At 36.3% G+C, this 144,179-nt stretch overlaps 1 protein-coding gene and 1 long non-coding RNA gene across 2 annotated transcripts; one reads left to right on the top strand and one right to left on the bottom strand.

The window, feature by feature from the left end:
• Positions 1-52,910: 52,910 nt before the first annotated feature.
• LOC122145352 (chemokine-like protein TAFA-2) lies at positions 52,911-137,763 on the bottom strand. The gene is made up of 5 exons (XM_042758856.1): positions 137,288-137,763; positions 80,357-80,469; positions 62,516-62,665; positions 58,710-58,834; positions 52,911-53,622 (listed from the first exon to the last, which is right to left on the bottom strand). The coding sequence occupies exons 2-5, from the start codon at positions 80,466-80,468 to the stop codon at positions 53,611-53,613; spliced, it is 399 nt and encodes a 132-aa protein (XP_042614790.1). The 5' UTR covers position 80,469; positions 137,288-137,763; the 3' UTR covers positions 52,911-53,610.
• LOC122145353 lies at positions 85,508-86,634 on the top strand. Its single transcript, XR_006160296.1, has 3 exons — positions 85,508-85,626; positions 85,937-86,144; positions 86,221-86,634. It is a non-coding gene; the product is annotated as an uncharacterized LOC122145353 (long non-coding RNA).
• Positions 137,764-144,179: the final 6,416 nt, after the last annotated feature.

The raw sequence follows: 144,179 nt of genomic DNA, 5'->3' as shown, positions 1-144,179 counted from the left end.
CAGAGTAAATATGGCTAAAAAAACAAAACAAAAAGAAAAACTCACAGAGATCTCAGCTCTGTACGAGCAGCAAAGGGAGAGACAGACAAGGAGAGCAAGTAAAAGAAGAACCTGCTCTCCAGGAACTCACTGTGGGGAATTTTCTCTCCGCTTCGTTTCTCCTCCCTTCCTGCTATGACTTCTCTGCCGTGTAATTCCAGGCTTTGATCACTGTTTGTACTGTGTGTATGATATTTAATGTAATTACAGTGAGGATTTGCAGGCCACGTCCTCCCCTGCAGGTTTGTAATATTAATGATCCGCGGTGGGTGGCATGATTGCGGGTGGGAGGGTAATCGCAGAATGCGCTGCTGTGAAAGCCTCCTCTCACCGGAGACAGTGACCTCGCTCATTGCGTCTTAGATTTTGTTAATGGCAGGGCACAATGATAAGGCCAACGCTTGAGAATATCGATGCTGTATTTGCACATCCAATAATAGGCAATGGAACTGACTGACAGAGAATATTTGTTATGAGTCAAATGATTAACTGGTTGAATAAATGGAATGGAGGGGGAAGTTTAAATAAAAGTAGTCATGTTAGTATCTTAAGTACATTTTCGGAAGCTTGGTGTCAGTTCAGCTGTTTTTTAAATAGTGCAACTTCTCCAGTAACAAGCAATTTTTTTCTAATAAAGTAGAAACTGCTACCTATTTTTATCACATTGCATGAACTGAAGTAATAATCAAAATAAGAGTTGGAGTGACATGAGGGTAAATAATGACAGCAAATAATTGTATATAAAAAATAATATTCTAAAATAATAAATATATATATACTTAAATATTTTTTACTATTCTTTAAATTGTTTTACTATTAATAAAAAAAAAAAAAAACCACAAAAAAAATAAAAAATAATAATACTTATAAAATATCTCAAGTATTCATATTTGTCATTCCTGGACTGCTGACTTGGCAAGAATCCAAAATATGTATTTCTAAACTGTCGAAATCTGATTTTAGTGAATAAAAAAGAAAAAAAAAAGAATGAATAAGCTCACTAAAATGAACTGGTTCACTAAAATTAATTTTGATGAGTAGATTCATTTTAGTGAGGTGATTAAGTGATTTGAATCAATGAAGTGAATCAAATCAATTTTGGCAAATCCATAATTTGATTTACAGTCATTCACATTTACAGCATAGTGCAGCTAACAACTGCAACTCCATATTTACCAGTCAGCATCCTGAACAAGAATAATCTGTTGTATGATTCACAGCACAAAGCTTATTTCAGCTCCACATATGTGTCCACATATGTGCATTTAACACATAAAAGCAGATGAAGCAAATGTTATTACATCTCACACAAAGAACAAATTAAAGAGAACTATTTCAGAGCATTTAGACAGTGATGGGTTTGTATCGTCCTCAGAAAGGATGTATGACATGATGTGGGCAACGTGCCAACACGGCCAGGTTGCTCCAGCTGGACTCACCTGACAGAGATGGAGGTCAAGCCCTTTGTCAAAAAGGACAAAAATAGAATAAAAATATATTTGGGGGACACTGGGTCTAGTTGTCACACTGCTTACTTACTGCTTACTAGAGGGAAGTCGTGGCCTAATGGTTAGAGAGTCGGACTTGCAATCCAAGGGTTGTGAGTTCAAGTCTCGGGCTGGCAGGAATTGTAGGTGGGGGGAGTGAATGTACAGCGCTCTCTCCACCCTCAATACCACGACTGAGGTGCCCTTGAGCAAGGCACCAAACCCCCAACTGCTCCCCGGGCGCTGCAGCATAAATGGCTGCCCACTGCTCCGGGTGTGTGTTCACAGTGCGTGTGTGTGTGTTCACTGCTGTGTGTGTGCACTTTGGATGGGTTAAAAGCAGAGCATGAATTCTGAGTATGGGTTACCATACTTGGCTGTATGTCACATCACTTTCACTTTTACTTCAGTTAATACTTGTTTTTTTTTTTTGTTTTTTTTTAACCAATTTCTGTATATACTGTACACATACTTTGCTAAAAAGGTTTTAAACATTTCCACCATTATTCCATTTTAATATAATTTTACACTGATCTTTGCTGTCATCCTAATAGCGGGGCACGTTGTCTCACTGTAAAAGGGATGTTTTTGACAAAGGGGGGAAAAACACTAAATAATGCATTTCAAAACAATTAAATCAATTCAAATCATTTAAACAATTTTAAAGACAATTTCTGTATAAACATTCTGTACTTTAAAGTCTTGACTAAAAAGGTTTTGAACATTTACACCATGAATATTTAGTGAAAGTTACAAATAATTTAAAGGGTTAGTTCACCTACAAATGAAAATAAGGCTGAGTTTTACTCACCCCCGAGGCATCGTATATGACTTTCTTCTTTCAGACGAATCCAGTCGGAGTTATATTAAAAATTGTCTTTGATATTTCAATCTCTATCATTGCAGTCAGCGGGTGTTGCATTGCTTCAGTCCAAAAGACGTGAAATAAAAAGCGCCCTTCCATAAAAAAAAATGTCTCACATGGCTCCGGGGGATGAACAAAGGCCTCTTGTAGTGAATCGATGTGTTTTTAATATACATTAATAATAATAATAATAATAAATCTTCAAAACACAGTTCAACTTTTGAGTTATTATGGTATCTATCTGCATTGCATAGTTGACTGTTTAATTTATGCCAGTGTGGTTTCATTATGTTGACTTGCTGTTACCCAACAGAACATGGATATCTAATGCTTTGCATTCTTCATATACAAACCATTCAGAACAGAATGTTTTTTGAAGCACATCATAAATCACTATGAATGCTTTTATGGTTTCCTAATCATGGTCGTAATTATGATAATGCCGCTATAAGCAAGTTACATTATTTCACTTTGTTGAATCACTAATGTTTGCATTCATCAGCGTATCGTGCTTTAGATTCTTTAGAGTTTGGCAGAGACATGTGGCAGTATCTAATTATTCAGTCTAAGAGTGTGTCGGAGACCCTGGAATGCCAAATCAGTCATGTTGGTGTCACTCCGGGGACATCTGCACTACTCTGTCTTTATTTTACTCCATTCAGTGTGGTGGATGATGGATTTATGAGCTGTGTGTGCTCTCTCTCTCTCTCTCTCTCTCTCTCTCTCTCTCTCTCTCTCTCTGCTGAGCAGATTGCCTGAGAGACTTCAGGGTCTGTGTCAGCCGTGTTCTCCATTCCTCCTTATGCCACCTTGATCAACATTCACTGACAATCTGTGCACTACTCATGTAGCATCACACTGTGCTTTTCTTGAATTAAATAAGACAGGTGACCTTAGGGGTCAAACAGTCAAACATGGAATTCCTGGCCAAAAAGACTACTTATTAGTGGTGCAAGCAAAGGCAAACATAACTGCTGCTCATATTTACGAATTCAAACATTCCTTAACCTCGGTATTAAAATTTTTGCACATAACTCATCCCATATTAATAGGGATTGCTTTAAATTATAGCCCTGGGGTTACTTGTTTGTGCACACATGAATGATAGCTCAATTCATGCATATTTTTATGATTGATTTTTGGCATGGGAAATTTGAATAACATAAAGGCTTTTTTTCCCCTTTCTACAAAAACCTTCCTTTATTTTTAAAGGTGTCACATTTTCTTCAGAAAATGTATAAATCTCTACTCTCTAACAATTATTGTGAACATGAAAGTGTATTTCATGCACTTGAATTTTTTTTTTTGGACTGATGTGATGTCAAGGAAATCAGATATCCCACAATAAACATATCAGCTCACAGTGTGAACTATTTGTAGCTATTTTGCATTCAGCTAAACATGATCAGCGCTGACACAGAAACATAATCAAAGGACCAAAATGCCTCTGCGTATATTATTTCTGTCTGTATTTGAAAAATGATGGCAATTATCACATTTCATCTTCTAGACAAACTGCGGCTTGAAACACACACAGAGTAGGCAGATATAAGCTATGATATCTCAAAAAAATAAATTATTTTAGCCAGCACTGCATTTACCTCTGTTCACACAGTTAGCTGTAATTAATCTCCATGACAGTATGAGCAAAACACACTAAACCTTCACTTGCCAAGAGCACAATCATTTGTCAGTCTATTAAAGAACATGATGTTGACTGTATGCATCAATGCACAAAACAATATACAGACAGTTAGCTACAACTAAACTAAAATAAAAAAAATATGTATGCACACACAAAATCATAATTGGATTCAGACACACTAAAACACAAACGTGATGAAACAAATCAGAATTTAAAGTTCAATTCAAACACCACTTTGTGTTTATTTAGGCTATTTAAATACCTCCAAGTCCTTTAGCACTCTCCTGCGCAGACAAATTAGCAGTTAGCATATTTAGCAGAGTGCTAATTTCCTCATAATTCTCTATCTGTAATGCTTCAAATTTATAAAACCACAGTCAAGGGCTGTAGATCGTCAGATTATTTAAATGAACAATGCATAATGCTCCATAATCAAATAATAAAGTTATTGTCCTGGCATCAGATACAACCACAAACAATATAAGTGAAACTAGCGACTAGTTTTAATATTCTATGTTGCCAAAGGCTGAATACAATCGTGCACAGAGCTATATTTAGACACATAAACAGAAAGGAAAACATACTTTATGAAAAGCACTAGCAGGAATTACGCATGAGAGGACTGAGATGTTTCTAGTCTTTTAGCTTCTCAATCAAAGCTAATGTGAGGATGCCTATGCTAATCATGCTCCATTACCTAACATGCAAGTCATCTTGCTTCAAGTTTCCATACAGATTTCTGTTCATTTATGTATACTATACAATAACCAAACATGTCTATCATCATTAATTTATGCTAACATGCTAAACCTATATCTTTTTCTAAGGAGCTGCATATCAATTTGAGCAAGGTAATACAGTGAAGCAGGATACACCTGATAGGATCTGTTACAGATGTTTTTAACATCTTTAACCAACAGAGCATTATTATTAGCATAAGTATTATTGATATTAAGCAGGAATTAAGTTAATTTAGGGTGATTAATAACAATTTCTGGAAGAAGTCATTTTCCTACAGTCGGTGTAATTTAAGCTTGCAGTTTCAACTAAATGTTAGGCTTATAGGAAAAATGTGCAAAATGATGCACACTGCCTCTTTAATGTTTCTTAACACTTTCAAAGCTAAAAGTGTCTTCAATTTTTCCTGAAAAGATGAATGTAAATGTGGCAATAGGTTTTTTTTTTTTTTTGTTTTTTTTTTGTATATCTATGTATCTATATCTATATATATCTCAGCAGTTCAGGAATGAAATGTCTGGTGAGTGGTGCTAAAAGATTAATGCTCTATCATGTCTAAAAATAAAGTACCACCTACACTAAACCCGACCTTAAACCTAACCAATAGTGTTAACAAAAGCAAACACATTTGCTGAAGCAGCCATGCCTTTTTGGCTTGCTTCTATGAGTCTTTGTGCTCTTTTATCGTGACTCATGTTTCATGGGACTCGTACCCGAATGGTTCGCATTGCAAGTGAAAATTTATTAGTTTACAAATCATCCCTGCTAAAAAAAAACATCCAGCATTTCTGGTCACCAGCATAAGGTTTGTTTAAAATGCTGGGACCAGTATGGGATGCTGGTGTGCTGATGGTCCAGCATGTTATCTTTTGAAAGTGAAAGTGACATATAGCCAAGTATGGTGACCCATTCTCAGAATTTGTGCTCTGCATTTAACCCATCCAAAATGCACACACACAGCACTGAAAACACACACACCATGAACACACACCCGGAGCAGTGGGCAGCCATTTATGCTGCGGCACCCGGGGACCAGTTGGGGGTTCGGTACCTTGCTCAAGGGCATCTCAGTCGTGGTATTGCCGGCCCGAGACTCGAACCCACAACCTTAGGATTAGGAGTCAAACTCTCTAACCACTAGGCCACGACTTCTTTTGGGTGCTTGTATGATCCCAGCAAAACTACATCAGAACTCACATATGTATTACATATCACATTTCTTAGTTTGTGTTCATAGTAATAAAGACTAACTGTTACTAATAAAGACTAATTGCCCAATTAATTGTAATAAATGATTTACACACCGAAATTCTCAGTGTTAAATGAACACTGTTCAATTTTCATATTGTCCAAATCTATGGAGAGTAAAAGTAAGACTGACGCAGTGTTGCAGTTAGTGGAATAAAGCAGATTCACTCTACATTTGATGACTGAAATCAATGATATCTCAGCATGCTTAAACAACACCTAAAACATCAGCACAATGTTTACTTATTATAAACTATTTTGGCTTTATTTATTTTGTATCATCCCATACATGTTTACAAGTTGTTAAAGTTTAATAAATCATCACTATATTTATTAGTGTTGGTGATTAACGTATTTTAGGTTCACTTGGTTTTTGACTTTGGTTGAATTCATTTTCTTTCAGCAATTGATGAAAGTGCATATAATCACTATTGTCAGACTCCTGACATACCTTTTACTTTGTACACTTTTTGGAATCAGTGACTGACAGATGGATTTTGACATACAAATTCTATAATTAGCATTAAAGTCTTTAAAAACAGCAGCTGTCAATTCTGAAATCTCATTATCAAGAACTTCTCATATCCTTGTTACTGAACAAACTGCTTATGATTATCTTATTTGGCATTTTTCTTTCTTTTCATACAGTATCTCTAACTGTTTTTGTTTTGCAATGTACACAAACTCTTTTTAAATGATTTGTGTACAGATCCTTTGAAATTAAAAGGGTCACTAGTTTCACTAGTTAGATTTTTTTCTGTTTTTAAAACTTCAAGTAACACTGATTAATAATATAATATATCTAAAACAACTAAAATTCTCAATTCTGCTGTCAACAGAGGGAGCAAAATAAATAAATTAAATTAATTATAATAAATCATGTTTAAAATGCAATGTAAATAATCTTATATGTATTTTACATCATTAATGTGTTAATTATTTAAATATGCAAATAAAAACAATGCTTTTTCCCAAACACACTGCTTGCATACAGACACTTGGCCTACTCAGCCCTACTCAACCCTGCTTGTAAACCAGCTCCACCAGCTCCATTTTGCTTGAGAACAGCATGACTGTACTGGTCTACCATCTAAACCAGCACCATATCAGCACTAACCAGCACTGTGCCAGTACGAGCCTAGGTTGCTAAATGTAGGCCTGTAATGTCTTGCCTTAGCAAATATTGATATTTGCAATTAATTTGATTAATCAGTCAGAATATCAATTAATTTGTTTTTGAAATTTTTAATCTATTGATGGTCCCTAATACCAACATTTAGAATACTGTAGATAAATGGTGCAATAACATGGCCTCAACCTTTTCCAATGCAATTATTATTTTCCAGTCCTCACTATTATTATTGTATGTTACTTTATTGGACAAGCCTATAGTAGCACAGATTAATCTTATTTTGTGCATGGCCACCACACAGTGCTTTATGCCAAGCTGAAACAAATTCATTGGGAAAGAGAAACCTTTGAATGGAAAGCCCTGGAAGCTCTTTTCTTTATCTCATTCAAATGTACGGCACAAACGTGTCTCTAGGGACCCTGGCAGTCCTAAGGCTTCGAACACAACAACAGCGTTATCACAACATCTGTAGAGAGGGGCAGAGAGGGGAAACAGGAGCCATACTATTATGAAAAAGGGCATAGTAACCTCTTTAGGGCATGTTTTGCATTTGCCATTGCAGTTTTCACTGTAAAACATGACCCCTGATTTCACCAAATTTTAATGATACACTTGCATATAGCAGGGATCTTGTCTTTCTCAAATGGTTTCCTTCCATCTCATGTAGATCATATGGTTTATCATACTCAGAGCTCCATATATTTGACAACCGGGTTGGGAGATTGAGCATTTGAAAGGGTTATTGATCTTAAATGAATGTCACACTGGGCTTTCATTATATATGGATAGAAGAACTGTTACTGTTAAATCTTCATGCTGTTCATTAGATACAAGCTAGAGATGTAAAAAAAAAGAAAAAAAAAAGATGCATCATATTGAGATATGACAATGACTTACTTTACCAATTACAGAATCTAATAAAAAAAAAAAAACTCTCAAGTGGCCTAAAACAACTGAAGTGGTTTATTGCTTTTATGAAACGGCGACAAAGACACCAATGCTTAATAAAAGGTTTATTATTAACAATTCTAAGAATGATTATAAGCAGTTTATTATCACTGACATACAACATAGTAAATTTAATCATTAAAAGGATATTTTCTAGATGACTTTCTTTCTTCTATGAAACACTAAGATAATTTAAACTGCAAGAAATGAAAGTCACAAAACAGCATTAAAAATGCACTGAAAGAAAAGAAGAAGAAGGTCTAGAGCAAAACTTGTTTTAAAAATGCTTATCTCTCCACAAAGACAATGATATCACTCTCAAAAATGAAAGTTCTTTATTGGCATCTGAAGAACATTTAGCGTTCTTGAAACCTTTCTATTGGACAAAAGATTCTTTATCATTGAAAAAGGTTCTTTAGATTATTAAAGTGCTGTTTACACAAAGGAGTAATGGTCTTCTCAAGAACTGTTCACTGAAAGGTTCGTTGAGGAGCCCAAAGTATGCCAAAAAGAGCCCTTCTATGGCACCGCTTTTGGAACTTTACACTCTCAAACTGCATACTACTTATACTATTTTAACTATATCTTTTCTATGGCAGGAAGAGTTTAAGTAGTATATGCTGGTATGCAAACGCCATCAGTAAGTAATCATCAGTGCAGTTTAAGACAATAACCTGTAGACAAACAGCATCTGTCCAGTCAAAGGTGAATTAGTCTTCCTTTGACATTGTTCATCATGTCCAAATATTACTGTATTTCCCCTTTCTTTTTACCTGCATTACATTAATTGCATTTTGAATCTGCTGTGGTTTGCCATGAACTTTTTGCTCTTCATTGAACTCTGTTGTGATGTATTTTAATGTGCTTACCGTCTGGGGGATACACATGTAAATTAGTTATCTGCATAACTCCTGTGCAACTGCCGAATTGGTCACGGTCCCTATTAAACAAATTGATTAACAAAAATAAAACTACAACGCAGCAAGGGTTTCAGACACAGTTTATGGTGCTTGTGGTAGAGTATGCAGGGCCTTAAGCTCACATTTCAGAAAATATTCTGAAACCATATTATAGATGCATAGTAATCTTTATGTGGGTCATTCTAATGAAACTCAGGGTTCTTCCTTTAAATAATTTTATTTGAATGGGTTACTGCTGAACTCAGGCCAAAACACCAAGATCACAGCCACCATAGACATTAATGATAGATTTGTTTCTTATAAACATGCAGCTTTTTACTTAATTGTGAGGTTATTAGCTCAGTTCAGCTATTTGAATTCTCATTCTCACGGCACCCATTCACTGCAGAGGATCCATTGGTGAACAAGTGATGTAATGCTACATTTCTCCAAATCTGTTCTGAAGAAGAAACAACCTCATCAACATCTTGTATGGCCCAAGGTTAAGTACAATTTCAGCCAATTTAATTTTTTGCATGAACTATTACTTGAAGAGGCCACCACAGAGACATGCCTTCCCACTATTCAAATTAGTGTTACATATTTATATATGCATGAAACATGAACTTTTCAATGGACAATTCTTAAACTCTTACTTACAGTCTCAAATATGTGGCATTGCAGTAACAACAGTAATATAACGCTACAAATCCAAGCCTAAATCTTGATATTAGTTCAACCTCAGCACAGTAAAGGTAAGGTTGGAATTCATGTACACTTGTAATTGCATCATTGCAATTATATTTATGAATAAACTTTAGTAGTATTACTAGGATTTGATGTGGCATTTAATAAATTACACACAAGTATTGAAAAAACATTTGCATGTTGTTGTTTTCAGTGCAGGGCTTAAAATAATATCATTGCACCACATTAAAGTATTTATTATTTATTCTTATGCATTTGTTTCTGTAAAAAAAAATGTCTGTATTACACTAATGCTTCATAATAGAGTTAAAGTATAGGTCAATTACAAGTGCAAAAAAAAAACCCTCTGAAGTGTGTGATCAAAAAAGTATATATATATATATATGATTAACTTAATTTATTTATTATTATTATTATTATTTTGCATTTTTTCAAATGTCACTATTTCCTGAGAATGACCCATCAATACCCATAAGCCAACAGGTGCACAGTAATGGTACTAGGATCTGTATTTTTACTCAGGTAATGCTAGACACATCACTGGCAGTGAGACAAGGGGAAATCCATTTCCAAAATGGCACCTGTCATTTATAGACCCTCTCTACTTCGCTGTCTCTCTCTCTCTCTCTCTCTCTCTCTCTCTCTCTCTCTCTCTCTCTCTCTCTCTCTCTCTCTCTCTCTCTCTCTCTCTCTCTCTCTCTCTCTCTCTCTCTCTCTCTCTCTCTCTCTCTCTCTCTCTCTCTCTCTCTCTGTCTCTCTCTCTCTCTCTCTCACACACACACACAAACACACTGACAGTCACTTTCTCCTCAGATGAATTATAGATAGATCCACGGACACTGCAATAATGCTTTTGTCACATATATATAACATCTACCACTCTAACGATTTATCTGCTGTTATATACAGCCCCAGCTCAAAGGTTCCCTCTTGACATTTATGTGGAGTGTTATGACTGTGCAGTGCTGAGGGACGTCTCAATCGCAGTGACACTGACTGGAGAGCCAAAGAGCCAAGGTCCCGAGGCATGCAGAGTTGCATGAGATCTTTCCCATGTCACAGAATGATCAGTCTGGCTGCAAACTGTGCCAAGAACCATGTGTGTTTGTGTAAGTTTTGGGTGCTTAAGCTACACTTAAAAATGTATGAATTTATTTCACTGAGAATAACCTAAACAAGCGGTATCTGCAAATGCTGCTAGAATCTTTCTTAAAACTAACTTGACTTTTCTAAACCATTTGGATGTTTTTTAAAGAAGTAATTTTTTGCTCACCAAGAATGCATTTTTTTTAAATGAAAAATAAAAACAGTGATATTGTGAAATATTTTTACAATTTAAAATAACTGTTTTCTACTTGAATACATTTTTAAATGTAATTTATTCCTGTAATGCAGAAGCTGAATTTTCAGCAGCCATTACATATACAATATTTTTTGGTATTACCCAAGGTGAAGTATAATTATTTTTGCTGGACTGTTATTTCTTGTTCTTGCACAAAAAATGCCATTTAGTTTAATATTTTGATAACTAATTTCATGACCTTAATACATTTGTAAGCTTGGCTTCCTAATGCCTTTTGGAGGGCATTGTATACCAGCTCCAGGGTCTCCCTAATATTACTTTTCAAACCCTAAACATGATTAAGTCCAGTTAGCATTGGAAAATTAACAACCAAAAGCAATTACAAAAATCACACATTTTTGCCCCACTTTTGAATTTCAAGGCGGTTGGCATTCTATCCGCAAAATGCATAATTCATAAAGTGCACCTGCTTTTTTGTTGCTCTCTATCTCTCTGTCTCCTCCTCTGAGCATATTTGTTTCTATCGTTTCCATAAAAATGTATTACAATCACTCTCCATCCTTAGTGACAGCATGTTTTATTTTGAAGTTGTTTTGTGTTTGGGGTCAGGTGGAACCACTCTCTGCTGGCTGCATCCATACATACACACACACACACACACACACACACAGATGTGTTCACTGTATGTAATAATAAATGCTACTGTTTTATATAAAGTCAAGCATTCTACTTACAAAGAGAACACAAAGTGAGACACTAGTACATGGGTCATAGCATTCTGATGAAATTATGGTTTAGTTTGTGTGTCTGTCTTAGGCCCTGTTTACACTAGTGCACTTTCATTCCGAGACTTTAGAATAAAACATGCTTCCCTGTCATTTAGGTGATCGTATTTTATTGGTCCAAAAGTCAATATTACAACAAAACTGACCAAATGTTTTTTTAAACTCAAATCACAAAATTCCCTGACCCAAATATAATGTAATATAATTCAATAATATGAGCAAATTAAATTATGAGTAATCACAGCATGCCAGTATACAGCCATATATCACGGCTATGAGTGTGATATTGCATTCATACAACAGTTCGACGGAGTGTGTAGATACATACAGACAACAACAGAGTGTCTTTAAAAACCCTCTATTGATAGTTTTCAGCCACGTGACTGGTTCGAAGACCTGGTGGGCAAAACATAGAACTGCAGCACAAGACAGTCAATTTTCTATATGGTCCAACCCAAAAGTATTTAGATCATCTCTCGAAAGAATAAAACAAAGATATTCGAACAAAATTCAAGTTTTGACCATTAGCAATCCATATAAAGCACCTGTCGCAATATTTCATTCACTAAAAATATCATTACAGTACCATTTACATTGTACATGCTGATTTGGTGCTTAAGAAACATTTCTTATTATTAAACTATCTAAATTATCAAAACAGTTGTGCTGCCTGAATTTTTTTTTTTTTTTTTTTTTTTTTTTTTTTTTTGTGGAAACCATGATATATATATACAGTATATTATAACATTTCTTTGAACAGTAGTGTAATACAATTCTATACTGTTAAATCTTTACCCTTCAACTGCCTGACATAAAAATATGTCCCATTTACCATAGTAAAATGGGTTACAAACACTGTTTCATGGTGAATTTAAATGTCAGACTCCAAAAAAAAAGAAAGAAACTATCAAAAGGCTAAATTGCCCAAAATAACATCACTGATAACATCACTGTTTCCATCAGCATTGAATAAATCAGACAAGTGGAAAACAAATACTGCCTGACAAAAATATATAATTCAATTCATATTCAATTAGGACCAATAAAATGGGTATACAAAATGTATAATAGTACTAGTATTTATTATCTGTTTCATTACATAATCTTAACATTTCCTCTTTGTACATATCATATTGAATGTAATGTAGAATGTAATACCATTTTTTCCCGTTATGTGTGGATACATACACATACAGCTAGCAGAAGGTGGTTCCACTTGATGCCAAACACAGAAAAACTTATGAAAATATGCTGTACCATGGTTTGACAGTGATTGTAATCTATTTTCATGGAAATGATAGCAGTCAGAGAGAGATAGAGAGCGAAAAACAAAGCAGGTGAATGAGAACATTGCAACATGTCTCAAGCCAGAGTGAGAATGTCTGGTTTTGTATTTGTAGACAGGCCCTGGATTCATGACGGTTTGATCTGTATTCACCTCAGAGGAAGTGTTAGTCTCCTTCCTGCAGTAGGCAAGTGCTCTGGGGTCAGTGAGATCACTCCATTCCTTCCACCACTGCATAACAAAACCTTGTGTATGGGATCTTTGTGTTGGAGCGAGATCCCCATTTCAAAGCTCTAGGCCTGTCTTAATTTGAGCAGTACTGTGAACCACTGTTGTAAGAACTCAAGCGCACTTGTTATGAACACTCAATTGAATCTTATTCACAAGCTCAGCTGTCATTTCAGAGTCATTAGAGTTTTTATACACTTCATTCTGATTGTCATTGCAGGACTTCTCATACTTTAATAAGCTTGCCCCGAGCTTTGACAGACAGAGCTGTTTGTCAGTGTAGCTCTAATGAAGTGTGCGGTTCAAACCCTGTCTGACTGGAAGTCGCTCTGGGTGCATTGGTCTAATGTAACTCTTTCTTTACATGTATGGACAGTTCAAATGAGATCTCAAATTGTGCTGCTTATTGAGGAGAGGTGTGTGTAATTATCAGAGATTAGACGACAATATGAGTAAAAAGGGAAAAAAATACTTATATTAAAGATGGAACCAAGTCATATCTAGGAAATCTAGCAATATCTAAAGTATTTAGATAGGGCCAGAAAGCAAACACCCAAGCAACTACTCAGAACAACCTAACAATTTCTCAGAACATCATAGAAGCAACATAGAACATGCTAGAAACACCCTAGCAACCATTTATAACTATTTATAACAACCTAGCAACACCTTAGCAGCCACTTACATAACCCTTGCGACCTCTAAGAGCACCCCACACACTTAGTACAGCCTAGTAACCATTTAGAACAAACTAGCACCCATTTAGAACATTTAAACAGCCTAGCAACACCTTGGCATCCACTTACAACACCGTAGTTCCACTTACAGCACCCTAGAAAACACTCAGAACACACTTGCAAATACTTTGGACACCCTAGCAAACACGTAGTACACCCTAATGATCAATTAGAACTTCCTAAAAACCTTAGCAACCATTTATAACTTTTTAGAACAACACCTTAGCAGCCACTTACATCACCCAAGCAACCATTTAGAACACCATAGTGACCATTTAGAACAACCTAGCAATACCTTGGCAACCACTTAGAACATCCTAGTAACACTCTTGTGGGGGGGGTTGTTTTTTGCTTTAAATAATGCAGTTTTTAATGTGGATATCATGCATATTTTTAAGTGGACAAATAATTTTTTTAAAGTACAAATATTCCATGTAATCTCTCAATTAATATATGTTCATAAAGCAGCATGCATAATAAGTGCTGTTAAAGAAGCTTGAGAAGTTTAGTACATCTCACGACAGGAAACTGCTGTCACTGTGGCAACTTGGCATGTCTAATGGCCATATGTTGATGTGTGCGTATATTCATACACGTATATAAAGCCAGGTCTGTGTGTGTGCAGGCTTTGAGAGACAGGCAAAAACAGGAAAGACAGGATTATTCATGAAACTGATTCCATCGCTGCAGGGGTGAGCATATGTTATGATAAATAAATTAAATGAAATGAGCTAAATAAATAATGCTGATTGGGGAGATGTCCAGAGAGAGAAAGAGAGAGAGGACAAAAAAGGGAGTTAGACTATAGGCTAATGAGAGCTTTCTAGAGAAGCCTCCACACCCCTGAGGCCTGCAGTATTAGTCCCCTGTGTACTGTCATTAAGAGTGATTAGACCTCCGCAAAACCTCCATCAAATAAACGGAGAAAAGAACCAATAAAGTCTCATAATATAAGACTAATTGAAGGAGACTTCAAAGAGCTAAAGTCTTTCTTGACAGAGAGTAAAACATAAAAGAAAGAAGGCCGCCATTGCAAGTTCTCTTTAACTTTCTTTACACCAAGTTCCCACAGCTTTTCAACAATGAATTTACATGTCTTTTTCAGCTGGTTTTGTTTACTAGAAAAGGTTTTAAAAAATCAGTTTATAGACTTTCTATCCACAAAGAGCAATTAAGTATTTAAGCAGTTAAATGAAATACAAAGAAAAACAAGAAAAAAATTAGATTTTTTCAGGGTGGGGGAAAAACTATTAGGTTAGGTGCCGAGGCATCATTTCTCATTTTCATTTAAATTAAGTGTACATTTTCAAGTAATATTTATATTTTATTTTAGCTTGATTTCACTGGTATCATGCATTAAAGATTATTCTAATATTTTATTACCATAATGTTTTTTTATTGTTATTTTATTTTTCTGAATGTTAACTTGAATACTTGATATTTCTGTCGACTGAAAACATGCACTGTTTATATAATTTTCTTCATTTTCCATTTCATTATTGACTTTTCGACTAATTCTTAACTTACTTGAAGCAATATTTAGCAACACTCATGGAAAAAAATATATAAAACACAAGGTTGAAGTAAATAAAAGATGGAATTTTCATTTTTTGGCTGAACCATTACTTTAAAAGCCCTCTAGGTAGCTTAGGCTTTGGAAGAGAGCGATAAACGCAGACAGGGAACACCTCAGTCATTCTACACTAGCAGTCCAAGGTGTAAAGCATATTTTGCTGATCTCTGCCTCCACTGAATATTTGATATCCCATGCACTCTTGCTGAGGAAGAAATAAGACATAGCAGCATTCAAATAACTTTTGAGATAAAAGAAAAATTGATTTAAAAAAGATAAGTAAAATTAAAAAGGGGAGACAGAAGCCCTGGGGAACACACTTAGCATATAAATGAACAGGAGAAAAGAAAACTTCTCTCCAACATGCAGATCCTACTGCCTGACTGTATTTCCTCTGGCCTGTGTGACCAGACGTCATTGTTCACTTATCACCAGCACCCACATTCACATCAAAGTCTAATCATCTCTTATCTAGAACATACACTCTATTTTCTTTTCTTATCTGTAATATTCTCTTTTTTTCTGGTGTTTGAATGAGGTTTAGAAAAGTTACGATTTAAAATCACGCACAGACAGATAGACTTGGCTAGAAAATGTCTTCTGACGTTTGTGATTGTAAAAAATGGTATGGTTTGATAAGATCATATTTAAAAACTTTTTTTACTAGTTTCTAGATCTAGATCTTTATGTCTTTCCCTTTCCTATAGGACTATCAACTCAATACGATTAAAATAATAAGGTGTTGTATGTAGGATTAACACCAAGTGGTTGAACTAGGTATTGCAGTCCAAATTCAAAATATTGGAGAGGGTTTTTTCACCCGGCCCCTCCTCCTCAGACTTGACACACACGCAGGTTGCCAGATTGATGACACCAACAGGAATGAGTGCACTTGACGATGAATGAAATTAAATATGCTGTATTTTCCACCAACTGGCAACCAGGGGTGCTGAAATACAATTGGGTAAACTGGCAGTGGGTGGGTTTCACAAACCAAAACAGAGACCGACACTCCGGCCCAGAACGCACATTTTCAAAGGAGAATAATTGACTGTAGCATTGTTTTTCAGATAAACAAGTATTTTAACTTAGCGTGTTTGTTAAATAGCTGCATATTATGGTATTTTTATGCTTTAGTAAAGTCAAAAACTTACATACAGCACATTTAGATAAAAAAAAATATGGGTATTCAATAACGGTCAATTTGTTAATTTTTTTTTTTTTTTTTTAATGCATTAGATTATGTTATTTCAGCAATTAACAAAGAGCAGATTTTGAGAAATTGAGCATTACATCACTTTCACATTAATACATCCTCTGCAGTGAATGGGTGCCGTCAGAATGAGTCCAAACAGCTGAAAAAACATCACAATAGTCCACAGTGATCTTCTCAGGCAAAAATCTGTGTGTTTGTAATAAACAAATTAATCAAGACATTTTTCATTTCAAACCATTGTTTGCATGTCCTCTATCCGTATTCCTTTCTCCATCTGAATCAGGAGAAAAATATGCACAGATCAAGCACCGTTTACAAGTGAAAACAGTTCAAAACCGCTCTAAACAAATAGGTTTTTTATTGATTTTAATGTGAGTAGACAACAGGGGATGGACTTTTTCATTGGAGGAAGTGTTATTATGGATTATGGACCGGTATTTCGGCTAGAAGTAACAGTCTGGGGGCAAAAACATTTTATTGATCAGTTTATTTCTTACAAACATGCAGCTTTTCACTTCACAAGACATTAATTGGTGGACTGAGATCGTATGAATTACATGAGGATTACTGTGATGTTTTTATCATCTGTTTGGATTCTCCTTCTGACGGCACCCATTCACTGCAGAGGATCCATTGCGGAGCAAGTGATGGAATGCTAAACTACTCCAAATCTGTTCCAATGACAAAACAAACTCATTTACATCTCAGATTGCCTGAGGGTGGGTGGGTAAACATTTCAGTAAATTTTCAATATCAGTGTTCATTATTAGTTCATGATACCTAATGCATGAATGTTAACAAATAGAATATGATTTTAAATTTACTATTTTTTTTTATTTCTGACAGCCCTAGTCATAATCGTTATCTTCAAGTGACTTCAACAGTATATCCTGGGAGAAATCAGCCCTCTTTAGGCATTCTCAAACACTTAAGAAGTTTTTCAGGTTGACTAAACTCTGAACAGACACCTCAACAATAATACACAAATCAGTCTTTGTGCAGCATTTGTTTTTGAATTCCTCATTAACCATAAGTAATGTTCACCTTGTTCACAGTGGCTACGTTAGATCATTGTTCAGCACTGAATTGGCAAGTCAGATGATCCCCAGCATACAATCCGCTGCCAAAGACTTCCGCCAAGACTTCAGCTCTCATCAGCTCTGCTTCCAATTGCCAAGACTGCAGCAAACAAGGAGCTCTGATCAAGAAGAGGAAAACAGCAAAGAATGATCCTGTTGAAGCCCACACAACAGTCCACACAAGCGCAACCAAACACTTCATCTGTAGACAGAATACAGTAGATGTGAGGGTTCAGCTGTGAAATCAAACTAACACATTCTTGAGGGCAACACTGAGGGATTTTGATCTTTTTCTCTGCCAAAGTTCCCTCTGGTATAAGTTTCAATTTCTGATATATACAGACTGCCATTCAACATTCAGGTCAAGAAGTTTTTTTAAGAAATGTGTCAAAAGTTAAAAGTACAGCCTTTTATAGCGTTATTCATTTATTATAAATTTATAACACAAATTATTTATATTTCAAATTAAAAGCTGTTCTTTTGAACTTTCCATTCATCAAAGAATGTTTTACGGTTTCCAAAATATTAAGCAGCACAACCGTTGAAAATTTAGCTTTGCCATCATAGGAATAAATTAAATTTTAAAATATATTAAAATAGAAACAGAAATAATATTTCACAATATTACTGTTTTTGCTGTTTTGTTTTTATCAACTACATAAATGTGCCATTGATTAGCATAAAAAACTACTTTCAAAAACATTTAAAAAGCTTACTAACCCAAAACATTGAAACAGTAGTGTATATATTAACAGGCTTAAATCAGATTTCAATGGCCATTTTTTATCATATTAGAATGAGTTATGAAGGATCATGAGATGCTTTGTCATCACAGGAATAAATTACTTTAAATTACATTTTCAATTATCATTGTAAATATATTAAAATAGAAAAAGTTAATTTTAAATTAAATAATATTTCAAAATGCTAGTGTTTTTGTTAGATTTTTTTATAAAATAAAAGCAAACCTTTACTGTTACTAAATGATTATAAATTATTAAATGATTATAAATTACTAAATTAGATTTATATACATTCTACAGTGGTGTCCAAAAGTCTGAGATTATAAATACATACATACATACAAGACCATAACTGTCTTTACTATAAGACTGGAAACAAACAGTAAGTTTCAGGATTTTGAAAAGAGAAGTTATAAAACAAAATGGACATATATTCTGCCCTTTTGTTCTAGATCACTATTTAAAGAAACACATTTGCACCACCCTGCTCTCTAGACGTCAGCATCAACCATCGACAAACCCATACCTGTCGACTGTTCTACACAACTCTGGTAATTCCCTTCTCCCTCATCGCTCAAACATCCCTTAAAAGACATCTAAGGAAGTGAAAGCTCAAGGGCTTGAGTTCTTGACTTCATGCCACAGTTTTTCACATCCCTGCTCCCTATCCTGAACCTGCTTCTCCTAAAACTCCAGAGACAGGTTGTTGAGGAAAGCAACAAACAATAACAACCAGAGGCTGATGAATGGGTCTTGGCATAGGAGCTGGGATCGAAGCGATTGATCCGAACCTGGCTATCTCAATGGCGTTTTTACCCTATGTCAAACCCCTGCTAGAGGGAGATGGATTTTGTCGGCAGGAGCAGTGGATTAATGGTGGAGAGGTGACAGCTGGGTCCAGCGCTGTGGCCATCCCCTTGGGCAGGCTGCGTCTGGGCATGTGTGCGTGATGTATTGACAGTTCTTCAGGAGGTAGATGCTTTCTGTGACTTTATTGTGCGCTGCTGCGTTGACAGCTTGAAGACTTGTAGATCGGCTCATCCCTTGGCTGAGCCAGTAGCATCCTGCGGTGGGACTGCTTTTGTGTGGGCTGGTCAGATGGTTAAATGGTGAAGGGATGCAATCATTTACTCACCCTCGCATTGTTCCAAATCCATGTGACGTTAATTCTTGTTTGGAAGGTTAAAGAATCCAGTAGTCACTGTTTTCTATATAATAAAAAAGTATGTCAAGCAAAGAAAAGACAAAGAAAAGAACAGTAAAATTTATCCACTTGAATTTGTACTATATTCCAAGTGCTCTGAAGACATTAGCATTCAAACGTTTGGTATATATATATATATATATATATATATATATATATATATATATATAATATATATATATATATATATATATATATATATATATATTATATATATATATATATATATATATATCAAATCAATGTAGCCTTGGTGAGTATATGGAGACTTCTTTCAAAAATAGTTTCAAAACTTTTTTAAGCCTAGATTTTTTATGTGATGTCAGACTTTTGATATATGATGAAATATAAATCAAATGGAGGCAAAATATAGTTTAGAAATTAGTAAATATTTTACACAGTATTACCCCCAGAAATTGAAAACATGCATTATCCACTGAAATATGGCACCACTGATATTTAGTCATGAGATACAAACGTCTTTGGCATTAAATGCTTTCAACATGCAATTGTTATAGTCAGAATAACCTAAATACATGACTTCAGAAAACTTGGACTATAGTTGAGTTGAATTAACTATGATTATATTATTTATGGAGTTTTTATAATCTTTTTGGAGCTCGACAGCCATGGTCACAATTAACTGTCACTAGAGAGAGAGAGAGAGAGAAAGAGAGAGATTGAATGATCTGTCTATCATTCAAAATTATAAAAGAGCATTAGGGTAAGTATTTTTATGTGTAGGATCAGCATTACTATGTTTTTGGATACAGCATCCTGCAACAAAGATTATAGAATCTACACTAGTTTTCGGAAATGCCTTTTCATCGAGAACAATATGGTCAGACAACCTCTTAAAAAATAAATAAATAAAAATTAAATAAATCATCCGCTCCAGAATTTTTTCCCCATCCTAATTTTTATTCAGAGAGCGCAATTCTTTATTCTCAAATATTAGAATTCAAAAGCCCATCTCGTGAAAAGTACATGACAGAACACTGAAGGTCACAAGCTTAAGAGCTCTGGGGCAAACCATTCATTTCAATTCCTTTGCAAGTGTTTGAAAGTGCCGCATACTCCTCTTTTTTGTTTTGAAACATTCTTTCAGAGGGTGAGGCGAGTCGTCGTTAGCATTCCAGGAGCGTGGCGCTCTCCTCTCTTCTCCTCTCTCTCCTCCACTTTTGCGTTCTCTCACCCACCACCACAGCATCTGCAATTTCTGCAGTGCCACACAAACCATTGCGTTCTCACCCGAAACATTCCCTGTCAGCTCGTGAACACAACAGGGTGCACGCTCACGTATTCTCACACAGAGTAATGAGGATAAAAATGTAAGCAGACAGCGATGGAATTAACAAAACCTCCTTTTTTCACCCCTCTACACGAACGCCAGCCCCCATCTTTCGTCCTCTTCAGACTCGCGTATTGTGCCTTCCTGATACCTAATTAAAACAAAAACACTGTATGGTGTGTTTCACTCTTTCCTGCGTTACTTACAATCGCTAATGGTGAGGACACTGCTCTATGTCATACAAATGAAAACACTACATAAAAAAAAAATCACACAAGATTGTACAAATAGAATGTTATTACTTTTGGAATTATGATTCTTTAGGTCCTGAAACTGACATTTGTTTTAATACAGTCCTCTTCAGTAGGGGTTTTCAGCTGGTTTTGTCATAAAGCCAACAATATCAATCTGGTATTCATGTATACTGTTTGAAAGTAAAAAAATAAAATAAATATATCCAAAAAAATCAAATGTTGCAACTGCACAAGCCCAGTGTTTGGTTCCTAAATGTCTCATTTCACACTCTCGAAAGCTAATAACTTATCGGATAAACACATTTCTGTCTGCTTTTTATTTTTCATTCATGGATTAAGGATATTATGCAACCTGTTCATGTTGCCATCTACCTAAATTGGCCAGCTTTTACAAAATGACAGATGAATTTGCAAAGAAATATTTGGAATGGATACAAGGACGCATTTGACATTAACAGCTAAACATATGGAAAGTAGTTTTTCCCTTTTTGTAGGAGAAAAATCCAGCTGAAAAAAAAAAGTAATTCTGGTATATGGTTAGTTGCATCATTTTAGTAATTAATAATAATAGTACTTAATGTATGTACACTCCCGCTCAAAGGTTTTGGGTCTGTAAGATTTTTTTACTATTTAAGATAACTGATTTTTATTTTAATATATATTAAAATGTAATTTTTTCCTGTGCTGTAAAAGCTGCATTTTCATCTGCTATTATTCCAGTCTTCAGTATCACACAGTTTAATTCTATTATGCTAATTTGGTGCTCAAGAAAGTTTATTATCATCAATGTTTATTATCAATTCAATGTCAAAACAGCTGTGCTGCTAAATATTTTTGTGCAAACTGTGATACATTTTTTAGGATTCCATAATGAACATAAAGTTCTAATGAACAGTATTTATATGGTATACAAATTATTTGTAACAATGTAAAAGACATTACTCTGACTTTTGATCAATTTAATGTATAAAAGTATTAAATAAATAAAAAAATTAAAAAAAAACTTTTGCACGGTAAGATATGTTTCCATTACCAGTAAAATTCATTTATATTGAAGTGAAGTGAAGTGAAGTGAAGTGAAGTGAAGTGAAGTGACGTGAAGTGTAGCCAAGTGTGGTTACTCGGAATTTGTGCTCTGCATTTCACCTATCCAAGTGCACACACACAGCAGTGAGTTGTGAAATTCCCTCAGAATTCCCTTTTTTCCCTCATAGTGCATAGTATGCAAATTGGGATGCGGCCATACACATTAATCATTAATAAAAGGTCATTCGCATTGACACTGATCTGGTATAGTGTCACATCACTGCACAATCACAATAGAAAGTTCTAAAAGTTGCTTCCACTGCACGAGTGTCCTAAGGGCAACTAGAAAATAGAGGAATCAAGTGGTTGTCTGAGCAAAGGGGACGGTGGGAGTGGGAACGGAGACGGATTGTTTTCTGTTCTCCGGGGCTGCATGAGAACTAAGGGAGACTTTTTTCCCCTGTCCTCAACTGGCCTATTCATCTGTGTCACAGCCCAACGCAGATGTGAGAGGGGAAAGGAGAGAGAAGAGTTCATTTTAAAGCGGCTCTCAGCGAGGAAACTCTGTATCTCAGTGGTCATCAATCTAATCTATTATCCCGCTTACTCCGAGCCGGTTATCGGAGAAATACAATCTCCTGATGAAATAAAAAAAAATGTCTTTTTCACCCACTCAACCTTTTCCTTGTCACACATGAAGGCCATGTTGCTGTACAAGTCCCTTTTATCTCTTTTATGTTCTCTCATTTTTGTTATCGCCTTCTTGGTGAAAATTTTAAGGATATATATTTTTTTTAATTTAAAGGAACAGTTCACCCAAAAATGAACATTGACTAAATATTTAATCACCCACAGGGCATCCAAGATGTAGTTCCTTTTGTAGTTTAGTTTGATTCTTCATCTGAACAGATTTGAAAAATGTAGCATTACATCACTTGCTCACCAATAGATCTATTGCAGTGAATGGGTGCCGTCAGAATGAGAGTCCAAAGAGCTGATAAAAACATCACAATAATCCACAAGTAATCCACATAACTAGTCCATCCATTAATATCTTGTGAAGCAAAAACTTGTGTTTGCAGAAACAAATCCATCAAGACATTTTTAACTTCAAATTATTGCTTCTGGCAAAAATTTGACTCTTCTATCCATAATTTTGCTTTCTCCAGTGAAAAACTGTCTTGTCTTAATCAGGAGTGAAATATGCACATATCAAGCACCATGTACAATCAAAAACAGACCAAAACAGTCCTAAATAAATATGTTGGTGGATTTTAATGTGAAAGGAAAACAGGGTTTTTTCAATGGAGGGAGCATTATTATGGGTTATGGAATGGTATTTTGGCCAGAAGTGATGCTTTAAAGTTAAAACATCTAAATGATGGATTTGTTTCTTACAACCACCCAGTTCAGGATGTTAATTGGTGGACTGCAGTCATGTGGATTCCTTGTGGATTATTGTGATGTTTTAACAGCTGTTTGAACTAGCATTCCATCACTTGCTCATCAATGGATTCCCTGCAGTGAATGAGTGCTATCAGAATGAGAGTCCAGAGAGCTGATAAAAACATCACAATAAGTCATCCACACAACTATTAACATCTTGTGAAGTGAAAGGCTGCAGGTTTAAATAAATCCATCAAGACATTTGTACCTCCTAATTGTTGCTTCTGGCCAAAATACGAGTCCATAATCCATAATGCTTCCTCCATTAAAAAAAGTCCATTCTCTGTTGTCCTCTGACATTGAAATCCACCAGCTTATTTGTTTAGAACAGTTTTAGACTGTTTCCACTTGTAACAGTGCTTAATCTATGTATATTTCTCTTATGATTCAGACAAGGTTTCACTGGTGAAAGCAATAATTGTGACGGCTCGTAAAAGAGGAGGAAGCAATTGCAGGCAATCAGAAGAAGTTTATTGAAATCAGAGTCCAGAATGTAGGCAATGGAAACGAAGGTCTACGGTGGCGTGAGAAGAGCTGGATGGTGAAGTCGCAGGTGAAGGTGAAGACGGTCAATGGATGAAACCAGGAACAGACCGGAACACTGACACGAAGACGACAACACCAACACAATCCAGCACACGAACACGGAAGACGGTAAACCAACTAGGAAGTGGAGACATGAATGAGGATCTGACAACGGACAGAGAGATGAGTGAGTATATGTAGCTGAGTGGAGATGAGGATCAGCTGGAGCGAGACAATCAACACACAGGTGACAACAATCAACCAAACGAGCCCATGGAGACTACGTGAGTACAAAAACAAACAGAAAAAACATGACACGGGGGAACCAATGGATTTCCTACCGTGACAGTACCCCCTCCCCTAGGACGTCACCTGACGTTCCCAGCCTGCTTTACCTGTAGATTGTAATCATCAATAAGGCGGTGATCCAGTATGTCCCGAGCAGGAACCCACCTTCTCTCCTCCGGACCGTAACCTTCACAATCCACCAAGTACTGAAATCCGCGTCCCCTCCGTCTAGAGTCCAGAATACGATTAACCAAATATGTGGTTTCCCCATTAACGATACGAGGCGGGGGGGGAACCGTGGCAGGCGGGTTAAGACGGGAAAAAAATCACCGGTTTAATTTTGGACACATGGAACACGGGATGAACCCTCCTGTACGCCGGAGGAAGGCTAAGACGCACTGTTACCGGATTAATGATTTTGGTAACAGAAAACGGGCCAATAAATTTGGGAGCAAGCTTATTCGAAACGGAACGCATAGGAATATTATGGGTAGAAAGCCACACTCTTTGACCGACGACGTAACGGGGAGGCTTCGACCGGTGGCGATCGGCCTTAGCCTTGGTGCGCGACCTAGCCTGGAGCAGAGCTCTGCGAGCTCTGGTCCAGGTGCGGTGACACCTCTGGACTAGTGCGTGTGCGGAGGGGACCGAAACCTCGGATTCCGTACTGACAAAATTAGGTGGTTGGTACCCTAAACTACACTTAAATGGAGACATGCCCGTAGATGACACTGGTAAAGAATTGTGTGCGTACTCCACAATTGAGAGTTGCTGACACCAGGACGAAGGATTATTGGAAGCCAAACATCGCAAAACCCTTTCGACATCCTGATTGGCTCGCTCGGTTTGACCATTGCTCTGGGGATGGAACCCGGAAGAAAGACTAACAGTCGCTCCTAACAATTTACAAAATTCTCGCCAAAATTTGGACACAAATTGGGGACCCCTGTCAGAAACCACGTCTGTCGGAAGGCCATGTATACGGAAGACGTGGTCAATGACAGCTACCGCTGTTTCCTTGGCTGATGGTAATTTGGGCAAGGGAATAAAATGAGTCGCCTTCGAGAACCGGTCCACTACGGTTAAAATCACCGTATTGCCCTTAGAGGGCGGGAGGGCGGTAATGAAATCTAGCGAAATGTGGGACCAGGGTCTCGAAGGGACAGACAGCGGTAAGAGTAACCCATCTGGAGGTCGATTGGAAGTCTTACCAATAGCGCAAACTGAACAAGCCAAGACGAAGTCGTGGACGTCACGAGCCATACCAGGCCACCAAAATCGTTGCTTGACTAGAAACCTAGTTCTACTAACCCCTGGGTGACAAGCAACACTGGAACAATGACCCCACTGGAGAACGTCTGACCGTAACTCCTCCGGCACAAACAATCGGTTCGGTGAGAATAATACGCGCAAGGATGCACCTTTCCGTCTGAGGATGCGCGTTGGGACAACACTGCTCCTACCCCCACCTCTGACGCGTCGACCTCCACTATGAATTGACGTGAGCGATCAGGGGTGACGAGAATGGGAGCTGAAACAAAGCAGCTTTTCAGTTTGGCAAACGCAGCCTCGGCTGCGTTTGACCACCTGAACGTCAAACTAGGGGAGGTCAAGGCGGTCAGAGGAGCGGCTAGTTGGCTGAAATTGCGAATGAAACGCCGGTAAAAATTGGCGAACCCCAGAAATCTCTGCAGGGCCTTGCGAGACTCTGGGGATGGCCAATTTACCACAGCCTTAACCTTCTCAGGATCCATGCGAACACCCTCAGTCGAAATGATGTGTCCTAAAAAAGAAACAGACTGTGCATGAAAAACGCATTTCTCCGCCTTGACAAACAATCCATTCTCTAGCAACCGCAGAAGCACTCGTCGTACGTGTTGCACGTGTTCCTGGAGAGACGAAGAAAAAATCAATATGTCATCCAGGTAAACATATATGAACAGATCGACCATGTCTCGCAACACGTCATTAACGAGTGCTTGGAAGACTGCCGGCGAGTTCGTTAGCCCGAAAGGCATCACGCAGTACTCAAAATGGCCTCTAGGGGTGTTAAAGGCAGTCTTCCACTCATCCCCCTCCCTGATGCGGAACAAATGATAAGCATTACGTAAGTCCAATTTAGTGAAAACGGACGCTCCCTGCAACCTCTCAAAAGCTGAAGACATAAGCGGCAAAGGATAGGTATTCTTTACCGTTATGTTGTTCAGCCCTCGGTAGTCAATGCAAGGTCGCAAGGATCCGTCCTTCTTTCCCACAAAAAGAGAACCCCGCCCCCGCTGGAGAAGAATAAGGGCGGATGAACCCCGTTGCTAGAGAACTGGATATATATTTCTCCATGGCCGCCGTCTCTGGAATAGACAAAGAATATAACTTGCCCTTAGGCGGAGAAGTTCCTGGCAATAACTATCGCACAGTCATAGGGACGATGAGGAGGAAGAGAATCAGCACGAGACTTACTGAACACCTCCTTCAGGTCGTGGTACTCCGCGGGCACGTTAGCCAAATCCACTGCTTCCCCCTGAAACACAGACTCAGAAACATTAACACCAGCAGACAAAAGACAAGACAAATGACACTCCTCGCTCCAGCTAACCACAGATCCGAGGCGCCAATCGATCCTGGGGTTGTGTTTCTGGAGCCAGGTGTGACCGAGAACAAAGGAGGATTGAGGTGAGTCCGTGATGTAAAATGAAATCTCCTCCGAATGGTTGCCAGATGTGATGAGAGAAACCGGTGAAGTGGTCTGTGTGATGACTGGCAGTCTGTGTCCGTTGAGTGCAAAAGGTGCAATGGGGTGTTTGAGGGAGGTGAGAGGAATGTTGAGTTTAGTCGCAAACTTAAAGTCCATGAAACTACCCTCTGCCCCAGAATCCAACAAAGCGTGATGATCGAGTGCGTGGGTGGACCACCGTAGACTCACCGGAAGGAGTGTCGATGTAGATGAGGTCTTCCTGGCAGAGATCCCACCCGATAGTAGCCTCTGTTTTACTATCGGGCTTGGTCTTTTACCGGACAGCGCTGGATGTGATGTTCCTGGCTGCCGCAGTATAAACAAAGTCCCAGGGATCTCCGCCTGATCCTCTCCTCCCGGGAGAGCCGAGCTCGCCCCACCTGCATGGGTTCAAGATCTCCAGGTGGGCTGACCGCAACCTCTGAGCGCTGACGCTGAGCCTCCGGTCTGGTCGCGAGAACTGCTCTCCCCCTCCGTCTGGCGGCTTGGTCGAGTCGGTTGTCTACTCTGATGGTGAGGTCGATCAGGCCATTGAGAGAAGTGGGGAGCTCGACGGCGCGGATCTCCTGTTGGATGCGGTCAGCCAACCCATGCAGGAAGTGATCCCACTGCGCCTCTTCGTTCCACTTACACTCCGCCGCCAGGGTGCGGAACTCAATGGAATAGTCGGCTACGGACCTGTCTTCCTGACGTAGGTCCGTGAGAAGTCTAGCCGCCTCCCTCCCGGCGACGGAGCGGTCGAAGACCCATCTCATCTCCTCCGAAAGGGCGTGGAACGAGGCACAGCAGTGGTCTTGGTTCTCCCACACCGCCGTCCCCCAGAGGGCAGCCCTCCCCGTCAGAAGTGACAAGACGAATGCCACCCTCATTTCCTCGGTGTTAAACGTGCGGGGCTGCAGGGCGAAGTGCAGCGAACAATGAGACAGAAATGATCGACAAAACTTTGGCTCACCCGCATATTTCTCAGGGATGGGGAGGCGTGGTTCGGACTGGGAAATCCCTCCGGAGACGATCGGCGGTGTGGGTGGCGTGGGAGGCGCAGCGGGTGGCGGTTGTTGTTGTCGTTGAGCCTGGAGAGCGAGCTCGGACACCTTCGTCACCATTGCTTGGAAAGCTCGACCCATCTCATCTATCGCCTTGTCTTGGCGATCCATGCGATCAATGGCTCTCTGCAAAAACTCCTCTAGATGAGATGGGGAGCGATCGCCTGCTGCTTCCATGATGGTCAGATCCTACTGTGACGGCTCGTAAAAGAGGAGGAAGCAATTGCAGGCAATCAGAAGAAGTTTATTGAAATCAGAGTCCAGAATGTAGGCAATGGAAACGAAGGTCTACGGTGGCGTGAGAAGAGCTGGATGGTGAAGTCGCAGGTGAAGGTGAAGACGGTCAATGGATGAAACCAGGAACAGACCGGAACACTGACACGAAGACGACAACACGAACACAATCCAGCACACGAACACGGAAGACGGTAAACCAACTAGGAAGTGGAGACATGAATGAGGATCTGACAACGGACAGAGAGATGAGTGAGTATATGTAGCTGAGTGGAGATGAGGATCAGCTGGAGCGAGACAATCAACACACAGGTGACAACAATCAACCAAACGAGCACATGGAGACTACGTGAGTACAAAAACAAACACAAAACATGACACGGAGGAAACAATGGATTTCCTACCGTGACAATAATATGAATAGAGAATGTACAAACAATGGTTATAAGTTAATACAATCTTAATGATAAATTCATTTATTACAAACATGGCTTTTTGTGATTCTGACAGCGCCCATTCACTGCAGTGGATCCATTGGTAAGCAAGTGATGTAATGCTAAATTTCTCCAAAAAACAAACATCTACGTCTTGGACGAAGGAGAGCAAATACTAATTTTGGCGTGAACTATTCCTTTAAAGTTTAAGGTGCATATATATTTTGAAATGCATTATTTTTTTCTAGAATCAATTATAGAAATACACAAAAATAACATGTTAAATTGACGTCCAAAATAATGTATATATGGGTTTCAAAGCATTTTGCTTTTTGAACGACAATTAAAAAGTGATGCTTTCATACTGCTCTTGTGGTGCAGTGCCAGACTGTCCATTCACACAGATATGTGAATAGTCCTTCGTTTAATGGCTGTGCTATGAAGAGCATACTTCAGCAAGTCAATCAGAAGAAGTAATTGCGTCTAATAGGTAAGCCTCGTCGCTTGGCCCGAGAGATTTCTCTGTTCTCTGATCGCTGCCAAACCTCTGACGACCTGTCGTCTCTCATGAGTCCTCTGTCACCAAAAATAAATTGCCTGCTCACTGAACGGGTCACAACAACAAGCGATGTCATTACTTTCACGACAATTGATCACACCTTCGGAGAGAAAAGCCAATAGTCAACATAATTGTTAGTGGTGTTGAGCCTCACATTGAAGAGGTCTGGTTTGTAATGCATGCAGCTCATTTTACTACCCTCCATTCAGGTGAAGTTGTGCTAGGTTTTAAAACAAAACTGTGTGAAGGGTCCTGTATATGCGCAAGGTGGGTCCAAAATTAACAAGTAGGTGCTAAAAGTGAGAAAAAAATTATTAAAAACTGCATATTATAACATTGCGCAGGTATGAAGGTATATTTCAGGTACACTTTTCTTGAACATAAATCTGAATTTTTGTCCTAACCAGCTGTAAACACACCCAACGATGATGACATTTCATCACATGGATTCTATCTCAGCAGCAGCTATTTACACTTGTAACATTTGGTGGTAGATACTGTTTGCACCAAGCATAACAGCATCAAATAGCATCTTGTTTACACTAAGTGTAAACACTGATAGATGCTAGTAATCACACAAAATGTAAATAGAAATAATATTCTATTTATACCAAATTGAAACATCTGAGTTACAGTGGGCGGAGTTATTGTAAATAGCCTTTACCAACAAGGTTGGTTATTTGCACTCAGTGCTTTCAGTTTCGGTGTAGCCCCGCCCAAAGTGAAATCTCATTGGTTCAAAATTCTGCTCCTGATAACTGTATAAAAACATCAGTTTCTGATTGGCTATGATTTTGTTTAATCATTCTGCTTTTTTGGTTTCAGTGTGGACAAATGAATTGCTTTACAAATAGATACAGTTAATAATATAATATGATATATTATATTACATGACAGTATATGATATATAATAATATACTAATTTATACTTATACTATAGTCTTTATATATATATATATATATATATATATATATATATATATATATATATAGATAGATATATATATATATATATAGATAGATAGATATATATATATATATATATAATATATATAATATATATATATATATATATATATATATATATACTGTATGTGTATATATATATATAATCTGATTCTCATATAAAATATATTAAATGATATAGTATGTTACATGATTATTATAATAATATACTAATTTGAATATTTTCAAGTGAAAGAGAGTTTAGAGGTGGTTTAGATGTGTTGTGACAGGTGGCGTTTTAATGACTATTTTATGCCAAGAGTCTGGTCAGTAGCTTTATGACACAGTGAGTGATCACCTGCACCATTGCTTTAAATATGCAAATATATTAGGCATAGGCATAGACATGCAAGGAGTTATTTATTTATTTTATTATAGTTTATTCAGATATACTGATTAGGTCAAAATATTGCTAATATAAAAACATATATGACAATTTATTTTTTTATTTTTTTATTTTACAAAACGTATAAAATGTGAATTACACTGTTGTAACTGATTCCTTTGCATAGATTTAGTCTTGATTCTGCATAATATGATGCAAGTCGTACCACAGTGTCCTGGTCACCAAAGACATACACATATCCACTCTTCCTCTAATAAAAAAATTAAAAAAGTGTCTTTTTTTTTTTTTTTTTTCGTGTGACCATCTGTTCTGCTGTGAATATACATACATTTGAGCAAACCACCATTTGGCCTTTCCTCATAGTCACAAATGCATCACAGCTAATTAATGAGTTACGTAGTGAGCACAAATCGATCTCCACAAAGGGTCTAATGGGAAATTAAAAATGGTTACCAATACTGTGCCAAGCAAGAGTGAGGCTGCTGCCACAGTCATTTTGAGAAAATCTCAAAGACACACAAACACACCCACATACTGACACAAACAGTAAAAAAACCCTCACTCTTCCTCCCTCTATCACTTTACACACACACATATACACACTTACTCTTTTCTTCTGTCTATGTTGTCCCACAGGATGTGATTAGATACAGCAGCAGCCATTCGGCAGTGTGGGATCCCAGTCTGGTCACATAGATTTGAGACTTTGAAGGCACATATATCATTTTTCCTGCAGGCCTCCACAGCCCTGGCCTCCACTCATTATAGAGCTCCTGTCATATGTTTCAGCCTGATAAACTGAATGTCACACGTGTACCGTGAAAACACAGTCTATATATACTAGTAATCGTCATTTGGATCACGTTGATATTTGACATTATGATCAAATATATGATTTAATGAGTGATTGGGTCATTATAGAAAAGAAAAGAAGGATGAGGGGTCTTCTAGGAGTCCAGGCGGTCATGAATAAGAAGAATAGCACATTTGAAAATTGACTTTTTGTAATAGGTGTTCTACAAATGGCAACCAGCCAGATGTTGCTATGTCATGCAACATGTTTACCTGCAATTTTACATTGTGAATTACAGGACATCCTGTCTGTGCTGGATTCCTCACCAACAACTGACAGTACAGGGACACTGTCATGCTGAATGTGTTCGAGGCTAATTTAAGGCAGTGTGAGCTGAGTCAAAAATAAGGCAGCTGTTCTGTTTCTGCTGCTTCTCTCTTTCTCTCTCTCTCTCACACACACAGAGAAAAAGGCACTTTCTACAAAGAGGGTACACAATGATTATACAACATAACATTTTAAAACATGCTACTTTTAAACACATCAAATTTCAGAGCATCCCTGAATTTTCCCCCCGGATTTTTCAAAGTTGTAAATTATAAGAAAACTATTTCTGTTTTTCTATTTCAAAATTTTAACTATAACATAAAATCACAAATTTTATATTTGTTTGTGCATTTTTTAAAGGGTGAAAAGCTGAATTTTCAGCATTATTAAGATAAACAATCTTCAGAGTCACATTCTCCAGAAATCATTCTAATATGCTGATTTGCTTTGATTTTCATTTTTGTGAAAACCATGAATACATTCTTCAGGATTCTTTGATGAATAGAACATTTAAAATAACAGCATTTATTTTGAAATTGAAAGTGATTTTAACATCATAAATTCCTTTACTGTCACTTTTAATAAAATGTATTTTTGTCCTCGATGAATAATTAATTTCTTTAAAACAAAAAAAAACCTTACTTACTCCAAACTTTTTTTTTTTTGTCTCTTGACAAAATAACAAAGACTAGAAAAATTGCAAACTGCACAAGAAATAGAAAAAGACTAGAAAATAGAAAGAAGCAGGTCTTGTAATATTTAATTTGACCTCCAAAAGTGGTCAAACAACATTTTCTCAAGGTTAAAACATCTTCTTTCACTAAACGACTGCTAAAAATGACAAAAGTATTCAAAACTGTACCCCGTTTGTCGAAAAGTGCTAAATACACTCTCTCTCTTACACACAGACAGACACAAACCACAGACACTAGACATCTACAAGATCCAACATTTCCCTTAATGTCATCACAAAAGCGTGTCATCTGGCTCTCTCACCTCCTCTGACTGCTAAATTACTGCTTCATACTGAAAAGGAGAACATCTGACATTGTGTCCACTGAGTTTTCACTGCCATTTTACAGTAAGCAGCTTTAGGTCTGGCATTGTGAATTCCTCCCACCCTTATTTAACCCGTGCCTTCAGAGGTCTTGGATAGCATGTGTATTAGCTTTAGGCTTGCACACATACATAAACACACAGACTGACGAACACATAGTCCACAGTTTTTCCATATTGACCTCCTCTCCCCCCCTGCTTTCTCTTATTATTTTTTTCAGTTAAACACATGTATGCATATGAGCCCACTAGCTGCTGGGGATGTACAGTAAATGCTTTTTTTCTTGAATTATCCACATCCCTAAATGAGCTAACAACCTCAGCAGAGAACGCAGTGTTAAACCTAACACAAGCTTTCTCTGCACTTAAATTCACATGTCTATTCTTAGAGAGCTCTGGGACCACACTACACGTTTAGTTCCTTTAATTCTGCAGGCAGCTATGAACTGACAAAGCCATGTCAGTGGTGTCTACGGTTGTCATTGTGATGCTAGCGTGTGACTTTTGCTTTGTTGCCAAATTGGAATCTTGTGCTTCTGTTTACATAATTGTGTATAAATATCTTTCTGTAAGTAAAGACATAGAAGGAGATCTGTCAAAACAAAATGCATTTTCTTCCTGACAGCAGTGGCACCTAATAACATAAAATTGCTGGGTATATAACTACTAATCTACAAAATACTGTAATAAACAGCCCAGTTTTGTAGGATATAGCAGCAACACTAAGTATTCTCACGTCAACAGGTTTGATTATTTTCATTTATATTTACAGAAATGCAATCCGCTGTCTCTAAAATAAAACAGCTTAGTTTAGGGCACTGATCTGATTTTAAACTATAAGCAGAAGTACTCAACTCTGTCAAACAATTTATTCATAACATGAAATTGCTAGTTGATGGGGAACAGAAACATGCAAGTTTTGTAGGATTTTTTTATTTATTTACATTTACAGTTTTATTTACATAGCAGTAGTGGCCTGCTGTATTTTTTTTTTTTTTTTTTTTTTTTTTGTAAATTAAAAAAATATATATTTATTGAACATGTTTAACAAGAAAATACTGAAACAACTCTCAGCTGAATTTCATGTTTAATTCAACGTAACTTGCCATTTCTTTGTAATAATTTGTGAAATTTACCAGCAATTACTAATCTGATTACTAATAATAAAAAGTTTATGCTAAGACAACGTATTGTGATTTTCTGTCACACTGTGTATTTGTGGAGTAGATGGAAGAGGAAAAATTCTGTAATGACACTAACCCAATGTCACAACAAGTAAAACGTTGTTGAAAAGGAGGAGGTGCCAGCAGTGTTTGCCGCTCCAGGGATGGGAATCTCATCTGCTAATTACCCATGAATGTTAACAGCCATCCCCTTCCCTGCACAGAGGGCCCTGGGCTTAAAGAGAAACCCAGACTGCACTCGTTGGGCTGGGCTCGGTACCTTCGCTGGCACTTGTCTGGTCCCACACAGATGGAGGGGAGTGCCCTCCAGTAACTAGAGACAGCATATGAGACATGGATGACCAGGTCTCTCACAAGAAGGCAGCAGTGGGCATTTGGGTACTGCACTACAACACATAATTAGTGAGGAGCATCTGTTCTAGAAGGTTCCTCCAAACTCAGAGGGCTCAGAGAGCTTGAATAAGCCTCTGGCCTTCGGTGGGTGCCGTACCCTTTATTGCTTTGGATGATGAATTGCGCTATGTTGCCTGTTGAGGGACTTGATGGTGATTATGGTAGCGAATACAGATCAAGTACGTTCTGCAGTATGTTGCGACGCTTGCATTATGCAGAGCAGAAGTAGGGCACGAGTGGAAGGAGGTGTGATTAGGTGTCCTTTTTGGGTCTATTATGCTTCTCAGCAGATCTAACAATACAACTTTAGATATTATTGAGCCGGAGTGAGTACCACTTGAAGTCATTATTGGTGAAGATCTAAAAATAATATAATATAATTTCACTTTTAAAGGTTGTATGATAGATTGGAGTTGTGTGTGTGTGTGTGTGTGTGTGTGTGTGTGTGTGTGTGTGTGTGTGTGTGTGTGTGTGTGTGTATATATATTTTTTTTTTATTTTAAATAATATAAAATTAAATATAAAAAATGTTGCACATTAATATAAATTGACCAATTTATATATTAAAGCTGAAATATCTTAAAAGTAGTATTTCTTTATGTATACAAACAATAGCTTATAGCTTTTTAAGGTTTAAATGTTAATAATGCATACATACACACACACACACACACACACACACACATATATATATATATATATAGATATATATATAGTTAATAATAATGTTATTGTTGTTAAATCTAAAAAAAAAATTCCATATCTCTATATGTAAGTCTTTATCTCTCTTTCTATTTCTCTCTCTGTGTAGTATCTCTCTGTCTCTCTCTGTACAGCCTATAATCTTTCAGTGTTCAAGGCTTTTCAAACTAGCCTTCTTCAAGCCAACATTCAAAGTTTGTCTTTCTGAATCTACTTATTTTAATTTTATTCTCTTGCATTCAAAATTCAAATTGCAGTCCTGCATCATGTTTGCTACCGCAATTCAAATCCAAAACCTGATCTGGAATTTAAAAAGGCAATTTCAGTTGAATTCTAAATGCTGCACAATCCTCCACTCCCTTTGTATTCCACAAAAGAAAATAATGCATTCCCCGAGGGTCGTACCATTGGTATAGCTTATTGTGATGACAAAGCAGAAGCTCGAAGACACATCAATCACAACACATATATATCTTGACAAATAAGATGCAGAGACGAGTGTCATTAAGGATAATGTAAACTTTGACAGTCATCAAAAAGTACTCTCATCCCAACGTTTCGTCCTTCCTCGCAAGAAGCATCAACATCCTCTCTTGAGGGAGCCTTGTAATGAGAGGCTTGTCGAATGAGAGCACTCACCTTTCCTGCCAACTCATCAGCCTTGCTATCAATGTTCTGACCCACCTTATGGAAACTTGCCCATTAGGCAAAATTGGCTCTCTCCCCAAGAAGCTATTTACCACAGCAGAAGAAATAAATAAATAAATAAATGCGCACGCATCGAGAAATGGGGCCAAGGAGAAAGAAGCTGTTCGGAAGCCATTAAATAGTCATTCTGTGTGTATCTCTCTCTCTTTTTTGGAGTAGATAGGTATCAACTCATTCCAGCACTAGCTCCCATTAACCTGTTCACAGGTTGCAAAAGAAAGAGGCGTTTTCTCTCCAACCCCCCCTCCCCCTTCGCTCCGTCTCTCCTCCTCAATCGCGTTCCCGTTCTCCATCTCTTTTGGTAAGAATCACAAAAGATAATTTCCTTTTCAAATGACTGCAGCCCCCTCAGCTGACCCTTGGGCATTGAGGCAATGCAGAGAGAATGAGGTTCTGAGGATAACTTCCTCAGGCACGGCGGCTGGCGGAAACCTCACAAAACACTGCATTCATTACCCACGGAAATAAGGCTGATATGAAAAAATCGAGGAGGAAGAGTATTTGGAGGCATGTGAGGGTAATGTTCTCAAACAATATGTGACAGCTGGTGTGGTGTGTGCATAAATGGGGCAAAAATGTACAAAAATGTACACTGGCTACTGGCTCGAAGGACACTAAACCCGCACACCTGATGGGAACCAATGCACAGTTGTTTGCCAAAATACAAGCTGCTACTCATTTAAAGCAGGGTGTCTAAAATGCCTAAGACCCATTTCATAAACCCAAAACTGATTGTGGACTAATTCATGTAAGAGTTGAGTTGAGTCTTAGAGTTGAGTTCTAAATACTATCACTGTATTCTTGATTTTATAGATGTTGTTGGCGTTTAAAGGTATAGTTCACACACACCAAATAAATTCTATCATCATTAGCTCACATTTATGTTATTCCAAACATTCCAAACTTATGTTTTTTTTTTTATTTTGAAATATCCCTCATTGTGTTTGTTCATACAATGAGGTTCAATGCTCTTTTACAGTCCATTGACTTTCATTGTAAGGATAAAAACAGTTCACAAACACTGAAAATATCTTCTTTTGTGTTCCTCTGAACAAAGAAAGTCATACAGGTTTGGAACAACATGGGAGTGAGTAAATTATTTTAATAAATGAGAGAATTTGTATCACTTTAGGACCGATAGAATGAAGCTGCAGTAATGCATTTAAATGCACCAATAATCAAACATTTAAACACATAAAAACACTACAAATAATTAAATAATGGTTATTGCCATAAAAAATGCTTAAACCACATCTAGACACATTGGGGAAACTCTGATTTAAATAGTTAAACTTTACACAGCCTACTCTACAAGCCAACTAAAACACTTTGAAACTATTGCAAAGCTACAGTTGTATTATAAGGATACACTAAATATAGTGATAATTAATACTATGCAGGTATTTCTCAACAAAAACAAACTAAATGAACTGCAAAGAATTGTGAACAAGTAAGCTAACAAAACAAAACAAAAAAAAAAAAAATCATAAATAAGTATGATTAATGAAGTATGTGGTACAATGCTAAAATATATAGTAAAAATAAAACTTAAAAAAAAAAAACATTAAAAAAGAATGAAAAAAATGGAACATCTTCTGTATAAATATTGAATGACAACATAGTTAACCTTTAGAGCTTTTATCAGTTGCTCCCCAAGGCTGACCTGAGCAACCTCATATCACATCACAAAAAGAAGAGGAGTGACAAAACCTTTTCTGCACTTAGTTTAAAAGACTTAAGAGAATTCTGGAAGAAAAAAGTTTTATTATATTCTAAAACACCTCTCTGAGTCACTGCCAAATAACATGCAGAGGAGTCGGATTAGTTTTCAGGTGGAGACCAAAACTTTAAATAAAGTTCTTTCTCTCTCTAGAGAATCCCATTGCTCGAAGTCAATACAAAGTAGCCCTTGAAACAGCCCTCTTCATGATGAAAACAGCACATAGGCAGAGACATGCAACCAAAAAACAAACACACTCAAAAATAAATTCACCCTTAACCAAGTTACAACATACAATCTGAAGATGAAAGCTATCCGGATATTGAGCAATTAGATCAACCTATCGCCAAAGTTCTCCAGTCTGACTTTTTTACCCAATTTGACTGGAGCATTCTCTGGATCCAATGCTTTTTTATTAAGCTCTGTCAGGTTTCATTACTAACTAGAAAACCTAATTTGGTTCTGTATATCTGACAGTATTTCAAACTAATTCATCTTGTCAAGGTGCAGACTTTGACAAGCCCACCAGATGGTGTTTGTGTAAGACGAAACCCTGCTACTCGCCCACCAGGTTCTTAAAAGGCGCCATTACCTACTACTACTACTACAAAAAAAAATGGTCTTTGAGATTGCCATTGCTCTTCGTTACAGACATCTTTCAGTCTCATTTCATGCCTCAAAACAAATCTTCTTTGCTTCACTGAAGCCAGAAGAACAAAATCAAACATAACTGTAGGATTGTTCTAGATATGTCATAATACACCATGTACCATTTTTGTGTGATCCACTGGTACAGCGGTAAAGCTAAGATGGCAGCAAAGGTGAATGGATCATGTTTCCAGTCACAGGTAAAGTGTCGTTAGTAGTTGCTAAGGTGTTTTAGATGGTTGCTATGTGATTACCTGGGTGTTTTAGATTTTTAGGTGTTTTACTTACTGGCTCAGGTCAGAAGAGCTCACTCAAATTTCTATGAAGATCCCAAAATATGACCCAGTTCCCTTCTTCAAGGGCAGTCTATGGGATTTTTTTCACCTGTTTTATTTTCCACGTTTGTTATAACTTTCTTCTCCATTCATTGATCATCATTTGATGAATTACGGCACCCATGATCACTAGAAAAATGACATGAACCAGTGTTGTTAATGTTAACAGATAATACAAACAAATGGGTAATTGAAATAAAATAAAATAAAATAAAATAAAATAAAATAAAATAAAATTAAATTAAATTAAATTAAATTAAATTAAATTAAATATGAAAACCTAAAAAATAAAGCTTTATAAAATTAAAATAACCAAAATTAATAAAAAAAAATTATAAAAAGTGAATATAAATAATATTAGTTTAATAAACTAAATTAACAAATAAAATATGAAAAAAAAAACTAATTAAAATGAAAAACTGAAAATATAAAAAATGCAAATTTAAAATATTAATAAATACTATATAATAGTACATAAATAATACTAAAATAATAGTGACTCAAACTTTCATTGTAAATACCAATGAGCACATAATAAGCCACACAAAGTCTAGTTAGTTAAGGTCTTTGTGCTAAAATACCATATAAAAAATCCATCATTCAGCAGTCAAATATAGACCAAAAAAGGTCATGTTCAACAATCAACTTAACTGATGAGACAATGTCAAATATCAAATCAAACAGATGTCTAATACATTTTTACACAGTATGGTCTTCATTTTACTTCTTTTAACTACAAAGAACATACTGTAAGAGAACACTCTGAGGATTCATATGAATAAAGTGTTTAATATTAATGCATTATTATAGACGTAAAACGTGAACCACAAAAGGTTTTGTTTCAGTACTAATGGGGTTAGAAGGTGCAGTGAGAGTTTAATTTCCAGTATCCAAGCCTAGATTTACATCATTGTTTTGTAGATTAAAGAGGGCCTTTCCCAGGGAAATGGTCCTCTCATGTTTGCCCTCTCCACCACGAAGCAGCTGAATGTATTGGGGTCTGATTAATCTTAATGAATTATGCAAATGTACTTTATCTCAAGAGATTTCAGAATGTTTCTGTATTGTTTTATTAATGTGCTTTTGAATTACTTCGCACAATTACAAAAGCTCCCTCTCCTTCTCTCTCTCTCTCTCACACGCAGTGCAATGTTTCTCATTCAGTCGCATTCCTTTATTAAAAAAACTCACGGCACTCTCTGGTGAGATGCATGCATGAATAAGAAATTAGTCATTACTGTAATTTAATGACTTTAAACCAAACAAGACTGCAGTCTAGATTACTAAACGTAACCTGAACCCACCCACCTCCTGGCGTCCTCAAGGGTCTGATCTTTGGGAGTGTGTCTCCTTAATTTCTACTAATTATGTTCATTATCACGACTTCTACCCTGTGGTGAGAGCGCGTTTTCAATTACGATGGGAAAACTGACAACATACAATACAAAAAAGGCCTTGACAAAAAACTGCTCTGCTAGTAGATTCTGGAAGTTTGCTATTGACCGAGTGAGCTCAAGTAGCTTATCTATTTATTAACTCTGTGAAGAACTCTTCTGCACATTGGACTGTTTCAGCACAGGACCTAATTGAGAGAGCTGTTGCTTTACTGAGAGCGGCAAGTCATTCCATGATAAGAGAAACATCTATCAAACGCTTTTACATATAATTGCATACAGGATTCACTTCAAAGCACCCATTAAAAGGCGCCAGCAACACTGCGATTATCTCCCATAAATGTGATATAAATTGCACAAATCTAAAGGTGATTGTGAGAGGATTTTGGATAACAAAGTTGCATGTGGGCCAGAAAAATTCTTATAAATGAGGACCAGTTCATTGTAGAACTATAAAACTACACCGAGATGACAGTTCCACTAGAATAATATTATGCTCCCTCTTCATGTATCCTTCAAATGACAGCTTTGTGCATTTCAAATCAAGGGATGTCCAAGGGATTATGAAAAACATCCAGCGTCTAGCAATTTCATTCTAATGCTTGGTTTTCGTATTCAACGCAGCAAATAATGCCAATATGCTTTCTGCAATGCGCTGGTCATGCTCAGAAGGAAATGCCAACGGATAGCGTTTCATATTAAAGTCAAAAAATGCAACACTCCCTGCCAACTACAGACTCAATGAGTCTAAATGACTTTTTTGGAGAACCTATCCGGTGGGCCCTGGGGATTTATCTCCATATGTGTGACCACTCGAGATGCAGATGGACGTGCACATTGTTTGCTTTTTTTCAACCCTTGGATAAATCGCCTACCAATGTGCCAAAACTGACACCAATAAGATTTATAAAATGATGCACATTAGGTAGACTAAACAAAATGACAACACCCATACACCCACATTTGTTTACTATCTTTAGTGAGGGACATGCATAAGACTTGTTACTGATTTAGATCAGGGTTAATGATACTTTATTTCACTCTAACCCAAACTTCTACCCCTAAACGTACCCAATCACAAACGTGCAAGAACACCAGATTTAAAAATAAAATCATCTTTTGGCTGATTTATAAGACTTTTTAACTAGTGGAGGACTAGTCAAATGTCCTCCACTAGTGGGGTGTCAAAGTATTTCAAAAATGTAAGTGAAAAAAAACATTTTGGTCCTCCCAAAGTATAGTCAAAACAAGTACAACACACAAAACAAACAAATAATTTGCAACTTGGTGGGGACCCCTAAAACTGAACACACCAGTTTTTTTCAGTGGCACTAAAAAAAAACTTCCTGAAATACGTGAACATCTGGTTTGATGTCCTCGAGCCAAAAAATCCAATTTGTTTTAATTGCCTGATGACTTCATTGTTTTTTTTGGTCGGATGTAAATCAATATGACGGGGGGGGGACCATTGCTGGGCAAAGGAAGCTGTGTGGAAAGTTATTTCGGGCTTCACAGAGAAAATCAAAGTCATACAAGTTTTATAATGACATGAGAGTGAGTAAATAATAATGGTATAGTAATTTTTGGGAGGATTAATCTCCTTTAAAATCTTCCACGTACCATCTGGCCATCAGTTTGATATGAACAATAGGCCTTGATTGCATACCACATACCCAAAAATCCATGTGCAGTAAGTGCGAAACCTTTCCAAACCAATCCTTTGCCAGGATTTCGGAACTGATGGGAAGGTCTGGATGTTACTTTATAAACATAGAATATGATAATCTTCATTTACATAAATCTCTTTCTCTCCAGTTTCGCACTCATCCCTCTCATCTGGCATCATACAGAAGGGTCGAGAGAAAAAATACAGCAAGGCAAGTGTCCTTACATATCTGCCCTTTCCACACCATCCATAACCTCATTGAGGTTGTTGAACATTATGCAAATCCTCATCTAAAAATACTAGGAAACCCTCAGAATGGCAATATTTAAAAAATCAATGCAAAATAAAACCCAGCATTTTTTGAAAAACCAGCAACACACTCTGTAATTCCGGCCAGTCTCACGAGACACCTTTTTGTATTGTGACTGTATTCCTAATGTCCCCATTACCATTCAGATGCAGGTGATGCTGATGAAAGCAGTGGTATGTGTTGGGTAATGTGACATGAGGCAAACAAACTGACTCCTACCTGTGTCTTCCCTGCACCCTAATGAGCCCGGACACCCGTGGACTCAATCCCCCTCACAGCTTCTTCTATAGAGGCCCGAGTGCGCTCTGCATGTAGATAAGGATGCTAGGCATGATAATTCATAAGGGTTCATTCAGGATCTTCTGGAAAGCCTTGTGAATGTTTTGTATTTGCTGCGACTGCCTTGGCCTGATCGGAGTAAACGGTAGCCGCAGAGACCCAGGCATGGAGGAAAGGTCTGGTTAAAAAATCCTTGGTGTTGCCTCTTACGAGGGATCATTCATCCGCTGTCCCATACTCTGGCATTTTGAGCTCAGGTTCTGATCACAACTCATTAAGGACTTCACACAGCTGGGTTTTTAATTAGAAATCTTTGGATCGCCGCTCTCCACAGTGCATTACTATTAATTGCAAACTTTGTAATCTTTGGGATAATAAGCCCCCCAAAAAAAAAACGCACCTAACAGTTTTTCTAAATGGCACAAGGGGAGGTGTTTTGAGATTTAAAGTTTGATGTTTTTGCCAGATACACGAGTCCAAGGCAGCCCTGAAACATCTCCATTTAACACTGCTGCAAACCATACAGCAAAACAAATGCAAATAATTGTTAAAAAATACTAAACTTTAAGGAACACTGAAAGCTTCACAAACAGTTCATAATTCCCCGTAAGGAGGGGGGAAATTATAGTCATGGGAATCCTTTTCAGAACGTTAGCTATAACTTCTACTCAACCAAAGACGATTTAAGCACAGTTATCACTGTGAGGATTTCATAGATTTTTAAAAATCCAGGTACATCCAAGGAAGACAAAAACAACAGTAGTTGTGATCTCCAACTCATGAACAAATAACCTTTTGAGTTGATTCATTTAATAATCAATCCCGCTGATTTCCTTCACAAGTTGACGAAGGCCTCAAAACGTCTAAATATTATCATTGACAGAAAATATTAAGTTTACAACCAGTGTATATCAGATACAAAAACAGTAGATTCCAATTCATGAACGAACTGTACTTTGGATTTTTAATCATCTCAATGAACCAGGACTGAATGATTCATTCACAAATTGAACTGAATCATCCAGACGGTTCTGAATCAGCAACTCACTGACCTGTGCTAATAATTCCAGAAAGTGACAAAATACACATGTTTGTGCAGTCCGTTTTGTAAACCATCATTCCGTCTGATTCACCCTAGAAAAAAAATGCTTCAACCAGAATTTTGTGAACTATAAATATTGTTAAATTACTAAATAGAACCAAAATAAAAACATTGTGACAAACGCTGATCAATTAGCTAATGCCAACATTTATAAATCAACTGATCAAAAATGAGCTGATTCACTAAAAAGAATCATACGTCTCAATCATTTGATAGTTTGCCATCAGCTGTAAGGCTAATATTTGTTTCGGAAAATTACTTTATTAATGTCACACTGCTAAAACATGGTTTGTTTCAGTGTCACTATATCTGTTATGAATATGTCAAATACCACCAGATTCAAGGCAAGAAGAGGATCTTTGAGTTTTCTCTGTTCAGAGACTGACCCCTTTGTCCAAATGCCTGACTCTGTAGTCACAATGTCCTGAAAACACCAGCAAGCACTCAAAACTTCCTCAACACACCACAGCCTAAGGCTTTTCTCTCCAAATCATGGCTAATGACACATGCTTTCAGTGAAAGCTTGCTCACTGTCTGCATTTAGCTACATTTAGGACATTAGTCCATCATTATGACGCTCCGTGTCGAACATTATGTTTTATTACATGTTCGTAGCAAGCCTTTGTGTGACTTACTTTCTCGAAGTAAATGGACATCTTGAACTAACTCTCCATGCACCCTCCTTGTTCTGCGTTGATATTGCTAATAGGTAAATTAGTCCAAACAAATGGCTGGCAATGGGTATGGCGAATACTTCCGCCCTGCCCTATGCAAGGCAGTCTGAAGTGTTCTGTTGATGCTGCAAAAGCACTCGTGACTCATGACTGAATCTAATAATGTAGCTCTGCACATAAATCGTTGTATATCAAGAAAGAGGCTACATGTCAGTTTCAGTGTGAACATTATCATAGTCATTGACTCTTAAGCTCTTGGAGATTTATCCAGCTTGGCGAATGCATCGTGACATATAGGCCTAATGAACATGATTATCTTATCGTTTATTCTTTTGTTCCTGCCGGCGTATATACGCTAAATGCTTTTTCTTTTAAGGATTGCAAAGTAATCATGCTTCAGAGTTTAAATAGTCATTCTGTGTGTACTCGCTCTCTTTTTTGGAGTAGATAGGTATCAACTCTTCCAGCACTACTCGTCCCATTAACCTGTTTCACAGGTTTGCAAAAGAAAGAGGCGTTTTCCTCTCCAACCCCCCCTCCCCCTTCGCTCCGTCTCTCCTCCTCAATCGCGTTCCCGTTCTCCCATCTCTTTTGGTAAGAATCACAAAAGATAATTTCCTTTTCAATGACTGCAGCCCCCCTCAGCTGACCCTTGGGCATTGAGGCAATGCGAGAGAATGAGGTTCTGAGGAAACTTCCTCAGGCACGGCGGCTGGCGGAAACCTCACAAAACACTGCATTCATGGTACCCACGGAAAATAGGCTGATATGAAAAATCGAGGAGGAAGAGTATTTGGAGGCATGTTGAGGGAATGTTCTCAAAACAATTGATGTGAAAGCCTTGTGTGGTGTGTGCATAAATGGGGCAAAAATGTACAAAAATGTACACTGGCTACTGGCTCGAAGGACACTAAACCCGCACACCTGATGGGAACCAATGCACAGTTGTTTTGCCAAAATACAAGCGCTAATCATTTAAAGCCGGGTGTCTAAAATGCCTAAGACCCATTTCATAAACCCAAAAACTGATTGTGGACTAATTCATGTAAGAGTTGAGTTGAGTCTTAGAGTTGAGTTCTAAATACTATCACTGTATTCTTGATTTTATAGATGTTGTTGGCGTTTAAAGGTATCTTAGTTCACACACACCAAATAAATTCTATCATCATTAGCTCACATTTATGTTATTCCAAACATTCCAAACTTATGTTTTTTTTTTTATTTTGAAATATCCCTCATTGTGTTTGTTCATACAATGAGGTTTCATGCTCTTTTACAGTCCATTGACTTTCATTGTAAGGATAAAAACAGTTTTCACAAACACTGAAAATATCTTCTTTTGTTTTCCTCTGAACAAAGAAAGTCATACAGGTTTGGAACAACATGGGAGTGAGTAAATTATTTTAATAAATGAGAGAATTTGTATCACTTTAGGACCGATAGAATGAAGCTGCAGTAATGCATTTAAATGCACCAATAATCAAACATTTAAACACATAAAAACACTACAAATAATTAAATAATGGTTATTGCCATAAAAAATGCTTAAACCCACATCTAGACACATTGGGGAAACTCTGATTTAAATAGTTAAAACTTTACACAGCCTACTCTACAAGCCAACTAAAACACTTTGAAACTATTGCAAAGCTACAGTTGTATTATAAGGATACACTAAATATAGTGATAATTAATACTATGCAGGTATTTCTCAACAAAACAAACTAAATTAACTGCAAAGAATTGTGAACAAGTAAGCTAACAAAACAAAACAAAAAAAAAAAAAATCATAAATAAGTATGATTAATGAAAGTATGTGGTACAATGCTAAAATATATAGTAAAAATAAAACTTAAAAAAAAAAAACATTAAAAAAGAATGAAAAAATGGAACATCTTCTGTAATTAATATTGAATGACAACATAGTTAACCTTTAGAGCTTTTATCAGTTGCTCCCCAAGGCTGACCTGAGCACCTCATATCACATCACAAAAAAGAAGAGGAGTGACACAACACTTTTCTGCACTTAGTTTTAAAAGACTTAAGAGAATTTCTGGAAGAAAAAAGTTTTATTATATTCTCTAAAAAAACACCTCTCTGAGTCACTGCCAAATAACATGCAGAGGAGTCGGATTAGTTTTCAGGTGGAGACCAAAACTTTAAATAAAGTTCTTTCTCTCTCTAGAGAATCCCATTGCTCGAAGTCAATACAAAGTAGCCCTTGAAACAGCCCTCTTCATGATGAACAGCACATAGGCAGAGACATGCAACCAAAAACAACACTCAAAAATAAATTCACCCTTAACCAAGTTACAACATACAATCTGAAGATGAAAGCTATCCGGATATTGAGCAATTAGATCAACCTATCGCCAAAGTTCTCCAGTCTGACTTTTTTACCCAATTTGACTGGAGCATTCTCTGGATCCAATGCTTTTTTATTAAGCTCTGTCAGGTTTCATTACTAACTAGAAAACCTAATTTGGTTCTGTATATCTGACAGTATTTCAAACTAATTCATCTTGTCAAGGTGCAGACTTTGACAAGCCCACCAGATGGTGTTTGTGTAAGACGAAACCCTGCTACTCGCCCACCAGGTTCTTAAAAGGCGCCATTACCTACTACTACTACTACAAAAAAAAAATGGTCTTTGAGATTGCCATTGCTCTTCGTTACAGACATCTTTCAGTCTCATTTCATGCCTCAAAACAAATCTTCTTTGCTTCACTGAAGCCAGAAGAACAAAATCAAACATAACTGTAGGATTGTTCTAGATATGTCATAATACACCATGTACCATTTTTGTGTGATCCACCTGGTACAGCGGTAAAGCTAAGATGGCAGCAAAGGTGAATGGATCATGTTTCCCAGTCACAGGTAAAGTGTCGTTAGTAGTTGCTAAGGTGTTTTTAGATGGTTGCTATGTGATTACCTGGGTGTTTTTTAGATTTTTAGGGGTTTTTACTTACTGGCTCAGGTCAGAAGAGCTCACTCAAATTTCTATGAAGATCCCAAAATATGACCCAGTTTCCCTTCTTCAAGGGCAGTCTATGGGATTTTTTTCACCTGTTTTATTTTTCCACGTTTGTTATAACTTTCTTCTCCATTCATTGATCATCATTTGATGAATTACGGCACCCATAATAAATATAAAAATCACACAAACCAGTTTAGCATAATAAAAACATAAAATAAAAAAAAATAAAAAAAAAAAAAAAAAAAAAATAAAAATAAAATAAAATATAAATAAAATTAAATTAAATAAAATAAAAAAAAAAAAAAAAAAATAAAAAAACAAAAAAAAAAAATCTATAAAAAATAAAAAAAACAAAAATAAAAAAAAAAAAATAAAAAAAATTAAATATAAATAATATTAGTTTAATAAACTAAATTAACAAATAAAATATGAAAAAAAACTAATTAAAATGAAAACTGAAAATATAAAAAATGCAAATTTAAAATATTAATAAATACTATAATAGTACATAAATAATACTAAAATAATAGTGACTCAAACTTTCATTGTAAATACCAATGAGCACATAATAAGCCACACAAAGTCTAGTTAGTTAAGGTCTTTGTGCTAAAATACCATATAAAAAATCCATCATTCAGCAGTCAAATATAGACCAAAAAGGTCATGTTCAACAATCAACTTAACTGATGAGACAATGTCAAATATCCAATCAACAGATGTCTAATACATTTTACACAGTATGGTCTTCATTTACTTCTTTTAACTACAAAGAACATACTGTAAGAGAACACTCTGAGGATTCATATGAATAAAGTGTTTAATATTAATGCATTATTATAGACGTAAAGTGAACCACAAAAGGTTTGTTTCAGTACTAATGGGGTTAGAAGGTGCAGAGAGGTTAATTCCAGTATCCAAGCCTAGATTTACATCATTGTTTGTAGATTAAAGAGGGCTTTCCAGGGAATGGTCCTCTCATGTTTGCCCTCTCCACCACGAAGCAGCTGAATGTATTGGGGTCTGATTAATCTTAATGAATTATGCAAATGTACTTTATCTCAAGAGATTTCAGAATGTTTCTGTATTGTTTTATTAATGTGCTTTTGAATTACTTCGCACAATTACAAAGCTCCCTCTCCTTCTCTCTCTCTCTCTCACACGCAGTGCAATGTTTCTCATTCAGTCGCATTCCTTTATTAAAAACTCACGGCACTCTCTGGTGAGATGCATGCATGAATAAGAAATTAGTCATTACTGTAATTTAATGACTTTAAACCAAACAAGACTGCAGTCTAGATTACTAAACGTAACCTGAACCCACCTTCCTGGCGTCTCAAGGGTCTGATCTTTGGGAGTGTGTCTCCTTAATTTCTACTTAATTATGTTCATTATCACGACTACCCTGTGGTGAGAGCGCGTTTTCAATTACGATGGGAAAACTGACATAACAATACAAAAAAGGCCTTGACAAATGCTCTGCTAGAGATTCTGGAAGTTTGCTATTGACCGAGTGAGCTCAAGTAGCTTATCTATTTATTACTCTGTGAAGAACTCTTCTGCACATTGGACTGTTTCAGCACAGGACCTAATTGAGAGCTGTGCTTTACTGAGAGCGCAAGTCATTCCATTGATAAGAGAAACATTATCAACGCTTTTACATATAATTGCATACAGGATTCACTTCAAAGCACCCATTAAAAGGCGCCAGCAACACTGCTTATCTCCATAAATGTGATATAATGCACAAATCTAAGGATTGTGAGAGGATTTGGATAACAAGTTGCATGTGGGCAGAAATTCTATAAATGAGGACCAGTTCATTTGAACTATAAAACTACACCGAGATGACAGTTCCAATAGATTATATTAGCTCCCTCTTCATGTATCCTTCAAATGACAGCTTGTGCATTTCAATCAGGATGTCCAAGGATTATGAAACATCCAGCGTCTAGCATTCATTCTAATGCTTGGTTTCGTATTCAAAGCATAATGCCAATATGCTTATCAATGCGCTGTCATGCTCAGAAGGAAATGCCAACGGATAGCGTTCATATTAAAGTCAAATTGCAACACTCCTGCCACTACAGACTCATGATCTAATGACTTTTTGGAGAACCTTCCTGTGGCCCTTATGCTCCATATGTGTGACCACTCGAGATGCAGATGACGTGCACATTGTTTGCTTTTTTTCACCCTTTGATAATCGTCCTACCAATGTGCCAACTGACACCAATAAGATTATATGATGCACATTAGGTAGACTAAACAAAATGACACACCCATACACACACATTTGTTTTACTATCTTAGTGAGGACATTGCATAGACTTGTACTGATTTTATATCAGGTTAATGATACTTTATTTCACCTAACCCAACTTCTACCCCTAAACTTACCAATCACAAACGTGCAGAACACCAGATTTAAATAAAATCATCTTTTGGCTGATTTATAAGACTTTTTAACTAGTGAGGACTAGTCAAATGTCCTCACTAGTGGGGGTGTCAAAGTATTTCAAAATGTAAGTGAAAACATTTGGTCCTCACAAGTATAGTCAAAACAAGTACACACAACAACAAAATAATTTTGCAACTTGGTGGACCCCTAAAACTGAACACCATTTTTTTTCAGTGCACTAAAATTCTGAAATACTTGGAACATCTGGTTTGATGTCCTCGAGCCAAAAATCCATTTGTTTTAATTGCATGAATGACTTCAGTGTTTTTTTGGTCGGATGTAATCAATATGAACGACCATTGCTGGCAAGGAGCTGTGTGAAAGTTATTTCGGGCTTCACAGAGAAAACAAAGTCATACAAGTTTATAATGACATGAGAGTGAGTAAATAATAATGGTATATTAATTTTTGGGAGGATTACTCCTTTAAAATCTTCCACGTACCATCTGGCCATCATGTTTGATGAACAATAGGCATTGATGCATACAACATACCAAATCCATGTGCAGTAAGTGCGAAACCTTTCCAAACCAATCCTTTGCCAGGATTTCGGAACTGATGGGACAGTCCGGATGCTACTTTATAAACATGGAATATGATAATCTTAATTTACATAAATCTTCTTCTCTCCAGTTTCACATTCATCCCTCTCATCTGGCATCATACAGAAGGGTCAAGAGAAAAAAATACAGCAAGTGTCCTTACATATCTGCCCTTTCCACACCATCCATTAACCTCATTGAGGTTGTTGAACATTATGCAAATCCTCATCTAAATTACTAGAAACCCTCAGAATGGCAAATATTTAAAATCAATGCAAATAAAACCCAGCATTTTTGAACCCAGCGCACACTCTGTAATTCCGCCAGTCTCACCACCTTTTGTATTGTGACTGTATTCCTAATGTCCCCATTACCATTCAGATGCAGGTGATGCTGATGAAAGCAGTGGTAAGTGTTGGGCGATGCGACATGAGGCAAACAAACCGATTCCTACCTGTGTCTTTCCTGCACCCTAATGAGCCCAGACGCTGTGGACTCAATCCCCCTCACAGCTTCCTCTACAGAGGCCGGAGCGCACTCCGCATGTAGATAAGAATGCTAGGCGTGATAATTCATAAGGGTTCATTCGGGATACTTCTGGAAAGCCTTGTGAATGTTGTAGCTGCTGCGACTGCCCTTGGCCTGACGGATTAACGGCCGAGAGACCCAGCATGGAGAAGTCTGGTTAATCCTGGTTGCTCTACGAGGCATCATCGCTGTCCCATATCTGGCATTGAGCTCAGTCTGATACCACTCATTAGACTCCACAGCTGGGTTTATAGAACATGCCGCTCTCTGCATACTATTAATGCAAACTTTGTATCTTTGAAATAAGCAAACGCACCTACAGTTTTCTAAATGCAAGAGTTTTGAGATAAAGTTTATTGTTTTGAGATAAAGAGTCAAGGCAGCCTGAAACATCTCCAAACATGCTGCACACATACAGCAACAAATGCAAAATTGTTAAAAATACTAACTTTAGAACTGAAGCTTCACAAACAGTTCATAATTCACGTAAGAGAAATTATAGTCATGGAATCCTTTTCAGAACGTTAGCTATAAACTTCTAACAAAGACGATTTATCAGTTTATCACTGTGAGGATTCATATATTTTTTAAAATCAGTGTACATCAAGAACAAAAAAAAAGTAGTTGTGATCTCCAACTCATGAACAAATTACACTTTTGATTTGGATCATTTAAATGAATCAATCCCCTGATTTATTCACAAGTTGGACTGAATGGCCCAAACGTCTAAATATTATCATTGACAGAAAATATTAAGTTTTACAATCAGTGTATATCAGATACAAAAAATAGTAGATCTCCAATTCATGAACGAACTGTACTTTTGATTTTAATCATCTCAATGAACCAGGACTGAATGATTCATTCACAAATTGAACTGAATCATCCAGACGGTTCTGAATCAGCAACTCACTGACTCAGCACACCCAGAAAGTGACAAAATACACATATTTGTGCAGTCCGTTTTGTAAACGAATCATTCCGTTCTGATTCACCTAGAAAAAAAAATGCTTCAAAAGAATTTGTGAACTATAAATATTGTTAAATTACTAAATAGAACCAAAATAAAAAACATTGTGACAAACAGCTGATCAATTCAGCTAATGCCAACATTTATAAATCAACTGATCAAATGAGCTGATTCACTAAAAAGAATCATACTTCTCAATCATTTGATTATTGCCTCAGCTGTAAGGCTAATATTTGTTTAGGAAAATTACTTTATTAATGTCACACTTCTAAAAACATGGTTATGTTTCTAGTGTCACTATAATACTGTTATGAATATTTCAAATACCTACCATGATTCAAGGGCAAGAAAGGTCTTTGAGTTCTCTGTTCCAGAAGACTGACCCTTTGTCCAATGCCATGACCTGTAGCACAATGTCCTGAAAACACAGTCAAAGCACTCAAAACTTCCTCAACACACACACAAGCCTAAAGGCTTTTATCTCCAAATCATGGCTAATGACACATTCTTTCAGTTGAAAGCTTGCTCACTGTCTGCAATTAGCTAAACATATTAGTACATTAGTCCATCATTATGAACGCTCCAGTGTCTGAACATTATGTTTATGACATGTTCGTAGCAAGCCTTTGTGTGACTTACTTCTCGAAGTAAATGACATCTTGACTAACCTCGCCATGCCCCTCCTTGTTCTGCTGTTGATATTGCTAATGGTAAATTAGCCAAACAAAATCGCTGGCAAATGGTGTTATGCTAATAGCATTAGCCCTGCCCTATGCAAGGCAGTCTGAAGTGTTCTGTGACAGCTGCAAAAGCACTACGTGACTCACTGACTGAATGCTAATAATGTAGCATCTGCACATAAATCTGTATATCAAAGAAAGAGGCTACATGTCAGTTTCAGTGTGAACATTAGCATAGTCATGTGACATCTTATAGCTCTTGAAGATTTTATCAAAGCTGGCGAATGCATCGTGACAGATGGATAATGAAAGATGTCTGATTGTTTATTCTTTTTGTTCTGTTGGTGGGTGGATGTTACGTTTAAATGCGCTTTTTCTTTTATGATTGCAAAGTAATCATGCTTCAGAGTTACAACTGGACGAGATTTCCCATAGAGATACTTTTATTTTGAGAAAATACTGACACCAAGGCTTTTAAAAACAAACAATAAATCTTTTTGCTATCTTCTTTTTCACTGCTCTCGTAGACCACTTCAACTTTTCCATCCATTATTAATAGCTGTAATTCTTAGCGTCATACTTGCCTCTTGCTCTTGCACAAGTCTGTTTCAAAATGGAGCTGAGTGCCCCCAAAACCATACCCAAAAATCATACACTTCACACTGATCAAAAAGTCTGCCCATAGTAGAAGAAAGAAATATTGGCACCAAAGGATAGGGGACCGAATATTAGTGCCTCTGCAACATATGATTCAAGTATTAAGCAAACCTTTCAAGTCCACTTTCGCTCCAAAAAGGAAATGTAATCCATTGTTCTGAAATCGCAGAAATGTCTCTGAACTGGTCCACATCTTGATTTTTATGGAATATTTACTTTACATGGTGTATGATCTTGTCCGACACTGTTACAAAGCAAAGATGGGAGTTTGGCAGAGAGAAAATATAAAAGGGGGAAAAAAAGAGAAAACAATTCCATGTGTTCAAATGGTCCACTGAGGTCCAACAACTTGATCCCAATAGTTGTGAAGTAGTCTGAAGTCTATGTATCTTCATTTCCATTGCTTTGATCAAAAACATAAATAAAATAAACCTGCTAGTCCCAAATGTATATTGGTCCCAGATTATCGTGTGACCTGAAAAAGAGGAATCCAAGTTATCATTTCATATCTGCATAGGATTACATATATTGGTGTATTTTACAACATGAATGAGGCTCATTCAATCATAATTTAGAGTCGAAATATAACTGTATGTGTTATTGTGTGATATACAGTATATGAAATAATGTAAAAAATAAAATAAAATAAATAAAAACAAACTTTAATTCGCATTTTTCATTCTTTTCATTTGCTGTATTTAATTTGCTGCATAATCCACAAAAATAATATGACTGTTCCAGTCATTTTTTCCTTAAAATAAATATCTTAATAGAAAACTTAATTTCTTAGTTTTTCGCATGTTGTTCTAATGAGCGATATTGTTTCAAATCACGAAACAGGTTTGTGTTGCCTGATTTTGATGACGCATATTTTCAGCACAGTTTGCAGTGCAGGCTGCAATATTAATAATATTACTTTGTTTTGTCTCTTTGAAATGCATATTTGACAGTAGTTTGAGTTGACAATAGTAGTAGCTTGAGTTGAGTTGATGCAGATTTAAATTTATGTTCATTATCGAAAAATCTGTAAGATCTGTAAAAATGGTAACAACCTCAATTTTATATGGTGAAATTTAATTATAATTATAATTATATATAATTATAATGATATATTCTGTTTGAGTTTTCTTCCATAGTAGCATACATTTAGATCATGACAACCACAGTTAAAATCACACATAGCACCTCGATACCATGGTAAAAAAAATTATCTATATGGTCTCTAGGTATTTGTATGAAAAAGTCTAAATACATTTAGTACAAATGCACAAAAATACTGTAATTATATTCCATTACTCCTTTAATACATTTAATGAATGTCTACATTAATAAAATAATAAAATTCGATGTGAATGATTATGAATAATTATCATTATTGTTTTATCGCCGAGCCCTAATTTTAACTATTACTAATTGTTATATATAATGATATATTTATTTATTTGCTTGTTTGTTTGTTTGTGTCACTTCTACAGCGATGGTGTTCAGCCAATCTGAAATGTTAATATGAGGTGTCATCGCTGTAGACTAAACATTACAACATTACAACATTTCAGTATATATCATCATAACACAACAACTACTATCACAGAAGGTTAACTAATTATCTCTTGATCATTAGAGGGCCTTCAGCGCTATAAAAATGGAAAATTCTTCTATTAGAAGTTTCCTCTAAGGCATGAGGTGTTAGTACGGGGGCTGACACATGCTCACACGGGCACACTGTATTGTCACCTACAAGTGTCATTAACCACACCACCAGTATGAGCTCAGCGGTAGCAGCCCGAAATAGAGAGAAGCACACTGAGGGACCGGAACCGCTAGCTCCTCTGGATCTGAGAGGGTTTAGCATGCAAGTCTGGTCCTGTTCCAGCTCTGAAACACAAAAGCAAGGCTCTGGGTTCAGAGGCCAGGGTAGGGCAGGTCTCTATAGTTGTGGATGAGGCCAGACTGGCAGGCTGCTAAGGGAAGCCCAGTGTAATCTACACCTTTAGGTCATTGCCAGCAGGCAGCCGGAGGACACACAGAGGAAGTGGAAGGTGTCCTGGCCGCCGTCTCCTTCACTTCCTACCTCCCTCTCTGGTTCAGACATGGGCTCACTAGACCGGCAATTTAACAGAAACAAGTTCAGACTGAGCTACTGAGAATCATTCGAACACAATATGTAGGGACAGAGATCAGGATATTCCTGAATGTATGTTGAAATTTGTCATGTTGCACAAAACTTCATTCTATTGTGTATTTTTTTTTTCAGTAGCATACACAATGCTGCATTATATGCTGACACTTGCTAATATAATACAATAATACAAAATCTATTACACTACCGGAAAAATCTTTAGGGGATACTCCACCCCAAAATGAAAATTTTATCATTAATCACTTACCCCCATGTCGTTCCAAACCCGTAAAAGCTCAGTTCGTCTTCGGAACACAATTTAAGATATGTTGGATGAAAACCTGGAGGTTTGAGACTGTCCCATAGACTGCCAAGTAAATAACAGTGTCAAGATCCATAAAAGGTATGAAAGTCGTTGTCAAAATACTCCATCGTAGAAACAGCGCATCCTTGTGGCGCCGATGATACAGAAGAACATACACAGCAAATGGTAATATAGAGAGACACAGGGGAGACCATTGACAAAGGAATTATTGAATAAAGTTGTTATTTTTGTTTTCTTCGCTTACAAAAAGTGTTCCCGTCACTTCATATAACCCAGATTGCACGTCTGATGGCAGATGGAGTATTCTGACGACGATTTTCATACCTTTTATGGACCTTGGCCATAGACTGTATAAAAATATGGACGTAGTGTCCGTGACATCACCCGTAGATTCCTGAAGAGTGGTTTTGAAGCTCAAAGTGTGCAGAGCGGGCGGTCGCCATCTTGGCAGCGCGTCACCGCGCGACTCTCCCGGATAATCGAAAATGGGCAAAAAGGCGGGAGATGGTTGCTGAAGCCACGCCCACCTAGCTCGACGGCAGTCTCAGCAGCGGCAATCCACCTGTTACTCAAGTGGCCACGCCCTTAATTATGCAGAACTTTAAGGCTTAACATAATTTAAACGGATGAGTTCTAAAAAAATTCACCCCACTCACAGTTGTCATGAAGGGCAAAATTAGCTATATAGACCAAAATAATTTTTTGAACCAGGCTGTAAACCTTTTTTTTTTGCAGTGAAGTTGGGCATTTTAACATGGGGAGTCTATGGGATTGACTCCCTTTTGCAGCCATCCTCAAGCGGCCAGTCGATGAATTGCAGTTTTAGTCACTTCCTTGTTGGCTTCATTGCTGCTCGACCTTGACACTGCTATTTACTTGACAGTCTATGGGACAGTCTCAAGCCTCTAGGTTTTCATCCAAAATATCTTAATTTGTGTTCCGAAGATGAACGGAGCTTTTACAGGTTTGGAACACATAGTTGAAATAAAAAAATTACAAAATCATCACTTATAATACCATAATCCCTTTAACAAAGCTGCAATGATTTAATCATAAATACAGTAATATTGCTAAATATTATTACAATTTAAAATAACCATTTGAATATATTTTAAAATATAATTTATTTCTGTCATGCAAAGCTGACTTTTCAGCATCATTTACTCCAGTCTTCAGTGTCACATGATCCTTCAGAAATCATTCTAATATGCTGATTTCAGGCTCAAAAAAACATTATTATCAATGTTGAAAACAGTTGTTCTGCTTTTTTTTTTGTGGAAAATGTGATACATTATAAAAATTTGAAAGTTCAATTTACAGAGTTTATTCAAAATCGATATCTTTTGTAACATGTCTTTGCTGTCACTTTTGATAAATTTAATCCATCCTTGTGAAATAAAAGTATAAACTTCTTTTCAAAAACTGTACCAACCTCAAACTATGGCAGTGCATGTTACATTTGGACATCTTTTTTTTCTCCCTATTTTTCCAATTACAAAATAGTTTGCATTTTCATTTTTTGCTGTGATGTTAAGAATTTGAAATTTCATTTTTATTGTTATAGACTACTGAAAGTTTGGTATCGCAACATTTCTAGTGACATTTTTTTTTCCCAGAAGAAATCACTTTCAACTACAATTTATAATCTTCAGTATATATTTTAAACAAAAAGATCATAATTTGAATTTAGTACTATAATATGGCAAATAAATAAATAAATATATATATATATAATATATATATATATATATATATATATATATATATATATATATATATATATATATATATATATATATATATATATATATAATTAAAAAAAATTAATGTCCAATTTAATTCAATCAAGGGATCTAGTGCAAAGTTCAAAGTAATGATCAGAGAGATCAGACCTCAGATTAAACAATCCCATCTTGCCCTCATCATTTCTTGGGGTTATACTGCATGTCCACATCCATGAAAGGTGGCCTGGAGGTCCCCAAAAATCAAGCCCAGGTTTGAGAGAAGTTCCCAACACCTCAGTGGTCTGCCTGCTGTTGACGTGAGTGCAGCTGCATGAATTATTAACAGAGCTAAAGTAAAAAAAAAGAAAAAAAAGGTCTGCCTCACATAGGCCCCTCTGCCCCATGAATAATGGAGGACTCGGCTGAAGCTCAGGCATTTGGTGAGTCAAACTTCTCAGCCTGATGGATGGCTACAAGCCCTGCGTGTCAACCGTACATACACAGCGGCTCAGAAACACACGGTGGCAAATGCAAAAACAATAACTCACATTAACCTGTGGAAGCGCATCATTGCCCTGCGCTGACTTTCCTAAATGCAACGCCACATTGTGTTCCTTTTGTCTGGGCTTTTGTTGCACAATAAAGGTTGTCTAGAGTCCCAGATTGTGTTTTATTTAAAGACAATGTCAAATTCAAGGATCACTAACAAGCTGAAAGCATGACAGTCGAGGAAAGCAGAAAGGTAGTGCATTCTAAGGAAGAATGGAAGCAATGACTAGACAGCAAAAGGCTTTTAATTTCAGATATCAGATGATATTTGTCCAATTTAAAATTATCAGTATATTTACTATAATATAGTGATATTATAACAATTATTAGGATAAACATTTTTTGATAAAAAAAAATAAATAAATGTTTTTAGTATTTAATTTTATAAATGTTGGGTATATTATTTTTAAATATTTATTGCTATATAAATATTAAATATTAAAATATAATATATATGTGTGTGTGTGTGTGTGTGTATGTATATATATATATATATATATATATATATATATATATATATATATATATATATATATATATATATATATATATATATTATAAAATATAATAAATATAATATAATTTTTTTATATTAATATTTTATATCAACATATTAATATTTAATTATTATTAATAGTTTATATTAATATGTGACCTGTGCTGGCAAAATATGTCACAATGAGCAATTTTTCAAAAATTTGTTATTTTAATTTTCACATTCATTTCACATTATTGTTGTACAGTCTTACTGTTTTTCCAGATATTTTGGATCATTTCTTAAGCTGATATTGACATTATTATGATGGCAACAGGATTGTGCCGTGATTGGACAGGTTCCCTCTCACCTTGGTCGTCTTGACTTTGTTTCCCGTGCTGCAGCTCCAACCTTTTAGATCCGGCAACACCTTACACTCTTCGCCCTCCATACACGGCTCCATTTGACACCACCACTTCTGTGCTACTATAGAAGCTGCACAGACAGAGAGAAAGACAAGAAGAAGAGAGAATCTCAACACTCTGCTCACTCTGTGGGAACTGCCAAATTGGTAAAGAAACATGCCCAAATCACCATGCGTTCAAGATTTTGAAGGATGCAGCAATGAAGATTGAGAGGTGGAGAAAACCTCAGAAGATCTTGCTCACGTCCACTGTCAAAAGAAATGAAACTGTGTCTTTGTATCTCTTTCTCCCAAAAACAATGAGGCTAGTCAGGGAGGAGGTCCCTGATTCAAACTGATGGTTTGAAACCATCAATCCGATGTGGGCTTGATGCTCACTGTCTTTCAGGATAAAGTTCTTCTTTCATGTCAATATGACAAGAGTTGCGGTCTAGGGGATTGGCACAATGTCGAGGGTTAAGGGGATTGTCAAGCTTGAGACCTCAACTTTTAATATGGAGCAGAGAGGAAGAAGCTATAAACTTTTTAAGATCGCAGGAGATCAAAATCAAAGTTTTATGGCTTTATGTCCACATCTATCAGCTGAATCCAATTATATGATAAAATAAACTTTTAGGCTCAATGGAAAAACATGCCTCTACATAAAGTACAATCCGGTGGCAATAAAACACCAACAACATTTATTCCCTTTTGCACAAATTATGATTACAGGGCCAGATTATCGATGAATAAGATCATTTAGCATAATACAGATTAATATAGATTATTTTTGTGCAGTTCCTTGCACAATATTATGTTATGACCTCAAAACAGCACACCACGTAACACGTTCGTAAACTAATAACATGCATAACATAATAATAACATTTTGAGGTTTGCATGAGATAACCTGGTCCATATGTATGGCTTTTTTGATGTAGTAAACTTGCTCAGTAGCCCACCTGGTAGAGTATTGGACTTGCAGTATGGAACACTCTGGTATTCAAAGTGCCACAAAACGTGCAAGCAGCAAAGTAATTTCATTTCGCAGAAATATTGCCACAGGCATACTTTTTCTGTGATCCTGGGTGAAACTACCAGATATGTATTTGGGAAAATAGACCTCAAATATTCTTGACCTTGTACACAGAGATTGCAATTGCAAATACAGGAAATATGGAAAAGAACACTGTGATTTTCAAAACTATTTCATGATGTTTTTAAAATTTAGGCATACAAGTATAGTTCAATATGCATACACTCTTACAAAACTACCAAAATAACAATTGCTACAGTTATTTTTACTATGATTAAACCACTGATATTCTCATACTATTACATTATTATAATTTTAAAGTAATAACAAGTGTATTTAATATAGCAACTATAATTGACATTTTCTAGATTTCTAGATTTTCTAGAACCACTAGACCACCAATGAAAATTCTATTTAGCATTTTTTTTTTTCATTTAATATTTTATTTATAGGTAATATTTTTATTCAATACAAATGACAATATCAACATAATTAAGTGAAAAGACAAAAATCCCAGATTTCTAATGTTGTCTCAGAATTTTACAACCCATACTGTAGTATGTAGACATACACAATCTACAGCATAAAAATAGTGTAGACAGGTCAAGTGTCTTTCTGTCTTAAGTGTAGTGGCTTGTCCTCATACAGCAGGTAGAATCATGCCCTGTGGTCTCGGTGCTCAGCAGGGGGTGGCAGCACCTGTCAGATGAATTAGAGGGCAGAAAAGAAGATCCAGATCGATTGACCTGTCCAGTAAGGGGGCCGTTGACATGTTATTAGACAAGCAGCCCACGCTGCACTCAAGCGAACAGCAGGATGACGGTGTCACATTCAAACGGACCCTGACTCAGACATGACAGCCCAGAGAGATGAGACTGAGATAAAGAGGGGCAGCTAGACTTTTAAAATGGACAGCCTAGTTTAAAATGATGATTTAATTTAGGAGCATTAAGCACAAGTTACTTCTTGTGTATTTTCTACCTTGTTCTACTGTAAAGTATAACATAATACTACCATTTTTAGTCATGTAACATTAAACTAGCATGGTATTCCGTAATGTTCATGGAAAACATCACTGTACCACCACAGTGTTAATTTCGTTAACGAAGACGATGACAAAAAATATTCGTTAACAAACATTTTTTCTGTGACTAAGAAGAGACGTTGACAAGCTAAAAATAATATCTGATGACGAAATTATAACAAAATTTGTGCCGCATCTTCATTAAGTAGACGAGACTGGACTATAATGTTACTTGATGACTACTGGACATTCAAAATGCATATTATAGGCTATTGTCCTTCAAAATGTGCGTCCCTGTCATTGGATTGCAATCGGATAAGGGGCGTTTGCATATCTAGTCAGTAAAGCAGCCGTAGTGGATGGATAGGCTAATAAAACGCGAACTAGCGATCTGAAACAATGGCCTTAGCACCCGAAGGGGTAGGGATAAGGTAACCAGACGTTTTTCCCGGGAGTCACAATTCGTTGTCGATTAACTTAAAGTTAGTGAAGGCGGGATAGGTGGAATCGTGCTGACAGAAGTGTTCTCTCTCACGCGCACACGCTCCACTTCCTCAGTTCTCATATACAGCACGCAATCAGTTCTCAGCGCTCAAATACACACACAGCAGTCCAAATGTTTATCATGTAGAGTATCTCACGTAAATACAGTAGGTTATGGATTAAGTGAACGTGAACAGGTGGGTGAAAACTGAACGTGTGTCAGTATTTCATGCATGCCTTCCTTCTTAAAAGGACAGCATTCCAAGTTAAATACCTATCTGTCATTAAGGTTAACCAACAAAAGATGTTAAATAAATGTATAGATGTTAAGTAAAACCTACTGTATCTGAAAAATGAGTTTACTTTGTATCTCTATTGTATTTTGTCTTATTGTGCTTCTTTAAAATATATATATATCTATATAATATATATATAGATATATATATATATATATATATATATATATATATATATATATAATGATATAAGTTGCTCCTTTTTCACTACTGTTAAAGGGATAGTTCACCCAAAGATGAAAGATGACTAAAACTAGACTAAAACTATGAAAGACTCAAATGACTAAAATGTGACTAAGACTATTAAGCATTTTCGTCTCAAGATAAAGACTAAGACTAAATCAAAAATGCCTGCCAAAATTAACACTGTACCACCACTGCAGTCGTCTATTAAATAATAAAATTAATTTGTACTACTCAAGAACGAAACAAAGATATATATATATATATATAGAAAGAAAGCATCATAAATATTACAACATACAATATAGATAATTTTCTAAGTAAGTTCAGATGTATATCATGGTATTGTGGTATTAATGGTATTAATACAAATGGTATTTTCAAAAATTCAATGTGTGAAAAGGTGACTGGAGTTCATGGTCAATAATCACACATTTCCTTAATTAGTGACCTAGAAATATTTGTCATAACTTACCTGTGTGTGTGTGTGTGTGTGTGTGTGTGTGTGTGTGTGTGTGTGTGTGTGTGTGTGTGTGTGTGTGTGTGTGTGTGTGTGTGTGTGTGTGTGTGTGTGTGTGTGTGTGTGTGTGTGTGTGTTTTAATGCTTCAAATGAATGTTATACTAAAATTATAATATAAAAGTCTATTATTTTATATATCTTTCAAGTATAACATAAATAATGAACAACAACTTAATAGAATCAAACAGCAGAAATAGCACACACACACACACAGACAAATGAAAACTTACCGTCCACACAGGAAGGAGCCGCTCTTGTTGTCCCAGCAACTTGCCCAGGGAAGCAAGAACACTTGACAGTTTGGGAACGCTCCTCGATTTTGTTCTTATTACAGCAGCGGTGGGCTGCAATGACCTCACAGGTTCCTGCTTTGACGTGCACTGAGGAAAAACAACAAGGACACAGAGTCTATTAAAATCAACCAGCTGCTTCAAACTCTCCTCACCGACAAAGGAAACGATGAGGCACTATAGATATTCTGTCGCTGCCGGTGGCTGCAAAGGAAATGAATCTGTTGACGTGGAGGCAGTGTACAATTTAATTAATGCTAATGCAAGCAGTTTGATTCGTCTCAGGTCAGAAATCAGAAGAAAATGTTCTCTGTGATCAACGGGTTGGGTTTTATGATTCACTTTAGTAATTACAAGTAAAACGGTTAATTGATAATCATGGACATTTTTGCATCTAGAAGGGCCTTTCAGGCAAATTCTTTATTCATTTTTTGTTTTGTTTATCCTTCACCTGACTGAACAACAGCGGGGATGAACGTTACTTAGCATATAAAAGCATGTATTCACACATCATTTTGAAGCTCTAAATCGAGGAGCTTAAAAAAAGAGAAGAGTATAAAAACATTTTGAAAGTTTTAGTGTACCTTTCAAATCAGCCTTAATTGCATTGGTAAAGATTTTCAATTTAAGACTTGAGTTAAAAATTGATTGAAAAAAAGGGGGCCTCCATTTCCCCATTAGCTGGCCAATCTCAAAATCTCATCAACAACATTAAAAACATTTTGCCTCCAATCAATAAAGAGCCTTTAACGTGCGCACAAAAGGGTCTGTCGAGCGGCAGGCCGATTGTGGGCTTGGAAAAGAAAAACAGAGATTTACCGATGCAAACGCCGGCAGGTGAAGGGCTGAACCTCCTTTGTGTGATTATCTCTCAGCCCCAACACACTAAAGGGCCAAAGTTAATTTCAAAAAGTTTGAGAGGATGCAAATTGAATATTTAATGGTGGAGTTTGTTCCAACCGCTTGTAGAAAATGATTGCTTTGACTCATTCAATGTGCATTACTGCCTTTATTTGTGTACCTTTGAACTGCACAGTGCCTGTAAAAATCCAGAAGAAAAACAAACTGGGATGGATTACTCCACAAGCTGATATGAGTTACTTCGGCTTAATGGTAGAGCAGTTATGTGAAGGATGATTCATTAAAAAGTCAAGTTAAATACTAAATAACATTTGCATCCATTTATTAGCATGATATATACATACTATTCTATATTTAGCTATTTATAAATTCACCATTGAATGATTATATTAAAAATATGCAATAATATTAATTTACTGCTGTCAGAGTTGACGGAGAAGTAGAAAACAGAGAGCCATTCACTGCACTTGACTGGATGACTTTAGATGACACTTTAAACCAAATATTGACACAAAATTAGACATAAAAATAAAGCAAACCTGGGGCTGGATTCACAAAACTTTATTAACAATAATAATTTTTCTTAAGTAGTGATTTTTTGATGGCGGGTGCCGATATCTGAGCAGGGGGGCCGATATAAAGCAAATGCATATGATATCACACTATTTAATTTAAAGACAGTAAAAGCACATGGATAACAATTGATGAAATTAAATTTATATTTATTTTATATATTCATACATTCATATAATAATTTGAAAATTAATAAATGCACAAAATCTCTAGAAAAAAACATTTAGATAGCAATTTTTTTTATTCTCTAATCCTATTTTAGTATTTTTCACAAATTAAGAAATCATTCAAATATGGATAAAAAGAAAGTAATTTCTTAGTATATATATATATATATATATAATTCGAACTGTTTTTAAAAACCACTGTAAATAATGGGTACAGCAAGGTTTAAAAAAAAAATAAAAAAATGCCAATGTCATGGATTCAATCCCTAAGAACACATATACTTATGTTTGTCAAGTGAACTGCAACCTGTTTTGGTTAAAAGTGTCTGCCAAATGAATAAATGTAAATTATATTATCTATGCCCTCAAGAGCTTCTGTGAAAACTCGAAAGCTTTTAATTTTGGCAGTTAAAATGAACAGTTTCTATGTTTGGCACTGATCAAAATCTGTTCCTTGACTCGAGGTCACGCTGAAATCTAATCAAATTCATGAAACAAAGAAAGTGTCGTGTTCCTGAAACAAAATTTTTTTGGCACAGCCACAGAGATCAGCAACAACACAGGAGCACCTGATCCCAGATCAGCCCTCGACCTGCTGTGGGAAAGCTTCTCTCAGGACAGCAACCTTCATTACGCTGCAGGAATATGTCGGCAGGGTCTGGAGAAACAGTGCAAACTACTGATTAAACCATAACCCTTTCACCAAGGTCATAAACAAGCCAACCAAATCCATAGGCATTATGTGTGTGTGTACGTGAGCAATCGGCTCCTGTGAAGATTAAGTGGGCAGTGTTTAGCAAGGTGCCCGAGGACCAACAAAGAGAATTAAACAGCTACTTCTTGGCTCCATATACTCGACTGATGTGAGACCTTTTCTAAGAAGGCGTTGTGTCTTTATCTGGACATCTGTGCAAAATTTCCATGGACTTGCAATAGCTGCGATCGATACGTTTCACTTAAGGTGTGCAGGCTGGTCGTCTGGCAGAGTCAGGGAAAGTCTGCCTCAGCAGCAGGAGGGCACTAACAGTAATGGGAGCTGGCACGGCTCTTTCAACACCACAGTCACATCCATTGATAAGCACCATCATCCCAATGAAGACTGTGAGGAATGGATGAACTAGATTGATGACAAATGCAGCAAAACTAGTTTGTGTTACCCTACTTGACAAAAGACAAAATAATCGAGAAGCTATATATTTGATGTTTTTGTTTTTTGTGTGTGAAAAACATATTTTTACATATATCTATACCTATCTTTGTGTGTGTGTGTGTGTGTGTGTGTGTGTGTGTGTGTGTGTGTGTGTGTGTGTGTGTGTGTTCTCAGCTGTGTTCTCTGTTAATACATACTCCAAAATACAATTTCACACCATCAAAAAAAATCCTAATATTCAGAATCATTACTCCAGTAATAAACATCACACAACACTACAAAAAACATAAAAAAATTCTAATACACTGCTCTGAAAACATTTATCATCATCATCATCAATTTTGAATCAGATACACTGCTTTATATTTTTGTGGAAACTATGACATTTTTTTCAGGATTCTTCGATCCTTCGAAATTTAAAAATAACAGCATTTATTAGAAATAAAAATGGTGCATTTACTGTCCCTTTTGATCAATTTAATGAGATTTTGATTAATTTATTTTATTCTTTTTTTCTTACTGACACCAATATTTAAGGTGTGGTTAAAGTGTCTGGATACTTTTGCTTACAAATACCAAATGCCTTTCCAAATACAATAAAGCTGAAAACCAAACACATGGTTTTTCCAACAGCCCAAAAAGTCTTTCAAGCAATGACAAACATATGGTTATTTCACAGGATTTGCAAATGTTGCTGGCACTTGTCAGATGTGGTTAGGATCTAAGAGTCTCCATGCAGTTTCTCATTAATGTGAGTTGAAGGGTAAGTAAAATCATCTAACATTGGGATGTGTGACATTCTCCACAAGGGTAAAGGCCATTTTAAAAATAAAACAGAACAGATTGCTGCCTCAGATGCAAGTATGAGCATTAAGCAGGCATTTTTCCCCCTTATGCCTTACTTCGGTGCTTTTTCAGTCTGTCATTGATGGGCTTTTTTGGAGCTGAGCGGCTCTTTTTCCACAAATAGTCAGCAAACATATTGATGAATAACAAAAAAGGAGAGAAAACATATAAAATGTTACTGCTAAGCTCCTATTGAATTAGCATAACACAGCCACACTCTGCTTTGGTGCAAGAGAGAGAGATGACAGACTTTGTGTTCACAAAATTGCTATTCAAAGGTTGTTTTTCCACCCAGAAACAATGTGATGGAGACACTGGATGGATAAAATAAGAGTGAGGTGCTTAACCGTTAAAGCAAAGGCTGACTAAATATCACATATACCTCAGACGAACATAGTAAACAAATGATTAAACCGTCATTAGCCAAGGACACATCAAAACAGCTATTATGTTGCCATGCTAAACAAAAGCATAAAGGGATGTCCTTAAAAGTACAATCTGCTTTCGTTTCATGTGACAGGCAACAATTACCCACGAGCAATAACAAAGCCTCTTCATATCTGTTAACTCCTCTCATATGTTTGCAGCCTCAGAGCTAATAACAGTGAAAGTGTCTGTTTAACCAAGAGCAAAAAATTCGATCCTGTATCAGATTATACAGTGGCACAAAAAAGTACTAAACCACGTAAAAATGTTAAATGTCATTGCATTATATAATTGTTTCTTTTTTAAAAAGAAGGCAGAAGCAGACTTCTCCTAAAATCAAACTACTTTCAAATGCAATGATATTTTGAAGTAATCAAAATACGTACTGACTTAAACCTGTCCTGCAACATACCTATTGCAACATGCTTAAAAAACGTTCATTAAAGCATTCATGAAGTCAGTAGGTTCATTCTGGAATCAAACGCACATTCATCACCAGAGTCTTGGTATTCTCTCCAACCCAAGGCACTTGACAGACAATATCAGCCTCACCGGTTCAATGGAGCAGGGATGGTGTGTGGGTGTGTGGGTGTGTGTGTTGCATGATGTACAGAGTTTGATATGTCCAAGATGGACTGACTCTTTACAGCTGTAAAAAACCATCTGTTCTTCCATGAATGTTCTATGCTCGATGAAGAAGGAAGGTTGATATTGATTTAGTCATCCAAGAGTTAAATAACATCATGAAGTATTCATCAATGGTGCACTGAGCAGAGCATATGGGCACATCAACAGAACACCTTCACTAAAAAAAGAAAAATCTAAAAAGAACACAGTAGTCACACTTTTCACACATGCACTGCACTTAGTGGTAAAAACCTAGCACTGCACCACAGTAATGAAAATCAATGTACTGGTACACAAATATAATACAACCAAAAACAAAACCCTTTTTTTTTTTTTTTCAGTGGATTAACTTGCACAGATTGATTGTTTGCCAACAACGCTAACAATGTAAATAGTGTACATTTTGATTTCATGATGACTTTTAAAATGTTGAGTTTGAGCTTTATTTAACTGTTAACTATATGCATTTTTAAAGTATCTAAAATAAACAATAATCATGTTAGTTTTCCTGTGAACACAGCTATTTCCTGTTGAACACATAAATAAATATAGATAACACGAATAAATAACAATAATGCACATTATTAATAATAATAATAATAATAATAAAACAGCTTTTCTGTTATAATCTACATGTACACAGTACCTTTCATAAATTGGTGTCAATAATATTATTTTTTCCACTTTGGAAAGAAATAAATACTTTTATTCAGCAAAGAAGCAGCATGACTGTTTTCAACATTGATAATAATCAGAAATGTTTCTTGAGCAACAAATCAGCATATTAGAATGATTTCTGAAGGATCATGTGACACTGAAGACTGGCGTAATGATGCTGAAAATTCGGCTTTGCCATCACAAGAAATTCTTATATATAAAATTATTTATAAATTCTAATAATTTTTCACAATATTACTGTTTTTACTGCATTTTTGATCAAATAAATGCAGCTTTGGTGAGCATTAAAAAAAAAAAAAAAAAAAAAAAAAAAAAAATTTAATGTATCAACAGCAGTGTACACACACACACACACAAGGAAATTATTCCATCCAACCTACACCTGTAGACTTTTTAGTGCCAAGATATTAGAGCCAAGATCCATCAAAGCATCAGACTTAAACAACCGATAAAAATAAGTGAAACTACATTTGTAGATGATTATGGGTGGTCAATCTACATCGAGTAGCACATTACTAGCACATTCTCCCAGTTGCGCCGCAGGAAATGAGCGCACTTTTTCCTCGACTCTGTCCTTACACTTATTCCTCAGTGTGACTCCAGCAAAAAAAAAAAAAAAAAAAAAAAATGCTTCCCTCTGTTTTTTTTTTTTTTTTGACCATAGAGAAAAAGTGAAGCAGAGTGGTGACCCAATTACCACACCATCGCCATGGCAATTTATAGCAAGTCACTTATGAAACTGTTATGAGGCGATAGGAGAGCTAGCCATCTGCGGCTGCAGAAATGGAAGATCAAACGCTCCATCTCGACGCCGCAATGGTTACCTGATCAGAGGTGTTTGGGTGCGGGGAGGGGGGAGAGGGTCTCTAAAAACTCTAAATGAATAGAAGTCACATCAAATGTTCTTTAGCGGGTCAGATCTTTGACACAAATACACTGTGTTTTTTCTTGACACAAGACACACTCTGATAACCAGCGAAGCATGGAAAGCCCGAGCTGGGGCGATGACAGCAAATTTTCGCCGGTAAGATATGGCCATTCAGGTTCTGTTGAAAAACAACAACAACAAACAAATATGGCTAAAGTACCTCTGTGGTTAGCGAAGGCTAATATGAAGTCAACACTCCCAAAACAGGAGCGAGTCTGGGCAGAGGTCCAAAACCTCATGCTGGTGTAAACAGAAATTGAAAAGCACACAATAGAAACACATGAGTACCTGTTAATGATAACCGTTTGCCTGAAATTGTTAGGAACTGAACTGTACTGTATGTTAGCTGTCTAGTCTGGGAGTCTTTGCCTATGTTGCCTCAAATTTTAATTATTTTTCCCCCTCACAGGTGAGATTTAATATATTATTTAATATATTATAATTCAATAATTTATCATTATAATTTTATATTATTCCTTATTTAATATATAACATGTTATTTAATTCACAAATGTAAGTGTATAATACATTTATAAAATATAAATATGAAATATATAACTTGATAAAATGTCATGTGAGGGAGAAGAATTACTAATAATAATAATAATAATAATGAATTATTAAATTATAATAATATATTAAATAATGGATTTCACTATATGAATTTCTGTTACACAGAAAGGCAAAAAAAAATACTGTTTTCAACATAAATGCTTTTATTTTGCATTTTTTAAATAAAATAAAAAATATAATTAAAAAAATTATAATTATATATACAAGTTTATATCTTGAGTTATGAAATACAAAATGTGAATAAAATCTTTATTTACCTATTTATTTCTTTATTTATTTAAAATGCTTTTAACAATAGCATGACATACTAAAATCTACAGTACATTACAAAAATTGGTAAATTTCCCTGTTGTATTCTTCAGAAATACTATGGTCTTCGATTGACCCTCTATTATGCCACCACAAATTCTTCTTTGCTAATAACACATTCAAGGCACAGTCATTTCATATCCCAGACAGCCTTCAGCAAATAAGCATTACACCCCTTTAAGCTCACGTCTACATTATTAATTATTAATAAATCTGTTTTCACTGATGATGCCTCACGACATCACCACTGGCATCATTATCATTTAACACAACTGGAGTATTCTGTTGTCATTGTTTCTCTTTATAAACAATTTTTTTTAAACGGTATTTTTTTTCCCTAACATGCGAGATCACCATAATGCGATAATCAACAAATCTGTATTTACATGAATGCTTAAACGATTTGAGAAATATTATATTGGCAATCTTGGTCAACACGTGACCACACCGTTTAATGAGGCAGGGATAGTGAATCCAAAATACTCCACAGATCATTGCTTACCATTCTCCCTCTGTAAATATCATTCGTCATAGCAGTATCCATATGAAAGATTTCCCCGGCTCTCTTTCCTTTCCCAGCTGTATCCTTTTCTAGACACCAGGGTGCACATAGTGGTCAAGCCAAAGGTTTGTGATTCAGATCACATCAGCCAAAGGCTCAAATGAACCTCTGTCCAACACCATCCATCTCTACATTGCACCATTAATGGCTGCCCCTGATCAATGGTCCTTCCTTGAGGAACCACGCACCTATCTCAGTCAATGGTCTCTGAATGTTATTACATTTCAGTTGTTGTGAAAAAGAGCAACACCCTGAAACTTATAGAGTCGCTGTCACTGTTTGACATACACTTAACAAATGGTGGATGAAAGTAAAGGTGAGGAATACTGCTATTACAGCATTTCAGAAATGGCATTAAAGAGTTAGTTCACCCAAAACCCATAAGACCGTTCACTTTCAAAATTTTTGATGTAATCCGAGAGCTTTCTGACAGCAATGCAACTGACACGTTCAAGGTCAAAAATATGTAGGACATTGTTAAAATAGCCCATGTGACATTGTTGGTTCAACCGTAATTTTATGAAGCTACGACAATACTGTTTGTGCACAAAGAAAACAAAAATAACGACTTTATTCAACATTTTCTTCTCTTCCATTTCAATCTCTGCCACTATTTACAAGAGAACCATGATGCATACTCTAACTGTAAACAAGGCACAGCGCATCCAGGTTCTATGTCAGAACGTCGGCTCCTGCGTCAGCAGCGTCACACGCATGATGCGTCAAAGAAAAACATTTATATAAGGCATATCAACCTGTATTTACTTTGCAGACAAATTTATACAAAGTGACTTGCAAATGAGGAATACAAAGTATTTTGTTCCTAAGGTGGCAATAAGTTGTGAGTTATAAGAGGCACTGTAATACAAAGTTCATTCAAAGTTCACTCTTCAACATTAGTGCTTAAATATACATTTTTGAAAATATATATAGCAGCCCTGGCTGCTCCATAGTTTATTCAGTGACTGAGCAGAGAATTCTACTTTTCTCACTTCTGAGACTTTTATTACACCTGTCTGTCTGGGTGTTCTTGTTTTGTCTTGCTTTCAAGATGATAGCTTCAATATTTAGTTACTTTCCCCATCCATTAGAGGAGCGTCCAAGGTCAGAAGCTTTCCTGAATACCATTCACATCACAGCACCTGACACCACTGGAAAATAATGGGAGGGGAAAAAAATAATGACGGTGTAAAACATAAACACGTTCTTTATAAAAGCTGGAGTTTTATTATAACAGTATAAAGTCCCAGAGCTTATAAAATAAATGAAATTATGATATCATAGGAAACACATATCAGAATATACACAAAGAATACTTAAAATTACTACTTTTATAGTGCTTTTGTCATTTTGGAGCCATATTTAGCCTAATACCTCTATGAGCATAGAAATCAGTGTTGGTTTTCCCTCTTGTTCATTCATTCCGAATACATCCTGCCTCTCACTACAGTCATGTTTGCTCTAAATAGCATGCTGTCCCCCCTTTAAAGTGTCAGTAGTGTTTTATTTCTCACATATGCATATACACACATACACTCTACTCTGAGCCTGCAAAACATGACTGACAGGGGAGATGTCATCACACATGCTGCCGTGGTAACATGCAACACCAATCAGCTTCCTGTGCTGTCGTCAACAGACTAAAGTGGAAAGGAAACAGTCCATGAACTGAAATAAACAAACTCACCCCATTCAGAATGGCATAAAATATAGTGCACGATCCAAATTAACTGTCCTGTATTAAAATATCATTTATTTGAAAAGTTTTCAAATGTAACTTTTAGATTTGAGGGTTGTATACTGTACCTCGGAGAGCAATATTTTAGGTTGGTTCATCAAGGTTATTTAATCACCCATAACAAACCCATCAGTTGTTATTTTTCCAAGGTCCAGAGTAGATTGCCAGCCAAAACCACCATAAAACCTTCCATGACTGGCTCTGACTCATTCAGCTACGCCACTTCGGATCAAGGTGAAATATTGCAAGTACTAATTGTTAACCGGTCAAATTACAGTGAGTGCTGAGCAAAGCTGCCGCCAGCCAGAGGTGAAATATTACAATTATGAATTCTTAATAGTCTAAATTACTTTAACTGAGGTCTGTTCAAGAGTCATTAACCTACTGTATGGTAGCTGCTGGTCATAATTAATTCACATTTGAGTGAAAAAAGTGACGTGACATACAGCCAAGTATGGTGACCCATACTCGGAATTCGTGCTCTGCGTTTAACCCATCCAAAGTGCACACACACAGCAGTGAACACACACTGTGAACACACACCCGGAGCAGTGAGCAGCCATTTATGCTGCGGCGCCCGGGGAGCAGTTGGGGGTTCGGTGCCTTGCTCAAGGGCACCTCAGTCGTGGTGTTGAAGGTGGAGAGAGCGCTGTACATTCACTCCCCCCACCTACAATTCCTGCCGGCCCGAGACTCGAACTCACAACCCTTGGATTGCAAGTCCAACACTCTGACCGTTAGGCCACGACAATCAGTTTTGATTGAGAACACCTGAGAACACATTTGATTGAGAACACCTGAGAACACATTTGATTGAGAACACCTGAGAACACATTTGAGAACACCGCATCGCTCCCTGGCACTGAACATTTTGTTTTGCATAATTTAACCAGCATAATTTTTTTTTGTAGTATCGCTGATCACTGTGGGTCACCAGAAAGGAATTAGACTGCATGTAAGATATGAATGCTAAATTAACCACTGCAAAACTGATATGCGTTCAGCTGAGAGTAAAGCATGAGTGTGTTGTAATCCTCAGACGCAGACTCAACTATTTTCTCACTCAGGGAAACCAAGATTGCACCAAGGTGCCAAAACGCTACCCATATCTATCTAGTACAATTAAAAATATCAGTAGCAACAAGTAGTTCATAATTACATTAATTACGTTAAAATTGTATAGGTTGTATTTACCAAACTCCTTTCTTGTATTTAGATTTGTAGAACTTCAAAAGATCACATAACAAATAACTAATAGTGACAAGAATAAAAAATAGCAAACAGCACAACATTAATCCTACAACAGTAACCACATGAAGTAATGCATGCTGGGAGCTTGAAGACCCTTAACCAATCAGTAGCATTGTTCAATAAGAAATAGTTCAGAATCTTTTAGGCTTGTTGGGGCAAAATTTGAGGCAATATTGTTAGTCTAACATGTGCAATTATGTAAATTCATGGTAATTCACATTTCTAAGCAACTCCGACTCAAAAGGCCGTCGTGTGCTGGATAAGATGTAATTGCAGTGTACAAGATGAGTCATCAATATTTTTGGTTCATTTTCCGGGAAGAGAAAGACATTTAAATTTTAAATGCGTACTGTTATCTGCTCTATTTTAGGAGTACACTAATATACAGACAAACTGAGAGGACTTTGGAGTAAGATTCTGTATCCGGGGTTACAATACTTTAGGCACTTCACAAATACAGGAATGTATGTTGATGCATTATGTAGAACCAACACTGGAAATAGGACGAACATAATTCATATTTAAGTGGTGTCATACTGGTTGACATTGCTAAATTTAGTGCTAATATTACTTTTAAAAAATTGCTTTCTGAATTCAGTTCATCAACATTCCACAGTGCAAAATTTCCAGAGTGAAATAGTATATTAAAATAAAATAATTTTTAATTGCATTGTATCACTCTGTAAAACAAGACAAACATTTCTTCTTTGACTAAGTGTACCAATGAATCATGTGCAATAAGACCAAGAATTTGCTTGAATTGCAGAGGCACTTAGCAATCACATGCTATGAACTAAATACATGGACGACTGATAGAATTCATTACAAAACTGCACAAGTCTCAAAGTAAAACATTCAATTTCACTTGGTCCCAACTACCTATTGTGGGTAACTAGCAGAACTTTAACACATTTGGGTGAGGTGTAGTGGAAACTAATATAGGGAGGGAGGGAACCAACAACCCGAGAAATCCACAAATGCTTTGGAGCATCTCTCACAATAGATCTCTCGCCTCGTCTCCTTTAGCAAAGGACGCCGGCTCGTAAATGTCTTCCAGGATTGATATCGTATTATTACTTGCACTTATTGAGTGGGTAGTTTCAAAGGGACAGTTATTAAACCAAATATCTTTAATTTATGATCTGGGGCAATCTGTTCTAGTAATAACAGCAAGGAATTCCTTATTAGAGTTGAGAGAGAAACATTGAGTTTCCTGATATATCCTCAGCTGGGCGAAAATAGAACCATGCTCGAACCATGAAATGCGACTCTACTGGAGGTGTGCAAACAAACTGTGAAAAAAAATAGTCTGCATTATCAGTCCTGCAGTTAACAGAGTGAAATCTAAAACTCTGACTGAATGTCACCATGCAAAGGTGTATGTTTGCATTCAAAATCAATTAGAGTGGTTCTTTCCTTGTTTAGCCTTACTATGCAATATTGCTTTCAATGTTATCAATATTTATGCCGTCTAGTAATAATAATTGACAGGCCACATATTGAATGGTAAATTAAAATTAAAGACCTCTTACAAGCACTCTTTAATAAAACAAAGAAAACCTAAGGCCACTTGCAAAGTTAAGACTCCAAAGATTTAAATGCTATGTCAGCCTCTTTAAAATATAAGAGTTGCATAAATACAATAAAACAAATACAACAATTATACAGTGTTTTACATTTACATTTGACACAAATTCTATGACATTTTTCTGGTAAAAAACTGAGCTTACTACATAAAAATATCGTCTACTAGCAACAAAAGCAGGACAGTCCAATAAAATATGTTTAATGGAAAGCAGGGTCTTGCGAAACATACATAGAGTTGGGTCTTCACCTTTTAGCAGAAATGCATGAGTTTATCTTGCATGAGACTCGGACCAAAAAAACCCCAAAGCTAAGGTATTTAATTCAGTCAGAGACTGAAAAAATCCCATCTGTCACACTTATCATCTCAAAATTGATGGCCAAAATTGCTGGGTCCTAGAACACATAAATGTGAGCCTTTTTAAAAAACTGCAGTGAGCAATTTTAAAAGCTTTGTGATGGCGATGTTAAGACGCTGTTCTCAGCACTGCCCGCTAGATCGCTGTCAGCACTTCTCTGCTAATTGCCTCCATCAGTTAAAATCATTATGATCCCCTTTTATTTCGGCCCAAAATAGAAAAAAATCATGTTGCTCGGAGTCACAGACTGACCGTCATGGAGTCTCAATAGCTACTAATGAGATGCTTCTCATGGGTGAAGGCTTGGTGTATGAGCGGGATTACTGCATGAAAAGTCAGATGAGTCATAATGATAAGAAACTAGTGCTAGAGGAACACTAGCTCACCAACACTGACTATGACTTGAAACGACAAAACATGAACTTGTTAAAATAGTGCTTAATATGTTTAATGTAAACTGATTATTACTGTTTATATAATTGCATAAGTTTATATAACTTACAGTTCCAGTCCAGTTTGAGCACACCTTCTCATGATTAACTATTACTATCATCCACATTTAAGAAGTGAAGTGCATTGTTTATATAGCGCTTTTTACATGTGACATAGTTTCAAAGCAGCTTTACAGAATAATAATAACAAAATGAAAGTGAATTATGTAGAGACCAGAACATATCAATACTTTAGCTTCGAAAAGCAGCTACCCTCTACCTACCCAGCTCTGCACACTCCTGGGATGCTTTTTAAAATGCTGGCTGCTTTTCCCTCACTTCCTTCACCTTTTCCATGTTTGGTCAAACAAATTGTCAAACATCACCCAAAGGCAAATGCCATCTATGACAACTGAAACAATTATTACCTAAATGTCACAAGAAGTACTATAAAAAATGTTTGAGAACATTCTATCTATCTATCTATCTATCTATCTATCTATCTATCTATCTATCTATCTATCTATCTATCTATCTTCATAATCTATAGTATCTATTGTATAATATCTATCAATCTATTGATTGACAGTATCTAGCTATCTGTCTATCTATCGATCTGTATCTATCTTATCTATCCATCTAATCCATATCTATTATCTCTTATAGCATCTATTGTCTATCTACCTATCCACCTATCTATCCACCTATCTATCTATCTATCTATCTATCTATCTATTGATCAGTCGAACGTATCTTATAGCATCTAGCTATCTGTCTGTCTATCTATCTATATCTGTATCTACCTTACCTATCCATCCAATCTATAGTATCTATTGTTTCCCATATCATTTCACCACCTCCTCAAATATTACATCATCCCTTTAGCCCAGTATGCTGTGAAATGTGTTCCACGTTGTCCAGTGTCCCAGGGGAAACAACGACCTGCCCTGCAGACACCAAAATGTCACAGTGCAATTGTTGAGATGTCTTCTTTCTCTCTTTTCTTATTACAAGCTATAGCTACACTATTCTACACAGAGAGCACTGAGGCATGCACAATATCCCTTGTAGACATACAAGCCCACTCTAGGTTGAAATTTAGCTGTCAGTGACACGCCAGCCAACATGTAAGTGAATAGGGAAATTACATTAAAGATTATTTAAAAACCTTTAAAAAAACATTTAGCTAAACAACATCATCAAGGAACCATACGTAATTTATAATATCAACCAAGAACATCTATGATACCTGGAGCAAGATACAGTATCAGTGGTGTAATTATGAAATCTACCAGCAAGGGTTAACTGGACCACACTAAGCAAATTAAACAAATGCAAGCATTGAAGTGTAGGTGGGTATGTGCAAGTTAACCTTGCAGAGAGAAATATTCTGATGATCTCATTGTCTTTATAATTCAATTCAGTTTGGGGCCATATTTCATCTCAACATTAACAGAACATTCTTCCAGAATCAGTTACATCTCTAACTTTATAACCTGCATAGCGTATCACTTCAAGCCCTGTATCTGAAGAAAAGAGACCAGCTGTCAGATTAAATCTGATAATCAGCTCTTGCAATGTGTTTTTCACGCCTCCATTATTCCAGCGTGTGTTGCAGAGTCTCCCCCTGCAGCTACTGACTAACAAATCAGAAAGTGCTTGATTGCTGTGTATTAACATGGAGACACATCTATTTAAGGAGAAGAGGAGGAAACATTCCATCTAATCAACAGTAAGAAATGATCTTATTGTTTTATGAATTTATATAAAGGGATTTTACTATGATGCAATGGCTCCATCAAGATCACCACGTAGGACATAAATGACAAATAAACATCATCTCAACTATTTCTCCTAGACAGCATTGAGAAATTTCTATTTCTCGTGTAAAATATATGCTGGTAATCTAAACTTGGAAATTCTCAAACTGAGCTCAAATTTACAGACACTAAAATCTGTCTGAAATTTCAATATAAACTATTAAAATATATATAAAATATTTTCCAACAAGTTAATCCAAAACCAAATTATCAGAGCAATTAATGATATCAGTTCTTACTGTACAACAAAAGTCTAATTTGTATCAAGAAATTGTGTAATTCAGGTTTGACAGCACAAATAACAACAACACTAATTTATTTACATTACTCAATAGTATAACAGTAGCTCAACTGTTTTCATAATAGTGTTACTTTTCCAGTAAGAACTTACCTTTTCCAACAGCATTTTTTCCAACCGTTTAATAGTCAAGTCCATTGAACATATTGTTTTTTGTCATGTTCTGAAAATATTTTTTTTCTAAATTTTTTTAATGTAACGAGTTATATTGTGTGATAAAATAATAATAAAATAATATTTTTATGCATTTATTTATTTTTGTTTCTCAAGTGATTTTATTGTTTTAATGTCAATATATTTTACTCACTTAATAATTAAGAACATAAAGAATATTACTTTGCAGTGCATTTACAAGGCAGCACACACAATAAATACTTAAAACAATTTATCACAACAATTACCTAATAAACTATAAAAAAAAATAAAAAAACAACAAACACCAAAAACAAAAAAAAAAAAATCTCACTTAAATTGGGCATGTTTATTAATGAGACCACCAAAACAACTAGAACTTTGAGGCATTTCTGCTGTTTTTTTTTTTTAGGTTGCCAGATTTTCATCTGCCACCATATCTCTCCCCCTTTCTTCCAGCATTACCTAGTCCCTCTCGCTCTCTCTCTCTCTCTCTCTCTCTCTCTCTCTCTCTCTCTCTCTCTCTCTCTCTCTCTCTCTCTCTCTCATGACTAACTAATGAGTCCTGGCATTGCGGTTGTCCCTGTGGTGTTATTGGGCTGATCTGTGCTCTCTTAAGGGTGTGTTGAGAGGTTGACTCTCTAAAGCAGCAGGAGGCCCACACTTCTCTTAAACACCAGGGCTAAAGAGGTTGGTTTACTGGGTAACACCTTGGCCTGACCTCCCGAGCCTCTGGGAGTTACTCTGTGATTAGTTCTGTGCTAGCCTGGAGCCGAAGAACCGGCGTCAGGTGGAAAGCCACTCTCTCCCCACCACACGGTGAATGATTGGGATACTCGTGCTGTAATCAATCACCCTTTCTACCTCCGACATACCGCACGTACACATCCACCGGGAGAAGGATGGGGCCTCCTAAACTTGTTGCTATCTTTGTTGCTGTGCCTGAAAAGCTGCATGATTTTATTTAGAGTCGGCCTTTGACTCGATAACAGGAGATTAATTGTCGCTGTTGCTTCGCTTTGTCCCCAATGGGTCTTTGTGGCTTTCGGCGAACAGAGAAAGGATATACTGTACGTGTACGTGCTCAAACATGATTTCCTCTTTTCGCTCCTGGTCTGCTACTGTTTGCCACTCGGCCCCTGTGGACGGGATCTCATTATTGCGATGTGTATTCACATCTTCACCACCTTTTGCCCAGGGTTCTCCTTCTCTTTCACTTTGCTGCTTTCCCCTTACAATGAGATTTGTGACACCTTCTCCTCTGGCATCCCTGTTGGTCTGAAACTGGGCTTCACTGACCTAACGCTGCCCTCCCATCAAGACAAGAGACTTCAGAAAGAAAAATCGCAAAAGTTATTACTTTTAAATCTCTGCGGTCTGTCCTAGACAGAAGCAATGAGACTAAATAGAGATCAAATAAAGATTCAAATGAAGAACAAATCTCAACAATTAGGGCTGCATGATTGATCAAAATCCAAAATTGATATGGCTTAATGCAATATCATATTGCAAAGGCTGTGATTTGATTAAATAAATACATATGCTGTGAAGAGAGGCTTTAATGGCTTCCTGTGGGTTTCCACCAAAATTAAAGCTTAATGGCTTAATGATTGAAAATAATGAAATGAAGACAGCCATAAATATTAGTATTGTAATTTTAAAGTTGTACTGTAAACTAAAATTATCATCTTTACATTTAATATTTCTATTTAGTAGTAGTAATGATAGTAATAATAGTTTATTAGTTGTCATTTTATGATAATATTGATATTGTTCATATTGTGCAGCTATACAAACAAGCACAGAAAACCTGAAGCTTTTTAAATGTTTAAATCAGATTTTAAATTGCAATGACAAATTTGATCAGAAAAACGTTATTAGAAACATTAACGCCCTTAGAAACAATGTAACTAACTGCTCACATTTGTCAATGCACTAAAGTCTCAAAAGTCATTTCAAATATTTCTTATTCAATTTTTCCAAAACCAAATTATCCTATGTTATCCACTTTCTTTTAATAGTTTTATATTTTCGTTATATGTCTCTTTTTATTTCTCCTAAAGAAATCTGAAAGAAAAAACATAGTCGAGAAGTCTCCAGAGCTTAAAAAGAGCAACATTTGGAATATTCAACAGATTCTTTCTGCATCTCCAACACTCGAAATCATCTTTTTGTTTGTTTTCATTCAAGGTAAAGCCGGTTGGAACATCATTTATTCACAAGGTCAAGTGGGTCGTTTTGAAAATGAGCAGCACAAGGCCACCGTCGACCCCAGGAGGTTAAACCCCTAGTACAACAAAAAGCAAATATTGTGTATGAATGTGTATGAAAAATGGACTTCAGAAACTGGAGGTCAAGCTCATTCTAGGCTAAACACAGCAGTCGAGTGGGCAAAATCTCAGTTGATAGTCTTTTTCTTCTAATGCTTCCCATTAAAGTTAATGTGTATATGTTTGCAGGCAACTCACCAATATGGCTGCGATGTGTTGAGGCCAGACTCAGCTGACCCCAGAGAGACAGCAGACAGATGCCCAACAGCAGCAATCTCCTGCCCACACGCTGCAGTTCCCGCTCCCGCATCCTACAATCACACACACACACACAAAATACCTGTTTATACTTAAGCAAAATTAACATATGATTTAATGACAAATGGGAAATAACACTCAGTAAACAGCTAATTTATCTGAATACACTATCAAACACATGGAAATAAGTACTATGGTTTTGTAATCCTATCAAATGGTAATACTACTGGAGCTAGTTGTTACACAGGCTATATTCAGACTCCAGGCAGATTTTTTTCTCAGATCAGATCTTTTCAGTCAGACTGTCTGTACTATTAATGTGCAAGTGACCAAATCAGATTTGTGTGTCCATAACCAACTTATCTGCATGGGCTGCTTTGGTTACGATACAGGTGTACCCACATTTTTGATGAGGCTTTTAAAACAGATGCAGGAAAAATAGAAATGCATCATCTCCAAATAAGCACCTGTCGAGTCACAGTGCAGAATCTGTGATGGAGGAGACTGTTATATTGTGATGTTTCGGCTTTGGCTGTATGAATACTTCTGGCATTTCTGTCACCAGTTTTGATGTTAGTGTTGCATTAAGAGTGCTGCAAAAGATGATTTGAAATCTGATTTGAGCAGCCAGAGCATCTAGACTGAGACACATTTAAATCCACTGATTTAAATCCAAATGTAGTATGAATCAGATTTGAAAAAATCAGATTTCATGTTTTTTTTTTTTTTTGCTGTCCAGACTTTGAAAAACCCATCTGGATGATATCTGGATATGCAAAAAAATAAATTAAAAAATTGACATTTGCTAATAGTCTGAACAATACTGACCATAGCATATTCAGGCAACAGTATAATAAGAGGTAGGTTTTTCATGCAGTTTTATATTGGGGAAGGTTGTCAGATACTTTTTTAAATTATATAATTCCTAATTGGTTTGATATTTCTGAATGTTAAATATACATTTTCATTGTTTCATTAATTGTTTTACTGTCCATTTTGATTTCTTGTTCATTTTAATGTAGCACCATGGTACTTTTCTGAAGGGAATCATTCTCATTTTACCGCATTTGTCAAACAAAACATTTTACAATTTCCCCTAATTGGCTCAAACACCCAAAAAATAGTCCATTTACCATGTAAATGTCAGACCAAACATCCCATTATATTCTGAAATACAGTCAGTATAGTCAGTCAAACAAATGACTCCATACACAACATGATCCATAAATCCTCAAAATGCGAGATCGTTTAGAACGTGGCAAACACGATTCCAAACAGCCATTAATTTCCTCAAATATCTGCCATCCCTCAAATGTGTTAGCGAGTGACACAGTCTCGCTCTTTGGCGGTGGTCCGCTCTTGTCTAGAAAACACAGTAATCTTGATATACTATCAGAGGCTGCAGGCCAGAAATTCCCTCTCTGTCTTTGAGGGGTCCGCAGAGACTAGAACACACAAAAGCAATCATCGTGCTGCCATGCCAAGCTTGTGTTCTACTTGTGGAGGGAGGACAACAGCAGTATCACAGCCATCTTTTCATGTATTTTGCCAGCATCCCTTCTCAAATTACAGCAAAGGCGGGCTTCATATGAGGGGCTGCGAGCCTGCGTGTTTGGCAGAGACTGTGAGGCTTTCATGCATATGTTCAGTATTCAGTCAGACTCTGGAGGTTTCTTTGTCCTTCATTACTCTACACTAAAAGAACATTGGTCTGGTTTTGTAGCTGCAGTAGAGCATGTGAATAACCCAATTTGAGGATTTGATTACAGCAGGCGTTTTATGAATCAGTACTATTGGATTTAAGGAAATCTGTGTTGCATTTTGCAAGCCAAAAAAATAGAACTTTAAACATGTTAATAAACACTTCATCAATATAAAATATACATATATAGTAGAATTAGATTTCTACAGAGGTGCTTACACATGAAGAACTGACTTCCACAATATAGGGTGTTTTAGACATTTGTGGACCGTTGTCATGGCTTTACTATACGGTTGCTAGCATGTCCTGAGAGGTTGTTAGGGCATTGCTATGCGGTTGCCAGGGTGTTGCTATGCAGCTGGTAAAGCTAGAGTATTTTTCAATTGTTACTTTGCAGTTGTTCTTTGCATGTTTAAAACTACAAGTGACTCTTAACTCCTATGATAAAAAATAAAAGTGAAGAACACAAAAAAATTAAATCTGTGCTTTTATAAACCTGATTAGAAGATGCAAGTCTTTGCATACATTCTCAGAGCTTCATAAGCATCATTATTCAACCCAGAGTCTTTTCTTTCTCTTTTTCTCTCATGCTTTCTTCCTCCCACCCATAAGAACAATTAGCCTCTTTGCCCGCAATAACCGCACAAAGCCGATGGGGTTCACAAGCTTATGAGGTCACTGACAAGTCACTGGAGTTGAAGTATTGAAAACACACACACTGTAAATAGCTGACATCGCCCTGCATGCACCCAAAGGCCATGTATGTATTGATTGAAAAGAGACATGGGTAAATAGGAGCCAAAGAGGTCAGAATGTTTTTTTCAACAAACCCAAGTGTGCAACAGCCCTTTCCTGATTGGACATATTTTGGTTTAAGGGCAGAACAAACCTTCAATTACATTTTAATGTGTTAAGAAACAATCAATATAGTCTTTGACAAAACTTCATGTCGTTCAATCAAATCCTCTGCTGAAAAACACACAATCTAATTATGGGTATGATAGAGGCAGCCAATAAGTTTGTTATTAATTTGGTGATTATGTTCAAATAAAATACTATGCAGTATATATGCTGTACAGTGCCAAATATAAAAAAAACACTATGTGAATCTGAATGTATACAATATACAAAAATTATTTATCTAAAGAAATTAAGCAATTAAAACTTTTATTCAGCAAGGACACATTAAATTGATCAAAAGTGAAAGTAAAGACAATACAAAATGTTACAAAAGATTTATATTTCACACAATGCTGTTGCATATCATACATATATATATACAAATATATTCAAATAGAAAACGGTTATTTTAAATTATAATAATATTATACTACACATATTAAAATACTGCAGAAATAAGCATAGTATTCCAAATGATCCAAATCCCATCTTTCTTTTGTGAACCCACAATTCTCTGCTACCTCTAAGGCAGCATGACTCACTTTTAAAGCATATAAACACATAAACCAGAGGGAGGAAAGAACCAACAAGTTATTAAGCGGCTTCTCCCCTGACTCATCATCTCGTTCCAATATGTGTAAAACACTATACACCTAAGGGACACCAACAACTACAGCTGACTGACAGCATTAAAGACACCAATGAAGGCATTTTATGAAAAATTCTGAGAAGAACAAGCATTAAGACTAGAAGTGCAATTGCCAAACCACTCGAACGTAATAAAACGAGTGAAGGGAAAAAAAAAACTCCTCCACCTGTTTTCCCCAAGAACAGCGAATCACTTTCAAACGAGCAATCCAGCCCACCACCACGGCTTGCTAATTAGTCCCTTTGGAAAGCCCCTCGTGCAGATGGCAAGATGTCTGACATATTTATTTTGGTCCTTCTCGTCAAACCTATCCTTTCTCTAGTTCTTAAACTCACCCTCTTCGTCTGAACGGAGGCGGTAAATGCATTTAATCCTGCAGATGTAGAGTCATACAAGTTCTCCAGACTCGCTTGACCTTGCTGCGTGGATGTAAGTGCGTTCATATGAAAGAAGTGGAGAGAAAACTAAATTACAGAGCCGCCCAGGTAGGCGCATTTCCCCACAGGGCTTGAAGGAACCGGGCACGCGAGGCTCACGTCTGCCAGTTTGCCAACCGCAGGAGTGCAATTTAAGATCTAGACATCTGCTGGGTGAAGTGGAGAATCAAAGATGGAGAAGGTCTGAAAGGAAAGAGAGAGGGATAGAAGTGTACAGAGGAAGAAAGAGGGCCTCAGGTGTAGTTATTAGTCCACAGCACTATTGATGGGCCTTGACAAGAAAGAGCCAGGAGGGGAAAACAGATGTTTGGGCACTAGGCACTTTCCACAAATATGATTCAAAATGGGTCTGAAGTACTGTATTAGTTTCCTTTTTTTCTACAAATATTTACCCTCAAAACATGCTAAATATTACATTACATTTATTTTCTATGAGGTTTTAAATTTGTACGACCCTATTAGCTTCCTGGTAAATTTAAATGTCTAAATACAATTTTACATTTTTATTTACAAATATACATGAAATCAACATAAAACTAAAGGGACAGTCCACCCAAAATGGTTTTGGTTTCCTTTGACTTCCAATTTATTTATTTATTTATTTATTGTCCATGCAATGGAAGTCAATAAGAACCAAATCTGTTTAGGGACCAATATTCTTCATATATCTCCTTTTATGTTCAATAAAGGAAAGTAAATCATATGGGTTTAAAACACCATGAGGGAGAGTAATGCCTTTAAATAGACTATACAGTATATACCAGAATGGATAACAGGCTTGCAAATTTAGCGGAAATTAAGCTTGCACTTCATAGGAGTTAGTCTATTTGGGACCAAATGCTCCATTTTCTTCAAAGGATTTCAACAACAAATAGCTTTTAAATACTAGATCTTTTGTTTCATGATGCTCTAAACAAAGAACAAGTAAATGAATGTGGACACACACAAATCAATTCATCCAAAGAACATTGTCAGACAGTATTGTTATCCTTGACTCAACAATGCAATTCATTTTTAAATCAGAAACACTTTCAAAAATGTGTTTGCCTTGAAGTTAATAGGACAACATATGGTGGGCAGAATGCTTTTTCTGACAGTCAAATATGTAAAACAAGCCTTTTGGTTCAATCACTGTGAAAACGTCTAATACTAGCCAATTTGGAACCTTCAAGCCTCAGCGTTTGGCAGTTGGTGAAAATCAATCGCAGTTTGTGAAGATTTTTATAAATGGATTCTACTGCATTTGAGTTCAAACCGATGTGCAAAACAATGGTTTTCAGTCACCAGTGTTTTAAAAAGAATTAAGCAATTATAGTGGTGCAATCTATTTATATTAAATGTTCATAGCATATTTAGCCAAACATCTAATCTAGAAACCTATAGCTGACCCGACCTCTGTTTATCACATGAAATGCAAGAGATGCAGGAACTAAGAGTGTTCTCCTCAAAAACAGTCCTATTTTGCACTCTGGTTCTGACTCAAAGGATGATATCTGATGCTATATGGTTTACCAACAGCCAGGTATGACTTTGAGTGACTGGAACAATTTGTTGTTAGAATGTGGGGGGGGGGGGTTTGGGGTGAGAAAAAGAAGAGAGAATGCAATATAGATACAAGAAAAAGAATTCTGCATGATTACACACCTGTATGAATGTGAGAGCTGAACATCATTTTCCCTGCAGCTTTAAGACAGGCTTTTCAAGAAGCGGTTGTTAAAATATAGGGAAAGCTAGTCGAAGTCTTGCATATATCGTCTGTATTATTCAAACCGCACACTGATTGCATGCATTTCACTGAGCTGAAAATCCATAGGGTTTCTTTGTTTTTCTAGGTGATTTTTCCACTTTGTGGCACAGCGGAAACTCCTCACAAACACTCCTGTACTCTTCGTTTCCAGATGAATGATTCTGCAACAACATGCACTGAGCCACTGGAAATCTGTCTTTAGTCTACCTGTAAATGTCTGTTGGAACGAGCAATGGGATGATGTGCAAAGGTGATTTGGTCCTGTTGATAAACAGTGGGGAAACTAAAGACATGTTAGTATCAAGTTGCCTTCATAAAAGCCAAAATTATTCGTATGACTCATTCTGCAAGTGTCTCTCATTTTCAAAGGCAATTTCCTCATAGGACCCGCCGATGAACAGAGGTCAAAAAATTTTGATTTTGGACTAGCATACAACTCCAAAGAGAATACGAATGTAATATGGCAATTATGATGTCATATCAGAAGACATTTTTTGTTACGGGTGAAAATACAGTATGAACAAAAAGAATAAAAACACTGATTAATATTGATAGCCTTTTATTTCTTAATGCTTTATTATGTCATGTTTCTTTAGGGCATTTTTTTTTTTACAGTAATGCTGTTCTATTTATTCCATTTTATGTTAAAGGTGATGTCATTTCTACACTTTTTGTGGAATTAAAAAATGCCTGTGGCTATGTCAGACCAAGAGCAACATTTTATTATGAAAAAAAAAATCAAACTACAAATGGCCTACTTAACAGAGGTCTCTGCACATGAACATATAGGATAAGAAAAATTATTTCAACATTGATAAATGACACCCTTTAAACATGTAAATTCAGCTAGGATTCGTCATCTACTGCATTTTCTGGGCCAAAGTCTTTAGAACCCCAGCGAAGTGCATTCTGATTAACCAGAGCAATCAGTACGTGACCCAGACTGCTTTTAACTGTTTCTTTGATCTGAAAATTTGGCTCTGGCTTATTTTAAAAACCTTCCCACTTTCCCTGTTTGCAAACTACTAGTTTTTTATCCCTCATCAAAGCCCAACCGCTCCCTCCTCCACCGACTGAGATTTCACTCAAGCAGATGATTGCTAAATGCTAATGCTAAAGCACAAGGGGGAAATCTGACTCAAATTGAAAGCACATTGAAGTCCAGAAGAGCCGTAATGCGATCAAAGGCATGCTGAGTGGATCTCCAAGCTTCCCCCTGTGCTTTTCAGCTGACACTGTGTCTGCCTGAGCAGAAAATTATGCTTCTGTTTTTGTCAGTCATAAGAAAATACTCCTCCTTCTAACTGTGAGCCCATGACAGAAACCCATAAATTGGCATGAGACAGAGTTAAGAGTTGAAATAAATACCTGCTTAGAGGCTTTAAAAAAGTCTTGAAATTAAATTCTTTGCACAAGGAAAAGATTTGCAGTAGAGTGTTGTGCATGAAGTCAAAAAAAACAAACAAAAAAAATGTGTGATGAATTGCATTCTGGTTTGCATACTGTTGTTTAAAGAAAAATGCAAGGCCAAAAGGAGTTAAACATCTTGGCATCATAAAGATGCCAAGTGACTCATCCAAGTGGGCTTGAGCTCCTTTTATTTAGCAGTTTTCTCTCTGATATTCTATACAAGCATAAAATGGACATTCTTGGATTTAATTCAAAACATTTTTGTGGGTTTTTGATGGTGGTATGTGACTGGCTGCTACACCATGATCAGACTGCCACAAGCTTTCTCCCTGACACGGCTGTGTCCTGGATGGAGACTTTAGTGATGTAGTTGCTGCGGTTGTCAACTGCAGGTTGTTGCTATATATAAAGCAAAGGAAGTATCACTGTCCAGAAGTTGGTCAGTTTTTTCTTATACTCACCAAGTCTGCATTTATTTGATCAAAAATACAGTAAAAAAGTAATATTGTGAAATATTATTTCAATTTAAAATAATTTTTCTATCTGAATATATTTTAAAATATAATTTATTTCTGTGTTCCTGTATTTTCAGCATCATTACTCCAGTCTTCAGTGTCACATGATCCTTCAGAAATCATTCCAATATTCTAATTTGCTGCTCAAGAAACATTTATTATTATGTTTTATTATGCTATATATATATATATATATATATATATATATATATATATATATATATATATATATATATATATATATATATATATATATATTATATTATTATTTTTTTTTTTTTTTTTTTTTTTTTTCAAAAAATTGAAAATAATTTTTTTTTCAGGATTCATTTACAAATAAAAAGTTCAAAAGAACAGCAAGTATTTGAAATAAAAATACTATATATACTGTATATACTTACTGACCCTTAACATAAAGTATAATTTTATAATACATCTGGTAAGTGTTAATCAAATACTGGCCAAGTATTTGCATTGCAACCTGTCCTCCAACTAATACGCTCGTATAGGTCGTTTGTCCAAATCCCTGAAATACGACCCTGAAATACGATCCCTGAAATTGTCCATCAGAGCGTATACTACAATTGCGCCCCTATCGGCGTTTAGGGGCGCCCCTATTCGTGTAGCTCAGTTGGTAGATTATTGCGTTATACCTTGATATGCAATCATGCTATCATGGGTTCGGTCCTAGAGAACGGACGTGCACGTAAAATGTAAATGCTCAATAAATCATAATTTAGCATGATTTCTGTGACGGGTTAAGGCCAATTTATACTTCTGCGTCGGGTGCGCGTAGTAGGTACTGCGTAGCATACGCATTGACGTGTACCATACGCCGTACCCTTCGCCATACCCTGACGCGCACCTCCTCAAAAATGTAACTACGCGTCACGACGACGCGGACTGCAAGATCTGTGATTGGTCGGCTTGGTAGTATCACGTTTCCTCCTACGCATTTCCGGAATGATCTTCTGCACTCTGGACCGCCCGCCATTTTTAAATTCCGAAATTCAGTGAAGAGCCAACATGGAAATGGACCAAGTGACCGAGCGATTAATTGAAGAAGTGAGGAAATACAGCCATCTGTATGACTCCTCCTCTTTCAGTCGCCATTGTTCGTAGAAGCCCGCGAGGATCGAGGAACGTAAACACAGTGGAACCCGCTCGCGTCAACTAGCGTTTCGGCGGTGTAACTGCAGAGCAAAACAGACATACGCAGAAGTATAAATGCTCACGACGGCGTCGCCTATGTGCGTAGCCTACGACGTACACTACGGCGTACACTCGACGCAGAAGTATAAATTGGCCTTTAGGTTTAGGGGGTGGGGTTAGGTGTGGTCATTCGAACGAATAAGCCACCTAGTAAAATATGTACGAATTACTGTGAGATCGGTGTAAAAAGTCCACACATTGCAATTAAATAAACGTGCGTTTTGATTGGTAATGATGTTATACGTCATTTCATGATGACAGACACAACGCGATACTGTCATTATTTTTACGCACGCTAGAGGCCGCTTAACTTTAAAGAGTAAATATAGGTCGTAATAAGGTGCTTGCACAAACGACCTACATGGTCGTTTTTTGTTGGAGGATAGGCTCTTGCATTGTTAATGTTCATACATTAGCATTGCAGGGTTAATAAAGATTTGGGTTCTTTAACACCTAGAAAGCATTGTGTTCTATTTTATGCATTTGATTACAAAAATTAAGAAAAAAAAGGCAAATTAACGTTTTCAAAACCATAAATGGTGCAAAACCAACATTCAACAGGGAACATTTAGCAATAGGGACAGGGTCTAAACACTATGCATCCTTGTGCAGGGAATATTCAATGAAAAGAATACACTTTCTTACAGTTTTACCTGTGCAATAACTCAGGTTTAGTAACTGAGCATCACATGACATCATGCTGTTGTTCTCGCAAGTGTCAATCACCTCACTGTTCTCTCACTTTACACTGTCAATTAACATCAGACCACTACACTCTCCCATCACAAGCAGACCACCATGAAACGTTGGACACTGCAGATTTTGTATCGAAGAAGTGCTTGAACAGAATGATGTACTGTGATCTTCACTCTATGACTGCAAGTTTGATCGATAATTATGTTTTCTGTTGCACTTGTCATCTGTACAGACAATAACAGCAAGATTTTTTGTAAGCCAAAGATGAAATGATGCAAAAAATGACATACATTGTCTGAAACATTGTTTTCTCACCAGGTTTCAGCTGTCTACATGTCTCTATATATTCAAATTGCACCTGTGAAATGTTTAAAAAACAATACTAAATATAGCTGCAAGCAGCGATGGCGGGCTCAAGCCATCAGCGCAAACGCAAACTGTGCCCAGCGGGCACATGCATTTACAGTAACCCTCTGGCAGTCAGGTTTTAAGGGATACGGCAATTAATGGGTTAATCCGAAGCATCAAGACTTTGAGATCACATACACAGAACAGTATTCATTAAGAAAGTGAAATTAAATGATTAATAAACTATTTATTCAAACCCTTGCTATTTTCTATTCTCATAAAAGTCATGGCTGTGGAACATCTGTAATATAGTTGGCTAGCTGGATGCAAATAAAGTCATGCCTTTTATTTTTTCCCCTGTTTGCTTTTTCACATTCCTGTCACTGAAGCGTTGTGGCCAAAGACACAGAAGGTAACTGAAACAATGTGGTTTAAGTCAAGGTGATTAAGGGGTACAAGCACAGTGGTTTGTGTAGATGATGCAGTTACACAATGAACGTGTCTCTTTTCAAGTAAATTATGAGTCCTTATGTGAGTACTATTATATGCACAACATGAAAATAGATAACTAATATAGTGTCCCTTTTACACTTTTTCAGTAATGTGTGATAACTTGAGAAATATGTTGTCAATAAAATTAAAATAACAAAAAGTAATGGTATATAGGAGATGATAGCTTTTGCATAATTACTATAATGGGCTTTATTAAAGTTTGTGGAAAAAGAATGAATGTTTATGCATTTTTTATTTATGCACATAAATGAAACATTTTCAAGTCTTTGAACAGATCTTGAAGTATTTGCTATCTTGTGGCGCCATCGAGTGGACAACATTAGCATTGTGGCCTTCATTTTTGAACAACATTATGAAAGGGTCCAATATTTTTTGAATGATTATAAATATTTAATGATTAGTTTACTGATAATATATCCACATTAAAATCTAATGTACTGATTCTGTATCTTATTTCATGCTTAATCATGAGTTAAATTTTCAATTTACATTTTTAAGCAGTGTTGAATGATTACTATGTGAGTTGCTAATTTTTTTTTGTTTTGTTTGTTTTTTTTTTTTTTTTTTTTTTAGGATTTACATTTAAAAAAATTAGCCTACTTCAAACATTTTAAGCAGCTTGAACAAAACCTGTTAATATTTATTACAGACCACTGTAACTGTATAATATACAAATTTATTATGAAAATAAAGGTGTGTACACCAGTTAAATTGGACGATAATAAATTGCTAACAATAGTTTAATAGTGCATATTTTAAGTTTATCGGTGTTTGGATGCAGAAATGGACAAATCAAATGTAAAATAACATGTCATCGATTTAGTTAAATATAGATTAATTCCTGGTTAGAGCAAAATAATAATAATAATAATAATAATAATAATAATAATAATAATAATAATAATAATAAATACATGAATACATACATTGTGTTCTTATGGGTGGATTGTGTGCATTCGCGGTAATATTTTGTTTTAAAAAGCTCTTAAAACTATAAAAATGCTTTTATTGTGAGCTCGTGAGACTGCACGCGCTGATGCAGCGTTGATTTCTCTCTTGTCTTTCTCACTGATCTCTGGCCAAACATCAATTATTAATGAGATCTGAGCCGGTAATAATAACATATGTTGGTTCAGCTTGTCAGTGTGAATGAAATGTGTATTTATTTGTCCGTTCTCGCAGAAAAAACATCACCGTGTTCTGGAGCGCAGAGCAATCGATGTGATGTTCAGCCCTTAGACAAAGAAAATCTCACAAGCACTAATAAACACTCATTTTCATCTCTATAATATGTCCTTCTAATTGTTTTGTGTTAAATCGCCGCTGTGTTTTAATGTAAAAGGCTGTAGTTTCTGTATGTAGACTTTTTTTCCCTTCAAGTGTTCAGAAGTCTCGCGCTGTCAGACAGGCTGCAGCAAATATTTCATTTTAACACTCCCAAACATCTGAATTTAGCTCTTGGTGTATTCTAATTGGCGGATTGTGTGCAATCGCCGTAATATTTTATTTTTAAAAGGTCTTAAACAAGAATAAACTCGTTTGTTGTGAGCTCGTTGAGACAGCACGCGCTGTTCGAAGCGGTGAATTATCTCTCGTCTATCTCTCTGTTCTCTGGCCATACATCAATTATTAATAAGCCCTGACCCGCTAATAATAAGATATGTTGGTTTAGCTTGTCAGTGTTAATGAAATGTATTTATTTATTTGTATTTTTAACCGATTTAAAAGTGAAACTATGCGAGACTCCTCCCTCTCAGTCCCGGGAATTGCTCCTGTAGAGGCACAATTTCTCTCAGACAATGGAAGTCTCAGCACACATACACTCCTCACAAAGAGCCAAAAATCCATATTCAAATCAAAATAGCCGACTTCCTGTTGGTCGTAGCTAATGACTGTAAATTAGAAAGTTGTCCGTCTTAATAAGAACAATATATGTACCGAGTTTTGTGTCTGTAGCTAAAACTAAGCCCCCCACTTTTGACAAAAGGTGGCACTATAGAGTTCCTCCTCCACGCCCTTTTATGACCTTTTGCCAGTGTCTAGCTATCATTAATACTGATATGTGTTCTGAGTTTCATGAAATTCTAAGCATGTTATCTGCCTCAAAATCAGAATATATTATACAGAAAAATATTCCAGTTTGATATGTTGCCATGGCAACACTATATTAGATATCAATATCCCCTCAACAGTTTTACATGGGCTGGGTTTTGTCATTATTCTGATGAAGTTTGAAGCAAATTGAGTAAAAATAAGATGCTGAATTCAAAGCATTTTGAAAATGACACACTTCCTGCTGCCAGTTGGTGGCGCTATAACTTTGACTCCTAATAGTCACATATATGCGATCGGCATCATACAACGAACAAATTAATGAAGTTTAATTAAAATCAGGAAATGTATGTGGATGTTATTAGACACTTCCTGTTTCTCATTTCTCGCCATAATTTCAACGCCTCGCCACGAGCAAAACCATTCGAGATATCAAAAATCCCCTGGCAATTTTGCATCCCCAATGTCTTGAGATCATGTTGACCAAGTTTGGAGGCAATCGGGTAAAAAACCTATGACAAGTATATCAAATTCCAGAGCATGCACTTTTTACATAGCTCTAAATAGCTGACTTCCTGTTGGGCAGAGCCTGTGACATGCAATACGAAAGTTGTTCAGCACAATGCGATCTATATGTGTACTGAGTTTCATATGAATACGTGCAAGTATGTTTGAACTATACATCAACATTTCTGACTGTGTTCCAGGGGGCGCCGTAGAGCCCCTGTGCCACGCCCGGGTCTCAGCCTCTGCAGCCTCCTAATGGCCACAGATTCTAAGGTGTGTGCAAATTTTCAAGAGTTTTTGAGTATGTTAAGGGCCCCAAAAGCCCCCACAACTTTGACGAAAAATAAGAATACTAAACCCTAAATAGCCAACTTCTTGTTGGGCGGAGCCTATGACATGCAGTACGAAAGTTGTTTGGCTTGATGAGATCTATGTGTGTACCGAGTTTCATACGTCTACGTGCAAGTATGTATGATATATGGCCCTCCATATTCCAGGGGGCGCTGTAGAGCCCCTGTGCCACGCCCGTATATCTGTCTCTGCCCAGCCCTAATGGCCGCAGGTTCCAATCTGTGTGCCAATTTTCAAGAGTTTTCGAGCATGTTAAGGACCCCAAAAACCCCCGTAACGTTAGAAAAAAAAAATAATAATAATAATAATAAAAAATAATCCTAAGGAAAACAATAGGGCTCTCGCCCTCCAGGCTTGAGCCCTAATAAGTAGCAGTCGACCAATATACCAGACACACAAATCAACTGGCCAATGTCACTCCAATTATGCACTTTTTCCAGTTTTCTGGGTGGAATTTTGAAGCAATATTAATTCAATTGCATCATACAAATCATTTCAGATATGCATTGCCTTCTAATCTAAGAAGGGCAGATCAGACTTTCTAAAACTTCATAAAAATGTAACTTGATTTTTTACACAAGGGCAAAAAAGGGAATAGAACAGAATAGAGTAGAATATCAATTTGTTGTATAGCTAAGTCCATAACAATATTAAATTAACTTATTTAAACTAAAATCAAACTTAAGTCGCTTAATTATTTACATGTCACTACCATGGGTTATTATAATTAACTAAAACTAAAACCATAAAAATAAAAATTACTTGAAATAAAATAAACATTATATGCAATAAAATAAAATATTAAGTAAAAAAATATGTTGCCAAGGCAACATTTCTCTTTTTCATTTAATGTACTAAAATAACTAAAAGTAAAATACAAATTTATAGAAATTATACAGACACATAAAAAGACAAAAAATATAAAAAATAATAAAAACACAAAACAAAATGACAAAAACTTTCAAATTTAATAAAAAAAAATAGAACTATAACAACTGATTTAAAATATGAATAAAAAAGCATAGAATAGAATAACACTGGTTATAAGGAATTTACTAATAAACGTTTTGAAAAATGTACCTTTTTATGACTATAATTTCTTATATGATCTTTACGTAAAACACTTTGAATTACCATTGTGCATGAAATGTGCTATAAATAAATTTATCTTGCCAAATCTTATCTTAAAAATTATCCAATTTACTTTAAAATGAATTATCCACTTGAATATGATAGGGACATGAACATGTACTGCACAGCAGGACTGACCCATAAAGCACATACTTGCTCTCCAGAAACTGGTGGACCGCTACTATCAGCTTGTTTTATTAACCACTAAGATTTTAGTAAACAAATGATTCACATTAATGGGTTGAGAGCAGCAGAATTGAATCTAAGCAAAAGAGGGAAAGGCAAACCACGAACTCTCAGCCCTGCTTGGGCTGTGTTAATAGGCATCTTTAAAACACCTGCTGTGAAGGTCTGCAGAGCCAGAAAGCTGATCTAGGATCAGGAATCTTTCTCTCTTCACATTAGTCTTAGTCAGCAAGCGGAGAGAAGACAGTGCGCCCCTGGACCAGGGCTGCCTGGTGAACAGCCTCCTTGCATTATTCACAGTACGAGCAGACTGGTTTCACTGCTCCATTTGCTGCCCTGCTGTCAAGAAGTAACAAGCATGCAGTCTTACATTATTGACCAATGCAGCTTACAAAGGGGAAGCGGGTGAAGGGAGGGAGAGAGAGCAGGAGAGTCCACAAAAGGGTTAGCAGGATAATCTGAGTTTAAAGAGGCACTTTTTGCACCAATCTACCATGGGGAAAACACCAATTGATAAGTAAGCAGAAGGAATAATAGAACAACAAAATAAAGCAGAAGAATTACCACAGCCTACACTTTTGCCACCACACGAAAATTATTTGATTTCTGGCATCAGCAAGTCATTACACACTAACAATTTAACTGGGAAAGGATTTTCTTTTTGTGTTTGTCCCGTTCAAGTTTTTTTGATACCCTAAGCTGGTTTATAGGCTCAAACATATTCAACTGACATGGTTTTCTAGAGTAGCACACTCAATCCACCTCGTTCTGCAACCCACTCTCTGTTCTGCCGAAATCACAAAATGGAATACAATCAAAGTGCCCTCGTTTATAACTGAAATATAAAATCCCATTATTAAAAGTAGTATATGCAATCCATGTCCACTCGTGTTAAAATCAAAATTTTATCAACCAGGTGAAAACACCACCACCCTTCAGAGAAATATGTTTTTATATATTAAAATATTTTGTTCTGTTTTCCAGTTGTCTCTATATAGTAAATGTGATAAAAGGTTTTTCATTACAATACTTGGAGGTGTTAATTACATTCCAAAATACAATATTAATTATAATTAATCAAAATACTTAATTAGAAAACAGTTATTTAATAATACAGTATTTCGCAATATTACAGCTTTTACAGGGTTTTTTTTCCAAGCACAAAGGCCACAACAAATAAAGCTTGAATAGGCTTCTATAATACTTTCTAAAATATTTGATTTAACATGTTAAAATCAAATCTACATACACGGCCACAGCATTGCTAAAGTGTTCGAAATGGTTGCTATGGTGTTCTGGGTGGTTGCTTACTAATTCAAGTCAAAAGAACCCACTTACAAGTCTCAAGATATGGTTCGAGTCCCTCCTTCAATGTCAGCCTGTGGGATTTCTTTACTCATTTTATCATCTGCCAGGTGAAAATTGTAAGTCTGACCACTTAGAAAGGTAATAGCACACCTCTCCTCAACATGCCACATGATTTGAGGTATTATTCATGTCTGGAGCGCAAATGGTGCAGGATGAGTTACACTTTGATAATTTCAGTGCGACTAATGTTTCTTTTCTTTTCTTTTTTTTTTTAAGAAATGAACAATAGTAATTGTGATATGTTCCTTAGCAAGCAGCTCTAATTTTCAAAGCCTTGCAGATGGCATTCATTCGTACTGAATTGGCACAACATATTTGCTTGTTTGCAAAATGTGAAATTCCTTTCAAGGGCAGCTAATAAAAACCGCTTCAGCTCTTAGCCTTGTGAGACGCTGCTGACATTAATTAGATATGTAATTGAGTTCTCTGGCATGTTTAGACAAGCTAATTCTCGAAGCAATTTTGAGCCTTTATTCCCTTATTTCAGTTGTTAACGTTCCACAATCTTGAATTCTTTAAAATCATTACGTAGTTTTTACAGGCCATTCCTGATGCATACAGATCAGCTCATCAGCCAGACCAGCACACGAACAAAGCCAGATATCGACACTTAGGAAACAGAGCCACTATGTACCACAGCACAAATACAATCATTTATCCAAAATCAGCAACAGAATCCAAAAGAGAGTATTAAAGGCATATACACTCTTAAAAATAAAGGTTCCAAAAGGTCACAGTGATGCCATAGAAGAAACTTTATTATGTGTGCATGCATTTTTCACAGTTGGTAGACAAAGAAAACAGCATGTTTGACTTCATAACTGCTTCTTCTTTCAACAAGGCCCTTTGAAAAGATTTTGGGTCCAAGTTTTCCACCTTCATTTATGCACATAGCCCGAATTTTGTATAAATGTGATGCTATGCATAGAGTTTAACATTTATTTTGCATATAGCTGTCTTACCGCAAATTTACACTCCCCCGCAGCCTTACGGAAAAACATTACTGGATATCATCATAAACGAACATGTTACATAAAGCTGTGTTTACCAGTGCTTCACTAAATCAGTGGTTGCTTTTATGACCCACAAAATGTTTTGCTGTTATCACCATGATTCCGAAACACATTACTAAGGAAATAAACTCTTTCCATACATTATTTATAATTTAATTAAGACTGTAAGGCTTTATTTCAGCTGCGAGGAAACCGCGCTAAATAAAGATAAAAGCATATGTAGCAGAAGAACACAAATATATGTTTGAACATACAGCGGCCACAAACTGGATTTGGACATTTAAAAGGAATAGAAAATTCTGTCATCATTTACCCACCCCTATGTTGTTGCAAATCTGTTTGAGTTTCGAACACAAAGGGCACAAAATGATGAATGCGGGACTAAAAAAAGCATCATAAAAGTTCATATCACTTGTGCACAATATTATGGTAGCTTTTTGATGGGACACACTGTCATTTAAATAATTTTTCAATAAAAAGTTTCCTATCATACAGTAGCTCTCATTCCTAAAAATATGCACATATTCAAGTTTGGAACATTCTGAATGGCTTTGAAACTCATAAGAACCAATGACATTTGACACATTTTGACATACCATATTTGAATATATGCTAATATGCAGCACTGGAAAAGGATTAATAAAAATGACTTTAATTTATGTATTTCTTCCTTCACACAAAACTATTGCGTGATTTCAGAACATTTCATGCATAAGTCATTTAAGAAATTAAGTCATACAAGTACATACTTGAACAAGTTAGTAAAAGAACAGGTGAACTGTTTGCCAAAAAATGAGGCCACTGTAGTTTATATTCTGTAAATACGTCAATTTAGTCATTAAGGAAAAAATCATCCATTTACTACTTGTTTGCAAATAGCAACTGAAGTCACATTTTAAAAGAAGGCATCACTATGCAGTTCATTTTTACTAACAAATAGCACTTTGATGAACTTCAAAATATGCTAATACTCCTTTAACAAATGTATTCCTTTTGAATATTAGAGAACAACTGAGGGAGTCCAGGAAAGATTGTGCTGTCGGCAAGCCATCTGCATGAGCCTGTGCTTGCTTGTGTGTAAAATGAACAGAGGGAAGAGCTGGGAGGGGAACAGCGTTCACATTGCTTGTGAATAGATGCTCTTGACATTGCATTAAACAGACATAATTGCCAGTTAACCCCTTGCAGGTAGCCTGGGGCAGGGCATTGCCTCCACAATTGCAGTTCCAAAGCGCAGAGTTCAGGGGCGTAGCCCAGGGGCCACCCAGGTGAGGGCAAAATGTCTATTTATTTCTGTTTATGCCAACTCTTTTTTTCTCATTATTTTTCCTCTTGTCAGTCCCTTGTTATTTATTAAATTTCAAACTCTCTATATCTTTGTAATTTGTTTAACAAGAATATATATATATATATATATATATATATATATATATATATATATATATATATATATATATATATATATAAACAAATGAACTAGTTTAAAATGAAAAAAAAAAAATTCTGGATTCAAGTTAAAGAATTCATTCACCATAAAATGAAAATTCTGTCATAATTTACTCACCCCCATGTCATTCAACATCCATTTGAGGGTGAAAATATCCACCCACAAGATTTAAATAAGTGTCAGTATTATTTTGTCTAGAACAGTATAATACAAATAAAGAATGATTTATACAACTTTAATATCACATTTTTTGTATAAAAGAAATAAAATACATGCTTTTACACAAGCAGAAACTCTACAGAATGCCTTGTCCATAGATTTCAATTGTAGTTGCATTACTGTTAACCTGTCTTTCAGCTTGTTTTGAACTGTTAAAATATTAAATAAATCTAAGCATTTCAGAACATGACATCCCTTAGATTTCCACTGTAAGTGTACTGAACAAACTGAAGGACAAAATGATCTGTGGAAATGCTACTGATAGAACTTATTTTGAACCCAGAACATTCTTTTAAACTGAATATAGAACAATTATTAATATGTGTGTGTAAAACAGTAATCTGCATAATTGTCTCTACATAAATTATCTCTTCAAGGCAATATTGCGGCTGGAATCCTTTCAGCACTCCAGATGCAAAAATAGGTCACTAGATCATGCCAAAAACAGAGAGAGAGACAGATTTAAACATCAAAATCATCCCTAATTATTTGCTCTATATGAAAACGTGACAAATTCACTAATATTTCAAAGAATATTCATAATCTTTCATTATTTTGTAACCATGTAATTTTATTGTTCATTAGAGTCTCTACACTCTTGATTGCCAGTCATGATCCAAATGAAAAACAACAGCTCCAACCTACATTTTCTCCTCATTAAATTTCCTTTTTAACTTGGAAACATGTCATATTATGGGAGTTAAATGGGTTGCAAACATGTTTCACATTGACTTTAAAAAGTCACAGTGACCGGGACAATCTGAAAGCGAGCCAGTACCGCTGACCTCTGAATGTTAAAATATAGTCCACTTAATCTGGGTTGAGGTGGTAATAGTATGTCACACATTTGTGTCTACCACAGCCACAATTAATGAGATGAGCTGGTCAAATATATCCCACGCTCTATTAGCTCGACTACAAGGTCCCGTCAACGGAGTCTCATTACTGCACTAAACACAAGTGCTACTGGCAGACTGAAGAACACACAAAAACTAAATTCTAAACCATTTCTAGCAGAGTCTAGACATTAAGCACCTTCTAATTTAGTGCCTATTTGGGTTGCTGTCCGTGGTCCTGAAACATGTTCCTCATGTCCTCCATTCCTTTTAACTTCCCTCCAAGGCAGTTTTAACATCATTTTCAATATTACACAGACTTTAACATAGCGGCATTGAAGTTTGGCAAGTGAACAGACAGCATTTAGGAGTTTTCAAACATGTCGGGACACTGAGGTTCATGACTTATATGTCTTGCATTGCCCTTAAATGCAAGTTAAATGGGTAATGCATCTTCAAATTCACTGTATTGTAAGCAGATTTAGTAAGAAAGCAACATAAGGCCCAAATGCAAGCATGCAAACAAACACACAAATGCTTGGCTAATGCACATACTTTATCTATGTGGTGGTAACAAACCTCATTACTTGAGGGTCAATAAAGTTACCTTTTGTTCACCCCAAAATTAAATCTGGCATCATTTACCTGCTCTCATGTCATTCCAAACCTGTATTATTTTATTTCTTCTGTGGAACACAAAAAGAGATGTTTCAAAGAATGTTCATGTTGCTCTTTACGAGGAAAGTGGATGAAAACGGGGCTAAAAATACACCATAAAAGCAAAATAAATACTGTAACTTATGAGCTATATTTTAATACTTTTGAAGGGATACGATAGCTTTGCATGATGAACAGGCTAACATTTAAGTCGTTGTTCAGAGAAAATCCATTGTCACCACAAATCACTTCCATTGTGTGGAAAAGAGCAGCTTGGACTTGTGCTATAAATGACACCTTTTGTGACTCATGGAGTTGTGTTCAATCAATCTAGAAGTGATTGACTTCACAAAGAGAAAATTTCAGGCCTAATGCAAATGGCAAGTCATTTTATTTCCTTGAGATCTCTTGTAATAAAACAGTACAGCAAAATATTTATACTACAATCAATTCCTCTTGGTTTTGGCAGAAGCTATAAAATTGCATTTTGAAAAACCATAAATATAATGTGCTCTCTACAGATTTATTTCCAGAGGGCTTATCTGATTTTACATTTAATGTGAAGACGATAAGCCCTTCCATCCAAAAGATAGAGTAAATTAATTTCATTGAATGCCCAAATCATTTGTCAAGCAAACGCTCAAAATAGCACAAGATCATTCTTATTGACAAAGTTAAAACCTAGTTAAGATCCATAATCCCTGACTGGCAGTGCCAGAAAGCAAAACAAAACAGATGAGTAAAACCCTCAAACTCTCCCTTTATTTAACTTTTTTTGCGACTTTTACAAATGCAGGAATTACTGTAGACTAACCCTAAACCAATTTACATGAATTCATATTACCTCCTATACTCCTTGCCCTTACACCAATGATTTATTTTGGGTCATGCAAGGACATAAAGTTACACAGCTGTGTCTATAATGCGACAACAGCAGGCAAATATTCTTCAGATAAAATCCTATGTTTTTAATTTATGCTAAAAATGTAATCATGTTTTTTACGATTACCTTATATGAGACCAAACTTTAGAGTAGACAAGACCAGAAACACTTTCCATAGTCAAAGCTAAGAAATACATTTGCTTGGTTATTGACAAACTTTTAAATTGTCAACTGAACAAACTTTGAACTAGTGCTTTTATAAATCTTATACATATTGAACTATAACTATTAACTATTAAAGTTATTCATATAAAAAAATTACTACATAAATAATAATAATTATTATTATTGCATTGTTACACAAATAATCATAACAACAATTATAATAAATAAATATTTTAACTAGTCCATGATAAATCTGCTAACAAGATGCTAAAATGATGTGGGTTGTTGCTAGTACATTGCAATGCAGTTGCTAAAGCAGAACAGAAAATATTATGTTTCAAAAATATGCATTTTAATCAATGTAAGTCAATGGGATATTTTAATGTCAGCCATGAGAAAAGTAGGTCTGATAACTTCTCTTCAAAAAAGGTCAGTATAGCACAAACAGTGCATTACAAGTTAGGTTGCTATGACAAAAAATAATACTGAGGGTTATTTTTGCAAGATTCACCAAGATTAATATCATTTTTAGGAGAATCTTTTGTTTTTTAATAAAGACGATGATTCATCATGGTGATTACAGAGAAGACCTCTGTGTAATACACAAAAAGCCTGCGAAGTCTTTTATTGTGTGTGTCAGAGCAATGACAAAGACTTATAGTTTTATGGCAGCGTTCCTTTATTTATGATGTAATTATTTATTCAGTCGCAAAACAGCATGAACCTGTTGGACAACTTCATCCATTAGTCTTTCACATTGTATTCACATCTACCTTATCACTGTAAGAAAGCCAAGCTCTGAAAGGAACAGCCTGCGGTTTTCATTACTGTATTGTGGCCAGGCTAAAAGATAAGGTGAGGGAAACAGTTTAATGTGTGACCAACCATTTTTCATTTCCTGACAGCAACAAACCTGAAGCATATTAGCATACTAGCATTAGAATGTATCAGGCATTACATCTAAATCTTTGGAATTGAAAGCAGAACATTATATTGCTTTGCACAGCAGCAAAATTCCCAACCTATTTAGGAGGCTTTTTTCCTCCAGAACTGCATCTGCAAACAACAGGGGAAAGTGACGGATCGAATAAACAAAAGACTGCAGCAAATTTAGCATTCTCCCACCGTGAACGATTTGTGCGCCATGTATTCATTTTTAGCATAACTAGTATCTCTCGTGTCTTTTGCACCACTGTTGTTCAGAGGAAAATCTGCACATTTGTCATTTAGAGCAACCAAGTCATCAGCAATTATCACATTTAGAAAAGGAAGCTTGATTTGAACTTACAGGACATTATATAAAGATGTGCATCTACTATTGGTTTATTCACCAAGAATACACTGCATTTCTTAAAAGAATACCTGTAGTTTAGCCAAAATTACATATAAGTTGTACTCCCCCAAACTTGTATTACATTCTTACAACTGTTACTTTTTTACTGTAAAAAAATAAGCATTAAAGCGAGTCAGATGCAATTGTATTAAATTCTCTAACCTCCTGCCCAGCCATCTGGCATGTTTTTTGCGCTAATAAATTGCCTTTTCGTAATAAGAAATGTCACATTCTTCTCACAGACAGCTAAGCTACTAAGCTAAGCTAAGCTAAGCTAAGCTAAAATAAAATAAAATAAAATAAAATTAAATTAAATTAAATTAAATTAAATTAAATTAAATTAAATTAAATTAAATTAAATTAAATTAAATTAAATTAAATAAAATAAAATAAAATAAAATAATTTAATTTAATTTAATTTAATTTAATTTAATTTAATTTAATTTAATACTCCAGCATCCCCGCGATGGTTCAGAGAATGGATGGATGGAAAATATATAAATGATAATATAATATGACTAAATAGTAGGCTTAAACTAAATTGCAAGTAGTCTAGTAAATAAGCCACTGGTTTTGCACTGAATTAGCATGGAGCAAATCTTTAGTAAATGGATCCAAAACTGATCCAGTAGTATCATGATTCTTCATCCAATGCTGAAGAAAGGCGTCTCTCAAGGCTAACTTATGACAGCCTTGAAGTTCAAATGAAGGGTTCATCGATGCTTACACTGCAGGCACTGCTAGTCCTCTGGATGAGTGTGCTGAAGATGTATCTACAGGACAGGAATGCCCTGAGCCCCTCTCATTAGCTTGAAAGCAGATACTCCATCCTTGCAGGGAAACAAATCTTTAATTCTCAGTTAGGCTGTGACCTGTCAGGCTAGAGCTGACAGTGAGCTGAATATTAACCAGTGATGTGGTGAAGGCGAGCTAGTCGAGATGATGCCGGAGGTTTGAAGAGCTTTGGAGGTGAGCGCCGAATTCACCTCTTGTCTTTCTCAAGTTAAAAAAGGATCAATGACCTTTAATGATCAGATTCTTCTTTCAAGAAGTTGCGTACTGCTGTACTTGGATATGAGATCAATGAACTTTGACATTCTTCTCAAAAGTTTGGAAGATTAGACAGCGCAAAGCTGGAGAGGGCAACTCATGAATGAAGCAGGCAAAACCAGCCTTCAGCCAAGGTTCTGCATGTTCCTGTCAAGGTTTTTGTGATGTCATACTTCCTTTTCGTTTCACATCAGAGGGTGTGAAAACAACAAATCTGCCAAATGAAGCTGTTAATCGGTTGGCAATGTTCCTCGCGGGCTTCCGCCAAGTGCGGGAAAAATACAGCACGACGCAAGCAACCCTAGCATCTGTTCTCTAATCCAGAGGAGCCTGTGCTTTTTTCTGTGTCTTCAGCTTTTATTTATTAGCTGTCATTTTGGCGTATCTGTCTGCGAGAAGAACGTGACATTTCTAATTACAAAAAAGCAATTAATTTACGCAAAAACCCGCCAGATGCCTGGGCAGGAGGTCAGAGAACGGAGAGTGTCACCACACTACAATCTGTGTTCAGACGCAACAAAGACAAGAGGCTTTTATCTTTTGACACAAGAGGTACGCGAACATCATCGTGCCATTGTCGAGTCTTCAGCCGGAGATGTGAGAGAGACCAGGCCCAGCAGGGAAGAAACAGTCAAAATGGCTTGATCTGTGGACGTCTCAGCTTTAGGGAAATGAAGCAGTTTCAATTCGACAGCGGAGAACACGAGCGAGACAGGCTCTCAAACAGATCAAACCTACAGGGAGGTGAGCGTCATCTCAACAAAAGCTAACTCTGTCATCCTACAGCTCCAGTTTTACATCACAGGAAATGCTTTAGCCAGTCTACCGTGAGAATTCTGGAAAGTCTTGAAACTTGAAAGGCCCTTAAAAGCTTGAGTCAAAAGATACAGTTATCAAAGTAAAGACACAGACTTGTGTGTAATACTCACTTATGAATCATAATTCTAAATGTCACCTCCCAGGGTGTCCCTGTAATAGAGTCCATCCGCAGTTTGCTAGCATAGATATTGCCACAGTTTTATAGTACCAGCATTTACCATGTATTAATATCATTATTTTGCGCACTTCTGTTGAGCGCTCCAAAACCACCTGCATTTCATTCTTCTGCGGAACAAAAAAACATTTTGAAGAATGAACAATATTTGACTTTGTGTGGCCAAAAAATTAATTTTTCAAAATATCTTCTTTTATGTTCCACAAAAGAACAAGTAAATGATGATTTCATTTTTGGGTGAACGATTCCTTTAATGTATTTACCGAATTTGACATTTTAATCTGTAATTGATCTAAAGGTCAGTTCCAACAATAAAAGTAAAATAAATTTGTACAAACATCTGGTCGGTCGGGTGCATTTATATAATATGTACTTGCAGTACATTCCGCTATGTCATTGAAATAAAATGCAAAACTCAACACTTACATATTATTTTGTTGTCTCTTAAAAATATACTGTAAAAAATATATTGTCAAATATTTAAAAAAAAATATTTGAGAGTTTGGGGGTAGTGTTTATATATATATATATATATATATATATATATATATATATATATATATATATATATATATATATATATATATATATATATATATATATATATATATATTAAATTGAAAATTAAAACATTTTCAGCAAAATTTTTTAAAATTGTTAAAATTTACAATGTTACAAAAGGTTTATATTTTGATTAAAAAGATCTAAATATCCAAACATCAAAGAATCTTGAAAAAAAAAAATAGTTTTCAACATTGACAATAACAATTGTTTCATGGCCATCAGCATATTAGAATGACTTCTGAAGGATCATGTGACATTGGAAAAATTCAGCTTTGGCATAACAGGAATAAATTCCATTTTAAAATATATTTAAAAAACAAAAAAAAAGTGATTTATAAAATGTAAATGTTTTTACTCTATTTGATCCAATAAATGCAGCCTTGATAAGCATAAAACGCTTCTTTTAAACAAAATCTTACCAACCCCAAACTTCTGTATGGTATGAACACTGCAACATAAATAGCATTCAATCTACCATTTGAATCACATGTTAAACCACCATAACCCAAAGCCCTACTATATTGCAACTTCATCTCTACAAGGCCCTTGCTATTAAATGGATTTGTTTCCTGCAAAATAACATTGTTGGAGAAATAAAAATGTAGAATAGAACTTGGAATGTAGAACATGGAAACAGTTCGGGAGTGTATGTATACTCATATACACACAGAGACAGAACCCTACAGCCAAGTACAGGTGGACTTTCAAGTCAGTGCTTAGCTCAGTAAACAAAAGCTGTTGAATGGGCATTTGTATGTTTCTAAGGAATAGAACAGAAAAAAATGCAAGGCAAAACTGGTGCTGTGCGCATTCAGAGAGTAATTCCTGTGGGAAAAGAAGACAGAGCCGGCCGAATTGAACCTTGGTTAGGAGTCATTATTTTTAGCCTTGTTTACCGGGTGGCCTCTCCAGTGCTCTTCTTCCACAGTACAGGAAGAAAAACAAGAAAGTGGCTCAGAGGAATGAACACATCATTATACAATCTGATGCCACATCATTAAGATTAAAATCAAGTCCCTAGACAATGCTAAAATACAGTATATGATAAACAACAGAGGAAATAAAATAAAGAAATGTTACTGTGCGAATCCACACTACGCAAATGACTTCTCATTAGATTACTGTATTTTTAGACGAGGTGATCAACAGTATATGATGCAGAATCATCTCAGTTCTGCAAATGCTTTTTGTGGATTCTGTTAAAGCATGTGCAGTTGACTGTCACAGCATACTTTCCACTTTGTATAAAATATATTTATCAACATTTGTTGTGGTAAGCAGATGCAGCTTGCCACTAAGTGCTGAGAATAACTGTTTATTTAGTGAACAATGCTCTATTACATATTCCCTAAATAATTTATAGGACATGTTAGTATTACAGTTTAAATGGACATAATATAATTATCATGACATGTGTTGCTGTTTGCAGTTTTAAATGTATAAGCCAAGAACATGTTCTTATCTACACAATGAGTGTAAAGATGAGTAGAAAGTACATTAGCTACTGACAGACAACTGAGAGCATTTGTTCATTACATCATGCTTTCACACATCTCTTTCCTCACAGTCTTTCAATCAACAAGCCATAGACCTTAGACACAAAAGACGGCATGTTAAACAAAGCTGTGAGTATAAATGTACTGCATCCTTGAACATGTTCAAGTAGAAACAATGAAAATGCATGTTTCCAAAAGATTTCCAAAGCACTAGACTAGAAAGAAATAGAAAAGACTATGTTCATTCCTAACAGCCACATCTACCAAACTGAATATTTTATCTAGTATAATAAATATAATGATATTCAATATAATGATATAGTACATAAATATATAATTTAACAACTTTGTAAATATTGTAATGATTTTACAGCACTTATTTGGCTATTACGTTTTTTAAAGACGTGTTATTAGATTGGCTTCATGATTCTTCCTAGCTCAATAACAATAATGGTGTTAGTGTTGGAAAAATCAATTAATTTCTGAAAATTGTATTCATCACTAAATGATAAGAAGAGTCTACATTCCTAATATTAAATACATAAATAAATGAGCACATGTGAGTAATTTGTCTTATCAGCAAGGCATATCGGCATAATTTTTGCATATCGGGCCGATGCCGATGTTTACATTTTAAGCCATTATCAGACGATTCCGATTACGTTCCAATAATATTGTGCATGTCTAGCAATAAGTCAATAAAAAAGTCACTCAATGGCACAAAACTGACTGACTTTGCCTCTCTTTCTGTCACCTTTATCATTATCTCTGCGTCAGCTGTCATGAATGCACGCATACCCATATTCCAGCTCTCAGAGCTGTCGTATCCAAAAATATGAATATTTCAGCACTCACTGACATACTGGCTATTAAATCAAATAACAACCTTCACAAACACACACACCATATCATTTGAGTTTAAAGAGACCTCACTCAAAATTCACCCCTGAATTACTCAAAATAAAACCCCTACCGGAGACGTGGGAGGACAAAATGTTGACTTCAGTAAAAATTAACCAAGAATGAATATCACCATTTTGTTTGCACACACTATCTTGCTCTCATTTATTACCTTATTGACTGAAGAATTCACTGGTTAAGTATAATTGAGGATGGCTAGCGAACAAAAAAACTGTTTTTTAAGTTACCACACACTAAAGTGTCACTTTAGTCAATCCGCCTTACTGTCTTTGACTGGATGAATGGTTCACCAGTCATGTGCAACCACATAGGACAAATTGAAATGTAGACAAAAATAATCAGCCCCCTGAGAACACAGTCAAGCCCTTGAGAACTAGTCGTGCTTTCCTGGTCTAATCAGATCACTTGGTGTCTTTCTGTCCTCACAGACTCCTACTCGATCTTTGACAAATTCATCCCTCCATCCTATTCTTTCTTTCCTCTTTTTGCATGATTCTGTCACACAGTTACATCAGCCAACCAAAAGGGCCAGAAACAGAGCCAAAAGGGAAACCAGGGAGAGGGAGCATCAGAAAGACAGATAGGCAGACCCTGTAAAAATGGGAGGAGACTGTGTATTAGACACACCTCTAAAATCATAAATTCCGTCCATTCATTAGCTCTCTGTAGAGAGTAAATTAATCTTGATGGATCCCAAGCCTTCATCTGGCTCATTCTCCATCCAAGGACAGCCCAAAGTAATTTCCATCAGCTCTACCAAAAGTGCACTCAACAAAATGCTTTTAAGCTCCCTGACAGTTGCCAGTGACATCAAAATTATATTTTACAGAAACAGCATAATTCATTACAAGGACCCAGGTTCTGTTTTAAGATCAGTAGGGACATTTTAAATTCCACTAAACCAATGCAAAATACTTTCACTTACATGGTGAAATTGCCTGTTAAAGCAAATCAGTTTCTCTGGTTTAGAGTATTTCAGTAATTGTCCACTGCCTTTAATACACTGACATTTATTTACTCTGGATGAGTTTATTTTCGGATAAAGACCATTGGACTGTACATAATTTCACTTGTTATTTGGTTACTTGCCAAATGTATGGTCATTAACAAATTAATTTGAACTTATTGTATTATATAGAGATTATAAGAATATTACTTTCATTACAACGTTGCGAACCATCAGCCTCTCTTGAACTTCAATTCCTTGTTCTTCCAAGCAATATTTTTGTTATCTTGCTTTAACTACAGACTCCTGAGCTCCTAGGTATACAGTAGATCAAAAGGTTTATGCGCGCTATAAAATAAATACTGAAGTCCTCTTGGGACATTTTACTACAGTTGATAACTGCTGCCAAAAAGTGATGCAATGATATATGAATGCAATCTTGGTTTACCTAAAAATAATAAGCTGAAAACCTCCTGCACTCAAAGCAAAGTTACCAAAAGATCAGATAAAGTACTTAAGTAAAGCTGTTAATCAATGTGCATAATCTAAGCAATATTCATAAGCTAAGTCATAATTAGTTTATGATAATTAGTTTTAATTTAGCAGGACAAACAATAATGCAATACATTACTTTCCACAATAACACAACTTTCCACAATACCATTCACGTGTGTCTATAGACATGTTCCAGCATCTGTTTGGGTTTGTGCGGCTGCGGGTGGCTGTGAGATTCTTAATGTGTCTTGTGTAGTTGCGTCTTCTCACTGCTTGCTCTCATTCATTATTTATTTCTTCTCCCAGCTTCACTTGGCAGTTATTTTGTCAGGCTGTGTGGGAGACAAAATAATTGCCTCTATATTTTCCGAATTGATTTCTCGTGCACGTTTAATACAGTTCTCACTGCAGAGTCTGCTGACAGCCATTGGGCACTAGCCCTCGTTTTATGCCATTTACATACTTACAGGTATTTTCAAAGGCTTATGCAAGTCTAAGTCTCATTATAGTGGCCTGATCAGAAGAGAATAAGATGGCAAGGGAGATCATTTTTCTCTTGTGTTTATTTATTGTCATTTAGCAAATAATTGTGGCTAAGACAACAGTCGTGCTGTAAATGAATTATAGCTTTGTACATAATACTTGTTTACAGATGTTACAGTACAACTCTTAATACAAAACCTTGCATGAAACATCACAAATAAAGTTTTGACAGATGCTATTGCAAACTGTGGTAAAAAGTAATTTATATCACTTGCAATTCACATTTATTCTAGCTCATTCCATGTGTATGGGGCGAATTGCAAGTGGCAGTTTTGGAATTGTTGCAGGAAGGAAATGTTATTTGAAGGCCATTAGCAAAATATACATACAACAGTCACTTCAAGGAAGTAATCATGTGGTTCATTTTGAAATGGGAGGTCGTTTATTAACAGAACACACCTACTTTTTTTAGTGGTCTTTAAAGTCATTTTCTCAACAGAGATTTAGAAAAAAAATCTTAATAAAATATATAAACCAAACCAATCAGCTCAGAGATAAGTCACAATAGTTCAACCTTTCATTTGAAGTTTAAAAAGAAAAATGAAAACCACAATAAAAGAAAAAGTAAAAAAAAAAAAAAAATTAAATTAATTATAATCCCATGAAGCAAAGTGAATTACGGATTCAAAAACAATTACACAATATAAAGCTACTGATTATAGTCACTGGTTTTTAAATGTACTGCAAAATAATCATACATGACAATTGAACTGTACTTGTTAAATTATGTCAAAATAACACTTATTGATTGATACAACTTTATTACAGCTTTTGATACAGCTTTATGATACAGCTTTTATTTTTATTCTCTTCATTCTCATTCTGACGGCACCCATTCACTGCAGAGGATCCAATAGTGAGCATGTGATGTAATAATATGCAAAATGCAAAATTTTCTCCTAATCTGTTCTGATGAAGAAACAAACTAATCTACATCTTGGATAGCCTGAGAGTGAGTAAATATTCAGAACATTTTCACTTTTGGGTGAACAATTCCTTCAAAGCAGGGCATAGTGATATGCACTTTCAAATGGAATTTGCCCATGCTTTGTTAACTAGAAAATAATGCTAGCAAATGATTTATATAAAATATTTCAAGTTTACCATCATGTAATGTTATCAAGTTGGCATGAGTGGCCTAAAGGACATTTTATCTCTGTCACAGAAACTAAACAAAGAGCCAGAATTATTGATTCATAATGTTTAATGTAAGAACTAAATGAGAACCTTTACATTTACATTTATGCATTTAGCAGACGCTTTTATCCAAAGCAACTTACAGTGCAATCAGGCTATACATTTTTCTTTTTTTTTTCAGAATGTGTGTTTCTGAATCAGAGTTTTCAAAGTTTCATCAAACAAGTTTGAAATGATTCATAGGAATGAATCAATCTAACAACTCGATTCAACACATTTTTGCATCCTAAGTTTAATCAGGGACAATAATTTAAATATCTCTGTGAAAATGCTGTCAAATGAAGACAAGAAAGAATAGCAAAAACAGTATACACACAAACTCTTCAGGAAATTTAAAGTGCATTAAAATCCCTACTGTATTCATGATGTTGCATAATTTTACTTTGCCATCAAAATCATCACACATGATAAATGACTGATATAGGCTCAGTCCTAGTAACAAATGCTTTTATACATTGGTAGTATATCAGCAATAGGCCACCATGTGCTCTAGATACTGGCATCAGCCATTGAAAAACCATATCAGTCCATCGCTACAAGACGGCAACCAAAGCTGGATTTCTACTTTGAATTTTTCTGTTTTATCAGCCTGCTGACTGTTGATTAAACCAAAGAATCTGAAAGAAACCTCAGTCCCACACTGATGGTGGCCAAATATATGCCCTGGCCCTGGAGAACCAGAAACCAGGACAGCCAGAGAAAAAGCTGGCTGAAAGAAGAGGGAAAATGAGAGGGAGAAAAAAAAAGGCACAAATGAAAAAAAAAAACAGCGACCTTTTTATCCACTCGCCTGCCCACTCTCATTCCCGCTCTTCCCACTTCATACCTCCATCTCACAGGGGCGGCGCTCCCTGGGACCCGAGAGAATGAAGGTAAAAAAGGAGGGGGAAGAAAAAAAGCCTGGGAAATTGTCTGTCGAACATCACACCTGTGTTGAGAAGCGGCTCTGTCCTGTCAGGGGAAGGCAAAGGCTGCTTAAGAGAGAGAACAAGGTAGGAGAATGCATTAGAGAGGACTCATGCTCTGTCACTGCAATTAATGAAGGGGCCAAAAGGACATGTCCATCCACACGCACTCTTGCCTTCATCATCACACACACAGCCATCCACTCTTCTATTGTCTGAGTTGTAAGCCTGCGATACAAGGCTATAAATAATGGAGAATAGTGCTTTTAAATAAATGCACAGTTGTGGGTGTGTGTAGACTGCATATGTAGGAGCTAGAACTAGGGATTTCTAGTTCAGCTAAATGCTTGCTAAAGACATCACGCACATTGTAATTTGACAATGTAAGTTTTTATTGCATCAACACTATTAGTATATCATACTATAATTACAGGATATTCCTTGAATCATACATCAACAGGAGAAAACAATCTATTTTTCAAGAAAATACTTTTTCATTTATTAAAACAATGTAATATAAACAGGTTTAACCGTGTTCCCTTATTTATTCCATTTGAAAATGGAAAATTGCATTTTCATTTGATCCTGTACACTTTTGACCCCTTAACCAACCCTTATACCTACCCATACAACAAAATTTGACCCTAACCTTACCCATATCACACATCAATAGCAGCAAAAGTGCTGTGCATTAACAAAAACTTTAGATCATTTTACAACATCTGTTAAAATCATTTGAAGATTTTTAAGAAGTGCTTGATCACATGACCTGGAAGTTGAATGACATTTGTAAGCAAGATTATTTACATGAAATAATGATCTGTTAATTAATCATTAGCTAATGTTTAATAAGTACATTAGTAAACATTAACAAGCACATTATCTCACATTTCTAGCTATGTGAATATATTTTAACTTATGATCTGCTAAGCATTATATAATGTTTAATCGTTTATTAATGAAAGTTATTATAAAGTGTAACTGCTTATATTGCAAACTATAAGCTGAACTACATTTAAGATAAGTCATAAGATACTTAAAAATATTTATTACTAAAAGTAACCTGGTTGTTAGAAAACAAAAAGCATTTCTAAAAGTAAGCTACACCAGACAACCTGTATTGCCAGCTGGTGTGTTAATGAGGAGAGAAAGTGAGGAGTGGTTAACAAACAAGACAGATGCAAGGTGCACACACTGTCAAAGACGAATCATCTTATTCACATGACTCAAAATACCCTTCAAAACAACAGCAGCACCATAGTACAGTGTTCACTTTAAATAGTAATACCATAATTTGCCATGTGCCATGGTACAGATTGATTACCATACTGTATAAAGACCTAATGTTAGATATTTTGCATACTGTTTTGTTACTCTTTTGATTCTGGCGAATCATACGGGAGTGGAGCGTGCAGGTGTTGAACCTTCTTCATCGTTAGTAAATGATAGTATGTACTTACAGGCTTATTTTCTATGGATTGTAGGTATATATCCACTTAATCCAGCACTATTTTTGTTCAATGAGTTTATGTTTATGTGTTTATGTTTTATGGAATGAGAAATCGCCGACTATTGGCGCGCCAAAACTGAATCATGAAACAGTTCCAGCATTGTTCTAAGGCGTTTCGTTGAGTCATAAAATAACAAAACATAACATGAGTAAAAATAACACAAACAAAATAATGATTCGGTTACAAATCGTGATTCTCTCGTTTTGATTCTGAACAGCTGACAGAAAACAGCAAACAACGATGCAATATCACGGTAAATGATTTTGTGTACTTTTTACGTTACTTTTTTCGTGATACTCTTTTGGTTGGAAACATTGGGTATAATATATAATAAGATATATTATAATATTAAATGTTATTATATTATATTAGATAAAGAATATAAGTAAATATTCACTTTGCTCGTGTGATCTCTGATGCTTAATCCATTGTGTTATTTCATGGAATGAGAGACCGGAAATTCAGTACGTGTGTGAACTATCCGAAAGATTCAAACTTAATCCTTAACCGATTTAGATGATCGGTGCATCTGAAATCACATACTGTCTTGAGAAGGTACATTTGAATTAAAAATTTTATCATGACTGTTAAAAAAGTATGTTCTATACTTTGCCATGTTGGTACTGTCACATGACCTACCAGCATCAGTTGCGTTGCTTCACTGCCGTTCATAAATCCTCTCCCGTGGCCCCATGGGATAGTAAAGTGTTCATTGAATGCGCACTTCAGAATCTGGGCAGAAGAAGTACAGTAGGTCAACCGGGTACTGTTCACCTACTGTTTTTCAAATACTCAGAATTCTGACATACTATGCAGGGAACTCAGGTGGCCATGGCAGAGCAGACAGTTCAGGAGGCTGGGCCTCGGCACTCAGCCCAACCTCTATGGATGGATCCCTATAACAACCCCCCCCCCCTCAAAAAAAAATCCTTGGGGAGAATATCAGCTTCTGAGGCCCTCCGTGGGCAGGATGTGGGAACAGGAACTGACACTGGAGCGGACTCAGGTGCTAGAGCCAACACTGGAGCAGACTCAGAGGCTGGAGCCGACACTGGAGTGAACTCAGGTGCTAGAGCCGACACTGGAGCAGACTCAGGGGCTGGAGCCGACACTGGAGTGAACTCCGGTGCTAGAGCCGACACTGGAGCAGACTCAGGGGCTGGAGCAGACTCAGGGGCTGGAGCCGTCACTGGAGCGGACTCAGGTGCTGGAGCCAACACTGGAGTGGACTTAGGAGCTGGAGCCGACACTGGAGTGGACTCAGGTGCTGGAGCCGTCACTGGAGCGGACTCAGGGGCTGGAGCCGTCACTGGAGCGGACTCAGGTGCTGAGCCAACACTGGAGCAGACTCAGGGGCTGGAGCCGACACTGGAGCGGACTCAGGTGCTGAGCCAACACTGGAGCAGACTCAGGGGCTGGAGCCGTCACTGGAGCGGACTAAGGTGCTGAGCCAACACTGGAGCGGACTCAGGGGCTGGAGCCGACACTGGAGTGGACTCAGGGGCTGGAGCCGACACTGGAGTGGACTCAGGTGCTCAAGCCAACAGTCACTTCTGACAGAGCGGCGGTGGGTTTGACAACGGAGCGGTCAGTGGGCTTGAGAATGCCACGGCCGGCAGGCTTGACTTCGGAGCGGCCAGTGGGCTTGAGAATGCCACGGCCAGCAGGCTTAACTGAAGAATGGCCGGCGGGCTTGACAACAGAGACACTATCCAGACACCAGAGAATCCCTTCCCTCCAGCTTAGTCCTGTGGTGTCTGGGAGATCAACGGGGCAGTGGCAATTTGCACAGATCCAGAACAGCAAGTTGATGGTGGCGTCATCTAACACCGTAGTTGTGGAAGAAGAGATCCCTACAGGCTAGGGCGGACAACCAAGCAGCTACATCCATAGCCACAGGCAGAAACAAGAAAACCGCTTAATTTTTGTAGGTGCTGTCTTCTGTCACGGTTCACTACTGTGCGGGAACAAGGAGCTTAAAGACGACGGAAAATATCACCATGAACAGTCTTTATTAACTCACAAGGAAGGAACATACACATAGCATGGGGAATGAAGTTTAAACAGCACACAGGACTCAGGAAAAAACAGGGTTTAAATGGGGAACCAAACGAGGAAATTAAAAAGAAACACCTGGAATCAATTTCACAATAAGACATGAGGAAAGAACTAGGAAACATGGTAAACAGAGCACGTGGGGGAGGAAAACAAACACAAAGTCCATGGGCGTGACAGTACCATAATGTGATATATTCAGCCTTTGAAGTGAGAAAAGGCCAAAGCAGCCATGTGCACCACAAGGAAGAGAGTTCAAGTACAGAGTACAGTGAATGGAAGTTCGGGGGAACACATTCAGTAGAGGACATGAATCAATAGCAACATCTGTCTGTTGTCAGAATTCAGAGTAATTATAGAAGTGTAGAATTACTTTTACTGCAAGATCCGTATGTGTTCTTTGATGTTTAATTATGTGCATGCAAGTGTTTCCAAAACAGTGTCATGACAAAAGAAATTATGTTTTATCCAAGTTTTGAGTTTGCAGTCTGAATTGAATGTGATGGCAGGAAAATAAATATTTTGTAGGGAACACATATTTCTATAGCATTTGCTTCACTGGCTGCATGAAAAAGAAAACACACAGCACAGATGACTCTAATGAGAGGAATCTTTTAATGAATCAAAAGTAGAAGTACTGGTCAGGGTGCATAATTTTTTTTCTGTTTTTAATATATATTTATTGCAACCAAATAAATGAGTTAAATTAAATGTAGTTATAAATAAATCTTAAAAATAAAGTATGTGCTTAGGACCAATTAAGACGGGTTGCATGGGTTTCTGCCAAAAAAAAAAAAAAACAATTCTGTAGGAAACACTGGTGTGTGCGCATGCTTTATTTGATTGACAGGTCTTTTCCACTTGGTTGACACGAATTGAGAAAGTGGAAATACCGGCAGGGAGAGAGGGAACATACGGGTTGGCATCTCAAACACACACTCGCACACAGAGAAAGATTGAGGGAGAGGAAAAGGAGGCATTCATGGCCATCTATGATTTGTCCGTATTTTTTGAGAGGAAGTAAACATGGATCAGGCTGTCAAACAGACAGGAGGCCACAGAGTGGGAAAAGAGAGCATGTCAGGTTCCAGCAATGTGGGCAGCTCTTCCTTCCGGAGAAAGATAGAGCAGAGCTCATCCAATCTTGGCGTGCCTCTTTCTCTCACACGTTATCATTTTTTTCCCGCTGAACTCTAAGTGATGGTTCCATAGCTCGGAGAAATTAGTCACCTCCACAGATGCAGAGGCACTGCAGATAAGCCATTGTCTTCTCTCTTCTTACATAATAATTCTTGACACTGTCTCAAAATGTTGCTTCGAAATCCAACCCACAGCAATGCCTTAAATCAAAAGCAAAACCTGTGGGGCTGTTCTTAAAATTGTTCTTGAAGCAAACCCGAAGAATGTAATGGCTGAAAAGTTTTTTCAGCTGTGAAATGTGACATAAATATTCAAGATGTACGACCGTATGTGCCTAATGGGCCTAATTTGTAAAGAGCAGCATTTTTGGTTTCCTGGTGATCTATCAATGAGTGTCCAAAGATTAAGGGGCCGTTTACACAACAACGTTTTCAGCCAAAAACAGGAAACTTTTTATGTGTTTTGACTGTTCCTTTAAACGACAACGGCGTTTTGGGGACTGAAAACGCATATTTTTAAAAACGGGTTTCGAAGTGCAAGTTTTTGAAAATGGCACCGTTATCATTTTTGTGTAAACACCCAATATGGGAATCTTTGAAAACAGTGACGTAATGCTCCTGCGTAGTACGTGTTAGGTATGTACACATCGACAGTACGTGTCGATTTTAAAGGCAAGTGCGAACAAACATACACAACATTGGCATATATGGTATGGTACTGTTGTTGCTGCTCAAGAGTTTGCTAACGCTTCTTCAGCAAAGTGTGGATTTACTTCACCAATATTACAACCAACAGCAGAGACGCATCGTATACATCATATAAGTAGCGCCAACTACTGGCCTGGCATACGAAATACAGCGTTTTTGGCCATTTTCGCTGATTTTTTTTTGAAAAAGTTGTCGTGTATACATTAAACTTTTTAAAAACGCAAGGGAAAAAGTTTTCTGTTTTTGACTACACCGTTGTCGTGTAAACGTAGCCTAAGAATTAAAATATTTTTGTGCGTGCAGCAAGAAAGTGATTTATAAGGACTAGAAAGTAGAACTAGATTTTTACTGACCAAAATGCCTGCCCATTCCAAAACTCATCCCCGTGATGTTAAGACACAGTAGGTGGTTGTCAGGGGTTGCTAAGGTGTTATGAGTGGTTTTTAGTGCATTGCTGTTTGGTTGCTAGGGTGGTCTGGATGGTGACTATGGGGATTTTTTTTTCACCACTAGATGAATATGAGTTTGATTGCTTTAAAAGTACTAGGCCTATTATAACTTTCTCTATTTCTCAATTAGCAATATGTATATTTCATCACTGTATGAAAAAAATGCAAAAAAGGGCAAAAGCCGTACCTAAAGTCAACAGGGACAACTGACATCGAAAAGATACAACTGTATTTTTTTTTAGCCCTACAATGTGCATATCAGTACCTTGAGTGGTATTATGTACCCTTAAGGTACTGCTATGAATCTTTTAGGGGGAAATAAGGTCCAAAGATGTCCCTTTGAGGTACTTTCCACATTTTAGGTGCACGTTTTACTGGTACACATTTTACTGTGTGTGTGTGTGTGTGTGTGTGTGTGTGTGTGTGTGTGTGTGTGTGTGTGTGTGTGTGTGTGTGTGTGTGTTTTGAGAGTTTTCGGACTGGCTGATGCTGTTCTATAAGCTTCTTGATTTCACAGAAAATCTAAATCAATGAGATGAATGTGTGAATTAATACTTTCAGGTTAAAATTTGTAAAATTCCTTTAAGATAATTTCCAGAAAACCTCATTTTAAGATGTCTAACTATGCAAAGGGCACAAAATGTCTTTCCATTGCCTTGCATTCATGTACAATTATAAAAAAGATATTATGGAGACAGTCAGAATATTTTAAAAGTCATTCAAAATCATTCTCAGATCACTATGAATTTTATGTATGCATCACATCCAGACTCATGTTGCTAACAGTAATACCCAAATATTTCAGCCAATACTCTTTTTTAGTGAGTGAGTAGTGAATTGGTTACATCAATGCCCCAGTAGATGGTGACCAGCAAATGTCTTTTTAACAATTATGATACATTTTTGCAAGTATTTATTATTTCTTTCTGCTTTTTTAAACACTGGGGGGGGGGGATAAGCAGTTACATAGCAATATCGCCAACTGTGGGATTGGCATGGAAATGCCATGAGCATTTAAAAACATTTTTGTCCTACCGTCTTTACATTCGCTCATAAAACTTTTGCAAAAAGCATTATAGTTTTTCCTCCCACCTTATATTATTCAATCACAAAAGCTTTGAAAGAGAATGCAAAGTTTCTCAAGGCCCAGCAAAATTTGTGCAAGAGAATGCAAATATTTTGTGAGTGAACGCAAAGTTTCTCAGGGGAACGCAAATGTTTTACAAGAGATTGCAAAAGCATTTAAATATAATTTTTCCTTCAATCAATTTTTTTCCCATCACCACATCCCTTTAGGGACTCCGTAAGAAATAGTGTTTAAGCATCAAAAAGCAGATCTCTGCATCAAAGCAGATGTATTATTTATCCTCCATTTTGTTAACATAAATCCACTTTAACTGAACTTTCCGGGCTTGACGTTTATCAAGCTGCAGAGAAATACAATAGCAACAGCCTAGACCAATGACTTACGGCTTTCAATAACATCCTGACATGGTGAAACGATTTTGCTTCAAAGCATATTTGTTCCATTTTAGCACCTAAGCAAAAAAAACAACAACAACTAAATGAAAGACCTGTAAATCTCAGCACAGTGTTAAACTGCCATGATGGTCGTAAGAACGCCGAAAACAAGCCCATATTGTGTTTGACTGCTAAAACTGACAGGCTCAATTGGACCGTGAAGGATTTGACTATCCTCCCCTGCAAAACGTGCCAGCAATATGGAATCTTTTTGTGATCGGTTGTTAGGTTTTCAAACGGCTCCATTTCAACTGGCGAATTGCTTCGATCCTCAAATCTAGTCTTATCTCTGCATGTAGCTATAGCATAATCACATATACATATGAAAGAAAACGGCTTGAACAAAAGGCCATGTGCCCAAAGCTGCCCTTGAGCCAAGTCCAAGTCGTGGGTGGGGTTCAGGGTGGGGAGAGAGATAACATAAGCGAATATTCCGATATGTGTTTCATATTCTTTGTCATAGATCAAGGCCAAGACAAGATGGTGTGGAATGAATTTATGATCAGACACCTCCTTTGAAGTTCTCGCTGTTCTTTCAAAGAATTGTCTGACGATGAGTAACTTTGAAGACTTTCTATGTTAGGTCAGAAGAAAGTGCCCCAGTAGGTGGTGAAAAAGAGAGAGAAATCTTTCCTCTGTCGATCTTTCGATCTCTGCTCTGCCAGCTTATTTATTAGACATGAGAGGGTCAAAAACTGCCAGGGGCGCCCATTTCAATCTGTCAACTCTTCACTGCTGCAGTTTGCACCTGGGGACTCCCGCCCCCAGCCCTGCCTGACAAGCACAAAACATGGAAACCTTTCAGGTAATTGTGTGCTTTATTGTCTCGTATTCCCCTAATTACAATCAGAGAGGGGTCGTTTCTGCCCTGACAAAGAAATAACAAGCATCAGAGAAAAATAACAACCGATTGCCATAGCCTATAATTGCGATTTTCAGCCCCAAATTGCAGCCTAATGATTACAGGCGTGGGGCAGACCTGGCAGAGAATGCTGGGATGCATGAATGCTGCTTGAGCGAGAGAGAGAACAAGAGAGAAGGAGATGAGATAGAAAACGCAGAGAAGCACAGTTTCTTCAGCTGTAGTCAGATTTCATTGTATGGATTCCAACTCTTTTTGTTATATGAAGGCATAAAATTCTTGAGGATTCTTGGGAATATTTTTCATGGCTTCATCCTTTTTTTTTCGGTTCATTAGTTAACATTAGTTAACTACTTTAGTTAATATGAACTAAGAATGAATACTTCTATATAAATGCATTTATTCATCTTAGTTATCATGTTAATTCCAACATTTACTAAATTTTTAATCATTATTAAGATCAATAGTTGTGCTTGTTAACATTAGTTAATGCACTGTGAATTAACATGAACTAACAGTGAACAACTGTATTTTCATTAACTAACATTTACAAAGATTAATAAATACTGTAATAAATGTATTGTTCATTGTCTGTTCATGTTAGTTAATACATTAACTATCATTAATGGAACCTTACTGTAAAGAGTTACCATTTTTTTAATAAAGATTTTTTCAATTATACATTTATGTATAGATTTAATTGTTTATATATATACACACACACACATACATACATGCATCATTACATTATTAAAACTGTGATCTTCTATACAAAGATATAGTGCATAAAGATTTCATTATTTAATGTGTGAGAATGTATTATTGTTTATTATTAATTTAATCCATCATAAAAATATGAATTGTTACATTTGTAAAACTATGACCTTCTAAATAAGGAGTGGAATATGGTACATAACATAATATGGTACATATTTAATGTATTTAATGTGTGAAATGTACAACAGTGAGACTTAACAGTATGGATGCAGAGCATCCCTGAGATGAAAACAAATGAATAGTACTATTTTAAAATAAAAAGTAAAATATTCATTATTGTGTGTTGTTTACAGTATGACTGAGCTGCAATTTTGTCAAAGTGTGAAAAATATTATATTCCATTTTTCTGTGTATTTATGATTCATAAAATGATAGTTATTAATTTAGCCATAGCAAGACCAATTTTATTCCAAAAATGTATTTTCCATTGCTGCCATTTCCAGAAATAATGGTGATCTGACATGTGGTGGAAATATAATGACATTCATAAGAACAGAATTCTCCTGTGATGCATCTATGTACACTGCTGGACACTGCTAGTAGACAAACTTAGTAGAGAGTTTGAAAAGTGTCTTGAGGAAATTAATTTTCCATGGGGCAAAAGTGCCCATAGTCGAAGAAACACCCTATTACAAGAAACTTCTGTTCCATCACAGAATGCAAGAGCAACACTCGCTTTATCTGAAAACGCAAACCTAACCGAAAGTTCAGAGCTGTGTCGAAAGCTGACAGTAAAGGCCTCAGGATGTTCTGCGGCATTGGAGATAATGGAGATTCGGAAAAACAGAAAGGAGTAGGAATAAGAGCTTCCAAACACCGACACGCTACAACAAGCATGGCATGGGTGTGTGGCAGGTGCGGGAACCCACAGATGGGGGAGGGCAAGTGGGGCGACTCTAGCTTAGATGGCAGCCTCTGAGACCGGTTCCAGCTCTGCCACGATTATGCTGTCAGGAACGTGGGCAGTACATCCGTGACTTGTAATGGTGGAGCAGAACTCTACAGTGTATGGTCTCCATTTGCAAACACTGCATGTCTCAATTATATGTTGTGCTCACTGTAAACAAATGAGATGAGCTTCATAAATATGTTGTGTGTTAATTGCATCAAATGAGAGCGGCTTACTTATCTGTAAGTAATATTTTTTTCTACAGGTAGTTTAAGGACACAATTCTTATGCAAACCTAATTTTCTTGTCCTCTATTAATCCTAACGGTTGTTATGATTACCTCCTCAGGCAGAAAAGATTGATTTTTATGAACATAAATTTGAATCTCTGTGGAAAGTATAACAAAAACCAGTCATTTTAAAGTAATTTTATATCAAGGCAACCATATATATTACAATTTCTAACACTATACACTCTATGGTTTAAGTTTTAAGCAATTCATATTTTATTCAGCAAATACTGATCAAAAGTGACAGTAAAGACATTTATAATGTTACAAAAGATGTTTATTTCAAATAAATGCTGTTCTTTTAAACTTTCTATTCCTCAAAGGATCCATAAAAAAACAGTTTCCACAAAAATACTAAGCAGCACAACTGTTTTCAACATTAATAATAATAAGAAGAAATGTTTCTTGAGAAGCAAATTGGCATATTAGAATGATTTCTGAAGGATCATGTGACACTGAAGACTGGAGTAATAATGCTGAAAATTCAGCTTTGCATCACAGGAATAAATTACATTTTAAAATATATTCAACTATAAAACAACATTCCTGATTTTACTGTATTTCTGCTCAACTAAATGCAATCTCGGTGAGCATAAAATACTTTTTCATAAACATAACAAATCTTATCAACCCCAAACTTTTGAATAGTAGTTTATATATACTTATGTGTGCTGGAAAATCAACCAAAATGTTTTTTATCTTACAGAATCAAGCTTTAGTGCCTTTTTTAGTTAATTTCTGATGATGCCTGGCAGCAGAACAAGATTTTTTTTTCTCTTTAGGCAAGTAGGTTAGATGTTTTTTTTTTTCTCTTTTTTTTGGCAGAAAACACACTCACACACACACAACAATAATACATGAGCTTTTGGACTGTGTGTTCAGAATCAACAATCTGTTTTGTCACAACGGTTCATTTGTAATGACCGAAATGCATTTTTGCTTTGCTCTTGATATAAATAGACTTTGCAACGGAACCTAGCATCTTCACAGTTTAATTAACAAAACCAGTTCTCACCCCGGCTTTGAGAATAATAATAAGCCACTGAGTCACACTGCTGTTAGAACCAGTAATTGAAATAACGCGGCTGTACCAGAAACATTATTGCCGCCAAAATGCCGACCGCATATTAATTTGTCCATCCGTGCTTTCCGAACATGTAAGCAAAAGTAAACTAATGAGTGTGCAACCTAAAATCAGGTAGGAAGGAAAACTGAAAAAGTCACACAAAGCTGATCATCAAAATTTCAGCCTGGGACGATATTTTTCAGCACAGCTCTGCTATATTGAGAGAGCTTATGGTAAAATGGTTTGCTTTGAGAGTGGCATATTGAAAATAAGTCCAGTGGGATTGAAAAGAGAGTGTGGAGAGAGGAATCTGGCCCAGAGCAATTTCACTGTGTTTACACAGCGCCTCACAACAAGACTGCCACATAAACTCAGCCTGATGGAGCCCAGGGCAACCAGTAAGCATACATAGACCGGCTAGCGGACCGTAAGAATTACATTCAACATAGAGCAGCAACACACCTTACTGCAGTAAAATACAACTACTGTAGCACATACAGTACATGATTGCATTTAGTGTATTTGTGTGTAGGAACAAAACAGGTGGTGGAGATAGAACCATGTAGATACGTAGGAAAGTAAAATTACAAATGAGATTTATCCACTGAGAAAAAGACTCCAATAAGCTCACGTGTCTCTTCTAGAATTTCACAAAAAATGTTGAACTGCTAGATTTGCTAAGACACAAATGTGTGCAATCAAAAAGAGATCGCAGCATGAATTCAAATATTTCTCAACATATTCTGCAACGAAATAATCTAGTCTATACTACTGATTAAACATAATTCATTTTATAACTCTCTACTCGTACTGTAAGCCAACAAGTGTGAGTCTGTTTTTATGTCTATTTTTATTTTTTATTTTTCTTTAAGAAAAACATCTGAGAAGAAGTTGGTGTGTCATTGAAACAGCCGTATGAGTTTTGAAAGAGTTTCTTCTGAGCAATAAAAATGTCCCGTGGAGATATTAGCACACACAAAAACAAAATTCTAACATTAAATCTTTTTTAATATTTCAGCTTTTTCGCATAGACAGTAAGGTTAATTTTAGGTAGAATTATTCATTTTAATATATATTAAAAGTGATTTTAATGGGGTCTTAGGAAAAATATCTATATAATACTGTATAATACTGTTCAAAAGTCATTTTTCAAAATATTTTTATAAAGAAATTAATACTTTTATCCATCAACAATTCATTAAATTGATTTAGCATTTTTTAAATTACTTTGTAACAATAACACTTTGTAACATTTCAAATAAATGTTGTTCTTTTGTACTTCCTATTCATAAAAGAATCCTGAAAAAAAAATTTTATTAAGCTTTCTGCAAAATACACTGCTCAAACAAATTAAAGGAACACTTTTTAATCAGAGTATAGCATCAAGTAAATTAAACTTCTGGGATATTGATCTGGTCAGTTACGTAGCAGAGGGGGTTGTTAATTCATTTCAGCTGCTTTGGTGTTAATAAAATTAACAACAGGTGCACTAGATTTTTTTCACTAGTTTTGCATTTGGCTAGGGTCAGTGTCACTACTGATAGCAGGAGGCGATACCTGGAACCTACAAAGGTTGCACAGGCAGTCCAACTCCTCCAGGATGGCGCATCAATATGTGCCATTGCCAGAAGATTTGCTGTGTCTCCCAGCACAGTCTCAAGAGCATGTAGGAGATTCCAGGAGACAGGCAGTTACTCTAGGAGAGCTGGACAGGGCAGTAGAAGGCCCTTAACCCATCAGCAGGACCTGTATCTGCTCCTTTGTGTGCAAGGAGGAACAGGATGAGCACTGCCAGAGCCCTACAAACTGACCTCCAGCAAGCCACTGGTGTGAATGCCTCTGAGAAAACAATCAGAAACAGACTTCATGAGGGTGGCCTGAGGGCCTGATGTCCTCTAGTGGTCTCTGTGCTCACTGCCTGGCACCGTGTAGCTTGATTGGCATTTGCCATTGAACACCAGAATTGGCAGGTCTGTGCTTTTCACAGATGAGAGCAGGTTCACCCTGAGCACGTGTGACAGATGTAAAAAGGTCTGGAAAAGTGGTGGAGAATGTTATGCTGCCTGTAACATTGTTCAGCATGACCGGTTTGGTGGTGGGTCAGTGATGGTCTGGGAAGGCATATCCATGGAGGAACACAGAGACCTCTACAGGCTAGACAATGGCACACTTACTACCATTAGGTATCGGGATGGAATCCTTGGACCCGTTGTCAGACCCTACGCTGGTGCATTGGGTCCTTGTTCCTCCTGGTGCATGACAATGCCCGGCCTCATGTGGCGAGAGTATGCAGTCAGTTCCAGTAGGATGAAGGAATTGATAACACTGAATGTCCCCCACGCTCGCCTGACCTAAATCCAAAAGAACACTTCTGGGACATTATGTTTTGGTCCATCTGACGTCGCCAGGTAGCACCTTAGACTGTCCAGAAGCTCAGTGATGCCCTGGTCCAGATCTGGGAGGGAATACCCCAGGACACCATCCTTCGTCTTATTAGGATCGTGCCCTGACGTGGTCAGGCATGCATACAAGCACATGGGGGCCATACAAACTACTGAGTACCATTTTGAGTTGCTGCAGTGAAATTTCAGCTTAATGGACTAGCCTGCTGCATCCTTTTTTCACTTTAATTTTGAGTGTCTTTGAATTCAGCCCTCTGTAGGTTGATAATTTTCATTTCCATTAAACAATGTGGCATCTTTTCATTCCAAACAAATTACCCAGTCCATATCAGTATAGATATCCTGCATGATATTTTTCCCCATTGAGATCTGATGTGTTTTCAAAGTGTTCCTTTTATTTTTTTGAGCAGTGTATTTAACATAGACGTAAATAAGAAATCAGCATGTTAAAATGATTTCTGAAGGATCATGTGACACTGAAGACTGGAGAAATGATGCTGAAAATTCAGGTTTGCAACACAGGAATAAATTACATTTTAAAATACATTAAAATAAAAAGTTATTTTGTAATACTGTTTAAAATGTATGTTTTGTTAAATAAATGCGGCACTGGTGAGCATAAGAGACTTCTTTCAAAATCGTAACAAAAATTCCCACCCCAAACTTTTGAACAGTAGTATGTATATACTTAATATATATAGGTTTTCATCAACAATTGGAATTAAAAGGGGGGTCTAATGCTATTTCATGCATTCTGACTTATTTACACTGCTAAAGAGTTGGATTCTCATCTTGTCTCTTTTAATTTAAATCTAGATTTATATACACTGGCCCTTGAAAACATCTACGCGAATACACTTGCCCAAAAAAAAAATGCAGGGGAAGAGTTTAAGTTTTATTAAAAGTCAGGGGAACAAGTCTCCTGCGTATGCCCATGCTACAGAGAGCCATTGCGGAGGGGTGAAAGAGCTGCATGCGGCTCGGGAGCTGCGGGTTGCTGACCCCTGAGATAGCCCATCCAACAGGGCCGTGATACAATTTGGTAGCCCAACTGGAAGACACAATAGCCTCAAGACGTCAGGCTAGCAATTCTGCTAACCCAGTTTTGTTCCTGTTTTATTTATTTCGATGTCATAGCTCCATCCATGGCACGCCTCCAGGAGCTCGAGTGTTTTTGGAGAGAAGTTTAAAGCTGTATCTGTTTTTCATAAATCAAATAAAACTAAAGACTCTTCTGAGATATGAGGGAAGCAGTACTACTCTATAGGTCCTCAAGATTAGCATGGGATTGGTGTGTTATGTCCCCTTTAAAGGGTTCATATGATGCTGCTAAAAAGAACATTATTTTGTGTAATTGGTGTAATGAACTGTGTTTATGCGGTTTAAGGTAAAAAAATATATATTTTCCACATACTATACATTATTGTTTCTCCTCTATGCCCCAACTTTCTGAAACGTGTTGATTTATACACGGCTCATCTCTCTGAAAAGAGAGGTGTGCTGTGATTGGCCAGCTATCCAGCGCATTGTAATTGGCCGAATGCCTCAAGCGTGAGACGGAAATGTTATGTCTCTTAACATATTGTGTAGCCTTGTCTGGCTGGAGCAATGAGACAAAAACATAAAACCCATTATAAACGTGATATAAACATGATTTCTAGTCGTGTCTTCTTTTGGAAGGCAAAAACAAAGTAGTTTCACTTTCTCAATTAAACAACGTCACACAGGATCCGCGGCTGGCTTGAGTGAGCAAAGGCCAGAGTCCTAGAGTGAGCCGTGGTCTACAGTGAGCCGTGGCCGGCTTGAGTGAGCCGAGGCCGGAGGCCTAGAGTGAGCCGCGGTCTAGATTGAGTCGAGGCCATCTTGAGTGAGCAAAGGCGTGCGGCTTGAGAACGGTGTGACAGGTGGATTCTACGAAGGAGCGCACCTTGGTCTTGCAGCAACCACATGTGACGGGCTGGACACCGCTTCGTCCACGGTGAAAGCCGATTCGGCGATCCACAGTGCAAAGTTGATGTATTTCCTCAGCGACCAGCACGGATCAGCTCCAGGCATGATGAAGCGGATATCGTCCTCTTTTGGAAGGCTAAACAAAGTAGTTTCGCCTTTCACAGTGAAACACACAGCATCTATACGACATGGCGGCAGCAGCAACAACAATACTACAACGAGAATAAAAAGTACACCTTCTTTCTTTGCGTGAACATCTGGATGGCATTATGCAAATCTTCCCACATACTGACGTAGATATGTGGGGGGTGTTAGAACGAGCCGTTTCAGGGGGGCGTGGATGAGTCTCAACTTTTATAAAGAATATCTCTTTGGATTTGGGACTTCAGTCTTTGCAACTTCACAGATCTTCTTTATTCACCAAGAGCTTGTAACACTCCAAAGAGAAAAGAAAATTTGAAATCGCATCATACGACCCCTTTAAGAGAAAACATTTCAGACAAAGTTCATACTTGAATGAAACATAACTGAGATCTCATGAACCATGAAAAAGCAACCGCTGAGCAATAACATTTACCTTTGGGGACATAAGGAGGTAGAGAGAGATAGAGAAGAAAAATGGGCACAGTCCAGACCCGGTGGCCAAAAGAGAAAGAATGAGTCTGCGAGAGATGTATTTCCTGTTTTAATCTCAAAGGAACACACCGTGCAGTATGAGGGGATGTTCTCACTCTGGAGGGAGGCGGCGATGGCACACTGACGACTCCTAGGCAACCAATTTGTTTGTTTATTGTCTTGGTGTTTTGTCGCGGTTACAGTTCATTGCAGTTTAACTCCTCTCCAGCACGCTCTTTTAAATGGCATCTATAAAACATGGGGCCTCTTTCACCCGTCTTCCTCATCCCTCTCTCACGCTCGGCTGTTTTTGTATCCCCCTTTTTTTCTCCATCCCTTTATCCCTTCCCTCTCCTTCTGTTTCTTTCAGTAACTCGTTCTTTCTCTATCTCTTTGTCTCTCAGTCCTCACATCAGTCAAGCATTATGTGGCAGCAGAGAAGCTTCCAGGATGCCCACTCACATTCTCTGTGCTTACAAACCACCCTGCTCTCTGCTAAATCCAATCAAACACGGAGCTGCATTTGACAAAAAGCAAATCGGTTCAGGGAATAATCACTTGCGAAATATCCACAAGGTTACGCTGTTGCATAATCAAGGTTAGTCGAGTTTAGCGTAATGATTTGCAACTAGTTCTTTATGTGATGAACAATAAAATTCAGTTTTGTGGATATTCCTGCCTAAAACATTTTAAAGGTGAAGTAACTTCTGCAGCAAGCTCATTCGTCCCCCCGGCAAATCACTCCAGCCCACCGCCTTGAGCGTCCACGGCGGCAGACTGCTCCGCCATTCTCGATGGCACCATGGAGTCACCACAGCGGCGAGGGATCCTCGGCAGCATGTCCCTCCTTCCTCCCGGGTTTCAACACCAGTGCAACGCAGTTCATAAGTTGGGAAGAAGGAGGCCGTGAACCGGCGAACATTTAAATCCAACTTTACAAAATAGCATGACAGCCCCTCACGGACGACTGCCGCACACAAACAAAACCAAAACACAAAATAAAATCCAGGCCTGGTCCTCTCTCGTCCTTTACTGTCGTAACTCCTCTTTTTATCCTTCCGGAGCTCCTCCGTAGGATTTAAGACTCAACTCAAGAGTGGCGCAGGTGTCGCTCATTTCCAATTACTCCACCGCCCGCCCCACTCGTCACACTATTGTTTTTTATACAAAATATAAAATTTATTTCTGGGATGCAAAGCTGAATTTTCAGCAGTCATTACTCCAGTCTTCAGTGTCACATGATCCTTCAGAAATCATTCTAATATTTCTTCTTATTATCAGTGTTGAAACAGTTGCACCGCTTAATATTTTTGTGGAAACTGTGATGCATTTGTTCAGGATTCATTGATGACTAGTAAATTCAATAGAACTGCATTTATTTGAAATATAAATCTTTTGTGAAATTATATAAATGATCAATTAAATGCATCCTTGCTGCATAAAAGTATTAGTTTATATAACATTGTGACCATTTACATTAGGAATCTTCTTTTCTTCCTCATGATCTGTGCTGTTACTTGACTGTTTGTTGTTATTTTGTTGAGGCTTTGTCATTGTTCTTGCACACACACACACAGTGAGATAAGCTGCGGCTCCTATGAGCCATCACAGCTTTCTCAATTGGCTACGCAACTGAGCTTTGGACACATTACGTAGAGTGTGACATCCATCTCAATGTGTGCTGTAGCTGCTATACTTGCAGATTCAATGCTCTGTAGTGGCTCTGAATTGGTAATTCAAGCATGCTGTTTTGAGACTGCTTTAGTACTTTTAATTACAAACCCAAAGATTAGGATTCGATGGAGGAAAAATCCCCAACATGGCTTCATTATCCATGCTAGCTCTGTAAGAATGTAAAAACCAGGAGGATGTGCTAAAATGAATGAAAACACATTATGCAAAGAAGGTAAATGGGAAGACTGGGGCTAGTTGTCACATACAAAAGCAACAGGCTTATTGTCACACTACATGGGGTAAGTTGTCACAGTGGAATCTGCTATTAAACAGACTATTATTGGTTTTCCAGCTAAATTTAATGAGTGAAACATTAATGAGACACTAAACAATTGATGAAATGACAAAAATGTAAACGGTAACGTATCAAGCATTGGTCTTTTGACTGAAAACCTCATAGTTACTGAGCCCTTGTGACAACTGGTTCATCCGTTTCTTGCTAACAGAGGCCAGATAGGTTGCATGATTTTAATCTGACACAGCAACGGTATGATTGCACCGAACAGAGCCTCATTTCTGAGGCAGGAAGACAATGGCAAATCCATCTCACATCGGTTGCAGTTCCCCCTCACAAGCATGCAAAGCAATATCTCCAAATTACATCCTCTGGAATTCAACAGGCTTAAGGCCCAGGACACGACAAGAGCGCTCTTTTCCTCAGGAAGCAAAACAGGCTGGACGGGCCTCTCGCACCTCTGCCTTGCCTCCGCAATAAATCACCTGCCATCTCATGTATGTATAGTGATCTTAAACACCCCTCCCTCCAAACCAAATCTACCCGAGTGATGATCTATGATTGGTCGGCGTGGCTAGAAGTAAGTTGGACCATTATGAAAGATGCAGAGCAGTGGCTCTCAACTCATTTTATATAGCCTAACAACTGGTTATAACACACACACACACACACATACATATATATATATATATATATATATATATATATATATATATATATATATATATATGGTTATATACATAATGACTTAACTATGGGTGGTCTGAACTATGGGTGATTCGTTGGGTCAAATAGAGTCTGCTTTAATGTTGCTAATTTTTTTAAATCTGTTAATGCGTTTTTATTACATAAATTTCAACAGCCCTAGATTCAACAGGAGAGATTCTCTTCACACACTGAGTTGCAGTCTGACACATTTTGGCCTCCTCCTTTTGATTGACAGGATATCATTTGCCCTGATCATAATTTGCCCTATTTTTCATCAATCGCTCAATAGTGGAAAAAAAAGCTTTTATCAGCGATACGGATTATTGGCAGATACATCGGTGCACCGCTAATATATATATATATATATATATATATATATATATATATATATATATATATATATATATACACACACACAAACGATATCCTCGTGCAGACCACTATGGGTGTGACGAGATCTGACTGGTCTTGCAAGAAGGTAACAATATCCTCGTGCAGACCTTTCAGATATATTTGCATTAAACTGGCACTTTCATCAGTGGTATGTAATGTAAGGTATGTAAGATATTATGTTCACATCAGGCAAACAGCCGCATGATAAGCGGGAAAATTACGCAGTAAAGTCTTTATCCAGTCATAAAAGAATTCACAGTTTAACCGGAATGTCACGGAATTTTTCAAATTTTGAATTAATTAACCAAAAGTAGGTCATTACACTTAAATCAAATCACGATATGGGCTAGTATCTGTAAATATAAAGCCACAAAGTCGATTTAAATATGAATCCTGCATGTTCTGCTTGTCTCTGTTAATGAATTGCGCAGACACACGGTTTACACACACACACACACACACTGAAGCGTGCATGACGCTCGCAGTGATTTCATTGCCTGCCGTCACACTAAATGAGGACGTAAACATATGAACAACATCTCCAGAACTGCTCTGAGAGTGACTTCATGAGGATTTTACCATTTGATTTGAGTAAAACTAACGTCATATCACATACACAGAACTGGAAAGGTGTTCACATCAAAATAAAAGTCAGGTTTGAAATAACGACAATAGAATGTACACAGCCTACTACTACTACTATTACTACTTCTAAAATGAAACAAACATTATTTTAAAGGAATAATCAAACAACATTTCTTCCATGTTTTAATTTTAATAGTAAATCCCCTTTGTTTGCCAAAAAAATCAAGTTTGCTTAATTTTCAATAATTAAATGATAAATGATGAAATTAATGTTTTATGCCTTCATTTGATAACCAGAAAAAAATTAAATACACAACACAGAATTTCTGAGGGAAAAAATTAATAAGGCTACTTTAAGAAAAAATGTAATGAATAAATCAAGTTGTGTTATGCATTAAAATAGTTAGACATGCTAAAACACAGAATTTGGTAACAATAAAAAATATAAATAATATGGTGAGAAAAAAAATAAAACATTTCATAGGGCCCTAAACATGTATTTTTTGTTAAACTTTTAATAAATTGATGTGAAAATGTATATACTATTAAAAAGTAGTTGAGAAAAACTAAATGGAAAAAAACTTTTTTATTAAAGTGTAAATCAGTTTACTAAATAATAAACTTGACTGACTGCTACTTTAAAGGGATATTATTTATGTTGTTTATTATCTATTTGTATGTATACTATATAATTTTACTAAATTATTTGCCTGTCAGTTGAGTTTGTGGCTAAATCTTTTGCAGTGTTTACATGCTGTTTATACCTGCATAACATTTATTAAAATAGATGTTTAATTTCATAAAGTACAATTTGATTTCAAAATGCACCTACATTTTACAGTTGGAAAAAATAAATGTTTCCCTATATATTTCATCATTGAGGATTTCTTAAAAAAAGTTCAAACATCTCATCACACCCCTAGTACACACACACACACACACACACACACAAAATGTTCTATTACTTTTTCCACAACAATATTATTATATATTTTGTGGTATTTTTTAATCTATTGAAAAAATATCACTAAATGTATAATAACATTGCTTTGACTCTTTTAACTTTACTTTATCTTATTTGCAGTAAGACTTGTTCTTTTACCTGCAGAAGAGACTTGCAACTCATTTCTGTGGCAGTTGAGAACAACTGACGTAGAAAACAAAAAAGCTTCTAGACGACACCACCTGCTTACCAGAAACTTCTATTCCTGAAGTCATTGTGCAGTAGCAGAAGTGACTCACGCATCTGCTTCTTACACATCCGTCTACTTGCAGAGAAAAACTAAATGTGATAAAGATATGCTTCATGTGTAGTTCACTGATCCATTAGTCTTGTTCTAATGTTTCTGACCTTAAAAGCAAATGTTAAGTCCTGTATAATTGCTAGCGCAAATGTCTGTAAAAAAGTATCTTGTCATCCTATTACTTCTAACGACTGCTGCATTGACCTGCCTTCAAGAGGAAGTCTGAGAGCTCCTCCTACGTGCCAGACCGCCATCTATCTATATCTCACAGATCAGAAGGTCACACACTCTCAAATGGATAGTACCTGAGCTTGACCACAGATACAAATGAGAAACATCTGTTCATATCTTACTGGCTTTCACTATCTTGTCAGGTGAACCTCTTATAAAAGCACTCTTCATTGAAATGGTGTCTTTATCAGTGTAAGATATCAAACTCATTAGAGAAAAACCAGGGAGACCAGGGATTATTTTCATCTTGTCAAGAACAATATACTGGAAGATATGAAACATGCTTTGCCGCAACTTTAGTTATAGGTTTATATAGTTCACCTAAAGACCTCAGACCTAGAATGCCATGCCTTGATGTTCTGTAGGACAGATAGATAGATAGATAGATAGATAGATAGATCTAAATAAATTAAAAAACATATATAAACATATTTTTGTTATGTATATTTGTATACGATGCATATATAAATATATATTGTCGCCATATGTTTGCTGCATATACCATAAAAATATTCATCCTTACATATGTACATAATATGGGTGTTTTATATTCGTTATAAACTTATAATCTTCATCTATTGAAAATTATATATCACCTAATACGTAACCATATGGCAATATCACTCACTTTTGATATAAGGTTATATATGTCATTACATTTCCATATGGGGACGTTCTACACAAGCTCTTCTTTTGAGTTCATGCAGAATGGCACGGTCAGTAAATAATATATTTAGAATTTTTATTTGAATTTCAGAATTTGAATTAATGGGTCATTCCTTTAATAAGAAAAATAACACATTTTTCTGTGGTGCTGTAGAAAATGATCTGAAATGCCAATATGTGGGTGAAATCAAACGTCTGTTTCAGTAATGCACTATGATCTGTCATCAGACTGTCAAATGATGCTCTGAGACACGAGACAGATTGCGATGCTGTGACCTTTGTTTGTGGGACCCGGAGAGCATAACCAATTTAAGTTGCCCAGCAGACACACTGACTTAAGCTAACAGAGCAGCGCCGTGTTTCAATGAAACAAACCCCCCAAAAATCTGCAGCTGCCCTTTGGTCCGTCTGTTAGCAATTCCCACAAATAACACAGCACAATAAAATCATCGCACAACAGGCCCACAGGCGTTTTCAAAGGCTGCTGACGGCAATCTATAAAGCACAGTAATGGGTCACTTGTCATGGGGCGTGAAAGGGAAGATCTACGGCGGCTCTCCAGTCACTCTCCCGGGAGCGCAATTAATCAAGGACGAATAGTATCAGCATGCAACAAAAGCCGTAAGGTTATTACAGCCACTGTTCTGCTGAATGAAATGCGATGATAGCACTAATTGCAAAAAACTGCTGACCGCACACAAGACGTGAAAAGTAGATGAAGGGCAGATGAAAAGGATGGAGACAAAGCAGGGGATGAAAAAGGAGGAGAAGTTGTGAGTGAGTTGGTGAAGTCAGGGCCGTCCCTGCTGACAAGATAAGCCGGGTGTTCGCTTTCATTTCTGCTGCTCTGCGATACTTGTTATACTTGTTCATTTTCATTTCTTTTTACACTTAGGATTCATTACAGACTATACAGTGCGTGAATATGCTATCAGTCTTGACTAATATATAGGTCGTTCTCAAAGCAAAGGCAGCCTGCTTGTCTAATCAGTGATTTAAAAGATAGCATTGTTAATTTGACGACACCTTTTAAAGGGTTGTTTTGGACCCCATTGACTTTCATTGTATAGTTGGAATATCTTCTTCTGTATTTTGCAGAAGAAATAAAAGCATACAGGTTTGGAATGACATGAGGGTGAGTAAATGATACTGGTAATATGATAATATGGAGCTCACACTTAAGGAGGAAAAACACCCATTCACAGGCCCAAACTGAGCAAAAATGTGTAATTTAGTGCAGATGTTATTAATACAACCAAATATATGGCATTTTGATAGCTTGTAATTCAAAACAGTGAGATTTTTGTAGCAGTATAGCTGAGTACTTACATAAAACGCATATAAATATCAGCTTTCCCTCTATATATGTCTTAGAAAGATGATATTTAAGTGCTTAGTTTTATGTTCAAAGCTCTGGGCAAAACATAATGCATTGCAATACAATGATGATTAAGAGATGCATGGATGTACTGTATAAATAAGCAATAAATCTTCAGTAAATTCTCATCTTGAAATATTAATAAAAAATATTAAGTGATAATAATATAAATTTTTTCTTGCATTTACTTTTAGAATCAAACTAAAATGCATTTTACTAAAAAAAAAGTATTGAAACGTATAAATTAATTATAAATAAGAAGGCATGTAAAAGATTATTTTTTTCTGCAAAGTTTTGATCTTATTGATAATTCACAGGCCTTAAAAATTAATGTATCAAATATAACACAGTAGGCTTTATAGGGTTTAGTTGTAATTTGGAAATGTTGACTATTTGTAGGCATCTTGTGCACTGTTGAGAAAAGCATGGCAGAAAATACACCTTATAAACATGGTTAATGAGGCTACAGGTGTTCGTGACAAAACTTAATTTCCCATCATTCTCTGTTGGCAGCATGTGAATGATAAAATACACAGATAAAACATCAGCTACGCTCCTGTTGTGTAACCTCTCCTGTCCACTTTGTTGCAATAGCGTTAAAAAGCTTCACAAAGCCTGTCTTTGTCAGGATGTGAAAAGAAATGAAACTGCAAATCTGTGTCCATTTACTTCCAAGCAAAATCACTCCAATGAACCAAATGACTTGTGAATCACCACACGCATCAAAATCACTCATGAATCATCGTATCATAATCACGATATGATGATTCGAATGACGATTAGACAACCAAGTGAATATTTAATAATCGCACTGTTAGGAATACAATTTATGTTGAAAGGGGAAAAAATGGAATTCATTAATTAATTTACTTTCAACTGTTCTGTCAGATGGCATTTTTATTCTTTGAACCAACTGCTTAACTGCACACACACAACTGTGGGATTCATTTTCAGTGAAGGATAAATAGATAATGCCTTTAATAACCACTAGATGGCGCAATCTCTGAAGATATGATGTCAAAATCAATATGAGACAGTGTCAGAATGGCATCTATAATGTGATATGCTTCCGGGTGAAACAGGATATTCACAGAAAAAGGGTGAGGGGCTTAATTTGGGGAGTTGATTGGATTGTGAAAAGTTGTGTCTATTTAGTTTTTAGGGGAACAGTTAAGGAATGTCAGGCAAACCTTTACGCAAACACTGGATTCCGACATACACAGATACAGCCAGATAAGGCATAATTTTGAAGATTTTGGACACAGTCATCAAATTTATTTGTAAAGGTGCACTTGTACTGTGGCCTGCAGCACAGATGCTGACTGACTATAATAATACATGCTCGGTAACTATGGGTAATGTGACATTGATCTGCAACCCCAACAACAATCAGCAATGATTCAGATCCAAACAAGCAGATTTGCCTTTCAAACTCAGCAACACAGAGGATTTCGCATTGTTCGACTGGCTGGTCTTCATATGTTCCACCATATTAGGCAATGTCCAACTTTAGTGGGCACCATCATCTTTCTATTAACCACCTAATCCATCAACATCAGCATCTCCATCAGTTCTGGTACGGTCACTACCATCTTCATAATACCGGCTCTATATCATCTTTTCATAACCAATGTTTCCCATAATTCATAATTATGAAATAAACACACAGTAAATCTGCTATTAATACACTTTAAATCAAGCAATAGTAGAACAGCTGCCAAATATGTTCAAGGTATTTCCTATGATTATGTCTAGTCAGTAAATTGCATTATATACAATTAAAAAAAATAAAAGAAAATTGTATATATATATATATATAATATTTTCTTTTCTATTTATATATGTGGTTCATTATAATTTGGAACTAAAATTCCAACAATTATAGCAATTTAATATATATATATATATATATATATATATATATATATATATATATATATATATATATATTATAGGTAATCGAAGACCAAACCGTTTTATGCGTCATCATTAATAAGTTGTACAAAGCATTTTTCTTATTTTATACTGTTACCAAGGCTAATTTCTAATATGAAATAAAAATAATCCAGGACTTACCTGTCGTTGAGCTGTCAATAAAAGTGAAGGGATAACGCTCTCATTTGCTTTTCATTGTCAGAAGTAAAACCCCCAGCACAGCAGTACCAAAGACTGATAATTTCCCTTTGCGCAAAAACGATCCCAAAAAAATCATCACCTACAGATTCATGCAAGAATGCAAATGATATTAAAACGATTCCTGCGTCAGTTCAGAAAGTCTCAAATGAGTCCTCCAAACTCCCACTCTCCGAAGTTCCTTCAGATGTGTGAACTTTGCGCGCTGGTACAGATCTGAAAGAGCATGTACGATGAGATCTTTAGTTGCAGTTATTATAACAAAGGGTTCAAATCTGTAAAATCGCTTTATCCATTACAGGCTTCTCATGTGCTTCTGGAGAGAGGCTTTTGGCTGCTGCAGGAATGTGTTCAGGATGGTTGCTCTGCTCGTAGTGTTGTATGGAGAGGGATGGTGAGGTGCTCCACTCGCCTCTCAAGTGTTCAGCACCTCAAGCATCCGCTCGGAACCCATGGGAGATCTCTGCGCGCGCTGCGGTGCGGTGAAATGGCGCCCCCTGGCGCTGCTGACTCATTGTGCATGATAAATAAATGTCATTGCCATCACATTACAAAATCTCAAACCTAGTGACAATTACTTAGGGGAAGCCCTTTTCACAAACATTTCTAATCACTTAAGACAAATATTTACATATTTTGTGTATATATTATCCTCCTGGGACCCAGGCATAGACTGTTCTCCTCTGTAGAGGACTTTATATTTTAGTGATTTTCTCAAAGTCCCTACAGGCCTCATTTTTAAGTCTGGATGTCATGTACAGAGCACATTCAGGACTTTTTAGAGATATCAATGGTTTGAAGGTTTGATCATAAACACTCCTTGGTCTTTAAAAATGACTGATATTGCCAGAATGAACACATTTAGCACTCTTAGGGAAATATGATAGTGTTTTTTTAATTATCATTTAAACCTGACTAATTTTAAAATTATTCGCCATAAATAAATATCTCAGAAAAAAATCTGGTTCGGTTGAATTTGGAATATGACTTTTTGTTATGAAACAGGGTGTAATTTTCATATATGTCTTCTGTAGAGGACACCAGGACAAACATCATGTTAATCAGGCATTTTGGGGAGACACAAGAAATCAATAGGGAAAGAAATTATAGATCAATATTCCTATGAAGTATGAGATATTCTTGTGAAAATGTTGCCCAAGTAGCCCCAAGAACACATTTATATGCAAATTAGATTCAATGTATAAATACATTGTATAGAATGAGAATTCCAATTTATGGACATTTTACGCACATATTGTATAAAGTAAAATAGTATATCAAATCATTTGGTTATATCTTTGTATAAAGTTTGGTTAAAAATAGCCTGAAACCTAAAAACGGACTGGTAAATGGAAAAATAAAGCATTATACTTGCCTATAAATGCCTTTTGTTTATTTTATTATTATTATTTTTTTAATAACTTAGTCCTGGCGTCCTCTACAAAGGACATAGAATAAAATATGAATATTTTAATTCCATTTGTTTCTTACATTTATTATTATTATTATTATTATTATTATTATTATTATTATTATTATTATTATTATTATTATGAGTGGGACAAACCAAATTGTAAATTAATATTATTATATTATTTATTCAATAATTCCAAAAGAAATCACACGCACATTCATTTTTAAAGTGTAAAAGACTACTTAATAACAGGAATGAGAAATATTTAATATTTAAATATTTTATTTAATTTTTTATTTCATATTTACATATTTTATCTTAGAGCTACAATTTGGTTTGTCTTACTCCAAAAATCATTCCTGATTCACTTTGTTCAATCAGTTCCAGTTTGATATGCATTGACCAGCTTTATTGCTATTGAGTTTGATATTGCTATTGATATTGGTTCCATATGGTAATTCCAGTACTATTATGACTTCATCAGATTGCTCTGGCTTCCCACTTCTATAAGAAGCAGATGGGAAGAATAATCAATGAGGTCAGTGATTGCTTTGGCTCAGGGATGATGCACAGTACATTAGTGCTCACCTTTAATGACCAGACACTCTACTAGCATCATAAACAAACCCTCCCGCTGATGCGCCGTGCCCTGCACAAACCAATCAATGCTTTTTGCTGTTGTTTTTGCCTTTTGTAATGTTGGTCCATTTTAAGAACTTTTAAAAATATACATTTTTTAAAACGGATAAATAAATCAGATCACTTCATGACCCAAATGTAGTCATGAAGTCAACATCCAGTGGCTAATATGTTCAAGCCTAATTTTACCCCAAAAATGAAAAGACAAAATATATATTCTGCATTAAAGAAATGAAGCCAATTTCATGACCATTTTGATTTTTGCTTTAATGTTTTTCCAATGACAATTAAACATTCACATAAATATTAAATATTCACATAAATAAATAAAATGTATTGCATATTCTTGTTGCACATTACGGAATGTTTTTATATTTATTTATTTGTTTATTTATTGCATTATGATAATGATTAGGAGTAAAACAATGATACCATGTATTTCAAAAAAAAATTATTAAGGAATTAATTTTATATTTTTGTTTCACATAAAGTGCAAAAGGAGGAATGTGCTAAACTAATGTAAAACAAAACAAAAAATTTATGGTCCTAAATTATGCTTCAGTTTATATTTCATAGTGAAATATAAACAAGACATGTTCTTGGTGGGTTTCTTTTCTTGATTCACCCAAACAGTTTAACATGTTGGCTATTTAAAATGATGATATGATTTAGAAAACTACCAACATTTGCAGCCCTTATGCTCAGATGAACAGCACTGATGTTTAGTGCTATATGTGCTATATGAAATTAATAAGCAAACTGATCCAAAACTAGAAACACAGTTTATTCAATATAAGCATCCTCAGCTGTGGTGGTGTAGCACATAGAAGATGAAGAACATGAAGGAGCTGAATTGTGGTGTAATCTGTTCTCATTATCAGTGATGGATGTGTGTCTCTGGGACTGCGTTATATAACCTTTGCACTGAAGGTGCTTCATCTTCACTGGCTGTGTAATATTCTCAAAGAATTGATGGCATTGCATCAAAACAAAATTGAAGCAGAGCACCACTATATCCAGGTTAGTGCAATGCATGACATGATTGTGAAATAATATATGTGAATGTACACGATAACATGCACTGGGTCATTTGCACAAATTCTGAAGTCAAATGGGTTACAAAACTGTTAGTGAACTCGGCGATGACTAAAGAATCACATCTGCATTATGCTGAGGATAAGGACTGCTCACAATTGTTCTTATTTATTTGGGAGCCAGCACTTTTGGTTCATTTAGTCATTTGCTCAAGGATGAAACTTAATCGTCTAAGATGAAATGTATGCTATATGTTTCATGAGATATCTTTATTGTTTCTAGACCAAGCAGTCGATCACACCGCTGTTGCTTTCTTAAATGTTAAGGCATACTGAGTTTAGACATATACTGTATAGCAATTGTGTGTCGAAGTATTTTTGAGTGCCCTTGTGAAAAAAAGTGTACTGTTCTTCAAATCTATTTGCAAAATGTATTTGTAAAATGTATTTGCAGATAATATGCATATTATTTAAAGAGAGTACACTTTCATGACAATGTCACATAACACTCTCAAGGTACACTTTTAAAAAGTACAGTTTTTTACTTTAAAGTACACATAAATAATTATTTTTAATAATCTTTTGTCGAACTTTAAAGAAGTACACTTATTTTGATGTGTTTATTAACATACTGTACTAGCCACATGTCAAGTATAGTGTTCTTTGATAATATATTTAACGTTAATATATTTTAAATGGACGAAATTCCAACTTCATCATTACAAATGTGTGCAAATCCATGACATACAATTTTCAATAGAAATGACACTAAAGTATATTTTTGTTTACCATGAATGCTTGCAGTACATTTGGTAGTAACCAAGATTATAGAAGTAATTATGAAATTACATATGAAGATATACTATTTAAGGCCTATTTAAGTAGATCAAAAAGTGCTTCTAAATTTAATGAATTGCATTTATTAAAATTTTTTACTAAACATTTGCATTTAATTATGAATAACATGCAGTCAAGTGTCTGAAAGTTAACACTTAAGCATATATTTTTTTATAAGTAGTTTTTTTTATTTTATGTATGCTAAAAGTGTACTACATTTTCACAAGGGTGTATGGAAACACACTGTGTATTTAAGGCCAAGGTGTCATTTTCATATAGTAACTAATTTCTGGAGTGAGACCCAATTGATAAATTATAATCTGACAAAATGTATAAAAATAAATAAATAAATAAAATTAAAAAAAAATCCAACCTCAGAGGTCTTTTAAGATATATAATTTTCATCATCTTTTGCATTTATTCTGGTTTGTTGTAGAAAATGTGTATTTTAATTAAATTTAATTAAAGATTCCATTTTTATTTCATTGTTTTTTTATTAAAGAAATTATGCTGTCACTAAGCTCTGGGTTTTAAATTGTATTTATACATATCCCAAACGAAACATTGTTTTAAATACTGCAAAACATCAAGTAAATCGAACGGAGGTTATATAATATTTACTTTGACCTTCTGAGGTGGTCGATCAACATTTTCTGAAGCATAAGCAGCTCCTTTCACTAATTTCATGCATCATTTACCCTTTTCTTGGAAAGTGCATTTTAGTACAGGCAGAAAGCACAAAACCCATAGGGTTTTATTTATTTAAAGATTTTATACATCCTCACATCCAGGCAGACTGAAGTGTACTCCACTCTAACAGATATATTCAATGAGTCTAAAATAAGATGGCACATTGTCCTGCATTTGAACTAACAGAGTCTCTTCTGAGATGAGTCCAGCTTGTCATGTGCTCTAAAAAAAAAAAAAAAAAAAAAATACCTGAAGGGTAATGTAGAGAATGAGGAAGTAATGGTTTCAGGGGAAAGCAGCAGTGAATCAATAATTCAGTGCCAGTTCCTGTTATTGCCAACATAATGCAACAGGTTCACAACAAGCAAGCATGGAGACATATCTACACATTACTGTGTGCTTGTTTACACTATAATAAAAAGATTCTCATAAATGAGCCAGTACCTCACATTTTATTGTTTTTCCTGTTGAAAAGAAAATAGAAATATTTCAGTTGGCAAAATTATAGGCTTCGTAACTAAGGTTTTAACAGAATGGGAAAGAAACATGTATGATTATCAGTGTAATAAAACAAACTGTAAAAATAAGGTTTATGGTTTGGTTGTTTGGGCAAGTGCTTGCAATTTCATGTGAAAGTCAGAAGATGTCAGTCTTTAGCTTAGAATGAGAAAGAGGCCTGGAACACTTCAGGGATGCCTTCAAATTTTATCTACTTTTCCTTTCTTTTTAAAATCAAGTTTGCAATGTAAATGATGTACTGTGATAAGCACAATTTAAAAAAAAAAGTATAAGTTGAAAGTACAAAAAGTAAAGGAAAACTAGTTTTTGTAGTTATAGTCCAACTTATCCTCACAATAACTAGATCAGCATATGCATACAAAATGATGATGTGGTTTAAAAAACACTTACACTAAGAATGTCACAGTTCTATTTAGTTTGTTTCATTTGCATGGACTTTTAGTTTGTTTCTCATCACTTTCCTGTTTCCTTTGTTCTAGTTTCCTGCCACTGTTCTCTGTCAATCTGTTTCCATGGATGCTCATTAATCATCACATTTGTTTGTCATTTTGATTCATCATCACTGTGTATTTAAGGTTTTCTGTTTATTGTTGGTTGTTGTTTGTGTTTTGATACACTCGGTCATGTGTGTGGATTATCTTCATTATTGAACTTCCCTTCGTTTTGGAACTCTTGCCTCTTCTTCATCTTTGGAACTTGCTTAATAAGTGACAAAGAACAATGCTGATGCTTTGTGCAAAATTCTGTAATTATATGAACTCAAAAAATGATCCAAAATCAAAGACGCAAGAAACAATCCTTTAGTGAAACTGTTACCAAAAAAATGTTGTTGATTAATTTGAGGCCTACAATGTTTATTACATATTATAAACTCTATATATGACCTAGATCAGGGGTGTTAAATTCAGTTCCTGGAGGGCCAAAGCCCTGCAGAGTTTAGATTCAACCCTAATTAAACACACCTGGTCCAACTAATCAAGTCCTTCAGGCTTATTTGAAAACTACATGGTATGTGTGTTGGTGCAGGGTTGGAACAAAACTCTGCAGGGCTCCGGCCCTCCAGGAATTGAGTTTGACACCCCTGACCTAGTTTAAGATATCTTATAAAGCACAAAACTATCAAACAACACCGTAAAAGTAGTGTGATATATTGCATGAGTAAGACTAGTAAGTCTTCTGAAGATTTGTAAAAGCACTTTGTGTGACGAACAAATTGAAAAAGAATCTTTATTTGTTTATGTGAACTATTCCTTCAATGTCCACATTCATTTTGCATCCTGTGCAGTACTGGGCCCAAACTAGTGTGATGAATGAACACAGATATAAGTGTATGTGCTATGACTTAGAGCTGGTTGAGCTGCTCTCGGCATAGTCAGCCTGAATTAAGATGCCTGCTAGGCAACTAAATGTAAATTACTCTTATGGCCAGTGATAATAATGATGATAACACTCAAAGATCATTGTTTTCAAGTAGCTGTGTGTTAAAAGAAACTGAGAGAGAACTCAAAGGGAAAGAGAAAGAGAATGGATGGAGAGAGAAATTTATTATTATAAACTAGAGAATATTTATTTATTTGTCTGTTTATCTATCTATCTATCTATCTATCTATCTATCTATCTATCTATCTATCTATCTATCTCTATCTATTTAGCCTGTTATTATTGTCATAAATAAAAAACTTTATCTAGAATTGAGATCAAG

The sequence above is a fragment of the Cyprinus carpio genome, chromosome A6, assembly GCF_018340385.1.
Source record: "Cyprinus carpio isolate SPL01 chromosome A6, ASM1834038v1, whole genome shotgun sequence".
Lineage (NCBI taxonomy): Eukaryota > Metazoa > Chordata > Actinopteri > Cypriniformes > Cyprinidae > Cyprinus > Cyprinus carpio.
Note: the sequence above shows the minus strand (reverse complement) of the source record. Positions and strands in the feature narration are given on the sequence as shown.

Coding starts and splice junctions, on each gene's coding strand:
- LOC122145352 (XM_042758856.1), bottom strand. CDS start 80,468: ATGCGGGAGCGGGAACTGCAGCGTGTGGGCAGGAGATTGCTGCTGTTG. Junction 62,666..80,356: donor AACACATCGCAGCCATATTG/GTGAGTTGCCTG, acceptor GTTTTTCCTCAG/TGCACGTCAAAGCAGGAACC. Junction 58,835..62,515: donor GGCTCCTTCCTGTGTGGACG/GTAAGTTTTCAT, acceptor CTGTCTGTGCAG/CTTCTATAGTAGCACAGAAG.